The 124635-nt window shown below is 39.3% G+C and overlaps 4 protein-coding genes across 5 annotated transcripts; 2 read left to right on the forward strand and 2 right to left on the reverse strand.

The window, feature by feature from the left end:
- The first annotated feature begins 3633 nt into the window (after positions 1-3633).
- LOC132131450 (uncharacterized) lies at positions 3634-5299 on the forward strand. Its single transcript, XM_059543475.1, has 5 exons — positions 3634-3694; positions 3774-4106; positions 4285-4419; positions 4618-4706; positions 5027-5299. The coding sequence occupies exons 1-5, from the start codon at positions 3667-3669 to the stop codon at positions 5132-5134; spliced, it is 693 nt and encodes a 230-aa protein (XP_059399458.1). The 5' UTR covers positions 3634-3666; the 3' UTR covers positions 5135-5299.
- A 1411-nt stretch (positions 5300-6710) lies between these two features.
- Positions 6711-12237, reverse strand: LOC132131282 (renin receptor-like). The gene is made up of 9 exons (XM_059543310.1): positions 12077-12237; positions 11115-11245; positions 10903-11031; positions 10481-10576; positions 9874-10011; positions 9468-9521; positions 9039-9188; positions 7388-7507; positions 6711-7010 (listed from the first exon to the last, which is right to left on the reverse strand). Exons 1-9 carry the CDS (start codon positions 12126-12128, stop codon positions 6816-6818), a joined length of 1065 nt encoding a protein of 354 aa, XP_059399293.1. The 5' UTR covers positions 12129-12237; the 3' UTR covers positions 6711-6815.
- Positions 12238-16017: 3780 nt separating this feature from the next.
- Positions 16018-69189, forward strand: LOC132131725 (BCL-6 corepressor-like). The gene is made up of 15 exons (XM_059543817.1): positions 16018-16739; positions 24323-24402; positions 25204-28209; positions 29391-29447; positions 29849-30056; positions 31841-32113; positions 33090-33479; positions 38208-38512; positions 40182-40376; positions 52477-52560; positions 61701-61867; positions 62413-62558; positions 64539-64616; positions 65519-65669; positions 67819-69189. Exons 2-15 carry the CDS (start codon positions 24400-24402, stop codon positions 68111-68113), a joined length of 5358 nt encoding a protein of 1785 aa, XP_059399800.1. The 5' UTR covers positions 16018-16739; positions 24323-24399; the 3' UTR covers positions 68114-69189.
- LOC132131724 (uncharacterized) lies at positions 44335-49941 on the reverse strand. 2 transcript variants are annotated; one of them, XM_059543816.1, is made up of 8 exons: positions 49102-49941; positions 48787-49010; positions 48021-48577; positions 47622-47932; positions 47189-47280; positions 46790-46962; positions 46482-46696; positions 44335-45592 (listed from the first exon to the last, which is right to left on the reverse strand). In XM_059543816.1, the coding sequence occupies exons 1-8, from the start codon at positions 49247-49249 to the stop codon at positions 45336-45338; spliced, it is 1977 nt and encodes a 658-aa protein (XP_059399799.1). In that variant the 5' UTR covers positions 49250-49941; the 3' UTR covers positions 44335-45335. The 2 variants fall into 2 exon arrangements, with proteins under 2 accessions (XP_059399799.1, XP_059399798.1); XM_059543815.1 differs by having other exon boundaries at positions 47189-47367.
- Positions 69190-124635: the final 55446 nt, after the last annotated feature.

Below are 124635 nucleotides of genomic sequence, written 5' to 3' on the forward strand. Positions count from 1 at the left end.
TCATAGAGTCAAATAGAAATATATTTTGTTAAACAATATTGTTAGCTTGATTGTTGTTTGTTTCAGATTGACTGATGTTTGTTACCTAAACATGAATGTAATGAATAACACAGCTTTTCTTTGTCTTTACAGTCTTATAAATAAACTCTGAATACAATTTGTGTGTGTTTGAATGAATGCATTCTTTGATCCTGTAATATAAACACATAATGATATAAAACGGCGAAAAGCAATATATTTGTAGTACCATTCAAAAGTTTGGGGATTTTATTTATTAATTTAGTTTTGTTTCAGAAGTCAAAAAATTAATTAAAAACTGAAATTTATGAACTATTATCAGTTAAAATAACCGATCCCTATTGTAATTTATTTAAAAAAAATTAATTTGCTTATAAAATTATTTTCTAAAATATATTACATTTTAGAATTTTCAGCAGCCATGATTCCAAAATATTTGTAAAGCTTGGTGTTTTAGAAATGTAATGGGTAACACTTTACAGTAAGGTTCATTAGTTAACATTATTTAATGAACTAAGCATATACAATACTTCTACAGAATTTCTTATTCTTAGTTAATGTTAATCTCAACATTTACTAATGCATTATTAAAATCAAAAGTTAACAAAAATTAGTTCATACACTGTGAATTAGCATGAACTAACAATGATTGACTGTATTTTTATTAACTAACATTAACAAAGATGATGTAATAAATGTATTGTTCATTGTTTGCACATGTTAGATAATACATGAACTAACATTAACTAATGAAAACATTGTAAAATGTTACCATTTAATTTGAATGTGCTCACTGTAATATATAATGAGTACATTTAAAAGCTAATTTGTTTGCTCTAAAAATGTGTGTGTGGTGTTATTATCAAGATTGTAAATTCATGAGATGAGGATTACATTACATTAAAGCCTATATGTATCACTTAAACTGCAGTAAGTCTTCTGGTTTCTCTTTGTTGAATGTATTAATGCAATGTTTTCCATTGTCTTGCTGCAGTCGTCTGCTCAGAGTCTGTTTTCTCACAGCTGTGGGTTAGTTGACTTCAATTCTGGTTTGGTTTATATGTCAAGTTTGTGTATAGAGTCACACCTTGTAGAAAACATCAGTGCATGGGCCTTTAATAATCTTCACATCTGTTACACTTCATTGCTAAGTGTTCTTGCTGGTTTCCTCTTTTATTCTGCAGAAGCATTTCTGCTCAGTTTGGCCTGCGTTATTACAATGCACATCATTTAAATAACCACAGAATGAGGACGGTGCAGCTTTTACTCTTTGGTATGTTTATGTCACTCAGTTTTTATGACTTGAATGTTTTTGTCTTGATTGGATAGTTTTAGAACAGTGTTTACAATGAAAAATTCAATCTAAGAAATCTGTCTCTTCACAGCTCTGCTGCTGGTGTGTCAAACTACAGAGAGTTCAACTGATAAACGGGTGAATTTAGGAGAAAATGTAACTTGTCAGATTGATGGAAAAGACATTTATTGGGTTTTCCAGAAACTGACAGATAATCCAGTTCTGATACTGAAAACCTTTCACATCTAAATCTACTGTACAGTATCTCTTATACCAGATGAAAGAGCCTATATAAATATAACTAACACCCTTCTGTAGTTTTCTGAAGTGGAGTTTCACTTTCGTTGCATTTCAAAAATCCCTAAACCAAACCTACACAAACATAATCAAGTGTAAACCATACAGTCTAATAGAAATATATTCTCCTAAATAATAAAGGTAAAATATCCTTGGTTTGACGGTTGCGGAGTTGGCTAATGCAAAATTCCCAAGCTCTTTTCAGAATAGCTTCTCTCTTTGTTCTTGCCTTGAGAAGTAAATTGTTCTAAAAAAAATTAATACAAGGACTGCTTATTAACTGAAAAATACCTTTTTTTCGACTTGGATATCTTCTATATAGGTTTGTTTACATGTATACAAACAGACTTTAAATAGTGACCTCTACCTGCTGATTACCTGCTTAAGTAGCACAAGTAAACTTAAGTAAACTTCACTCAAGACTGATCCGGATATTTATGAATAAAATATATTAGACTACAATTAATAAACGTGTTAAAAATCCCCTCATGTGTTTGAGATGTAATGCACCAAGTTTTATTGAATTACACAAGTTCGGTTCTGAGGCTTTTGAGGAGGCTGATGCCCTTATAAACTATTGTTTTGTGTCCATTTATTTTGTATATAGCCTTTTTCTGTGGCAGTATATCTTTAGTCGAATCTGGTAAACTGGTAACTGTTATTTGAGGGGAAGTTGATCGGTTCATTTGAATCTTCAGGTTGGTCAACCTTATAAATCCAGAAGGCTTACCTTTGTAACAAACTTAAAGGGTTAGTTCACCCAAAAATTAAAATTAGGCTGCATTTTACTCACCCCCGATTCATCCTAGGTGCATATGACTTTCTTCTTTCAGACGAATCCAGTTGGAGTTATATAAAAAATTGTCTTTGATCTTTCAAGCTCTATCATTGCAGTCATTGGGTGTTGCATTGCTTCAGTCCAAAAGAAGTTAAATAAAAAGCGGCCTTCTGTAAAAAAAAAAAAGGCTCTTTCATTCAGAAGGCGTGGCTTCCTGCGATTGAGCGGCCATATTGAGCGTTGTATTTTTCCCCATTCAAAACTATACGAGTGACGCGTCTTCTGTATTCTATAGTCTTTGGCTGCTCTATGCATTTTTGTAAGAAAATATCCATATTCAAAACATTCATAATAATTACTTTTAAAAAAATGCTTGCGCTCACTGTTGTACACATCAGTTCTGGGGGAATTACGTATGAGGTAAGTGTTGCGCATTTGCCGATCAGAAGTTACACACGCAGAAACGCAGTGGAGAGATTTCGATATAAACCAGGAGGAGACTGAAAACTTTGTAAGAAAACTTTGCTTCTTTTGTTATGTATATTATATATAAAGAAATGTATATTATATATAAAGGATCAACTAACTAAACTAACCTCCGACTAAAACTTTACAAAAATGTTCTACGAATGATGTATAAACAGCATTTTCATGCTAACGTTTTTAGAACATTATTTTAGAACAACTTTAAATGAACATTCTATAAATGTCACTAAAAGAATCCTAACTTTAAGAGAACATTGCCAGATGTTCTCTACTAATCAGAGTGTTATCTGTATCCATGTCCCAGAGGCCGTATGAAAAACAATGGCGGCTAAAAAGACTAGCATACTTACACTTGTTCAGTACAGACATGTCTAAAATCCACACTTGATCACATGAAACCAGGTCAGCAAAACCACATGCTGGTACTGTCTGGAAACGCCCAGACACATTAGCTTACAAGTTTGGCCTGAAGTGTTGCTTGGAAAACAACAACAACAAAAACAGCCTCAAAATTAGACCTAGCTCAGCAGCTAATATAGCAAATTAATGAATCAAAAGTAAAACCTATAGATAGTTGAAGTTACTTTACCAAATCAAACACATTATCTCATGCACTTTCACCTTCTTAAATGATTTAATAGCAGTAAACAGTCTGGTCAGTGCAAGTTCAGCTTCCTCTATTCAAGGGTGTCTGGGGGTTTCCTCTTGATTTTTTTCTGTATATACGTGGTAGCATTTCTGCTCAGATTCGAGCGTTACCAAACTTACTGCATATGAGCAAAACAACCACAGAATGAGGACAATGCAGCTTTTACTCCTCTGTAAGTTTCTTAGTGTAATTTCAAAGTAATCTTCACATGACTGAATAGTTTTCAAGAGTTTTGTGTTTTACCTTCACAGTTCCACTGGTGTGGTGTCAAACCAAAGAGAGTTTAATTGTTAAACGGGTGAATTTAGGAGAAAATGTGACTTTAGACTGTCAGATTGATGTCAAAGAAATGTATTGGATTTTCCAAAAACTGACAGATTCTCCAGTACTGATACTGCGGACTTTCACATCAGATTCTACATCATCTAAGATACAAGATGAAAAACTGAAAGACAAATATTCATCACTTACTTTGAGCCGTTTATTTATTAGGAACATAACTATCAATGAAATAGGAATATATTATTGTGCAAAAACAGGCACGCCTCTACAGCTCAGCAACGGCACCCATCTTTACACCACTGGTAAGTATTTCTAAATTACATTTAGGCTACGATTAACACATCAAGTGTTATTAGCATATACTAAGTTTATAGCTAAAATGTATCTGTGTTACTGAAATGTGTTTTTACCTTTATCAGAGGTTTTAATTATATTTGGCATTAAAAGCACAAAACTGATACAATTCTTCTATTTGAACAGAATCTGTGCATGACCAAAATAAAACAGAATACAACAATCATATTCAACAATATTGTGGAACAGAACCCAATTTTCACAAGATTTTGACCATTGCATCCTTCGTGTTGAACGCTGTGCTGATTATTGCACTAACAGGTGAGATTTCTGAGAGACTATCAAGTTGAAAGTGCATAAAACATGATCAAATGTTCAAATTAATCTCCTCGGTTTCATTTAAATTAGGTTTAGTGTATTCCTCTATGAAGAGTTTCTTTGAAATGTACTGAAGTATTGCTTTATTATGCATGTATATTATATTCATGACGATAACCGAATTGTAACCCACTACTTTAGGTCTGTTAATACTCAAACTCAAGAAGCCAAGAAAAAGTCGAACTCAGATTGTCAAACCAGTGTCGCTTGAGGACTTAACCTCTGCAGAGGTAAGACTTATAATACTGAATGATTCGGTCACCATTTCAGTTCATAGTATGAAATAGTACAGTGAAATTTCCGAGGAACAACTAAAGTTCTTCTAAGTGTTTCTCTACTTGCTAAAGGTGTTTTGAAACTCATTAGTTGTGAAACGATGGTGAAAAATATCATTCTTCAGAGTTGACAACTCATAGTTTCGCAAAACATCTAAAATAAATTCTGGATGCTCAACGATTTCACAAATGTTTAACCAAATCAACAAAACTTGTTCATATGTGTGGTGAAGAGGTTTATAAAGTGGCTAATTTCTTTGTTATTGTTCTCGTAGTATTCCGAAATCGAGCCGTCCACAAATTACAGAGGAGAAAATCCCATTCAGATAAACAGCACTTATGAACTTCTTCAGAATCCAAAGCCACATCCTACACAATCATGAGCAGAGATCAGCACATCTTGCTGTCAACAAACTGTTAATGTGTTGGTTTAACACCTTCTGTGAGCCTACACCTTTTCCTTCGGTTTCCATTACTGTTTGAATGAAACCATGTTACTTACTTATAAAACACATCATTTTGTTGTGTGCTGCTACCAAGTACTTTATTAGCCATGCCAACAGATCAATCTTGATCGATGTGGTTAGTTTACAAGAAGGTTCAATATGTTACAATGCATTACAATGGATAATACTTATCAGTCTAATGCTAATTCTACATATACAAATACACTGTTAACGTTTCAAATTAACGTAAGAATCGAAATCAACTGTATCAGTATATTTATGAATTAAAATAAACCAAGATTAGTAAATACTGTAAACATTGTCGTTCATTGTTGACGATAGGTAATGAATTAACTCATGTAAACAAGTACAATTAGTTTATTGTAAAGTAAATTGTTTGTTTTTGAGAAACAAAGATGCTTAATGATTGTTATAGGTTTAATGTGGTTATCCATGTTGGTTTATTGGATGATTTAGTTGGTGTTTAGCTGCTCACTAAATCAGAAAACCACTATTTGCTAGTGGACGTTCTTGAATAAAAAAAGTGCAAAAACATTAATCATGATACAACGGGCTCGACGCTTACAACAGTGACTCAAGTTTTACCACGTTCGTATCATGCACAGATTGGTAAAAGTGCCACTTCCTGTTTCTGAAGAACAACTCGAGAATAACATGCAAGATCAAAATCTAGTTAAAAGGTCTTTGATTGCTGCAATGCAATCCTCTAATGTTTCAGGAGAATAGTTTTCTTCAGTAAAGTGTTGTAACATACACTTGTACTCAAACACACTTTAAGAGTTTTTTATTTGACATTTGTACATTTTTGCACAACATCTATACACAACCAGGGCTGTAACCACCATAGACATTGAGGGAAATCAGTCTAAACGCTGTCGTCAGTGTCAAAATGATTAATACAAGTCTTGACCAATCAAATCAAAGTAGGCGGTAATATCCTGTGATGCAATGAAGCAAAATATGGCCATTTTTGTATCATTTACATGATTCATGTCATTCCTGAAACTGAGCTTGACCAGACAATAAAGGTTTGCATTTTTGCCATATTAGGCATACCAATATTAGGCATACCAATGAGTGAATGTGTGCATGCTTTAGTTACCAATGATTCCTTTCCTACTAGAATTAGATTTAGCATTTCTTTGACCGTTCTATTTCTATACCTTATTAAAAATGCTCAATGCTGAAGATATGGTTACGGCCTTGTACACAACAAACAGTCATTATTTTCTACTTTATAGTTATATTCAACGAAAACGACGTTTATTAAATTAAATGTACACGGCAATGGAGCGAATCCACCATATCTAGTATTCAGGAAGGATAACAGCACAATGAAGTGAACGACAAACAATACAGAGTTAGATTTCAATTCTTCACATCCTAACATAAGATCTTCCTCTTCACTAGATTCACATTATGCAAATCTACGGTTAAGAAACGTCGCAAGGAATTTTTATTTCTCCATCAATAAATAATCGTTATATCTGTGTTTGATTGAAGCAATTATACAAGCAAATACTGTGGTGAACACATCAAAACAATAAAACGCATTCGAATGCAACACACAAAATGGAATGTGATGCGGTGGATGACATCAGTCCATTCGGATCTTCTGATTGGTCATCCTGTAGATGATGCTGTCGTATCCGGGATCCATGTTCCAGAGGTTGTACGAGATCACGATGACGGATAAAGCTAAGACGATCATCAGCCACAGGACAATGTTAAAGACCACAGCGTAATCGTAGTCGTACTTGTAGGCCAGGTTGTAAGGGCTGCCTGGGTTACTCTGAAACAACCACACGCTAGAGTTACATGTAGGTCAACGTTCAAATGTAGGTCAGCGAAGGAGGTTTCAACTGTACCGTAACCAACTTTGTTTTGGAACAAAAAAACAGGTTAAGGGTTGGAAAGGTGAGGGTCGCTACGATAAAACTATATGCTACCATTTCTAAAAATTTATAAAATGCATACTAGAGCTTGCTATCCAACCACTACTGGCTACACTAATAACATGTCTTACAGAAATGGTCTTGAATCGATTCTTTCTTCTCGTACCCTGACAAATAAGAATAACACTGGAAATGTGGACCTGTCCCAACATGAAGTTATAATTTTTTTAAAGTAAACATTTGCTTATAGAAAAGCTTATTGCGATTAACTTACGATCTGCTTGGACTCGAGGATGGAGCGTGACTTCCTGGTCAAAGGGGCTTCGAACGTCTTCACAGTCACGACTTCTACAACCGCGTTGTTTGCATAGACACTGGCGACATCGTCTGCGAACTACATCGATGCACAGACAAACAGATTTTAGTATATACAAGCACTAATTACAGTAGTACTATTTAAATATTATTAAGTATTATTAGTGTAAAAAAACAAAGATATTTAGCAGCTGGAACTAAATATAGAAATGTATATGAAAATGAATATACATTGTATTAATTGAATAATGAAATTCATGTAATGAGTCAATTAAATTTAATGAAAAATAATGATTTTAAGTTCATTACTAGTTATATAATAACTGATAAATGTGAAGGTATCTAAATGATTTCACTGTAATGGTTAAATGTCAAGTTTTGGCTAAATTTATTTTTATTCATTGTATTTTAACAATTTTAAAGTGTCATATTTCAGCTTAAACTCAAAAGGAAAATAAAGTGAACAAAGCATTTTTTTTGGGTTAAAAGTGTAGATGTATTTCTAATAGAACATTTTAGCAACAAATGACATCTATATAAAAATGTTAAATAACATTAATTCTGTAATTATTGTAACATTCATTGTGATAATGAGAAATGTTGCCTTGAAAACAACATGAAATATAATTATTTCAATTTCAATAAAAAATTTTTTTTTTAAAGTAACGTAAATTTAATGTTTAGTAAACAATAAGAGCGCTACAGCTAGTATTAATTTAATTAACAAAAATGAAGACTTTTGTATATTTGATTTTTTTTCAATAAACATTTATTTTATTTAAAGTAACGTAAATTTCAATGTTTTAGTAAACAATAAGAGCACTACAGCTAGCGTCAATTTAGTTAACAAAAACTATGACGAAAAATGTTCGTCAATAAGGTTTATTCCCTGATGAAAACGAGACGATGACGTAAACATAATTAGGTCATTAATTGATAACAGACTAAACGAAGAAGAAAAATATTGTTGATGAAAAAGACAAGACTAAAATGTAGTTAAAAAACAAAAACGTCTTATTTTTTGTTGAAAAGTCAGTGGTTTGTGGATTGTGACGTTACTTACGCAACCTCTGTGCGGCAATACGCTTTTTTTTTTTTGCCATTGTTTTAAAAGAGAAACATTAATGCAATTTGGAATTACTATTAGGAATACCTCTGTATTATTATTTGAGAGTAGATTTTTGTTAAGCCAGTTTTCATAATGTAGACACTAGACAGGGCCAGTATATATATATCTGAGATCTTTGGTGTTTATTCAGCCTCTAATTGATATCCTGTTATAAATCTGTACACGAACGTTAGATGAGGTCTAAACCATGCATACGAGTCGATATTTTATTGATCTGTGCTTAGTGGTGAAAGAGCAACTCCTGATGAAATGTTCAAATAAATTTCCCAAATGACAAAATAATATTTTTTCCCCTTTTCCCATCATTTTAACCATTATACAGTACAAGGTGAAAGCTTAACTAAAGCATTTAGTCGACTAAAACAGGTCAAGTTGACTAAATATGATACAACTAACAGTTAGATTTGAAACAGGACAAAGACTCAATGAATAACAGCTGATAAAATGAAGACGATCTACAGCACAGACTCGGACTGGTTACCTTCTGCAGTGCAGACGTCAGGATTCTGGTGGCGTCGGTGAACTGAGGGGAGTCTCGGCCGTAGCGGCGGACGATCTCCTCCAACCCCGCCAGCTCCAGAGAGTACAGGTCAGGAGCCGGGTCTTTGGCCAGATGCTTGTGTTTCTGCAACTGTGACAAAATACTTTAATATCACACAAAGTCGACGCGGTTTAAATGATCAGTGGAGAAGGACAATTCTTTTTACATTTTGACTGTCGCCACAGCAATTTAATCTGATTACAGAGACTTGGTTTAGTTATTTTTTAAAGAAGATTATGAATAAAAAACTCATTTTATATACATGTATGAAATGCATGAGTCAAACAAGCAGATGCAAACATTAAGGCTAGATTAAAAATAAATAATAACAGGATTTTATACTATATCAAAAAGAACATAAAACCTCACCAGAGCTGAGATGTCGTACAGCACCTGAACCTCCGAGAGGAACAGAAGATCGGCCTGAAACACACCGAACACATTACAACCAGTTTATCTAGACCAGCGTCTAGTTTAGGAGGGGAAACTAAAACCACCATGGATCTACTGAACAATGGTTTCTATTTGTAACAACTACTTTCACATGTCGATTATTTCGGCAAGCTAGAAGCCACTTCCTACCATGACCGAAAAACAGTCCACATCTGTAAAAAGTGTGTGAGCACTGCATACACGAGTACACATAAATAACAGATATTTGAATGACTTATTTGACATTTATGGACAAAGTCGACCTCAGATTTGTGCTTCACTAAACCACTAATCTGTGTTATTGGCTTTTATGGCCACACGTGTTAAGTGACCATATCTTCACCTCGTTATTACGACTGAGAGAGATGAGAGGAAGGGACGTGAGGATGGATCCGTCCTGGGACAGACGTCCACGGATCTGCTGCAGGGTCACGGGCAGGTCCTCGAACACGGTGTTGGCCATTCCCATCATATACAGCCTCTTAAAAACACACAATCAAGACAGTGATTTCTTTCTTTACTAACTACAAACTACATATCATTTCATTATTGTTTAATAGTTTTTAAGTATTTTTTTATTAACATATTTAACAGTTTCGCATGAAAGTTGCTCTTTTTTTATTTTTTGTGCCATATCAGCACAAAACAAGGCATAAAACAAATGAAAAGATCAAAAAGAATAATAGTTAAGACAATTAGGCAAATGAGTTTCTTATAGTACTATAATGTGTATATATATATATATATATATATATATATATATATATATATATATATATTTATAAAACTACAAGCCTTTCATTTAACATTTGACAAAAAAAAAATAAACTTTTCCCTCAGAACAGTAGATCTCAAGCTACTTTGCATTTTATTGCATCAGATTTCAAGTGATTTTCGTGTACATCTTTATCTGCAGAGAACATGCATGTCAAGAAATTGGCAGGTCACACCTCCTCACTTGGGGCGAGCTGCAAGACCACAGGCGTGCTGTCAGCAAACAGAGTGTGCACCGTGTTTGCCACACTGTCCAGGGTGAACGGAACCGGCTGAAACCAGACAGACAGACAAAAAGGTGCCATCAGTCTCATGATACAAAATAAGGGAAGTCTTGCAGGGAATCTCCACGGTTAATCAATCCTAAAACATCCTCTTTTTCTGGAACTTAAAAATTAGCTGTTGAACTTTATTTTTTTCTGTTTTCAGGGTCTAAGGGGAGTTATTTAACGTCACTCATTCTTTTAAAGGTCAAACTGAAAATCTACACGTTGAATCAAAGACATAAAAGCAAGAAAGTGCGAGACGAAAACCTGCTTTTGCATGCATGCACCACAGAACCTAAAATAACTCATGCATGTGAGAATGCATTACTCACATTTTCGAGAGGGTAAGAGGAAATGTTTCTCGGAAAGTCGAGGCTGTCCAAGCCACGCACGACGATAAGAGCATTTGCACGCGGACGTTGGAACAGCGAACCGGCAGCCAGACCAGGCCAATCAAGATCCTACAAATAAAAACCACAAGCTTACTACAGAGTTTACATGAAGACATCACATGTGCCATTACAGGACTAAATAGATGTCACACCTCATGGACAGAGAATCCCATGGTCAGGGCGACTAGATCAGGGATCTTTTCTCCTGATATGGGCCACTGTCCATCCCGAAAGGTGACGTACTGCGGGCTGCGCAAAACAGTCAAACTGTCACCCAAAACACCTGATGAAAAATAAAACAGGAAACAATGTCAATATATTCTTACAATCTTTCTTTGCAATAAGTCACACTTGCTTCGCAATTTTAAAGTCTAATGCAATGACATTCAGATATTTTGAGATGTGTGGAAAAGTTTGCAGGAAAAAAAAATGTAAAAATGCATTAAAAAAAGAAATATGATTTAACCAACTAACAAAATAAAAATTATACTATAAGTTTTTAAAATGCTTAAAATAAATATATTTATACAAATAATACATTATGTCCTATAGTGAGCAGACAATAAGAAATATAATATAACGTGACCAAAAAAAACTAACTAAAAAAAACAAAATCATAATTATAATATGAATTTTTCCACAGTATAAATTGGGTATTTCTACAAAATATATAAATGCATTTCAAATTCCAGGTTGCACGAGAATAATCATAATCATACATCTAAAAGCTGAAATCACTTTTTACTATCACAATGATCAGTTTAAAAACCACAATAATAGTATCATAACCATAATCCTGATCAACAATGTGAAACATGACTGTCACATGACCTGCTAGGGCTTCCTCATTCACGATCAACATTTAATAACAAAACCATTTTTATTTAACAGCATAAAGCAACATAAACACAATATCGTAGCAAAGGCACGTAAATTATTTGGACTAAATTAATTTTAATTGTATAAACGAGAACTACTGGATTGATTTACATGACCGCGGATTATGGCACCTCACTCCAGTCGCCATTATCTCATTAAACAATCGCTGAAAACACAACGACCCGGCAAAATAAAACCACGTACATCTACAAGATAAAGTATAACGTCAATTTACCTGATAAAAGGCATAAAAGCGCAAACACCGTGTTAATAATTGCTCGATTCATCTCGGGAGGATTTTTTTCTGATGGACTCCGCTTCCTCGCAATACCGGTCACGTGACCCGAGCCTACCACGTGGCGTCATGCGTCATGACGTGTCTGCAGCGCCTCGGCTTTCACTGCGGGACTTTTAAAGCACGTTTTCTTGTAATATCCTCGTTGTCCACTTGGAGAAGCTCTTGATCCGTCACTGACCGCTCGTTTCATGTCCCAGCCCCTGTGAGAAGATTTTCACTGTCTCCTAACGCAGACCTCCACCATATGTTCAGCAGAGAAGCATTATATGACTCTTGATATTTAAAATAATCCAATAGGTCAAAGAGCAATATATTGAAAATAAAGTCTGGGTTGCAATTAAAGGAAAATGCTGCATGCATGGATGCATGATAGTTATAGAAATATATTCTTGGTGGGATGCAGGCTGATCATCAGATTCTATGATGAATCAGACATTGAGGATGTGTTTGGCAATTAGCTAAATATAGGGTAGCCTACTGCTGCATATGGTAAAATTATGGCATTCTACTTTTCAAAAGCATGAATAGTTGATGCACAACTGAAATTTATATTTTGAGTGCATGTGTTATTTCAATCAATGACATAAAAGCTGCATGCATACATATATACTTATAAACATGCAATTCCTATATAATTATAAAAGCATTAGAAAAATGTTAGTTTAAGATAATTAGCGTGTTATAGAATACTGAAATTAACTTTCTAATATAGGCTACGTTCAGAAAACACATCATTTGCTTTGTCAGTCAATAACCAACCCAGAAAATCACCCAAATCATAATGCATTGAACACGATCGCTTCGAAAGCAATTCGTTTGCCCGCGGAGGAGATCTTGTCCCGTTCTCGCCCTGAGCAGCGGGACTGGAGCGCGCCGCCGCTCTGACTGCCGAGCGCGACCCCGTGACACACATCCTCTGATTTTTACATTCCATTAGGAAATTCAATAACCGACCATTAGAGTGACCCAGCGATCAGCCCACCCAACAGGACACTGCCGACACACACTGCAGTTCCGTGACATCCATCTGAGCATGTGAATTATTTATTCATAATTAATTATTATTATCATCATCCTCTTCATCAAAAAAAGTTCTCAACCATTTGTTTTAATATATTTATGAATCATACATTGCCTATATTTTAAATATTTTTTAAGGTTATTCCATGTGACCTAAACGTATCTCTCAATAAATATGTGATATTAAAATTATAATTATTATAGTATTATTTTAAAAGAATTGTATTATTATTATATATAAGCAGAAATTTATTTATTTATTTATATGTTTTAAGTTACAATATTAAAACATCTTACCAAGCTATAAGGCAACATTTCAGTTTTTAAACAATTTCGGCCAGTTTTTAAAAAATAATTGTGTTTTTGCTCAATTTTTAATGTGTTTATTATTACTATTATTAAAATAATTATTAATTAACTACTTAATTCAGTCAAACACTTCTGTTTTCAATCATTTCGCCCTTTAAACGATTCTTATTGTATTTTTCATTTTTCATTGTTTTTATTTATATTATTTTAATGTATTCTGAATAGCTGAATAACAGTCACAGTATTGTCTCGATGAGTGGACATTAACACCGGCGCTGATGAGTGGCTCGTCTCTTTCCCTTCCTCTGTCTCTTTATTCCGCGAGAAAACGCGAAGCACAGCGCCTCGGACACTGAACACAATGGAGAGCTGGAGAGGGTGGGAGGGGGGAGAGAGAAACCCCATGCATGTATAAATGAAGTCTGCATGGGGGAAGGTAAAGGCGGCCTTGAAGAGATCAGATTAAAAAACAATACAAAAGCCCACCAAACTCGCCTCTTATTTATTTCTATTGTAATGAATGGGGAGCGTTTGTGTCAGCTGAAGAATTCTAACCCTGGGATGCTGCAGGGTTCGCTAATGCGTCCTGTCTTGTTTCGTAATCTAAGTACCTTGCTTCTTTACTTCTTCATCTTTTTCTTTGATTAATGGACTTTTTATTTCGGGAATCATTTAAGGGGATGCGGGAGATTTAAATATAAATGTCAGACTGAGCACATCATCAACTCAATTCATCATCAACATTATATCCTCACATATTTGAGCGCTGCTCTCAAAGACGCAATGTCTCTTTCTTATACGTAGATAACATTATCATTGTCTTCTATTATCTCCTCAAAATTGTTACAGTCTTTAAATAGTGTCTGTTTTGATTGAATTTGGGTATCATATTACTGGTTACACTGTAGGCTACAACTGGACTTCTACTACTTTTATTTGACAAAAACACAATTTTGACCAAAATATCAGACATCATAGAACTTTTCTGGATCTCTTTGGAAACAGAACTGAATATGATAATTTTTTACTAGTGTTAGTAACATTTAATTATATTTATTATTTTTTATTTTTACTGTACTCTTCCATCCCTTTATATTTTATACTAGACTTCTTATACGAAATATATTCCCCAATTTTGTTAAAGCACGAATCGTTCGTCTGTGAATAGCTATAGGACTCTGAGCACGTTCCCGAGCGCTTTAAGCGCGTTCCCCAACGCTGTGACCTCCAGGTCGCCTCCCCCGGGGATGATGCTTTCGTGCGGGGGAAGGGTTTACCCGTTAGTCGATATCCAATCCATCCTCCGTCAAAGCCCCGAGCAATCCTGTTACACATGCAGCTCGCGCGATTATCCTGCTCCTGACAAACACAGCCTCTCGCGCAGAGCGGCCACAAACATCAGTCACATTCACCAATATTCTACATAAATTAGTGCTTATTTAAATGTAATATACTTCATTTTAGCTAACCCATTAATGTTCTAAAACGGTCCAAATGCTCTAAAATATTTTCCCCAAACATTCAAGTTTAGATGGGACCTTAATCATTCCAGTAGGCCAAGTCATGCTGAATATTATTTCATATTAAATTTTCATATTATTTGAAGTTCATATTATTTGAATTTTCAGAACAATTTTGTTCCGAGGTTTAAAAAAATATTCTTAGCACTTGAAAATTTCATTATCTTTACAAAGAACAATTAAACAATAGTAAACAAAAGTCAGTTGCACTAACAATATTTTCTTGTTAAAAAAATTTGTGTCCAACATGATCTTTAGCTTTATATTTCTAGGCCCCATTTATTTATTTTTTACTATAATTTTTATGCAAGTGCATTTCTAAAAACATTCCAATTACTAATTTATGACTTTAATTCTCACTTTTTGACAACAAAAGTACAAGAACTGCAGCAGTTTTATTTCGAGTAGCTTTGTGCTCAAAAAGGTGAACGAGGGTTTAATGGTGTTTAAAAACGTTCTGTTGGATTGGATTTTAATGCTTGCTCCATCTTTCTTTGAAAATATTAAATAAAATTGTGTTCTGCTTAAAATAGACACATTTATATCTAAATAAGTAATCTTTATGGTTTAAAACACCCTATAAATCCACCTACCAATTCCTGCGCTCTTAATAATATAAGCCAAAAATACAGTTTTGTGGTTTTCCAGAAGCCTCTCAGCGGCACTTGCCGATTAATTTTGTTTGTTGAGCCCGTACACTGTGCGAAACACCCCCCTCTCGATGACTTCTACACGGGCGCATCGAGGAGATGTGCAGAGGGAGCGCAGCCTACTGGGTTTATGGTAATTGCGGTTGTTCCCCCGACTGGCCTTCTGGGTGAGAGGGTGAGAGGGTGAGAGGGTGAGAGGGTGAGAGGGTGAGAGAGAGAGAGAGAGAGGGTGAGAGAGAGAGAGAGAGAGAGAGAGAGAGGGTGAGAGAGAGAGGGTGAGAGAGAGAGAGAGAGAGAGAGAGAGAGAGAGAGAGAGAGAGAGAGAGAGAGAGAGAGAGAGAGAGAGAGAGAGACGTCTTGCGCTCAGTTTTCATTACCCGCTGCACGCGCTAACAGACAGACACGCACACACACAAGCAGCAGACTGCTCGCGCGCCAGGGGTATCGCGTATCGGAACCGGGACAAAGAGACGGAAATTTTTCCACGAACAGTTTGTTAGATTAAAGAGAAAGAAAGAGTTCGTCTGGCTGTTTTGTTGGCCAGTGGTCTGTAAATGTACGTGTGAGGACCGGCCCGTGCACACACGCGCAAACACGCTGCAGCCGTTCTCGCGCCGTGGCTCTCGATCGCTTTCGTTGTCTCGCCCGAGCACAACATGGCGCTGCGAGGCGTCATATAGCTAGCAGACCGAGTTCAGTTCAACTAGAGCCCCGGGGATTTTTTGCCACCTGTGCATTCACGCAATTCGTGTCGAAGCCATCAACCTCTTCTGAGTCAAAGGAATTACGTCCGACTGCTTCTGCATGGATCTATATGGGACTCTTCACAGTTTTTCCAGAAGTGGATATTCATATTCGGCAAGCGCGGAGATACTTTGAACTTCTGAAGGACTTCCTTTGAAAACAGAGAAAACTAGGGTTGACCCGAGTTATAAATAGGTGACACAGTAATGCAGCTTTCAACAGGAGCAGCTGATCCTCTTTGTTTTTAACGGGAATCTTTGCGTTTCTTAAAAACTACAAGAGGGAAAACTTGCATTTAAATAGGAAACCCCATACTTTCAGTGCGACTTGATGAAAAGCCAGCATCACTACATTCAGGTAAGAACATTTGAAGGTGTGTTATTGATGTTTGCCATACCTTATCTGCTTATGTTTGTTCCGTTACATTGTGTCCGGTGTAGGCAAATGCGTGCGATCAGTTGCGCGCGGAGCTTTGGCAAGCTAAAGATGGGTTTGTTTTTGAAAGCCAAACCTATTTTAAACCACGAGTCCCCACATACAGACTCGTGTTTTGACATTTCGCTTTGAAACTACTGTTTGTTGATAAGTTTTCAACATATTGTCTCCTGGCTTGTTGTTGTTGACATTTCTTGCTGGTTGTTTGTGTGCGAATAGTAGACATTGCTTTTCATTTTATAATTTGAAATAATCTAACGTTCCAAGGACTGTCTTCACGAGCTAACAGAGCATTTCCCATGTTAAGGGACTTTCCTTAGCGGCTGACCTCTTTCCACTGTGCGCTTCATAGCGAAATCAAATCGTAGATTTGTGGAACTGTCGGTTTCTGTGAAATTCACGTGTGTTCATTTTCTCGTGTTGAGTAATGAGACGGCAGCGCGCGCTTGAGTTGGCGCGTGGACTTTCTTTTTCCGACCGGGATCCACCGCGAACGCTATTGATTTCGCAAGCCTCGCCCTTTTATACGACTGTTGCCAACCTTATGAAATTTTTTATAAATAACCCCTTTCGGTCCCTTACAAAGCTCATTGAAAACAAGAACAGGAGGTGACCTCCAAACAAGTAGGCTATACACGTTTGGAGGTCACCTCCATTTCATTTTCTTTCTTTTTTTTCAAGTGAGCATTGTGAGAGGACTGAAAGGAAGCATCATGGATAGAAGAAGCATGTGCATTCGTATAAAATGGAGCTTGTGCTAGACATAGAAGCGAATTAGTCCTTTGTGGAGACGCAAAAAGTCCTCCTTTTGTTAATCGACAACTTCGCAACCTTCTTGCGCTCAAAGTTATTCTCTGTCGGGTTGTGTCCGGGACTTGGTCTGTTCCTACTTAAGTGAAGACATTGACAGTTATGTGTATAATCTATCATGGATCTTTGAGGTTTCAGAAACCTCTTTGTCCTTGACAGGAGCGGCTGTTTGGAGATTAAAGATCCATACTGACGCTATTTTTCTCCACTTCAAATATTTCACCCACTGTGTCACACAGACTGTCATGCCGTTCTCTAATAACAGACAGTGCTGTGTTGTCTAAACCCTGATAGTTTCTTAGTAGGAAAACCTCAGGGTTGTATCCAAGTTTTCAAAGAGCTGATGGTATCTCAAAGTTTGTAGGTTTAAATCCCATGAATGGCCGCTCATTGAACCTTTATCACTCTGTCTTGAATAAGACATCTAACCCCAGGTTTATCAAGGTTGACTTCATAAATAAGTCACTCTTGAGAAAAGCTATTAGCATTTGTAAGGAGTTTATTGAAAATAGACATAAATTGGTTTCTCTAAAGCGAAGGCACATGGCAATTGTTGTTGGTTACGCTTGCTGATGCAAACTTAGGCCCCTTGCATGCTTTTGTAGTCAAACCCTTGGGTTAATTTTTCACAAGAGTCTCGTTTCTAAATGCTTGCGACTTGCTATTCTGCATAATTAAAGCACTGTGGACGCTATTAATCAAACGTGTTCGAGCACATGCTTATAAGTCCTGGTGGAAAGAAAGCCCTGGATCCATCCATGTTTCCACAGGCTTGCCTAAACGACTACCGTAGATTTTTGGCATCCAGTGGCAATTTTAAAAGTGCATTTCAATCTAACGCGCATTGCTCCACAATCTTAACATGTTCTGAAGTTGTTCCTCAACAGCTCTTGTTATAAGGATTTGCAATAAGACCCATTTGGCTGTGTACGTTTCTGAGTTCGCCCTTTGGTTCTTTAATTAAAAGACTGCTTGATAATATTATATTTATGTTCTTCAGATCAATGTAGCCTATTGCTTTTGGGGTTATTTTGTGTAGGCCTAGATATTTTTCTAAACAACTAAACAGTGAAAAGTTATTTTTTGCCCTTAAATGGAAAAATATGAAATCATAAAACCCTTTTGGTTCTAATTGTATACACGCACACACACTGAAGCGTTCACCTAGACTTTTTAGTTTAGCAAATCAAACATGGCAAACTTTATAGAGTGGAGCTAATGACTAGTTTAATGTTATATAAAAGCCGACAATCTGTTCATTATTTGTTCCAATCTGTTCAATACAAACTAATCGAAGCTTCCAGTAGCCTTTAAGCTTCAGTTTTTGGTAATGTCTTAAATGATCCCCACTTTTAAGACCCCCGCTCCATGCATTTATTTTGTTTGGTAATCTCTGATTTTGTTGATGCCATTAATGATTATACAGTTTTTGTACGCGAACTAGAATGAATACCGGTTTTATTCCACCGTTTATTTCGTTCAGTCCCCCATCTCGCCCTGCAGAGACCCCCAGCTCCCCGGGTTTGTTTATTTATAGCCTGTCAGCTCAGTGTGAGCTCGCGCCTGCATGGTCTCCTCACCCACGGAGCCTGTCTGCTGGGGACAGACCAGTATATATTCCGATGTCAGCGTCAGATTTGCAAGAAAGAACGTGTGACATGTCTGTCCCATACTGTAATGCTCTATACATATCCCCTCGGGTGGAATTTAAACCGACAAGTCATAGCCTGAGTTAATCCGTGCCACAGTTCACAGAATATTTGAAGTGACTGATGTTGGTCATGAATCAGGCAGAAATCAGACCACCAAAACGAGCCACATAACAGAGATTGGCTGCATTAGGGGTTATGGAGATAGGAGAGGCATGCATTTTAGATGCATATTTTGCATATTTTAGTTTGTTTAAAATGTTCTGCAGATGTGCTCTGGCCCTAAGGTGTGTAGAGAAAAATGTAAATAAAAGGTAAAGCAGCCTACTTTGGGACAAAAGGCTTATTTTCCTTATCTCTTTTGGCGCTTTAATAACTTGCGTAAACAAAAAACATTTATTAAATTAATCTAGAGCAGTCAATAAAAATTGGACCCTATATGCACACCCATCCAAACAAATCCATTCATCATATCCTATAAAAACAATTGGCAAAACATCTGTGCTAAATATGAAATATTTTGTAATTAACACAAGTATCAGCGGGCAGACATCCTCACAGAGTTGGTTTCTTTACTAAATTGTATTGCCGGAGTTTGCTTTTGTCTTGGCAGCCCGTTTGTTTGTTTTTCGCCAGCGTTTAGTGAAGGTGGAGAGCTGCGCGGGGGTCGGATTTCGGAGTTTGGCTCCCGCTGGAGACGTCACGGCTGGATTGAAGTTTCTTCTCGGTCCGAGCGGTCCCGCGGGACGGCGCGCGCTGAAACGGGAGAGCGCTTCTGTTCACTTCACCGAGCTTTTGTGCCGCAGCAGGAGCCCCGGCGTGCACGGATCGCTGCGCGCTCCCGGAGCGACGCCTACCCAAGGATACATTGTTTCTTTTCATTGCGCTGTGTTTCTTTTCCTCTCTCACGTTAAAGGCTGGGAGTTTTGACACAAATACAATGTATTGGGGATAATAGATTATAAATATATGGTTTGAAAATGCCAGTCACTTTAGAACCGAGAAGATAAATTGCAACTTCCACAAGAATGTCTTTTTCTTACAGCAAACCATATGTAACCTGCTGGTGCTTTAATAAACCGCTACTAGTCAGTGTTTTATGACGGAGGATGTTATAGTTATACGATTAACAGCACCCAATAAGGTGAAAATCATCATAGGAAAGAGACATAAAGAGGTATAGTGCTTCAGAAGTAGTGAAAGATATATGAAATCCTTATGAAATCACATGGTCTATTTTAATAACAGCAGAAATATATTCATATCATAGGCACACACACACACACACACACACACACACACACATATATATATATATATATATACATATACATATATATATATATATATATATATATATATATATATATATATATAAGAAATGTGCCTTCTTTTGGAGAAAGTAATTGCAGATTATATTTAGGCTACTATTTACAACTTTTCTTGTCCATTTTGAGGGGAAGTTGGAACATGACTACTTGTAATATGATTAATCAGATTAATTCAGCCCAACTGAATCATAATTACATTTGACTCACTAAAAATATCAGACTCAGAGTAGTTCGGTCGGAGAACAGGTTGTGGAAAGAGTAATTCAATCTCGAATCGTAGTTTAGCTACTAAAACCGTTTAGTACTAAAATGTTTCTCGCTTTAAGTTGAGTAGCGATGTTCTGGTACCGCTTGATATTAGCGCAATAATCTTCATTAAAGTATTTTAGTGCAGGGTTCCATAAGCTTCAAGTTCCAGAATGCAAGTTCAAGAACCCTTAACGGAATCGAACCTCACTCGGGTTTAAAAGAGGGACAATTTTCCGAATAATGGTTCTCGGGTCCCAACCCCGTATCGATTTATATTAGCAAGCAAGAAGAGAAAAGATAGAGAGAGAGAGGGTTATCGAAAGCCAGCGCTTTAGTCTCTAGAGTGCACGCACGCAACCCACCATTTCAAAGCAGCGCAGAGCGCGCGAGACAGACGGGGAGCTGAGAGAGAGAGAGAGAGAGAGAGAGAGAGAGAGAGAGAGAGAGAGAGAGAGAGAGAAAGAGAGGGAGAGAGAGAGAAAGAGAGGGAGACAGAGAGAGAGAGAGAGAGAGAGAGAGAGGAATGGCTGCGGGGGCCGCACGCGGAATGTGTGCGCTGTCAGCGCGTGGGGCTCGCAGCCATTCGTATTGCTTCTCACAGCTGAATGTCTGCAGGCAAATAATCACTTCTGTGTACATTGCGTCTTAAATATCCGCGCCCTGCTCGCGGAATGTTTTGTTTTTGTCATTTTTTTCATAATGGGCCAGCTCATGCACAAGCGCATAGAAAAATATAGGCTAAAGACTTGTGTTGTATAGGGTTGCAAAACATGCCTGTTGACCGACCCTTTGTCTAAAAGAAATATGTATACACACTCAATATATACATGTACGAAAATGCAAAATAAATAAATAAATAAATTCGGCTATGCATGAGTCAAAATATCCATATTTATTTAAATGTAATTACTTCATACAAATATTATTGAAAATGTATTTAAGACAATTCTATCAATATGCAATGTACTTATATTTGCAACAAAGGACTTCAAAAATGTTTAACGTCATTTCCATTACAGAATGCTATTAAACACAACGGGTAGCTAATTTGAGATGTGGTGTAAATTACGTATTGTAATGATAGCATTTTTCTCATAATAAATGTCAAATTCCCAAAAGTCCACATTCTAAAGTGCATTTCTGCTCAGACTTTTTAAAAAAGGAAACAATACATATTTTGCTACATTTATACACTTTTATAATCACCACAGAAAGTTCAAAATGGTTCACATACGTCTGGGTTTAGCCTTTGCTATTATGTGATAATCTTGGATTATTGATGTAGGCCTACGAGGGTCAGCTGCTTAATGTGGACGGATATTTCACTAGGAGCACCCTGGAGTAGCCAATGACGCAATCATTTTCAGTTAGACATTGGACGCTTTGGGCTTAAGGTAATAAAGATAAACGTATGCCTTTCACAGCAGTTCTTTTTGAAATGGCGCGCTTTAATGAAAATATCTAAATCACATGAGGGCTGTATTGCATAGGCTGTCTTCTTTTCATTAGTCACGGAGGCATGCGATACATAGGCCTATCCATTTCGTGTGTCTTGGAAAGTTTTGCCCTTGGATTTCCCCCTTCATTCGGCTTTGTTTTTATCTCCATCATACGGATATTATAAATCACAGAATCTCACACTTCACGAGCTAAACATTTAACACTCTCTTTCATGCTCCGCACACTTTATAACATCACCTCGTGTGTTTTTTTTCTGTCAACAACAACGACCAGATGTAACGGCTTTCAGGCGTGCCTTTGGCTAATCCGTGCCACGCTGTTGCGCAAAAATCTTTGGTAGGCATTGAAAATAATTCGTTAAACAAAGCAGTGTCGTTGTTATAGTCCTTTTTATTATTGTACATCAAATGTTAAATAAAAAAATGATTTATCTCTTTCTTTATGCTTATTTTTAAAGATTATTTTATTTTTTTAGTAATTAATTATTGTTTTATATAGGCTATTTACCATAATTAGGCCTACATTTTTTTTGTATAGGTAGCCTATTTTTTATTAGCCTTATATTTTTGCGCATTACCTGCACGGTCTATTAGCTCCGAAGTGAGCTGAACATTACGCGCTGCAAATTACATCAGAATTTTTTTATTATTTTTATATTTTTATCAGCAAAGACAGGAACCACAAACCAATTACGTTCCTGCTCCAAGCATTTAATAGTGGGGGGGGGGAGCTAAACGTAAAATACGTAACACAATTTAACCTTAAGCCTAGTTTGAACGCCAAGGTGATAAGAAACAAAGTTAAAACAGCCCATGCAGCTCGATTAAAGTATTGGCTCACCTACATTAAATGGCAGACAAAGCGCCCGGCAAGCTTGGCTTGTGACTGATGTCTTTGAGAGCGGAGGTTTCATTGCTCCGTGGGGGGCGAGTACCCCTCTAACTCAAATGCATAATGTCCTCGCCCCCGCCGGCGCAATGAAAGAGCGGGTCACAGAGGGGACGGGAAATGAGAGCGCAGAGAACGTGACTGAATGGGCAAAGCGAGTTTCTGCTGCGCTCCCCATGGCAGGGTCGGATTAGGCTTTAAGCGCAGGGCAGGATGGGGGAAGGGAGGCACACGCTCCGGGAGCAGGGGCAGAATTTACGTTTATTAAGTTTAAATTGCGGCTTAATGCTGGTGTAGTTATAAAACAATAATTCAACTTTGCTTGTAAATGCAAGAGGGTTACCCTTCTGCATGTTGTTTGCTTGAGTAGGAATACATTTTATACTATTTTGCATAAATGCAACTGCTTTTAGTGATGGATTATAATTGTATTAATACATTCTACTTATGCATTGAAGATTTTGTGCAAAGCAGGTTGCTATGGAAGTGATGCATGCACATCTGTGTGTGTGTGTGTGTGTGTTGGTTTGATTGATGACAGAGGGCAAACTGTCTCACTCCTTCAATAGCAGAGTCTGTGGCCATGTCTCTAGATAAGCTCTGGGTGTGCGTTATTGAAATATGGGGTCTGTAGAGCCATCAATAACAGAGGCGCAGCTTGCCTACTCAACAAAGCTCCGCTGTAATGTCTTGCCAAGCCGTGGGGCTGGGCTGCAGTATTTTGGGGGGAGGGGTTGATTTTGATTCCTGCTTTCTCCGCTGAAATGATGAATCCCTCACTCCTCTCTTTGCGTTGATCTGTTTGAGCATGGAACGCAAAGGGATTCCTTATCAGAGCACTTGCTCTGAGATAACAACAAGGCACATGGCCTGGTGACCGTTTGTCGAGACTAAGGCATGTGGAGGTGAAGGCCTCACCATGAAGAGGTTGTTTCTCATTTTCCCTCTCTCTGCTCACCTTAGTGATACTATGCCAATTTCTTCGCTCAGTCATCAAGGTTAATTTTTACCGTGGTTCATTGTGAACTGAAAAGTGTATGTGAATAAATTATAGAATGTGATAAATATTCTGCCTTAAGAGCTGTATATAAGATTTTCTTTTGTTTTTCTACAACAGAAAATTATTCTGATGGGATGGTGAAGACCAGGGAATCTTTTGAGAACTAACAGAGAAATAGAGTCCTCATCCAAAGCATGGTAAGCATTTAATTTACTACATGCAAGTCAAAAACAGAAATTCTAGTCCAGTTAGTCATGTATGAGAACAGCTTTGTGTCACTTCTTTTATCATAGAGAGACAGATTTCAAACTATCCCCTCCCACATTGAAATATATCAACCTGTCATGCTTGCAAAGACCCTTATCATCTGTTTTCTTGCATTAGAATTCTTTATTGTTGACAGATGCATTCTCTCAGAATTCACAAGCTATGACTGGCATAATTTGACTCCAAGGTCACTCTCAGGTATGATGGGAAGACCAGTCTTTGCTGTCTGCCAGACTGCCCATAATGCATACATGAAAACTGCTGCGATTCCTGCTCTATAACCTTGCTGCAGCTGACATTTAAAAGCATTTTCTGCATTCACCTGTTCTGACCTTGACTAGTGCAATGTGTTGTAACATCCTTAATTTCCTATAAGCCTTTTTAAGGTGATGTGGAAATCCTCAGATTACTGTGTGTGAATCAGTTTGTGATTAGAAAGTGAGATGCTTTTCTCTGACATTTTAATAAGAAAGTTTGATATTTATATAAAATGGCCACTTATGTCTATCTTTTACTGTGATAAAATTTTTTGTTGTGGTTCTCACCACATGCAGTCTATTATTTCAGTGTTAAATCTGCACTTTCATTTAGTGAAAGTTGAATGATATCTCTAAATTGGATGGATTGTTTTGGTTGTTAATCTGTATTGGCCTTTTGTTCATTGTCTGCCTGTTGTCTGAATCATATTGCTCTTTGTTTGTTGAAATACACTTTCTGCTTTTTTGTCTCAGGTGGATGCGAGTACAACCTGCAGAATGAACCCTCTCAGTGCACTTGGCATCGATCGGACCAGCCTTATGCGGGAGAGCCTCCACATTCACGGAGGGATGGTCTATCCACCAGGAATCCGGACCCTGCCAACAGAAAAGGGCTATGTTGGTGACAGGATTCATGACTTGCTCTACAAACCAGATGTGTCTCTTGACAGCAGAAAGTCCGCAAACAGTTACGTTGGACTTTATAAAAGCTCCCTTCCTGGGATTCAGAAGCCGCTGGTTGTGCCTGGGTCTGGTGCAGACACTTTAGGGTTGGATAGACGGGTCTTACCAGCAGATAAGCCGCCAGAACTGAGCCTTAATGGTGGTAGCAGCTATCTGCGGGTTCCCTGGATGAATCCCTATCATGAAGCTGGAATGTACCCTTTCTTAGACTCCAGCAAATTCACTGCTTTGAACATGTATAAAGCATCAATCCTGTCACAACCGCCACCTTACCTTCCCCAGCATCTGGCCTACCAGTCTCTATGTGCAGGAACAGGAGGCAGTGCAACTGGTACAGAGCGCTTGTTTTACATGCCCCCCTATCCCCCTACACCTATATCATCATCCCTTGCTTCTCCTCTCAGGATACCCAATGCAACTGTTGCCCCGGCACTGTCTCCTATGATGCACCACCAGGACAAAACGATACAGAGTATTGGTCCAAGGATTCTCCATGAGCCCTCAGCATTTGGGCAGCAGACCATACATCAGCAAAGCCAGACCCACCACCAGTCACCCAGTGATAGGCAGCACAGCAGCTGTGGAAACAGTGCCAGCAACAGCAAGTCCATCCGGACCCCATCCAGCAAAAACTCAAGCAGCACTAGCAGTAATGTTAGTGGAAGTAGCGGCGTTGGTGTTAGCAGCAGCTCCAGTTCCGTAGTCTCAGTGAACTCTTGTCCTTCCCTTTTAATGCAGCAACCCCGCCCTACACCCCGCCCCCCTCAGCCACCTGCAGCACCTCCACCCCCCCTCCCACCTCTTGTGGATAGCACTACAGAGTTCCAAAAGCATCAGTACAGAAGTCCTTCCTCATCTTCATCATCTTCACCATCGGTTGCTCACACTGTCTACAATAACAGCATGTCCAAAGAGCTTCGCTCTCCAATTCGGCCTACTAGTCAGAAGCATAAAGCCAAAGAGGCGACCATGGAGACAAACAGAGGTATGGGGAATGAAAGAAAGTGCAGCAGCTCACCTGTAAAGACCTCTTCTGAGAAACCACCTCAACAGGGGCCGATTACCAAAGACCCAGCAGACAAGCCTTTAGACTTGTCTGCCAAAATCATGGACTTTGAAGGACCTACCAATGGGTACCCCCCAAAATTAGAGGCCTTAGCTAAGCTTCGCTATTCCCCTACCACCCGTTATGGACTTCCCCCTAACAGGGAGCTTTTAAAAGAGACTCTTTCTTCAACATCCTCCACAGTTAGCACTTCTTCTAAAACTCCAGAGAGGCCTGAGATAATTAGCACTTTACCATCTTCCTGGGTGGTGCCAAGTCCTAACCAGACAATCAGCTCTGAGTCTAGTCAAAACAAAGGCTCCAGCATAATCAAGAATAAGAATCTTGAACATGTGGTTCCACAGTCAAGAAGTTCCTCTTGTCCCAGAATTGATGACCAAAACAATGGCTCAATCCCAAGTTCTGCCCCAACTGTCATGACTACAGCATCTCGGCCATCATCTGTCTCACCTTCTCCCAAGATAAATGGTGAATGGCCAAAGTCAGTTCCCACCCCACCAGAAAAGACCACAGTAGCTACAAAGCCCTCAAAGACACTCAAAAAACCTGAAACCCCTGAAATTGGCTTCAAGCCTCAGCAATCACATTTAGAGAATGGACATGCTCCAAGCCACCTCTACATGCCTCAGGGTGAAACTTATCTTCCTCCCAGCTTAGCATATTCTAGCAGATATCTCTCATATCCAGTACCTGAGAGTCTTTCCCTTTCCCACTTGCAGATGTCGGGAAAAGGGCCAGTGTATCCTCATCCAGTTCTGCTTGGCACTAACAGTTTGTATTCAGCACGTTTGCCACCCAAGCCTGGCATCCCATATGGAATCCCACCCAGTCATGGTGAATATCTGACTTACCACGACTCACAAGAAATGGTCCATCCACTAATGTCTCCCCACCTGCCCCTGGACCACAAAATCACTGAGCGTCTGGAACTGAGACACAGACCCCTGGACAAGCGTTGGCATCATGACGAGGCTCCGTTCAAACGCCAAAGCATCACTGACACAGACCCAGGCTACAAATCTGAGAGGGATTCAGAAAGGCAAGAAGTTTTAGGCTCAAAGTCTCAGAGCAAGCTTCGCACAGTGAATAAAGAGGAGATTGTCTGCATCGACCTTGTCCAAGATGACACGGATGGCAGTCCAGAGCAAGACAAACATAGTTCTATCGATGCCAAAAGCAAAGAGCCAGCTAAGCCATTCGGCAGTGGGACAGGGATGGGAAATGAGAGTGGCAGTAATTCTGAGGGGAAAGAGCCAGAGCTCATGCAAATTTTGCGCTCTGGCCAGCCTACCGTATCCTGGCCAACTGATTCAGAGCGGAGGGCAGAGGTATGCAGTCCACCTCAGCCACAGAAGCAGTCTGACTTTCCTGTGCACAGCCAGAGTGAAGAAAGCTCCTCTGAGCATAGCCCACTACCTGACACGTTGGAAGAGCAGACACTGCACTGTGCCAGAACCTCCGGCGAAAGGGCTCGAGCTGATTGTGCTGAATACAAACTTGATCGGCACCATGATAATCGACAATATGCAGACATGGGCAAGGATGTACCAGAAGATGCAGAGTCCCATGAGGATGAGGAGGAAGGACATGGGTTGTCTAAAAGCAAGAGATCCAGCTTGGCCAAGAGAATAGCCAACACCTCAGGATATGTTGGCGACCGCTTCAAGTGTGTCACCACTGAGCTGTATGCGGACTCCAGCAAATTGAGCCGGGAGCAGCGAGCCTTGCAGGTGAGTTCTGCAATTATTGTACGTTGGTTAGGATGAATAGGGAAGTTTGTGCAATTATGGGACATGTCATTCTCACACTTTCACTTTAAGAAGCATTCAGACCCCTTATGGTCAAGTAAGGGTGCTATAATTTGAAAACACCTCACATTTTCTGTTCCCTTGGTCAACACTTCATGAACAAGCAGCTTTGATTGAATTAGATAAAGTTCCCAGTCATTCTGAGATTTACAGCTTCTCTTCTGGCTTTGAACGGGCACCCGTATCTAACTTCTACACTTGTTTATATTGATCACATTACGAATTACAGATCTCTGTAACCCACACTGCCTCTCCTGCTCTTTCTTTTCTAGCAGTTTTTGGGCCCCTGATGCGAATCTGTCAAACAGGCTTTAATGGCAGCAGTTCTACAGTTAGCATGAGGGATTTGTGTTTTTGTTAACGGGTTAAAGGGTTAACACAAAGTGCCGTCTGTGGCTGTTATGCCCAGTCGTGCGGAAGCTCAGTTTCCGAATGTTTGTGTGTATGTGTGCATGCAGTGGCCTTACTAGCACATAATGCCGCAGGCAACCGTTAACCTGCAGGTCAGTCCTGGAGACCAGTGTGTGTGTGTGTGTGTGTGTGTGGGGCATACCCAAACAAAATTGCACACCATTTCCTACACTCTTCCATCTTGCACTCTGTTCCTCTCTTTACTCTTTACGCACAAACACATGTCCACCCCTAGGCCCCCACTAGCCATGTGCATGGTGGCAGACCTCCCAGCTTAAGTGAAATCCAGACCATTCTTTCCTGATAGGGAAGATTAGAGTTCTTACCAGCAGCAGCGAGCAGAGCGCTTGCCGAATGGCAGAGTCATTAGAGCACACACACATAGTCCCACAGCGGAGGGAGAGCAAGGGAAAGGCTGATGAAAGACAATGCCCTAATTTCAGATAGCCCACACAATTTGGAAAGTCCATTTAAATAAGCCCAGTATGTTCTACACATTTCCACAAATCTTACACTGAAGTTTGCATCATTTGAACAGCAGCTTTCAAAGCTTTAACATTATCAGATATGTAATGAGTTCCCCCGTATTTTTGTATATAAGGGTGAGGTAATGTTTGTTGATGTGTTACATTTGTGTAAATATTCAATTCAAATCATTGAAAAAGATATTGAGCCCCATTCTGATTGCTTAGATGGAAGGATTATCACAAGAGGACAGTAATTTAAGTCAACCAGCTGCGTTTTGGGAGGTCAGTTCATTTTATTTTTAAATTACTAATCAGTTGAAATGAGTAACACTTGGTTGTGTGCCCACAGGCGTTTGTGAAGTTAGACTTTTTTCCTTCCTTTTCCCCCTTTCTGAGGGGCCCTGAAAATTGCATGGTCAAAAATATTAGTAAAATGAATCCCCTTATTTCACCTATATCAGTTAGCATTTGTGTTAAGTTATTGATATGCATTTCCTGCATTTACTCTAATGCGCTTTAGCTCCTGTTCTACTCTGATTGCAGATTAATTTTATGCAAGTTTTATTCTGTTTTTTCCCCCCTCTGTTTTTGTTGTACTGGAGCACATGAGAGATGGGCTTTACAGCTGGTGCTCGTAACACTGGATCTGGTTTCACGATTGTGGTGTGTGTGTGTCTGTGTAGCGTGCGATGATGCATTTCTCGGAGCTGGAACTGAAGGAAAAGGAGGGGTGTGTGTCGTCTGCAGCGCCTGGACTGGAAAGAGAGCGGGAGAGAGAGAGGGAGTTGGCAGAGAGCCAGCGCGGAACGGGAGACTGGGAACGAAGCCAGGCAAGCTCCAGGCCCTCCACAGCCCTTTCGGCCCTCTCCAATCACACTGAACAGCACAACGGTAAGATGTGCACACACATATACACACACACACACTCAAGTACAATCCCTATCGCTCTCTCTCCCACTCCTGGGCTCCCTTTTATTTTCTTTCTCTTTTCTGACTCTTTGTTTCACACTGTCTGTCTTTCATATACACAGTCTCTAACTTTCATCTTGCTAGCACGCTGCCTTTATTTATGCATTTCACTCATTCGCTTTCTTTCTGTCCTATCTCCTGCGATCTTCTGTAACATCCCAGATGCTCAGGCGCTTGTTCGTTCTACACCCCCCCCCCCCACCCCCCCCCCCGAAATCTCCACACATTTCCTTCCCTTGTCTCTAGGGACGGTCCCTGTGCTGTGGCGCTCCATGTAACAGCGTTAAACCAGCGGAAACGACGTGGTAAACATGGCTTCCACCACCGCCACCCTCAAACAGGAAGCCCTCACATAAACATGCACATGCTCTGTCTCTCCCTCTCTCTCTGCTGTTTTGGCTCTTGTTTTTTCCACTTGAGCTTAGCTAATGGCCTAATGCCATCAGATTTCCAAATCAACACTTTGCTGCTATGTGACCTCGATCTCCCTGGTGGCTTTCACAGAGGCAAGGCGTTTCCTGTGCATGTGGGTCAAAATGTGTGTGTTCGCGCATGAACGCTCGCATGTGTGTCAGCCACACGGACAATTATCAGTGCTCTGGATTACATAAACAGAGTGTGCTCGGCAGAGCGGCAGTTCCTGTGAAGCTTTGAGGGTGAAAATGCTACAAAAAACCTTCTACTGTAGTTTTGATCAGAGCTTTGAGTTTATCTCATCTGTCAAAAACCATTTTATTCAACAATCAATATAGTTCAATTGACTTAAGAAACAAAATTGATTATTTGACTTTGTTCGTCCTTTTTGGATGTTTCATGCCCTTCATTATTCGTTTGATTTCTATGCCCTGTCTGTCCTTCAACATCTCTCTCTCGCTGTCTGGAATGGCCACATTAACTCTCTCCGGGTGACGCAAATGATGTTTCCATGGTGATCTGTTTTGGAGTTGCTATGGTGCACACATTGCCATGAATTATGGGATGCATGTGGTGTTAGTCACATGCTTTGTGCGCGTCTGTGTGAGCCCGGGGCAGAGTGGGCTGCATTCTTACCCAGGCCAGTATAAAGGTAGTTCTGTTCTGCATCTTTTGTATGCATGATTACGCAGTATTTAACAATTATTGCGGAATGTGTTTTTTTGTAAATTTGATAGATTTGGTTTGGGCTAACTGCATAATTTGTGTGTGCATGTTTTTAGACCATGTATGCGACACTATATATGGTGGGAGTGTTTGTGTGTGTGTGAAAGAGAGAAGCGGGTGGTATGGAGCGTGAGCCCCTAGAGTCTGTCTTTGATCTGCGCTGCTGCTCTTAGCTGCCGGGAGACATTCTCAAGGAGCACTTTTCACTGCCACACACAGAATGGGAGCAGGAGAGGAAGTGGGGGGGGGGGGACTTGAGCTGGGTTACCACTTGCTCTCTTGGCACGGATGTTTCGGGCTAATTTAAGCTTACAGGGAGAGCGAGCAAGTGCATCCCTGTTTGCTGTCTAGCTCCCCGTGTATGATGGGTGTGGTGTAGTTAGCACAAACATGCAATTGTCCAGGGTGGTGAGGAGTGTTTTTCTGTAGTCTTTTCCTTTCTATCTCTCTGTCTGCGGCCTCTGTCTCTTCTGGTTTGTCACGCTTCTTTAGAACTTGAAAAAGGTCTTGCAAGCCGGTGACACAATGGATCTGACTAACGCATTTGTGTTTGTGTGGCTATGCAGGTGCGACACCAAACAACAGAGTTCCCGTTCTTCAGCGGTGCGGCCCACCAGCTGATGTCCCGCAGTCCTGCCGAGCAGAGGAGAAGAGAGTGAGGGACGTGAAAGGAGAGGAGGAGGGGTCTGTTGGCACGGCGACGGGCAGGAAACGTGCATTGGGTTTGGAACAGAGCCAAGGCCACACTGATTGCACACACACCACAGAAGAGAGAGATGGAGAGAGACGGACAAGAGGAGAAGACGATGAGACGGCGAAGAGAGCGAGACTGATTTCAGGTAGACATCTGGGCTGTCTGTCTCTCCAATGCCCTTCAATGTCTGTCCTCTTTTTCCATCTTTTCATTCTTGCTCATTCTAACAGCAAGCAGAGGATGGTCTGCTCTGTCTTTCAGCTTATCGCTGACCTCCTGTCTAACTCTATCTGACATGTCTCACTCTCTCAAGGATCAGCTGCTCTTTTCCCTTTTCCTCTGCTTCCTCCGGCTTTGATCCTTTCGCTGGCCTTTTCGATTCATCTTGATTTGTGTTTATTGCTGTCACATGGTCCAAATAAACACAACTGCTGGGTGTTCTCTGCCCTACTCTGTCTTTGTGCTCAGTCTAAAGGGCGTTTTCAGACATCAAAACAACCTTTGTATAAACATGCATCGCTTAAACGTGTCCCAGAAAGCTTGTTTTTGTCAGCAAAATCTGGGTGTCTGTTCAGCTCTGTACTTTCATTTAAAAGCTATCAAACTTGTGCGTGTCTGTGTTCTAGGAGGAAACTACTCTGTTAACAATTGGAAAACAATTCCTGCTCTAAGTGTGTAACCCTTTGCATTGACACAAGTGGACATTGTTAAATTCAAATTTAAATGGGTTGCAATGCATTCTGGGGATCGAATAAACAACTTCTGGTGGTCAGGGAGAGCATTGGCTACAAAGCATTTGTAATGTACAGCTTAATGCATCCTAAATGTGTCAGTCAACAGCAAATGATTCATATAACCACATACTTATTATGCCAGAAGGAAATAAAAAAATCTGGGAAAGGTCATACGTTTGCAAGACTTACTGGGACAGCTGGGATGCAATATCCATTTTTTTCCAAACAAATTTGGATACAGTTTAGTATGCAATGTATGTAGTCACAAAATCAGAAACTCCCCTTTTGCAAATCACATTTGAGATGCAGCTGACCACTTAAGATCTGATCATCCAAGCTGAACGTTAATACAAGGTAGAAACGGATGGCTTCTGTCTCTCTCTACAGACGTGTGGCAGCAGCCCTCTGAGCAGGAGGTGAAGAATCTGAAGGTGTGTATCGAGTTGACAGGTCTTCGCCTTAGTAAACCCCGCCACCTCCATAATTTCCAGGAACTGTGGGACCGACAGGGACCGCTCAACCATGACAGGCCGCAATTCGGAGCTCCCAACATGGGTTTGTCTCCCACATCCAAATCCTCTCTTCCAACAATCCAAACCACCAGGAGGGAAAAGCTTGACCTTTGCCCCCAAGAGGTCCCGAGACTCACCCACGGTGTCCCTGCTGTGGATCAAAAGGTCAAAGCAAATGGATTTGAAGAAAAGGGGGTGAAGAGGAAAGTAGAAGTGGAGAAAGGCTGGACTAAGGACCAGCTGGAATACGTAGAGTCCGACATAGGTACGTCTTTCCATTATGTCTCATTTAAATGCAGGGTTTTAAGTGGAGAGCAGAGCATTCTGGGTAGAACAGGACAGTTGTGTCAAAAGGCAATGGACAATGGTGTACATTTATTCTGTTTATCCTGTTATGTTTGCATTTTCTCGTTTATCTGTTTAGTCACACATCATTAAGGTAAATAGTGCTGATTCAGAGAGCTGTTTCTCAAGTCCCTATATACCCTATGCACCACAACCTACATACTACACCCTACAGACGGCTTACATACTACACCTTATGCCCTGTACCCTACATATGCCAAACATACGCACTTCCTACATATTGAACTCTACAAAGTACAGTCTATTTAGAAACTATCTACGCCCTATATACTACATTCAATGGTCAGCACACTACCTTTTACACCCTACAAACAATTCCCTTCACCCTTCTCCTCACATCCAACATAGTTTACAGCCTGTGACCTATACCTTACATATACCCTCCATAATACAGACTACAATCTGTACCCTTGAAACTACACACCCCTCACATCTGACATTTATGATTTACACACTACACTTTACATGGTATGCACTACACCCTACTTAAGTAATGCTCCCTATATACTACAGTCTATACCTTACACATTTATACTACACCCTACACCTGGTTTCCTTTGAATGGCAGGTTTGTAAATAGTGCTCTAAGCTAAGAATAAGTGTCATTTAGTTATGCATGTCAGAGAAGGTCTCAGAAGGAGAGAACTGAGTGGGGAGACACAAGCAGAAGTGTGAACAAATGAGACGCAGAGAAAGGGAACAAACGGCTGTTAGAAAACAGAGGGAAAGGGTGGAAAAGAAGGAGTGAAAGAGATCAAAAGAGGATACAGAGCTGAGGGGATAACTGAGGTGAAAGACGGAGCGAGGCAGATTAGAGGAAAGCAGAGCACGTCGTCCTGTGTCTGCGGCTTTGGGATACCAATAATGATTCTTGTTGATTGACAAGCCACAGTCGCACGCGCTCACACGCACACTCTCAGACGCTCGCTTCCTTGTTGTTATAAAAGCATCGCCGAGAAAGTGCATGCCGCAGAGTAATGAGCCATGAGATTCCACAACTGTGCAAATAACAATGTACGTGTGTGTGTGTGTGTGTGAGGCTGCCCGTCAGTATCTTGGCTGCTGGATATTATGCTGGCATTCTGTCAGAAGGATTAGAGAGCAGCAAGACGAGAGACAAGACTATTTATCTCACTCTATCCCTCACTCTTTGCGTGCGAGTAATATGTCCGATACATATGCATTTACTCAAGCTGAGAGATGGTTTGCTTGTTAATGCATTAGTGTGTGTGCGAATGTGCCCAGTTGCGTGCTAATGGGAGGCTAATATCCCCCAGATGTCCCTGTCAAAATCCGTCTCCCACTGCACACACACATACTCGCGCTCTTCAGCCGAGGGAATTCGTATGCACACGCAGGCTAATTTGTGTTGTCTATGACGAGGTGTGAGAGACAAGACATGCATGTTAGTGATGCACGACTCCGCTGTATGCCCCAGGGTGTGTGTGTGCATTTTTAGAACACTGCTTTTGCTCTGTTGATTTTTAAAGGCATTAAGGTCTTTGCTCCTCTTTTGCTAATTGAGTGATTCACTTAGGTTTCAGAGCACGCACACTTCTGCGTGTATGTGTGTGTGTGTGGGGGGGTAGGTGAGGTGAATCCGGTCTCAAGGGTTCTCGGGGTAGGACTTTAATTAGCCTGTTGAAGGAGAGGAGCACTTTACGCAGGCTGGAATAGTTTGCCCATGAGGATGGGGTCTTGTGCGCGCACACACACACACACACACACACACAACAAGTACAGCTGCACAGTTGGTGGTCTGCACATTGAAAGTTCTCTAAGGTGCTTTTGTCTCTGGCCAATCTATTAGATCCATCAGTTTCATCTCCACCAACTAAATCATAAAAAAGTGTGGTGGATCAGATTTTGTGGTGAGGATACAATTAGTAAATTTACTGCTTGTGTAGACTTGTGCATGTTTGTGATATTTGTAATAGTGGTCAACCAATATTATTAGTTTAGTTTTTTATCTAGATAGCAGGGTGGGAGAAATGTATGCAATATTTTGTGGCTGCAATTTATTAAAGTGTAACTAAACCCCTGCTCAGAGCCTGACTCCACCCACTGACAATATTTGAAAAATGCTGAAAAGTGGGCAGATCACAGCGGAGATAGAGGGGACGAACCGAGGGCGGGGCTGAGCGAGTGCGGCGTGATCCTGAGACTCGCAGTGATGGATTGATTGACAGCTGCTGTCAGAGACGCTAAAATGGAGAGTGATTGTAATGACGCAAGTAGCTTTGCAACAGAGCGATCATTTGAAGTAGAGGACTTTTCTCCCCCACTTTTACCTGAAGTGGAGGGTGTCGAGGTGTCTATTGATATCAATTCGAGCCGCTGGCTCAAACTGCGGTCTTACCTCTCGCACCGCGTCGCTTTTCAGCGCAAGCTGTGTGGAGAAGCCCATTTCCACCTCCATTGCGTTGGAGAAGCAATCCCGTGTAAAACACAGTTTGCACACTCGAGCTCTAGGCGGGAACTTGCGGTCTTCCAGGCCAAATGCATGCAACCACTGGCGCTTAATTTTAAAGTCTGCTGGTAAACTATGCAGTCCAGCAGTGCTGTCGCAACCAGCAACACACCTCCGTACCATCCTGACCACTGTACTAAATACAGATAAATCTATGCTAACTTGAAGATCTAAATAACTATATAATTGCTATGCTAAATAGATGCTATATTAGTCTATCCTGGTCGTTACCAATACTCGCAATTCCAGCTCCTGACTCACTACAGTGATTTTGATGGTTTTATACTGCCAAGGGCGTGGTAGCTCGTACCAGGGGGCGTGGTGAGCTGGAAACCGCTTACGTCACCTGCCACCGCTTACGTCACTTGCCACCGCAACATCCAATAGGAAAAATCAACTGCAGTAGCCACCGTTCAACCTGAAGAGGGCAGCACTCACACATTTTTACACCATATATTGTAGAATTAAAACACTTTATACTCAAATGTCAAAAAAGTTACTCGAATCAATGAACAGCACTAATAAAGCCCCATTCTTATAGATCATTAACTAAAAAAAGTTGGTTTAGGGTTTAGTTACTCTTTAATTTATTTTTTGGTTCACAAAATTTTCTAATGTTTATTTTACAAAATATTAACTTGATTCACCAAAATGTAAAACTACAAAATTTATATATATATATATATATTTTCAAAGTCAATGTAAAAATGTATGCAGTTGGTAAAACAAAACTTGTACATTCCATATGCATATTATTTTTCTTATTTTACTTAAAACGTTAAAAAATATTACCAAAAATTAAACAAATTTGACGCAATGAAACAACCGAATGGAAATTTTAGATATTAAAACAATCACTTGTATTTTATCTTGTATTTACACTTTTTTTCTTTAGTTTTGAAATTTATTTAGTAAAAAGGCTGGGAAAAAATTTTGTCGCCCAAATGAAATAATTTGCTATTTGGCCTGACTGATATATATTGGTGCTTTGATAGTTGGTAGTGTGTGTTTTTATTGGCTTTGTGCTATCTGTTTTTTTGGCGTCCTCTGTTCTTGCTTGCATGCTTGTGAGAGAGGTTTTCTCTGCGCGGTGGGGCTTTCGCTGGCTCAGTGTGTGCGCGACTGAAGGGGGAATATGATGAATAATGGAACAGATGTGGAGTATGCTCGGTTTCTCTCTCTCTCTGCCTTGCGCTCACCCTTTCATCGTCTCTTTCCCTTGGCGCTGCATTTCTCTCTCTATTCTTTCACTTTTACGTCAGTCCGTCATTTCTCCTTTTCTGTTCACTGTTCCATCCCTTTTCATTTGAGTTCCCTGTCTTATCTTGGTCTTCCTTTCATGTTACTTTTCCCTCCCGTCCTTCTCTGCTGGTTGATGTTATGGCTTAAACGTGCCTCTTTTGCTTGAGCTCTGGTCACGTGATGTAAAATAGAAAGCAGACGAAGGAAATGATGCATCAATTTTTGTAAATCTTTTCATCCGGTGTCCATCCTTCATAAGGCGGTCAGCCTGCTGCTGTTCATTCTGCCACTGTCAGTCTGATTTACCTAACAATACCTTAAGGAAACTTCTGTCGGTTTGATGTGTGTGTGTGTGTGTGTGTGTTGCCCATGATTAAATCTCTCGCAAACATACAAAGCGTAAATCCCAGATTTGTGTTCTTGCGGTTGTTTCTTTCCTGTCATACTTGTTTCAATATTTGTAGTTGAAGAACTTATGATTAAAAAAAGTTGGTTACTTCATTTGTAGAATCTGCGTCCACAAAATTCTGTATTATTTTTAACATTTATTTAATGCATTTTGTTATTTGAACAACACATTTTCACAGTAATTTGAAGGTTTATTAAATAGTCTTTTTTTTTTTTTTTCATTTGTGTATATTTGTTTTATTCTACTGTAATATTATTAGCAAATTTTAACATATTGGTGAATTGCATAGATTTCCCTTCAGTCAGTTCAGAAAAAAGCATAATTACTTAATTTAGCTGTTGTTCCACTGTAGCATTGTCAACTCATTTTAACGCATTTTGCTGAATTTTACATTTTGCAAAATTACATCTGAAAATCTGATTTTCCACCACAATCATTGCAGAAATTACATCAAAATTCAGCATTAACTTAATATGATCTAACTGCTATCATCTCTTTCTCTCTAGCTGTTCCTCTTCTCTCTGACGGCTTCTGTGGAGATTCTGTACGAAAGTTCCCCTCCTCGATTTCCACTCACCTCTCGGACAAACGGCAGCGATTAAAGGAGCACCGTAAGTCACTGGGATCCTCCTCACCCTTTCTGGACCCAGGTTGCACCTTCCCATCTCGCTTGCGGCGGCACAGTGACCCTGAAAAGCCAAAGGGCAAGCGGCAGTGCAAGACCAAGCACCTCGGCCAAAAGGAGCGCAGGATGCTGCTGCAGATGACCAATGAGGAGTGTCCTGAACTCAGCCCCGCCCACCAACACAAGGTAAGAGCTGGGCACATGTCTGCGTGGTGACAGAAGGTCGAGATACTCGTTTATCTTTTTCTGCGCACGCGTGGCTAACGCTGCTCTTTGCTTTGGCTCACAACCCAAGCGTTCTCCCAGGGCTCAGTGAGGAACTGTTTAAAAACATGTCTCCAATCACAACAATGTTAATCATCCCAATTAGGGAAGCACTGCGGCTCTCTTGGACGCCTCAACGGACGCGGTAGGAGGTCATAGTGTGTGTGTTTAGATTGCAGTTGCTTTGACCTCCTCTCGTGCTGAAAGGCAGACCCCCAGTGGAGAGACACAACCGAGGGGGACGGGAGGAGTGAAGGCCGGGTCAGAATTCTGGTCTCCTTCTCTCTCTCCGTCAAGTAAAATGATTCCCCAGTGAACCAACTGTGCATTCTTTAAATAACGCTGCCTGCGTTCTCCCCGTTGCGATCTCACACACAGATGTAGCGCACACACAATACCCTGTGTTCTGTAGCTGAACACAAAACACATTCAGTGTAAACACAGCATTTACAGCAGACAAACACACTCCTATGAAAATATTCTGTAGTTGTTTACACAGTACAGTGTATGCGGGTTTACATGCTTGGCAAAGTGAACTACTTTTTCTGAAATGTGCCTTTGGGGACATAATGGGACGTCCTCAATTGGGAAAAAAATCTGTCTGGTGGTTTCTGGAATTTGTATATTTATATTTTACAATTTTATATTTTATCTTTTTATTTGAAAAAAAATATTATGATTATAAATATAATATACATATTTAATAAGTATTATTAATAGCCTATTATTATATTTATTATAATTGTTACTATTAAATGCATGTAATAAAAATAATGAAATTAATAATAGTAATTATTATATAAATGTTGTTTTCGTTGTTGTTATTATATACATATTTAATTATCTTTCTTATTATAATATTATAAATATAAAATAAATATATACATATTTATTTTTATTATTATATACAGTACTTTTTTTCTAAAATTGCTTAAATGCTATGTATATAAAATAAATATTAACACATTATTATTATATACATATTATTATTATAAATGTAAAAATAAATATTTATCGTTGAATAATTCAGCTTTCCGTCCAGCTCACAAACAAGCACGCAGCCTAGAGCCAAAAAAGAAGCACTCAGTGTGGGAATATGCACGTTTTTCTGTTAAAAACGTGTTTATGGGACGATTGTACTGGTGTAAATAGCCGTTTGTTTCGGCATGTTTCATTGCAGGCCAAAAATAACCTTGCTGACCATGCGGGGTGTGTGTGTGTGTGTGTGTGTGTGTGTGTGTGTGTGTGTGTGTGTGTGTGAGGAACCGTTGTTGACAGTCACACTTTTGTTCATGGTTTATGGTGGGAAACAGCCTTTCCTGCACTGCTGTTCAGCTACATTTTCCACAGCTGCAAAAAACATTATGCAGGGGCAGCTCACATTTTCAATTTTTTTCAAATTTCAAATTACAGTCTCTCGCTGATTACACCGCGGTGCTGAGTATGAACTTGTCGCTGATTAATTAGCGCTCCGTCCCGCCTTTCACTTGGCACCAAGCGAGTGTAACTCTGTCACTCCACGTACTATGACTATGAAATCTGTGCAAAATCTGAGGCCTTGTAAAGTAACTCGTTTTTCTTCCCCTGTCAGGCGGTGAAACGTTCCGCCCAGAAGCAGCCATCATCTCTTTCTGATTATGAGTCTCCTCTGGTCAAACCTCGTGCCCCATCTCCTGCCTACCAACCAGCAGCACCCCCGACCCCTCCAAGCGTCACTCTGGACGTACCTGTACCTCCGGCTGACCCCGCACCTCCAGTGTCTGCAGAGCCACCAGTGAGCAGGCCCATGCCTATGGAAAGCCAAATGGGTCAGAATACGCGTGCTTTTCAACGCCGTATTCATTTTAAAACGCCGTTTTCATAACGCCGCCAGGCGTTAAATAAGCGCCGTTACGTTACGTTACGTGATAAGTTGACGCCAGACGCCACCAGGCGTTAAAATAACGCCACACGCCTACCGACGTTAAGTTAACGCGACACGCCACTTAAGATGCAAATTTATTCGCTCATCTACATGGACACACCTCTCATGGCTACGAGGACTCTACGGCAAGTCAGAGCATCCAGTTTGCAAGAGCGCGAAGATGGCAAGAAGAGCGTTTGTTTTGCAGTGTAAACACACTGTTAATGACTGCACTCGCCTTTTACTGTCTGATAATCCCGGGCCTGCTGTTTTTCAGTCATCATTAAACAGGTAAAGATTGTGTTTATGTTCTCCAAAATAATTTAGTTAGAGTTGTAACGGTCACGTTTTGATAGACACGATTACATGAGCTGTTGATTTAACTTGCTAATTTTAATGGCACAATAATGGCACAATATTTTTTTTAACACAATTTACTAACTTTTATGCCCCAGAACTATGTTAAGTCATCTTAATACATTTTATGCAGTTGTTTGGAAGCAAACAAGATGCATTACAGTGTTTCTCCACCCTGGACCTGGGCATCCCCCAACACTGCACATTTTGTATGTCTTCCTTATCTGACACTGCCTTTTCAGTCCCCTGAGTTTCTTTTAATGAGCTAATGAGTTAAATCAGGTGTGTTTGATTAGGTAGACACACAAAATGTGCATTGCTGGAAATGCCAGAATGAACTGTCTCATATAGTTATTACAGGAATCACAAATAATTCCAACTTTGAAAATGATCAGTCGTTTGAACGAATGGACTGAATGATTTTTAAACATTTACTGACACCTACTAGCAGTGAGTATCTTTTTTAGTTTATGTTTAAAATATATTGGCTATATAGTTTCTCAAAAATTGAAATTCTTTTTATTAACATCTACCCACCCCAATGTTGTTTCAAACCTAAATGTCTATATTTCTTTTGGGGAACATATATTTTGAAGAATGCTGGTAACCAAGCTGTTTTAGTCATTAAATGTATGTAAATAATGATTCAGATGCAGCTTCAATAAATAAATAAATAAATAAATAAAAAATTGACAGTGTAGCCTAAATGTAAATTGAATATTTCTTTCTAAAGCAACATGTTAGAACAACATTTTTTAGACTTTAAAATAAGTTTTGAGGTTATTTTTCTTTCTTTTTAAAAAAACATAGCATGATATACTATTTAAAACAAAGCAAAAAATTATGTATTGTTATTAATTTATTTAATATAAAAATAATAATAATAAAAAAAAAACATTTACTTTTTAGACTTCAAACCATGCTGAGGAGCCTGGAATGGGCAAAGGGGACTCTTCTACATACTCAGGCAGCAGATGAGATCATCCATGAAGTATCAGATTTTATTCAGGAGATTCAAACTTCTGAACCAAGAGCACAGGATGGTAAATGCAATCAAACAATCTTAATTACTCACAGTAAACTTCAGTTAGATTGTCTGATTTTGATGGCCAGTAACTTGACATCTACAGTAATATATTTTGAATAATTTTGCTAAGCATAACATATCACACAGACATACAAACTATTGGAAAAATTAAGAAGTCTGTTTATAATTGTTTATAAAAGCAATATATTATAATTATTCTACAGACAGCACTGTATATCGACCTCCACTGATTCGTAGTGGATCCAGAGGTGCACCATCTTATGTCATTACACAGGATCAGCTGTCATTTTTGTTGTCTTGTGGCTTCACTGTAAAACAGATTGCACAAATTCTACACACCTCCATATCCACAGTCAAGCGACGTTTAAGGTAAGTTATATAATATAATAACTAATATCCATTGACTACACACATTATACCCTGTTCACAGGTGTATTTGTCATGCAAAACTAATAAAATGATGGAAACATTTTATTTTATCCCAGTTACATATGTTACATGTAGTGTGCATAATTACATGATACTGACCATAAACTAAACCCTAATCCTATTCCTAACCACAACCCTATAGTAAGTGCATCTAGATTATTATTATTATTATTTAGTACTTAAATGTGTAATTACACTGTGTAACCCGATTAATAAAGTGAATTTTATTTATATTTACATTTAGTCAGTTAGTGGACACTTTTATCCAAAGCATTTTATAACAATAGAAACATATTTGGGAATTTGCTCCACCTAGATTAAAATGTCATATGTTTAGGCTGACTGGAGTACTCATCTCATTAGATCATAATGAGTTGGGAAAAATGCTGAGTGCAACTTTTGATTTATTTTAGCGCTCCTATTAAATGTTAAAATGCTTGGATATATATTTCCAGGTGCTTCAATCTGTTGCAGTCTTCCTCATACTCAGATATATCTGATGCAGATTTAGATGAAAAAATTAGGGATATAGTGGCTGGAAATGACCAACTTGGACCAGAGGCAGTTCGAGCACAACTGAGGACAGAGGGAATTCGGGTTCAGAGGTGCAGAGTGCGGAGCAGTATGCATCGTGTCAACCCAAGGGCTGCAGCTCTCAGAGCAATGTCTCAGAGACTACGTAGAAGGTCCTACCGTGTCGCAGGACCTAATTCTTTATGGCATCTTGATGGAAATCACAAACTAATAAGGTAATTTTCTTTTTAAATGCAATCTTAAACATTGCATTATGCCTTAACCACTTTATTCTTCTGTTGCTTTAACAAAATGCCATTAAGTCACTAAATTTAAAATTTGTTTTTAAAAGTCTAAATTTCAGAATTAAGCAGTTGATTAACAGAAATCAGTATGGCTGCATAAAAAGGGTTGTTGAAATGGATGTAACAGTGCTCTTGTAGAACATCTAAAGCACACCCTTCATTGGATATTTTGTTGTTGTCTAATGCAGGTTTTATGCTCAACTAAGTAATTATGTATTTGTGTTAATTTAGATGGAGGATAGTAATTCATGGTGCCATTGATGGCTACAGTCGGCTTGTCACCTTTCTCCAAGCATCTAACAACAATCGCAGCAGCACTGTCATGAACTGCTTCTTGGATGCCATTTCCAAATATGGAGTCCCTTCCAGAGTAAGGACTGACCATGGGGGAGAGAACAATGCAGTGTGCTTGTTCATGAACCTGTTCAGAGGCACTGAACGAGGGAGTGCTCTTAGAGGAAGAAGTACACACAATCAGAGGATTGAAAGACTTTGGGTCGATCTGTGGCGTGGGGTGTCAAATGTGTACTATGACCTTTTCCACTTTCTTGAGAGTGAGGGCATTGTGGATGTAGATAATGAAATGCACATGTGGGCTCTGCAATATGTCTACATCCCAAGAATTAACAAAGACTTGACAAATTTTAAACACCAGTGGAACAATCATGGTTTACGAACCGAGAGACACCAGTCACCTCTACAAATCTTTGTCCGGGATTGCCTGGCACAACAGAGTCTGCCAAGTACTGCAATGCAGGAGATATTTGCAAGACCCTCAGACTCCACTGGAGGAGAGACTAATTCAGCAGAGCTTGTTGGTGGTGACAGTCATTCTGTATCTGGAGCGGTATCTCATGTGCATTGGCTTGAACGAGTTACCGTACCTCCAAACCAGTTCACTGTGACTGATGATGAGATGAAACAACTCACAGAACAAATTGATCCACTTGAAGGTCCCCGGGAAAATCTTGGAGTAAATGTACTTAAAGATGTCCTTTCTTTTGTGGAAAACCTAAGAATGTAAATTGACATTTAACAGTGTCACTGTTACTTGTTTGAAGTGTTTTACATGGCATGTGTCATATTCTGATCGGTATCTCCCCTCTACTTTCCTGACTCATTTATAGTTTATGTAAGGGCTAGTCATATCCCTGAGATAAAAAAAAAAAAAAAAAAACACTAAATCACATTAATAAACAACTTTTTATTGTAATTGTGATGTAAATTTCATTAATTTGTAGTATAATCTGAATACTTTCAGATGTGGATTCTTATCAGATATCCCAAGACAGAGCAGAACTGGAGAAAGGGACAAAACTTAGCAACCCCTACAAACATCAAAAAGCTGTAGTAGAACTGTATGATGAAATGTCCATTGTATAACTTTAGATAATCGAAGTGCACACATCCAACAGGCTGAAGGGCTTAATGTGAGTGCTCAACCACGTAAATACCTAAAACTAAGAAGAAATTTGGCACACCACAGCTCCAAAAGTATTATGTTCTCATCAAAGGTGACATTCCGAGCCTACAAGCTCTTCATTAGACAATGAACACATACATAGTTCAGGTTTTATATATAGCACAAACCTGAATGACATGATCACCCACATGATCCAAAAAAGGGCAATCAGGAAATCACCTCACATAAAGGCAATAAACAAACCTAAAAGTGAATACAACCACTAACTACAAATTCTGAACCTAAGCCTATATAAAAAAAATAGCTGTAAAGTATACATAAATTATAGAATCAAATTTACATTTGATTCTATCTTGATGTTGATTGTTTTCTTAACATCAGGCATTTTATTTAATGATTTTTGTGAGAGATAAAGTATTGTTCTTTTATGTATATTTTGCAAGTATTTTTTTTTTTTTAATATGTTGAGGTTCAGCATTTGTAGTTAATGGTTGTTTTCACTTTTATGTTTATTGCCTTTATCTGATTGCCATTCGGTTTGGGGGGCGGGGGGTCATGTGGGTGATCATGTCACTCTAGTTTGATGTATGTGATCATTGTCTGATGAAGAGCTTGTAGGCTTGAAATGTCACTTTTGGTGAGAATATAAATATTTTTCTACTCTTAGAGCAGTGGTGTGCCAATTTAGCTCTTCATGTTTCATAATAAAACTTTAAAACATGAAAATATTTAAAACTATTACATCAGTAACAGCCAACACAATTTTTCTACATCACTCCAAAAGTGGGGGATTGCAAAATACCACTTTCCATGTTTTCTCTGAAGAGTTCATAGCTGGGATGGATTGGTAGCCTCAAGACAATGCTGCAGGTATTTGCCTCTGGAAAAATTTTAGGGGCCTCATTCTCTTGAGGGTGTAAGAACTCCAATTTGGGTTCCACTGGGAACCCTAGCCTCGGAATAGCAGTAGATCCTGACACAAATCCAAGAATCTTGTCTAAGGTGAGGGGATATGCAGTTCCTTCTAGTAAAAATGAACAGGAAAAAAAAAAGTTAATGACCATTTTGCAGATACAGAATACCAGTAAAGTAGTTGTCACAGTTTATTGTACTTCATGTTCTTCCAAACCCATATAAGTATCCTCATCCCAGATAACAATAAAGTATAGTTGAATGTACTAAAAATACTTAAAAACAAGCAAGTACTTTTGTAGTAAATTCATTTTTTTGTGCTAAATAAGATTATATTTTATATAGACACTAATTAAAGGTGTATTTCTACTTGCACTTGAAAAAGTATATTAAGTAGCACTAATACTCAAATTCATTTTTAGTGCATTGAAATAAAGTATCCTATCACAAAAATATACAGAGGACTTTTATTTGTGTACTTCTAAAGTTTGATTTCATTACATTAAAAATTAGTTCAATCTTAGTAGATTTTTATATAGTAATCCTAAATTAAACTTTTAATAAATATAAGTACATTTTCCCAACTGTACCACATAAGTACACTTAATATAAATTGATTTTAAGTGTAGTCAGATAAAGTAAACCAAATATACAAGTGTTTTATAAGTGTATTAGTTAAAGGTGTGCTATGGTTCAGTATATATTTAAAAGTGTATGAAAGATTTGTTCAAGTGGCAACTAAATACATTTTAATACAGGGATAATATGTTAAAAGCACACATGAGCTATGGGATTTCATCAAACATATATACATTTTTATTTAATTTATCTTAAAAAAATATGATAGATAGATAGATAGACAGACAGACAGACAGACAGACAGACAGACAGACAGATAGATAGATAGATAGATAGATAGATAGATAGATAGATAGACAGACAGACAGAGAGAGAGAGAGAGAGAGAGAGAGATCCAACATAGCTTCAGTTTGATCTCATACCTTCCACTTCTATGAGCCAGTCCCTCCAGAAACAGATTGTTCTACTCTCCACTACTCTCCTGTTGCTGCCAACTGGAGAAAGTTCTGCTTTAAACAAAGCAGATATGTCTTCGGCCAAAAGTGGCTTCTCCTCATACATAAATACTTCTTTAAAGAGCTGAGGATGCTTTTGCATCAAATGTAAAAGCCCAAGACACTCCAGGCCCTCTTTAAATCTAGATAAGCAAAACATGTACCAAATGTGAAACAATGACAAAATAGTACTGGTAATTTGTCAGGTGAAAATATCTGTACATTCTTATACTCACTGTTCCAAGGAATCCCTCAACCTGTTCTCGATGAAAAACTTGGTAGCTGATTCCACTAAGTTGTCTCTGTCTTCTAGCGTCTGGATGTGCCATAGAGACCCCAGCATACTTAATTGGTCAGACGCCTCCATTATAGCACACTGTGCTTCATTTACATTCTGTGCCAACTGGATCTAAATTGACAATGAATTTAACACAAAATTAGCCATTAAATACAAGAAACAAAATACTTATATAAAACATTTAAATATTTAATGCACACACAAACCCTTAAGTAAGAGCTTTTTAAGGTTAAGGTTAACAATTTAAACATTCTAAGATATTACCACTATCGCCAAATTACAGTTACTAACAAAGCAACAGCTGGCATAAATGAAAATGTGCAATATATAAACTAACCTTGGTCATCTTTGCTCTGAAGTCATAGTCAGCAATCTCTTGAAGGTCTGGTACTGGGGGCTGAAGGTTGCACACCTGACAGAACAGTCTTTCTGAAAAAAAATTTGGCTCCACACCACCATGTATCAGGCACACAGCTATCATCCGTCCAACTATTTTGTACATTCCATTGTACAGTGCTGTAACACATGGGAAAAGCATTATTATGTCTATAAACAATGCTTAGAAAATGTGTGGTGCTTCTTAAAAAATTAATCACTTTTTTCATAGGGGACTATGTTTTAATTTTAATAATTAAAGATGATTTTTATAAAGACCTAATGACATTCAATGTGAAAGTGTGCAGAATTACAGAAAATTATAAAGGAGGCAAACTATTTTTCCAAAATGCTTAATGTAAACACACACACACACAAATTAGGCAGGAGGTTACCTTTGGAATTGCAGGCAAGTGTTTTTTTCCAGTCCTCTCCATCAAATATTTCGCATGAGTGGATTTCCCTCATCAGCAAAGTTAAAAATTCTCTCGTTGGTCCACCCTCATCAGCGGCTCCCTCACCAATCCCATCAGCATCTCTGAACACAACATCTAGTTTTGCCTCAGGGTTAAAACGTTGGCGTCGGAAGGCTCTGATGCCACTGTCTAGGATGTTGCATCGTGTTACATTGATTTGGTTGGAAATGGGTGCAGCTGTAAAATCCACTTTGTTTGACATTGTATTTAACAATGATTTCAGGTCAACACTGAAAAAAATAAATAAAAGAGAATGTTACTCCGTCTTTTGATCCAACTACAGTATAAATACATGTCTAACAACATCAATTGACTTACTCATACTCATCTTCATCTGAGATATAAATATCTGTGTCTGGACTGAGTAAAGAAAATGCCACTGAAACTTCTGGAGAGGAGGCCACGGCTGGAGCTGGAGCAGCAGAGGAGGCCACGGCTGGAGCTGAGAAGGAGGCCACGGCTGGAGATGAGAAGGAGGCCACGGCTGGAGCTGGAGCTGGAGAGGAGGCCACGGCTGGAGCTGGAGCTGGAGAGGAGGCCACGGCTGGAGCTGGAGCTGGAGAGGAGGCCACGGCTGGAGCTGGAGCTGGAGAGGAGGCCACGGCTGGAGCTGGAGCTGGAGAGGAGGCCACGGCTGGAGCTGGAGCTGAGAAGGAGGCCACGGCTGGAGCTGGAGCTGGAGAGGAGGCCACGGCTGGAGCTGGAGCTGAGAAGGAGGCCACGGCTGGAGCTGGAGCTGGAGAGGAGGCCACGGCTGGAGCTGGAGCTGAGAAGGAGGCCACGGCTGGAGCTGAGAAGGAGGCCACGGCTGGAGATGAGAAGGAGGCCACGGCTGGAGCTGGAGAGGAGTTCACTTGTGCAAGTGCATAAGTACTCTGTAAAATTGAACAACTGTGATCTTTCATTTGAATGTACTATTGCACTATTTGTAGCACTTTTGTTTATACATAATATAAAGGAAGCAATAAAATATTAGGCTGTCCAAAAAACGAAGACTGATATGAAATAGATCAAACAATAGGAACACAGTTTCTACATAATACTGCAGACACAAAGAGGCCTTTTGAATATTAGATTAGATTACCTTCTCTTGTACATAAAGTGCCGATCTTCCTAGCTGCCCACTAGCAATTATGGCTGCTGGGGTTTTTGACTCCAGACTCAAACGTGAAACCTGCCTCTGTGCATCAACCCTGCATAATTCAAACTCTCTCCCTTGAAGCTGTGGAAACGTGCTTCTGAGAATTTCTGCAAACTGTGTCTCACTCTGCTCTCTCTGTACAACAAGTCTCTGACTGGCAATGGCATCTATTGGTCAACAATGTGAAATGCTGTTAGTTTAATTTGTTTACAATCAACATGACAATTTCATGAATAGCATTATAAGCAAAGGACTTACCTCTCAAAGAAGATAACCGATCAATACCAGTGCGGAGAAGAGTTACTTTAAATGTACATGTCACATTTCTCCTCCGCGTCCTTCTGGGACGAGCAGGACCATGCAACGGCTGTTCGTTGCGGAACATCTCAAACCTTTCAGAGAACATTTAAACATAACTCTACTACGAAATTTAAACATATTTGCTATAACCTAATTAATGATCTGAGATAAAGTAAGTTTGATACTTATTGTTTGTTATTATAATGTCATGATTTAAGTTGTCGAATTAAATCATCCAATTAATTTATAGGGCTAATAAATAGATTTTATTTAAAGATTTTACAGATAGATAGATAGATAGATAGATAGATAGATAGATAGATAGATAGATAGATAGATAGGCAGACAGACATTCCCTACCTGTCCACAAGACTTTGTTCTCCAAGCTCTGCTGGTGATGCTTCAAGTAAACTGTCAAGTTGGGCATTTATGCGATCCCTAATCCCACTGAGACGTCTTCTAAAATTATTAGGTACACCAGACATCTTTGTTGTTCTCTGATAAAGAGATTAATAATGACCTAACAATCTAAAAAACGCGCCAGACACTACATCCGGTGCTGTCTTAAAATCATAAATGAATCAGACGTTTGAACGAATCGATTTAATAAATGATTCAGTGACATGCTGCCACCTACTGGCGGTTTCAGTTTCATTTTATAAATTGAGTCATTTAAATTGTTTAATATTTCTATATTCAAAACTTCATATTTTAAACATTAATCTCATAACATCGTTATTATGCATGAAGTCTGTAAATATTCCTTAATGCAACAAAAAAAGTTAAGTGCATGGCAAAGATGAAATGTTGATGCTAAGTTAAAATCTAAATGTTTTGGCTTTAAAATATGGAATACATTTAATAAAGTTTGAAAAAGGGGATTATAAAGGTTAAAAAACTAATCTTTAAGGAGTCAAATATCGCCCTATAATGTATATATATATATATATATATATATATATATATATATATATATATATATATATATATATATATATATATATATATATATATATATATATATATATATAGTACAGACCAAAGGTTTGGACACACCTTCTCATTCAAAGAGTTTTCTTTATTTTCATGACTATGAAAATTGTAGATTCACACTGAAGGCATCAAAACTATGAATTAACACATGTGGAATTATATATAGAATTATATACATAACAAAAAAGTGTGAAACAACTGAAAATATGTCATGTTCTAGGTTCTTCAAAGTAGCCCCCTTTTGCTTTGATTACTGCTTTGCACACTCTTGGCATTCTCTTGATGAGCTTCAAGAGGTAGTCACCTGAAATGGTCTTCCACAGTCTTGAAGGAGTTCCCAGAGAGATGCTTAGCACTTGTTGGTGCTTTTGCCTTCTGTCTGCGGTCCAGCTCACCCCTAAACCATCTCGATTGGGTTCAGGTCCGGTGACTGTGGAGGACAGGTCATCTGGAGCAGCACCCCATCACTCTCCTTCTTGCTCAAATAGCCCTTGATGCCTTCAGTCTGACTCTACAGTTTACATAGTCATGAAAATAAAGAAAACTCTTTGAATATATATATATATATATATATATATATATATATATATATATATATAAAGGAATGTAAGCATAGACGCCTTAAGACCTTAATGTTACCTTTTAAAAACTAATTGCAAACGTTTACGCAAAGTGTATTAAATATAATCTACAAATCATGCAATACTGTACAACTAATTAAGAAAGGTTTTGAGAGATAGGCTAATCAGTCCAATGAGAGACAAGTACTAATCATTCTAATTGTTTATTAAATAATTCTTTCTTTTCACTAATTAATGTTTATGTTTTTATTAAACACATTAATAATGCTTATATTTTAGCATGTGCAATTTCACAAAGTATTTATAATGTGGCCAAAATTGCTTAATATTCAAGAAGGACATATAGAAATATGAAATAAATGTAATGTTATTATAGATTACAAAGAGATTTATAATGAAATACATCCAAAAGGTCATTATATATATATATATATATATATATATATATATATATATATATATATATATATATATATATATATTCCAACACAGATTATAAATATATTTTGGAATATATTACAAGAAATTTATTATTTAACTGTTGTAATAATTTCCAAATTTACACTCATTTGTGTCATGTAATAACAATATTCATTATATGTATATATGTATATATATATATATATATGTGTGTGTGTGTGTGTGTGTGTATTTGTTTTTCTATTCTGGTGGGGACTTAAACCTGAATACACACAGACTCATGGGGACTCGTGTCACGGAGGGGACCTAAATTGACCTAAAAATGCAGAAAGTTTCCTGTGAGGGTTAGGTTTAGGGGTAGGGTTGGTGTAGGGCGATAGAAAATACGGTCTGTACAGTATAAAAACCATTACACCTATGGAGAGTCCCCACAAGGATAGCTGACCAGACGTGTGTGTGTGTGTGTAAGTGCTTTATTGTAAAAATTCAGGTATCTACTTTTGAGTATGATTTCAGTTTATCATATGTTATTATGTTTTAAAAAGGAAGAAAAAGTACCCTCAAAAGATATTTTATCATATAGCCAAATTGTGTTAAATGAGAAAAGCAAAGAATGAGAAAACAGAATCAAAATGTAGCTTTAAAAATGTATATTTAATTTAGGTTTACACATGCTATGCTTTGTTTCAGAAGTTGCATCTGAATCAACATATATTTACAGACTAAAACAGTTTGGTTATCAGCATTCTTCAAAATATCTTCCTATGTTCCTCAAACGCAATAAAGACATAAGGTTTGAAACAACATTGGGTTGAGTAAATGTAAATAAACAGAATTTCTATTTTTGTAAAACTATGGCCAACTATTTATTAAATTGAAATGATATCCTACTCAAAATATAATATAATAATAAAATAATAATATTACTTCCTTATTAATTTAACTGTTGAATAAAATCATTTCCACATTTTCACTTCATGAGACTTCATGAGACAAAAGCTTATTCAGGGGCATTTATCCCCTATATGTACAATTGTAAGGGCTCTTCTTGCCATCTTCGCGCTCTTGCAAACTGGATGCTCTGACTTGCCGTAGAGTCCTCGTAGCCATGAGAGGTGTGTCCATGTAGATGAGCGAATAAATTTGCATCTTAAGTGGCGTGTCGCGTTAACTTAACGTCGGTCGGCGTGTGGCGTTATTTTAACGCCTGGTGGCGTCTGGCGTTAACTTATCACGTAACGGCGCTTATTTAACGCCTGGCGGCGTTATGAAAACGGCGTTTTAAAATGAATACGGCGTTGAAAAGCACGCGTATTCTGACCCATTTGGCTTTCCATACATGCCGCCCGAAGCGCGCCGACTCATCGTCAACAAAAACGCAGGCGAGACTCTACTGCAGCGAGCTGCGCGGCTGGGATATGAGGTAAGCGCGCATTTGCGCGTGTGTGTGCGCGACTGTCTCTCTCTACGACTCCGATTGCCCTCTTCTGCTCTCTTCGCATCTCATTATTTCTGTGTGAGACTGAGTCTGACATGTGAGAGCCCCTGACAGGCACAGAGCGATCGCTTGGCGTGCGCATACACACACACACACACACACACACACACTTTTTTTTCCCCTCCCTCTTGCGATGCAGCCTCTCGCTCGCACATACGCGGCGTCTCATCTCTTTCTCCTCTTGGCTTTTGCACTCCCACTCAAAGCTTTCTCGCTCGCATTTATTGCCGTGCTTTCACAGGCACACTGTTCCTCGCACTTTTTCTGTCTCGTCCTGGCTCTTTCTCTCTGTTGAACTGGAAAACCTTAACCCTTTGCACTCTGTCTCTGATCTTGTAGTCAGTCTTTTCTGAGTTTAACAGAAATGTCACTCGAGTGTTTGCCGTTTTTGTAGTACTGAAGCATTTTTAAAGACAACATGAACTTGCATTTGCAGCGCATTTATCTTTCCCAATATGGCATGCTTTACGAACAAAACTGAATACTTATTAAATTATATACCTATTAAAATTTGATTGGATCACTCGGTTGATTAGATTTTGTGAAGGAGTTCGGCATCGTTCTAGCAACATTCTAACAATGCTCCAGCACTCTTATTATGCTTGCGACAAATTTTGCACCTTCTTTTCTGCATAACATGCTATTAATTTTTTTTCTTAAATTGAAAATATACACTATATTTACATTAGAAAAAACATGCACTGATAAATTATGGATAAGACTAGCGACTTTATTTAACAAATTCAGATTTCATGTTGCCTTTAAACATCAGAGTTAAATATGTCTGCATTGTTGAGCATTTGTGCAATGCAACAGAACTTGCACAGATCTCGTTGTTTAGTAGATTCCTTTTTGTTCTGGAATTCGACGGTATTCCGCAGTTCTGGAAAACAGTGGTTCCGTGGGTTCTGGAATGGTGTGGCGTTCCGTGTCCAATTTGTGTAGATTAATGGGGAGCTGGATTAGTTCCGGCAGTGCGTCTGAAAGGACTGGCACGGAGAACAGGAAATGAGCGATTACTGCTGCGAGCGCATGATTTCTAACCCCCCCCCCCCCCATTCTCGCTCCACAGCGGTGCCTTCAATTCCACTGAAAGGGAAAGTTTCTCATTGCATTTTATGAAGCATTTTTTAACATTGAGGCAGTGGTGCCGTTTTAGAATAGAGCACGCTTTTGTGAATCAAGCTAGTTTTATGCTTAAGATTCTTTTCCCCCAATGTTTTGCCCATCTGCTATTTTCCGCATTTCCCTCATTCTGCCTACAACGTGCATCCACATGTGTCTGTGGGCTTGTTTTCTCGCATTCCATTGTGCTCCATTCCTTGCTGTGTTTGTGTATTTTGTATGCTTTGTGCTTAAAGTGGCCTGGCGGTTCCATCACCACCGCATGCTTTGACACACACACACACACACACACACACACACACACACACATTTGTAGTTCCCTTCCCCCAATGTGTCTTGTTCGCTTGTTTGTGTTTCTTCACCTCCCTTTGGCTTTCAGGCTTAGAGTTTTACTGCAACACACACACTCTTTCATTACATTCCACCGGCGCTGACGTCTCACTTGCGTTACGATGCTGATATTTACACATGTGTTTGGTTGTTCCCTCCCTTTTTATGACTCAGACAAAACTGGCCTTTGTGTGCTGATTGAAACCTATCGTTATGTGTGTGTGTGTGCGTGAAAGAGCCCCATCCATCTCTTCCTCACTCTCTCTCTGTCTGATTCTGCTGCGGTTGCTAGACTCTGTCAGTAATTTTGCTCTCAGGCAAAATGGCTCTTTGCCATTAAGGTCCAATCAGCGATCTGACAAGTGCTCTTCGTAATCTCCACGTTAATTAATCATTCGGCTGAAGGTGCTAAACACGCGCTGTTTTAAGCCATTAGCCGCCCGTTCCGCACACCTCCCGAACTCTCTTCCCTCAATCTAATGCTCGCCATTAACAGCCCACGGAAATGGAGGGTGGTTTTTTTCTTCATTTCCAACCACAAAAAGGCTGACAGTTCTCACAGGAAAAAGAAAAATTGGCATTTTGTGGATTTTGTTGTTGATTCCCCTGATAGCACACGTAGCCTACATCACGGAGATGTCTATTTGACGTCTGCAAGACGTATTTTTTAGATTGTTTGCTCATCTGCAATACAACTATAAGACGTTTCCTATCAGATTTCAAATAGACGTTTAGAAGATGTCTCGAAGATGTTTATGATTTAGAATGTAGGTAAAACTGACATCTTCGAGATGTTTGTACACAGCAGATGCCTTCCAGATGAAGCCATCTTTAACAGATACCTTGTAGATGTACGTTTGCTGTCTGAGTTAAAGTCTCATTTCTGATTAAATTCTAAAACCTTCTTTAACTGTTTATAGTTCAACACCATTTACAAATATATATTGTTAGTAGCTAAACACAATTTATATATAGCTAAACAGTTTATGAATAGCTAAACCTTGTTTAAAAATAGCTCAACTATGTGTGCAGGAATAGCTAAACTGTTCTTTACTAACAGATCAACTGTGTGTACTATGAGAACTAAAACACATGCTACTGGTCTCTAAATTGTTTACGAATAGGCCTAGCTAAAGTGTAGCCTATATAAATAGCTAAACCTTGCATATGATAAGCTAAATATTACAAATAGCTCACTCATATAACTAATAGCTTTAAAATAGCTGTAAAACTGTACATATTGACACATTTGTAAATTTTATGTGTAATAGCTAAAAAATTTAAAACTAGCTAAACTGTGTGTGCATGAATAGCTAAACTGTTGTTTACTAGTAGATAAACTAAGCGTAAGTTAATATCTAAACCTTTTTTTTTTTTACTAATATCAAAATTTTCCAAATAAACATGTTTTATGCAGTTAGCCTAAGTTAGTTATTCATATAGTTTAGCTTTGATATTAGTCTATTAGCTAAAATATTTTACGAATAGCTACATTTTTCAGTTATAGTAAATATTTAGTTATAGCTAAACTGTTTAAAAATAGCTTAACTGTACGAATAGTTAAAACTGCTCTTTGCTAATACACTGTAAAATATACGGTAAAAAAAGGCAGCTGTGGTTGCCAGAATTACACTGTAAAAAATACGGTAACACCGTTTTAGGTTTAACGGTTTTACCTTAATATATAATGTTAATATACCAACTTACTGAAGTACTGAAAGTACTCTGTTTTATACCTTTTATAACACACAGGTAACCACCAAAATCCAGGTGTTGATGAGAAAGTCACACAAAGCCCATCACAATCAGCTTTTAAATAAGATACATAGAAGGTGCATAGTGTCAATAAACATTAATTTAACAACTTTATATGTAACATACAACCCTAATAAACGTAACAGATAAGAAAAAAATAGGAAGAAACAGTTATTAAAAAACAACAACATCAAATTCAAACAAAATGTGAAATGCAACACATTCAGTTTACGGTTTTTCCCTGTAAATTTTTTACAAAAATGTTTTTACAGATTAAGGCCCTTTCACACCGGATGCGTAACGAAAAAGCGAAACGAAAAAGCGAATAGTTCGCGTCAAAACCATTCACATCAGCCGCGACGCGAATTTGCGATGTCTGTGACGTTCAGAGAGCTTCAACATTCCAAAACTTTCGCGCTGACAGTTGAGAAAATGGACACTTCAACATCATCATCCAGTGAAGACGAGCTTTTCATCTTCTTTAAAAGACAGAAAAGAAGGTTTTGGGTGCACCCAGTCCTAAAGAACAGAGAGTCTGAAGGGGAGTATGCCAATCTTGTACAGGAACTAAAACTTTATCATGGCCGGTCCCGCACTTACTTTCGGATGTCTGTGGGACAATTCGAGGAGCTCCTTCAGATAGTGGCACCGCATCTGACGAGACAAACCACAAACTTCAGGGAACCAATTGATCCGGAGCAGCGTCTGGCAGTCTGCTTAAGGTGAGCTGTCCTCTTAAAAACATCAGCCCATAGAACACACACACAAGTAATCAGAAGATCCGTCATTTTTGCTGTGACGTCACCTTTGTTTCCTTGTATGTGATTGGCTGAAGCCTTTTTGTCGCCTCAAAAGTAAAAAAAATCGACATCGAAGCGAAAAAAATAAAAGTCGTTTTTTCGCCTCAGCACATTCGCGTTCGGTGTGAAAGCACTCATTACACAAACAGCTGATCAAAAAATAAAACCATCGCGCGAATTATTCGCGCGTCAAAATCGCGTCCAGTGTGAAAGGACCTTTACTGTGAACTGATGCCTGATCTATTTTTACTTATATCTAAACTGTTTTACGTGTAGCTGAACTGTATTTTAATGACATCCAAACAATTGTATTTTATTTATTTTCTTACTAATAGCTAAACAGCTTTTTTTTCTCTCCCTAATGAGCTTTTCCTCCAGATTGCAGTCAGTGTTCCGCTCGCGGTGGATTTTCTCGAGCGTGGGTTCTCGTTACCGCCGAGTCTCGGGGCTTTGTGATTTTCCCCGCCGGCGCTCAGGGTCTAATTCTGCTGTAATGGCTTTATAAATGCGCTTGGTGACATCGGTTAAAGGCGGCTGTTCTCGCGGGGCTGTGCGTGCGCCACAGATACAGCGGAGGAGCGGCAGAGCGCGCAGATCCGTGCGCTGTGTGTGTGTCAGAGAAGGCGAGATAAACTGTAATCCTTCCCAACCTGTATTCCTCATCCCTCTCTCTCTCTCTGTTTTGGATCGCTCGTTCTCCTCCCTCTCTAGACCCTCACGTCGGCCCTAAGCAGGTGGGGACAGACCTTCCGTCTCGAGTATTTTTTCTGTCAGTCCACATAGGTTTGTTTTTCTAGTCCTCGTTCGTTCCGTCCCCCCTCCTTTTCCCTCCCGCGCTTCTGCCTCAGACAGGAAGCCGGTCTCTTGCTGTGTGTGTGTTTGTGTGTGTGTGTGAGAGAGAGATAAGCCGCGAGCAATGCACTGAGCTGCCAGCGCTCTCCCTCTCTGTGTGTGTGTGTTAAGCCACGAGCAGCTCCGCGCGCTGCCAGAGCTCGGAAATATGACATGACTGCGCGGCCGTGGCTTTCAACACAGACCGCGGCAGCTGCTCCGTTTATATGTGTGTGTGTGTGTGTGTGTGTGTGTGTGACTCAGAGCGCCAGAGAATGAGAGTTCACACTTAAACGTGGCACTCCATCTCGGTCCCAGCACAACTGCAGTAAACATGCAAACGGCACGTAGTTTTGCGCGCGCGCTCTCGTTTCCATTTTCTCATGGGCTCGCACCTTCAAAACAAACCGTTCTTGGATTGATGAAACTCCCGCGCGCCTTCGAGCGGTTCTCTGTGTGCGATTGAGTCATTTTGGCTTGCATTTCAGACATTAACCGAGCGCAAGTGGAAAAACCTGCGTGTTTTCCACAGTTGACTACATGAGTGTGTCCGCTGGTCGGATTGTGTCCGTTCAAGGTCGCGTACTTAGAATTTCTTGCAAGCGAATATTCTGATCTTAGATGGCGACCGTAGAAAAGCCTGTGACCTGAAATAACCCCATTGACTTCAATCTGGTCTAAATTCCCTCTCAGATTATTTGCAGTTTGCATATAAAATGTTAGGTTGAGGTGGGAAAAAAGGCGAAAAGGGTGAGGTTGAGTCTATTTAAAGGCATAGTTCACTCCCAAATTAAAGCTCGGCCATCATCCGAGAAAAAGTTATACGAGATAAACGTCTCAGTGTATTTTCCCCCATAGAATGAAAGTAAATAGAGTTGTCAGTGTCACACTGGACCCTTACTGACTGGTCAAAAACAGAAAGGTACATAATTCTGTGGAACACAAAAGTCATGAAGGTTTGGAATGACATAAGAGTCAATAAATTATGACAATTTATTTAGGGTGAACTACCCCTTTAAAAGCAATAGTGTTCACTTGTGAATGTTTGCAATTTAGTATCCAGCAGAAAGTGTGTGTATAAACAGAGGGTCAGTGAGGCCTGTGTGTGTGTTCTGTCACTGTCTGCCAAGCCTGAGCAAATAGCAGGATACAGATCTAACTCTCAGAGCGATGGCAGTTATATCTCACAGTCATTCATTGATTGCCTGATACATATTGCACATGAAACTGGAATGTATTTTCTTGATTTGGCAAGTGCAGAACTGATTGGCTGATTTCATACAACTTCTGACAAAAAAGGGAAGTTTTTTTTCAGATACTGGATTAATGCATCTATTGCTTTTTTGTGGAAGAACTATCCACTGGATTTGCCAAAGTTCTTTGACAGATATTCAGAATTGTGTTGCCTATTATTTAGGTGTAATCCCTCTGTCCCCTCGCATATCCTGCTATTTCTTTCTTTTGTAATTTTTTTGTCTGTTTTTCTCCCCAGCCGCTCACTTTACAATGCAACATGACGTCTGTTCAGTCTTAAGTCTGTTTTTTTCCTGAGTTGCATGTAAAATTAGAACATTCGTCAGCACTGTGCGCAGCCAGAGGATCATTAAGCAACCGCTACACATTAGTCTCAAAAAATAAAAGAAATGTTTCAGTTTTATAGCAGTTTTTGAACTGTCTCAGAGTTTATAAAGCTTTAGAATTAATCTCTGAATTAACTAATAGAGGTCTTATAATTTTGGATCTCTACAGAATTTCTTGGAATTCTTGGACTCTATAAACTGCTTGAGAACTTCAGAACTCTTCATAGCAGCTTTAGCTCTTTATAAAACCCATTCTGGAATGGTCCACTGGAATGGACTACATTGGACTTCATCAGAGTACTTCTGGCATCTGTTTTAGAGCTCTTTATCAACTTTTTTTGAGTTCAAGTACTTTTTGAACTCTTATCAGAATTCTATGACTCAACTGCATGTGAATTCCACAAATATTGAGCACATGCCTTTTTGAATTCTAGAACTCTTAGTTATCTTGTCTTAGAATTCTGGAATTCTTATAAACACTCATTCTGGAAAGGTTTCTCAACTGCCCCGTAATTTGAATTCCAGAAGTCTTAATGAAGTTTTTTCTTGAACCCTTGAAATTCTAGACTTCAATTTGAACTTGAATCCCAGGTTTTAATGGGGGCTGCCAGCATCAGAATTTGACTCTGTGACCCAGACTGGTTTCAGGTCAGGTCTGACTTGTAAAGCTTCCCCTTCTTTTTCCTGTCTGAGTGTCTATCTCCCTAAGCCAGCTGTAGTTCTTTCCCTTTTATTTTTTTATGATGTAGGTTGGGTTGACTAGGCTTTGAGGTTGCGGTAAAATAGTTGCATGTGGGGTTTAGTCTTGAGCCGGCCTGCGCCTTGTTTTGTGAGATTGCTGTTGTGAAGGGGTTAAGTGTCTTGAATGATGCATTGATTGCAGTTGTTAGCTGGGAGTCGTTTTAGCAAGGGACAGCGGGGGAGGAAACGCTACAGCAAAGAGCAGTTCGGGGGAGAAAATCACGACAAATCTTTTTCTCGCTAGGCTGTGTAACACTGCTTTATTGTCTGTTTAATGTAACACTTAGCTCTCCTGCCTGCAAACATCCCTACTGAGGAACTCCCTGAAGCAGGAGATAGAGAGAGAGAGAGAGACCTCACTGGAAAGGGAATGAGGCGATGGAAACTTAAACGGAAATACAGAAATTCTCCCTTGAACTGTAGCTAGCTTTCGGTAATTGAGCGTGGTAGGTGTGTGTGTGTATGTTTTACCTTCCATGTGTTTTGGTCCACCTCTCCAGGCTGACAGGAGCGAACATCCGCACTGGAGCAAGAGTTTCCCACTTGGGCTCGTTAACGGCTCGGCGCCCCTGCTAACGGCTTGGGGTTTTTTTCAATCGTGCCGCCGGCATGCCGTATCCTAGATACGGAGCCGGCGGGAAGCGCGAGGCAGAGCTGCTGGCAGCAGCGTGGGGCAGGTCGTACCACTGTGTGACTCCATCAGGGGAGGGGTTGAACACGCTCTCTGAGACACTGCCAGGGTTGAAGTGCGAGTGCTACGCCTCCTGAATCCTAATGTCCTCATTCATCTGAGCACTGAGCGGACACCGGCCCTCCCTTCTCCAGCCCATCTGTGTGCGCGCGCTTGTTTTTGTTGCCGCCGTGCATGAGGAATCGGCTCGCAGTGATGGATGTGGGAGTTCCTTTTAACCCAAGCTTCCAGAAGAACTCTCCAATTAAATCTGCAAGGGCTCTCTGTAATTCCGGCCTCTTCCAGACATTGTTCATAATCAGTGTACGCAAACGGCAGGAAGTGCGAATGGGACGATACACATTGATAGGTTTATCTGTGTATCAACTGCTATTATGCCAAATCTCAGTTAAGCTACGGTATTCTTTTTCTAAGTGATCAGACTTACATTTTTTGCCCGATGGGCGATAAAATTGGCAGAATTTAACGATGTTCCCACATCATAGAATTCTATGTTCTTTTGAATTGTTCCAGCACAGAACACTCTAACAACCACATAGCAACATTCTAAGCGATTACTGGCATGTTGCTGTGTTGTTGCTAGGGTGTCCTGAGTGGTTGTTTGCATTTGTGGTTGCTAGCGTGTTCTGGGCTGACACAATTCAAAATAACCTAGAATTTTATTATTTAAAATCATTCTTCAAGCAACCACATTGAAACATTCTAATGGCCGCTCAGAACACCCTAGCAACCGCATAGGAACATTCTTAACATTTTGTTGGGTTCTTTTGGCTTGGGTTGATGTTCAAAGGATCTCTGGTGAGACCTCTGAACATATCTAGGCTCCAAAATATCTTACAGGTGTGAAAATATGGAAAACTTGTGTCCAATACAATCATGGCAGCTGGTTTTGCACAGTGTAACATCGCTCACATTTCCCCCACTTTTCAAGTCGCTCCTACTCTGCTGCTGCTTGTAGACTCACACACACATTGCTGTCTCGGGCGTCTCGTATAGAAATTGAACAGCAGGCTTGGGGCAGGATTCGTCTGTAAAGCCCCTGATACCTCACACATCAATTATCAGCTCTGGGCGGAACTGTCTGTCTACCCTCTGCCCATCTCTCTCTCTCTCTCTCTCTTTCTCTGTGCTCTTTAATGGTGTTTAATGAATTTCAGTCCTTGCTGCACCATAGTAACCGCTCGTCTTCTGTCTCTCTCGCGCTTGCTGTAGGAGGTGGTTTTGTACTGTCTGGAGAATAAAGTGTGTGACGTGAATCATCGGGATAATGCGGGTTACTGCGCGCTTCACGAGGCCTGTTCCCGCGGCTGGCTCTCCATCGTACAGCACTTACTGGAGCACGGGGCTGACATCAACTGCAGTGCGCAGGACGGCACCAGGTAAACACATGCATTCATGGTATCACCTAAATAGCAAAGCGTTACATGCAGTACTAATTTGTGTGACTTCCTGTGCTTTCGTCATACTGTGTTTGAGAGTATGTGCGTTCCACTGAGGCGCAGATTATTACACGTGCTGACGCATGCACACTCAGTGTCAGTAATTATATGTTTGGTAATAATGGCTTTACAACAACAGAAGAGGCCGAGAATCTTAGCTCGGATAATTACCGCTAGAAGAGCAGATTAGGCGTGTGAGATCCCTGTCTTCGCTATACACTTAAAAATCCAATTTCATTTCCGACTCCTGTCGGAAAGATGAATGACGGTGACAGGTTTTAATGACTGTTTTATTGGGCAATGCCAGCAGATAAAATTAAGGTAATTTGGGACTAGTGAAGTAATTGAACTGTTTAAGCAAAAATAAAATCCCGCAATTACCAAAGAAAGTGACATTTAAAATGGATAAACTAAATTCAAACTGTATTATAAATGTTGTTGTTTTACTTTTTGCGAAGTAAATGATCTGGTCTCTATGCCAACAGGCCTCTCCATGATGCTGTGGAAAACGATCATCTTGACGTGGTACGACAGTTGTTGTCATACGGTGCCGATCCAACCTTAGCCACCTACTCAGGCCGCGGTTTGCTGAAGATGACCCACAGTGACATAATGGAGTGTTTTCTCTCTGGTAAGAGAGCCATGTACCTCTCTTCCACCTCTATTCCCAGAATTTCTTTACGAAGGTTCGGCTCCGCTTGGCTATCTGGTTACTAAGCAACAGCTGGAGCGTAGGAGAAGCCTTTAGCTCCGTCAAATCAGCTTTCCCTGAAAGGAGATTATGTGTGTGTGTTCATCCGTGTGCGTCTCTATTTGGTCTGGTGCAGCATGTCTGTTTTGAACAGTGTATGGGTTTGTCAGACAACAATATTTGGAAAAGTTGGGTTGTGTTATTGAAATGGTAATCTGAGCCTTATCTGGAGCCATCCGAGCTAAAATGGGCTATTGTTTTTATGGTTTTAGAAACTTTTGACATAATTTTGACGGAGCCATTGTTAACTGACTAGCTGCGCAAATCCACGTTCAGCATTTATTCGCGCAGCTAGTCAGTTAACAACAGCTCCGTGAAGTAACAGCTGCTCTATGTGAAATCACCACCTGATGGAATTTACCACTGATTAGAGAACCGGCTTTACTGACGAGATGCGCATAACGATCAGCCTATCGTGATCGGAGCAGCCCTGCCATCAGAATGATTTTGAAACTGATATTTCAAGATAAAAAACCTTAGAATTGCTTCACGTTTTGCTTTTAAAACTGTGCAATGTAATGCTAAACCATAATGTTTGCCAGACCAAAGACTGATTGACATTTTCTTGACAGATTGGTTTAATGCAGATTTTTGTTGAAAATACCCCAAAATATTCTTTCAAGAGTTGTTTATACAATTACCGTTTATCGTTAGCAGAGCATTGACCTTGTCATTGTGCTGTTTGCCACCCATTGTGTGCAAAAGTAAAGTTTTAATGCTCAAGGTTAGACGTTCACATGGAAAAGACAAGCTGTGCTCCAGGTGCATGTGAAGATGGCATCACAGGAGACGTGGCATTTACCGAGAAGGCCTTTCCTGTGTTTGTGTTAACACTGACCCCTCTTGCCTGAGCACAGCTTCGCCATAACGGTCCGAAGAAAAAACTCTCTCTCTCTCTTTCAGCGACAGTAGTCGTGTTTTTTGAGGGTACGGCTTGATTAATGGTCTTAAAGTTTCAAGCTGAACTAGAGGGCATCGCAAAACAATTTGTACACAGCCAGCATTTGTTCTTGACGGCAGTCGCAAGTTCTTCACCTCCAAAGCCGTCTTAACACGTATGTGTGTGTGTGTGTGTGTGTGAATTAGCTTCAGGGCTGCCAGTTAAAGGGCAGCTCAGTCACATGTTGGAGGTTCACACTGGCTGCATGCGTGTTAGATTATGCATGAGTTTGTGAGACAGGAAAGAGCTCGGCCTAGAAGTGCAGGGCAGCATATTGTGTGTGTGTGTGTGTGTGTGAATCAGCGGTCTTGTCCCGTTCTGCTGTCTTCTGCGCTGATTTAAAGACCCTCCCCAAGTTTGTTTTCCCTCTGTGGGAGCCTTCTAATCAACCGCCCTCTCTCTCTCTGTCTCCCGCTCTCTCTCTCTCTCTCTCTGTCTCTCTCTCTGTCTCCCGCTCTGTTTCTCTCTCTCTTTCTCTCTGTGAGGAATTGTTAATGGCTGCGCTGGCAAACGTGGCTCCCGTCGCTGCTGGCTGTGCTTCGCAGCAGAAAGGGGCATCTGAGCACGCAACCACATAATGTTTGCAGAGCGTCAGAGCCTCTGCTGTCTGTAGAAGACAATCTTCTAATTGTCACTTGGTGAATGCGGTCTGTTTAGCATTTGCACAATATATCGGTCATCATATCGGCATCAATTAATTGTATTTATTTTAAGTAACTTTTGTTTATTATTATTCGTTTTTATAATGGATTTATTAATGATTAGCATGATATTATGCTAAAACTAGCTGGAAGTTTAGATGTTTTTTCTTTGCTAGTTTATAGGGTGTAAAATCAGTATCTGCCAAAAGTTCTGTCAGTGCATCTCTAGTTGCCTCCTGCTTACATCACTAATGGTTTCATTTCTCTTTCTTATTCTAGATTACTTTGCCGATCTGCAGGGCAGAGTGGACGATGACCCCTGCGTGTACTGGGAGTTTTACGGCAGCGCAGTGTGTGGTGAGTACCACTTTCACACTCAAACACACACACACATATTTACAGAAACGCACAACACACACAGTAACGGACACAAAAAACATCATGCAAACAGACAGCCAGTTGGATAAACACCTAAAGGTAAACTATAATCAGTGTGAATCATCAATGTTTGTAGACGCTCATTGATCTAGAATAGAAAAAATAGCATCCATGTGTGCTTCTAGCTCTCTGATGTTCGCTTAAAGAATTGATATAAAAATCCCCCATTCGCTGGGTGGTGGGGTCCGCACCATGGGGGCCAAAATTGATGGCAGCATTTCTTTATTGCTCTTTTTTTAAATGAATTCTAGCTGCGTAGCGAGAGTTCCCCTGGCTGCCATATATTAGCAGATCGCTCGGTGTGTGTGTGAGTGTGTGTGTGTGTGTGAGCAGGCCCGTCTCCAGCTGGCTGAAAACAAACCCACAGCTACTGCACATTTTCCCTTGGATTCCTGGAATAACAAAGCCGAGAGAGAAGGGGAGGTGTGGAAGGGAGCTGTGCGGCTATTTTTGGGAGCTTTGCGCTGCCTTGGAAAAACTCAAAGCGTAACAGAAAGAGGTAGAGCGGCCTGTTTTGCTCCGAGGCGTACGCTGTGCCGCTAGCGTGGACCAACGAATGAAGTGGCTTCACACACAGCTCTTCCCGCAGTGCCGCTTAATGGAAGAGAGTGCAAATAGGAGAGTGCGTTCAGAGAGCGATGTGAGAGCAGCACCACGAAAACATGTCTTGGCGTGAATCCGACAGGGAAAGGGAGGGCGGGAGAGGACTTTGAAGGGATATCATGGGAGCAGAATCCATAAGCTCTCAGAGTGTGTGTGTGATTCCATAATTCACACCTCGTCTCTCATTTCTAATCGATATCTGTCTGTCTGACTAATAGAGCCTGCCGATGACTCGTCTGGTTATGACATCCTAGCCAACCCGCCTGGACCCGGTGAAGACGAGGATGAACAGAGAGAAGTTTTCGAGTTTGAATTCTCTGACCGACCGCTGCTGCCATGCTACAACATCCAGGTTTCTCTCTCACAGGGGTAAGAGCATAGAACTTCTTTTTTGACTGACCTATGTCTGTAACTGCTTTTATTTTTGCAAAAACTGTATTTTTTGCATGTTGCATGTTGGTTACAAGCAGGATGTTTGCAACCATTTGTCACCAAGTGATTTTTATTATTTCTTTTTTTACATCTTCAATTTTTTGATCCTAGTGGAATTTTCATAATTGGGAATTTTAATCATTAAATTGCTGATTGTGCCCAGAATTTGGTAATTGTTCACGAATAAGTTTAGTTGTTATTGGATGATTGTTGATTGCACTAAGGCATTTTATTCTGATCTGAACAAATTTCATAAAAAATTGACCCCAAGAAAGGCGCTGGTAATTATTGTTAAAAGTTAGGTTGTCATTGTAGGATAGTGGATTGTGCTAGAGCTGTGCTTTTATTTGTATGTCAACTGATTGTCATAATTGCCGAATGTAGCCATAGAGCTTCCATTTCCAAATAGGACATTGATAATCATTTGACGAAATTCTGATCATTATTAGAGAACTGCACATATTCACAGATATTTAGTTCTAATCTAAACAAATTGTCGCAATTATGAAATTCATATGTAGAGATGGCAGTTGTTGGCTACCAGGACATTGCTTGTTGTTTGCAATGTTTCTAGATGTTCATTTAATGAGCAAAGCCAGTAGTGTGTTTAGGCACCATGCAAACCATGTAATTACCTTGGAATGCTATTTCTATGGAGGGGGAAGGAATGTAAATTTTTACCAAGGGCCCCCCCTCCAACCTCCAGAACAAAATTTCTACCAAGGGTAAAGGAACGCGATTTCTACTGAGGGGTCCTCCACCGGGAATGCTTGTTTAGGGCCCCCAATACTCTAAATGCGTCTGTGCAAAGCCAATTTCATTGACTCTTAGAATTCATCGGATTGAGTCATAATTTGATCGTGACTAGACAGTTGTTAGTTTACATAATAGTTGACATGAGTTTGACCTACATGACAGGTGTTTTACTTAAGAACTGCACGGCTACGGAGTGTGCAGACCAGGGATCCTCAAATCTGGGCCACGAGATCCACTTTCCTGCAGAGTTTAGCTCTAACCCTAAACAAACACACCTGAGCAGGCTAATCAGTGTCTTCAGGATAATTAGAAAATCACAGGTAGGTGAGTTGGATCAAGGTTGGAGCCTCCAGGACAAGATTTGAGGAACCTTGATGTAGACTGACAGCCAGGGAAGACGTTAGTTTAGTGTTAGCGAAGACTTGAGGCCCGTTGCACGTAAACAGAGCGAGGACAGCGAAAGCATGCACGAGAGAGACAGTCTAGTGACACGCTGCTAAACAGACGCAGCTAATTACCTCCCACACAGGCTCTTTCTCTGCCGTCACCGTGCTCCGCTCTCTCGCCACCCCTCCCTCGCTCGCCCGCTTGCTGTCTCGCTCCCAGGCTCAGCTGCCGCGCTCACTGTTGTGTATAATCTTCAGTCTGCGCTTGTCTCTGGCCTTCCCCTCCCCCGTTCTCATTCGCCCTCATTCGCTCGCTCTCCCTCTCGCTCTCTTTCGCTCGGCGTGGCTGCCTGATGCAGTATTAATGGCTTTCTGCTCTCCTCACATTTCCTCCCCCCTCTCGCTCGCCCTCTCTCCTTCTCTCTCTCTCTCCCTTTCCCTCTCCCACTCCATTCAGCGTTCCACACTCCGCGAGAGCCACAGACCGCCTCAAGTGCCATCGATTGAGCACTGCCTGTTACTGCTTTCCCCGCTGTGTATGTGTGTGCGCGCGTCTGACAGGCTCAGTCTATGGTCTTTGTGCGTGTGTGTAGCCTATTGTGTTCCTGGACGAGTGAAGGCCTTAAGAATCCTTGTGTGATTTTGTATAATTGTCTGAATGCCTGTTTGTTCTGGGTCGAGTGTTTAACACGGTGTATATGCATGTATATTTTTGTTTTGGTGTTTCTAACTTTGTGCATGTGTTCTGAAACAGTTCATGTGGACGCTGCAAATTTGCACCAACTTTAAGCATCTTATTTTTAGTATGATATGAATAAAACTAAGCCTTGATAACCTGTTTTTTATATAGCATAGTGGCATTAACTTGACGCAACGATGCTAGCATGAAAATTTTGCTCTATTTTTCAGCCAATTAATCTTTCTCTCGCTCTTTTTTTTCTCAGACCTAGAAACTGGTTGCTGCTCTCAGACGTCCTCAAGCGCTTGAAGATGTCTGCTAGAACGTTCCGCGCTACGTTTACGCACATTGAAGTAGTGACTATAGCCGAGGCAGAATTCTACAAGCAGGCTTCTCTGAGTCAGCTGTTCTCCTGTCCGGAAGAGCTCGAGGGATTTATGCCTGACAGCAAGGAACTCTTGGATCTGGTGGAAATCAGTGCCGACCTGGTGGCGCTGCTGGGGTCGTCCCTCGAATGCTTGGACGACCGCTGGGAGCCAGTATCCAGGCCTCGCTTGTGAGCTTCTGCACATGCACGCACACTCATACTGACTCTCGGACAGACCCTTGGAGACCCATGGACAACTAGAAGCAAAGGAAAAGGATATTCTGAGGCAGTTCTTGACATTTCAAGGAACTTCTGGACTGGTAGCCAAAGGCGAAATTGGATCCCAGTGCAGCTGATCTTTCTATTTGGCTTCAAGAAGGTTTCGGAACATCTCTTGCGCTCTTTTCGCATACTAATTCTCCTGGTGACGATGCAAACCTGTACATGGTGCACATTCTGCAGATAAAGAAAGAGAATGGACCTAAGATTTGGACCAATATCTCTGGCTAACTCTGAGATATGAAGCTATGCTCACAACGAAGAACTCTTTCATTTAAAAGAGATGTTTTCTAAATAGGATATATATATATATATACAGTCACTGTATTTTATTTGTGTGTATTATATATAGATATAAATATATATATATATATATATATATATATAAATATAAATAAATATATATATGCGCTGCCTTTTTTGTCTTGTTTAGTCAGGTCTTTATTTTATAATTGGAGTTACGATGTTGTAAATACATAATTGGGCTGAATTGGGGTTTTAAACGTAATGTCAACGTAAGAGGATTTACTGAGGCTGTAAGCCCCTTCGGTTCGTAAAGAGTAAATTAGCGCACTACATCCGCGATTTTCCTCGCCTGGAGTAGAAGTTTTTATGGTGTTGACCAGTAACCAGTGTGGGATTTTTCGCTCTCCCGTGTTAAACTCTAATCTACAAAGCTGTTTCATACCCTGTATGCAAGCTGTTGCTTTGACTAAGTCACTTATTTATGAGTAGAAATTAAGATATTTTAATGTGGCTTTTCTTTGTAAAATATTAAAGTAATTGTAAAATACTAATTTGACGCTTTGTTAGGCAAAGACATGCTTGAACTTGTAAATAATGGGTTGACTATTTCAGTAACTTGTTTCTGACGTGTGTTATTGTTTTTTGGAGAAGTGTTCGGACTTTGTAATTACATACCTATCATTTGTATTTATATTTTACCAAAAAAAGTTCCTTTAAATAAGTGGCAATAAAATATTGTGTATATCTTGTGGTCTTCTTATATTAGTCGACATTACATCAAAAATGTATCATATTTACTTTTTGGTCTGGTTGTGCATGTTATTTCAAAACCATTGATAAAACTTGAGATAAAAATTTGTTTCACACTGAAATATGTTCAATAATTTCATGTTGTTAAACCAAATTGAGCATAGTGCTGCTCTGATTAATTCATGCACAAATAGATTATTAAACGTACGTGTTTATCACTATGTTTGGAGATTAAGTTCTGAATTCCATAGCGACTTTCTACTACCCTACTAACAATTCTTGATTCCCAAAAACTAACGTTCCCAGAATGTTCTTTTTTTGGTTAGTCAGGAAAGTCTTCTTTACGGAAATAGAACGTTAGTTTCTGGTTTGTAGAATGCAGAGGTGGGTAGTAACGAGTTACATTTACTTCGTTACATTTACTTGAGTAATTTTTACGGGGTAACGAATACTTTTCGGAGTATATTTAAAGATGGGTACTTTATACTCTTACTTGAGTAAATTTTTGGGGGAAAATCTGTGCTTTTACTTCGTTACTGTGGGCGACGCTCCTCTCGTTACTTTATCTTAATGCAATAAATGTTATAAAGCTTCAGTTTATTCCAAACGCGCCGTCTACTTTTCTCTGGGCAATGAGCGATGCCCATTCGCGAATGATTCATTCTTTTGAGTCAATTCTGTTCAAAGGCTTGATCAAACCAATTGGCAAACGAGTGAATTGGTTCATGAATCAGTTTGAATGAGTCGTTCAGTTCCCTGCCGCACGCGCTGAGCGTCTGAAGTGGTTCACTCGGAGTTGTAACGTTTAAGAACAGAAAGAGCGTTGAAAACGTGGCTGGAACTGCACTGAATTGAAATCTGCAAAGGTTATTATTTGCTAGCGATGGAGATCCTTATTAGATGAACACCGCGTGAGCTGTCTACTGTTTAACAGGTAATAACTTGGGCTACATTCGATTACAGTACACGATACCACTGTGACATTAGTTTGTTGTACGTGTGTGGCTTATAACAGAGGGGAGTCAAGTTGAATGCAGCTTCCAAAAGACAAAAAATAGCCGATTAAGATTTTATTAATGTTAATACAATCACACTGGTGCAAGTACGTTCAGCGAGTCATATTATCAGCTGCTGAATTCAGATCTGTGATTGCTTGCTGGCGCTAGCCAGAGATAGATGCGTTTATACAGCGCTGCGCATTATAACAAATCACACATGATTCTTTTGAGCTTATTAAAGCATTTGCCAATCAGAGGCGTTCAGATGAGTCATCGCTGAAATGCCTGTGCTTCCTTCACTCGCTCACTGACTGGAGACCTCTTTCTGGCGAATTCTCTCGTCAGAAACAACAAAGTGCAGATGTGTGTACGAATCTTTAATTAAGATATTGATTTCACAGTGTTAACAGTTTCAGTGATTTTAATGGGAGTTTCTGAGAGTGATTGAAATCTAGACTGTCTGTGAAAATTATCTTTAATAATGTAAATGTTATTTGCTCTCTTTCTGAACAATGAAAGATTAGTAGTAATATTTATATCACATTAACTTTCAATGTTAAATTCACATTTAATATAAAGTCATTCGTATTAAAAATATGTTATGGCATGACACCTATATCTGTTACTTAAGTAAACAGACAGGGTTTTATAATAAATTACATAAATTGGAGTAAAGGCTGATGAAATATATACATTTATACACGCACACATACATTACATACATTTTATCTATATATCTAAATAAAAATAGGCTCAGTATATATGACCCAAAGTAACTAGTAACTAACTACTTGAGTAGATTTTTTATCCGATACTCTTTTACTCTTACTCAAGTAACTATTCAAGACTAGTACTTTTACTTTTACTTGAGTAAATATTTCTAGAAGTACTTTTACTTTTACTTGAGTACAGTTTTTGGGTACTCTACCCACCTCTGGTAGAATGTTATTCTAATGTTCCCCAAGGTTATTCTAACATTAGCGTAACGTTTTTTTAATGTTAGAATAACATTATTCCAATGTCCCCCTAACATTATTTTAACATTCCCAGAATGTTAGTTTAAGTTTTGTTTTTGGTTCGACAGGAAGGTTTTCTTAACGGAAATAGAACGTTAGTTTTAGGTTTTTATAACGTTATTTTAACATTCCCTTAATGGTATTATAATGATCCCCTATCCTCTTTACTCCGATATGATCACCCCTCTGTACTTCAGTAATCATCCAGCACACTCAAGACCCAGTGTAGTATAAGCGGCATGGAAATTAACTGAGCACATCAACTATCATGTTTAAGAATAAATCTGTCCATTAGAGCGTACACAGATTTTAAATTTCTTCAGCACCATGTATGGTTTATAAAACATTAAATTTATTCATATATATATATATATATATATATATATATACACACACACACAGAAGTCAACATTTGAAGTGGATCAAAAAAGTTCATCAAAGTTGTCCTAAGACAAGAATGGGTATTGTTTTGGTTTTCAACTTTGATGAAAGGTTTTGATCCACTTCAAATGTTGACTACTGTAAATAAAGAATAAAATATTACTTAACTTAAAGTAGGATAGCAGTACGGTCATTTCTTACCACTGAAGTGTACAGTTTGTGCAGCAGGACATTCTTCTTTTGATCCGTAAACAAAAACTTTATAAAAACAGCTTTCTAAAAACGTTAATTCAATGATGTTTTATAAATGTAGCAATAGTTACGTCTTAAAAATATACTAATATTAAAAAAATAAGAATATTATAGTAAATGTAAAATATTAAGATGATCACAAAAGAGAAACAGGCTGGCGCTTAAAAGGATTTTATTTGACTCTTATGAGAATTGATAAACGTTGTGCTTGTAAATAAATATGGAAATAGAAATGGCTCAGATGACATTCCACTCACTTATTGTCCATTTCTGGCTCTCTGGTGTGTCAAATGTAGCTCAATTGAGGACTGCTGACAGAGCCACATACGACCGAGCGCAGTGGAAGCTGTACTGCAGGGAAGAAATGTGGCCATCTAATTAAAAAACAATTAAATGACATTAGGCTTGGTAATTACACCACCCCCTTCCCCGGGTTCCGTGTTTGGACCGTTAATCTGCTCTTTATCTATTAGTCAGAGCTGTGACATTGACGGGCCTCGACCATCAGAGCGCGCAGACAGAGACAGATGCGTGCGCCTCACACCTTGTCAACACTGACGCAAGATGCTTTATTTGCCCTGTTTTGACATTAAACGATTTTAAACCCAGATATTATAATTTAATCATTACTAATGGTGATTGTTATATATTTGATTGTATTAGACTTTAAATATATATTATTAATAGGCTATTTAAGTCCTTAAGTGTATTCTTGCAGTGTCATAAACCTCAGCTAGTTATAAAAATGTCAATAGTTTAAATTGAACAAAACCTGCTCAGCAAGATTGTTGCTCAGTCATGACATATGTTGATCTGAAAGAGAAAACAAACTGTAGACAGTTTAAGCTAATTGCGGTTATAACGCCTCTTGTGGAAACGCTGAGAATAAATTGTGTAGTTGCGTTTAAATGCAGTAAATGCGTAAAATCCAATGGTAACATTGGGCTTCTTTTATCATAAATCATGAGCAAAATTTATTTCTAATTCAATATGACAATTTATGAATAATATATATATATATATATATATATTAAAAAAAATATATTTTGGCAACATTTTCTTCCTGTGACTCTCCAACTGGTGGAATTTTTGCACAGCGTCATGGGTAATATAGATTTTTTTTTCAACCACAAAGTCTACTTATTTAAAAAAAAAAATGTTTAAATAATATGAATGCTGGCTTCAGCAAATGCAAATGCCATCAATTAACAACCTCAGAGCTCACACCAAGTCTGTATTTAAACATTTATTATTGAAAATCTTTAAACGTTATAGGCCTAGCTGAAAATGAATTTCCCTATTGAGAAAACTGAATTAAGTTTTTACTTCCAGACTTTATTTTGTTGCATTGTCTGCACTTGTTGTCACCAAACAGTGCAAACTCTCAATAAAACTGACGTAATTTATATTGCATATATTGCATATAGGCCTACTCATGGGATAGCATGACTACTTCAGAATTTCAAAAGAAGTAATTTGAATACTTTCACCTATTATTTATATATAGGCTACATACAACAAATTAATTATTTTTTGCAACTGTTGAAAATTAGGCATATGTATCAGTGCAGTGTAAACGGTAGGGTAGCACTGGGTAGGGTGTGTTATATTCAGGGGCAGACTGGGATCCACTTTATTGCAGCTGTCAGAAGGTTTTGTGAGTGTGGGTCAGTGCTGTGCCCATCTCTGAGAGGGGTTTGGCGTGGACACGCAGATTTCTGTTTTAAGGGCAGGCAGGAAAAACGCTCTCTGGTGGATTAGGTAACCTCTACACTAATTAATTCTGCGAAGGGCCTTTCAGAGCGCCGCATGCAGCTCTCAGGGAGAGAGTGTGTGTGAGAGAGTGAGCGAGGGAGGCAGGCTGAAAGAATTGCATTATTCTGCGCTGCGAAAGGAAATCAGAGAGCACTGGTCTCTCGGGGCCTCGGCGGCACGCTCTAAAAGCTCAGCGCGATCTCTGCTTGGATTTTGCTGCCCTCGAGTGTGTGTGTGCATGTGGGGGCTGGTAAGAGTGTATGAGGGAATACACAAAGAATACGCATATGAGGATAAGAGAATATGCAAAGAATGAGACACGGTTGACATTTTTGGATCTGTTTGGTCGTGTGAGCAGAGCTGCGAATCTGAATTGGAGAAAATATAGTGGAACCGAATGATTTTCATGACATTCGGTTCTGTTAACGGCTCTTGAATGCCTGTTTTTCCCAGTGGTTATCCACAGCGCTATGGCAAATAAAATCATGGTTTAGCTCTCAGTCTGAATTGAATGTGATAAGAGAAAGACAATAAATAGGCTAGACAACACACCTTTCTACTACATTATCCTCGCTGCGCGATCAGCGATATGCGATTCACAAACAAACGACTCCTATGATCCGGTTCTTTTTAGTGAACTGGTCCAAAGACTCAAATATCATACCATATGTTATGCTTATTTAAAGAAGTCAAATGATGCAATTTAATTTTTTCCTTTCTCTTTGGAGTGTTACAAGCTCTTGGTGCATAAAGAAGATCTGTGAAGTTGCAAAGACTAAAGTTTCAAATCCAAAGAGATATTCTTCATCAAAGTTAAGGATTTGCCACGCCCTCTGAAACGGCTCATTCAAACACGCCCCCACAGCTCTATGTCACTATGTGGAAATATTTGCGTAATGTTGCCTAAATGTTCAGCAAAGAAAGAAGGCGTGGTTTCAGAAACACAGTTAGTGTTGAAGCAGTCATGTCAGGGAGATGCTATGTGTATCAAGGCGAATGCAAAAGCACTTTATTTGGCCTTCTGAAAGTAGATGCATTTAGGAATCTTTAGGATTACTTACAACAGAACAGTGACTCTGTTCCTCTTTCCGGCTTGAACTGATGGTAAAACTAAGAACATTATTAACTGTCTTTACATTTATTTTGAAAGATGAAGCTCGGGATTATGGAAAGGGTGTTACATATCCGGTGGTGTTTGACCAATCACAACGCACTGGGTCAGCTGGCCAATCAGAGCAGACTGTGCTTGTCAGAAGGAGGGACTAACACTGTCAGGAGCCACTCCTTTAGATCCCTCTATATCTCTTACATTCACACACACACACACACACACACTCACAGATCGTGTAGGAGTTGTGCACTCCAGTAGGTAACTGTGATCTTGCCATCTGTCTGTGCAGTCAGACGCTGGCAGCAGCTGTGACTTGAAGGCGTGAGTGGTGGCGAGCTGGAACAAGGACGCAGGCATGCGGCCAAAATGAGAGAGAGACAGAGAGAGAGAACACACGCAATTCGGGTCTCAGGTTGCAGGAAACTCTCTGCATGCTGCGACGCCTCCAGCAGCAGTTATAAATCAAGTCTAGTGCACGACCACGCATGCACTCGGCAAGATCCACCTGTACGTCATTATAGATCACTCACAACAATTTTCATAATATACACCTATACACATGCATTTAGATTAAGATTGCTAACTGTGCTAAAATGACCTCTTAATTAGAGAATGTCTGAAATTCGTGTGTGGTCTATTTTCGGTTTATCATGCAGCCCTTATCAGAGCCATGAAGCATAATTTATTTTGGTGGTCAGTTCCAGTTTCGTAATACAGAAAAGGACATTCTCATTCCCGAGAGCTTTTGATTAGGTGAAAATCAGTGTAGTGCAGGATGATGTCATCGATACCTTTGCTCTGCTTTCCACGAAATAAGAGTATACATTTTATTTGTGTACAAATGCTAAAAATCTTGTTTCTGTTTTTGGCCGTGTAGTTTTATTCTTGCTTCCTGAGCAGTTTGTGTGTGTGCAGGCGTGTTTACGACTAGTATGTGTGTGAATGTGCGTCAGGGGCAGCAACCTTGAGACCGCATCTATAAACACGGTCATGTGGGCCGCCTGAAGAAGCCACTAGTGCAGTCTCGACTGCTCTCAGATGAATACAAGCCAGAAAGAGAGGTGAGGTGGGGGGTAGCAGATGTGAAAGTGAGAGGACGACGAAATACACAACATCCTCTCATTTCTCCAGACTTGCTTGCCTTGTATCGGCACGTTGGTTATATAGAGAATTCATGAACTCATAGTTGTTGCGTTCAAAACAAGCTTCTCTGCAACAACAGCCCAATCATACAACTTAAAACATAAAACTACTGGGTTTTATTTTGTATTTTTTCAGAACTTGAGTATTCAGTTTCAGTGACACCACACATGTTGAGGCCTCTTTAAGGGAGAAGTGCTATTACTTTTCTAACTGTTCAGAATTTTTGACGTAGTGGATGAGAAAACGAGTAAAGAAATGATCCGCGAGAGCTATAGTGAGCAGACTGCTCTGTAAACTTTCAAGTCGCTCTTGCGTTACTTTGAATCTTGGTACTGAATTTTCGATACTCAATGGTATTGATGCAAGCCTAAAAAGTATTGAACAAAACACCTAGCCCTAATAGCAACACCTTAGAAGCCACCCAGAACACCCAGCTAGCAACACCATAGAAACTATTTAGAATTACTTAAAGTACACTTAGCAATGTCCTGTAAATTGTTCAAAACACCACTGACATACATTAAGCAAAGTCCTAGAAACCATCTAGAATGCACTAGGAACCACTGAGCAAAAATCCCTCTCATCCCGGCAAAGAATAAAATAAAGAACTGAATACATAAATACTGTACATTTTCATAATTACCAATGTATGTATATAATGTCAAAAGATACAAAGAAAGAAACAAAGAAAATAGAGCATTTTTAATATAAATAAGCACCAGTTACCTGCGATACCAAACAGGACCACAGGGAGACACCAAAAGGCCACTAAACCCGTTGCGTTAACCTTACTGTACAAGCTACTCTACGATCCATTCAGAACAACTAAACCACTCACCAGTGCATAATCTAAAACACCTTTAGCCAGCATTCATTTAAAACACTCCTGCTATTAAGCCAAATACATGCTGAAAATAATAATTTACTGCCATCTAGATGAGAGTCACTATTCTCTCTGCTATCTCTGATGAAATCATCCTCTGTTTTGAACGTATTACTTATTACTAATGCATCCTATTACTGGATCAGTGAATTTTCCAGAAATTTACCGGTTTCAAATGACCTCCTGGGTAGTGTGCTTTGTAGTGTCATTTCTAATCACCCAGAGTCTGACACTGATGCTTTAACTCAGTACCGACAACATGTCAGAAGTGCCGGTATACACAAAAAAGTGCCAGTACGATAAAAAAATATATATTGATGTGCCGGAGACGCATACCGGTGCTTACTGGCCCACTTCAAGCACTGCACCTACCAATGCACTAGAAAGCATTCAAACATCCCAGCAACCAACTAGTTACTCCCCAGAAACACTACTCAACTAACTCTCTAGAAACACCCAAATTTCCTTCAAATTTGAAATAACACTTTCTTACACTTTGAACTCTTTTTAGTGATCTTCATATCATTTGTTCTTTACTCCTTATCTGCACAATCAGCCTTAGAGGGCCATTTCTGGAGAGATGTTTCCTCTGCCTCCAGTGCTTTTCCAGAGGTTTACGTAGGATTATAGACGGACCTGAAGTATTATTATTTGAAGCTTGAAAAACACAGAATCTGGGGCATTTGCGGGGCATCCAGATCTTCAAAACACGCGGCCGATGTTAAAGGTCCAGCTGTTAGAAAGATTCCCTCAATTCATAAACCATTTTTCTGCTTTCTTGCGCTCCTGTCTCTCTCTCTCTACGTTCCCAGGAGACTATTTTTCTTGGTCTTGCCCGAGTAGCGCAGCCTGACCAGGGCACCGTGCACACACACATTCATCACTCCACTCCTACCCCAGTGTGCAAATACACTGTTCTGCGGCTGCAGAGTCAACAGCACGAGGGTTCTCCCTGCTGTGTGTATGCCTTGATGTGCAATTCAGTTTTTTGATGAAGGACGGTTACCAAGCAAGTAACCAAGTGTCTATTCAAACCATGCATTGTGAGTTACAACTGTGCAGATGTGCAGCATATGTGAAGTATTAAAAATAAGCACTTGATTTGAATTGAGAGATAAAATTTTGGAAGGGAACTCTAGCAGTTATTACCGTAAATGTCTTAATTTAGCTTTCATGTCATTTACTAACTTAGCAGCTGTCCGAAATCTTATTATTTCTGAGTTGGTGCTGCTTTTGAACAAGTAATTATTTCACAACTGCTAAATAGTATGCATTCTTGCATTTGAAAAAATAAATAATTCTTGTGGAATTAAATGTTAAAACATGTTTTGTGCGGACCGGCCCTAAGGGGCGCAAAAACTCAGTCCAAATGTGTTTTGTGCTCTGACAGTATACGATTTTAGGCACAAAAGTAGCATAGGATTTCACACAGCTGTATTAACCAATCAGACAACAGGACTGGAACTGTGCATTTTAAAATGATCAATATTTGTTGTATTCAAATTTCACGTCACTTTGATTCATAAATATTAATATTTGAATTAATATCAAGAACTGATGGGTTCAGATTGATAAAGTGTTAGTTAATGGTGTGTCATTATAAACTGTCACCACAATATTTCACAGGGAAGCCAGTGTTGTGTATCCAGCGACACCTGGTTCATAACTGAGGCCCATTAATTATTAATTGCCTTGACATTGTGTGCACAAAACTGGTACCAGAGCTTTCCCCAACCGTTTCCAAATCCCTGACGCCTCTCGCCCACAGCATGTTTGTGTTAAAGGCTACTTGAGCGGAGAGAGCAAAGAGAAGAAGAAAAGAGCTCAGGGGGATGAAGAGGAGGAGGAGGAGGACAGCGTGCTTGGCAGTAAATTTTCGCGAGGGGCCGGTCCCGTGACAGCATTAGAGGCCTCTCTGTGTTATTGCACACACACACACACACATGTGCATACGTCGCCTGTGCCTCAAAAAATCCGCACTTTTTTTAGCCAATCCCTATAAACAATAAGAGCTGAGAAACCGTTGTCATTTCTTTTGGTGTGTTTCTGATCTAACTGCAGTTCTGGTGACAAACAGAAGTATTTTATTTTATGGTTTATCTACCCACAGTAATTATCATGATGATCATAAAATAAAAACTGATTTTGATTCAATACAAATGCATAAAAAAACAGAAGCGCACCTTTTACGAAAATATTACTGTGATTCTACTATGGTACAGTTATAGTATCAGATCAGTACTTTAATATAGAGGCTATGGTACTCCAGGGTAAGGAAAAACATCATTATACACACACACATTTGTTTTTGTGAAAAGTGGGGACATCCCATAGGCGTAATGGTTTTTATACTGAACAAACTGTATATTCTATCTCCCTACACCAACCCTACACCTAACCTTAACCCTCACAGGAAACTTTGTGCATTTTTACTTTCTCAAAAAAACTAATTCGGTATGATTTATAAGCGTTTTGAAAAATGGGACATGGGTTATGTCCTCATAAGTCACCCTCTCCTTGTAATACCTGTGTCATACCCATGTCATTATACAGAGTTGTGTCCTGATATGTCACAAAAACAAGAGCACACACACACACACACGCACACACACACACACGCACACGCACACACAAAGTATAGTTTCCACAAAAATATTAAGCAGCACACCTGTTTTCAATAAGAAGAAATGTTTCTTGAGCAGTAAATCAGTATATTAGAATGATTTCTGAAGACAGGAGTAATGATGCTGAAAATTCAGATTTGCATCACAGGAATAAATTACACTAAAATATATTGATATAGAAAAACATGATCATAATTTAAAAACATTATAACCATATGATACTTATTCAAGAATGGGTAGCAGAAACTATCATAGTTTTAAATATCAGAGCGTTCTAGAACGTGTTCTGGATTGATTCGAGAGCGCGCACGTGAGCTGATTGCAGACTGTCGCTCCAGCTGCTGTCGGGTTTAACGAGCGCAGCGTGTCGTTAAAGCACCGGTTTACGAGGCTCCTTTATCGGCCCACTCACACGCATATACGCGGACGGCACACAGACTGCAGAACCACTAAAGACTCAGATTTAATGCTTCCTGCCCGGGCTGATCTCACTCCCACCGTCAGCTGCTGCTTTCAATTCCCCCTCATGCACGCTCGCTCACGCTCTCGCACGCGCGCGCTCGCTCTCTGTGTTCAAACCATACAGCACACTCAGACACACACTTGTGTATCTAGAGCTACTTGAGACTCATCAAACAGCACAAAAGTGCTAATGTCCAAAAATATGAAAAATGGTGTTTAACTGAAGTTAACACTACTACTTTTACAGTGATCTATATTTCTGAATGACATTATGTTCATACCATACTATGTTATGTATTCCAAGCTACGTCAAAGAGATGGAAAATCATAAGCTAACATAGTTGCTACTACCCTGGAAATGGCATTTTCAAAGTACCTTGGTTTTCCCACTACTCTACTTTTTAAGGTATATGAAAGTGGTATAGGCCTATCAAAGTACCAAGACTTTTGAAAATGTGTTTTACTATATTAAAACTCCCTGATATTTTATTTATAAAATATATGAGTAAATATAAAAGTAAAGTATATTAGTGTTAATCTATCAGAAAATATAAATACATCATTATATAAATTCATAAATACATATAATACAAAAAATAAATATATAAATAACTTACAGTATATAATAACATATAATAAAAATATATAAAGTATTAAACTTTTTATATAAAATCGATTTTAAATAAAGTTGATTTAGTAATTTATGAACCCTTTTTATGTCAAATTAAGTGTATTAATGTTAATTTACTAAAAATACATTAATACATCAATATATGATATTTGTATATTACATTATATTAATACAACTATATATATATATATATGTTTAAACAATTTTAAGTAATTTATTAAATGTATTGAGTATTTTATAACCTTTTTCTTTTGAGGATGTCCTCAAAAAGATCTTTTTAATTTTACCTAAACTCTGGTGACATTTTTTTACATTTATAGAAATAACTATTTACATAGCCCTCTATCTATCTGCCACACACACACACACACACACACACACACACACACTCATGTTAATCCGTTTGTCACGGTGAGCGTGCTTCCTGAGAGCTGAAAAATTATTCCTCTCTTTTTCCCTGCGCGATGCTCCACAGACGACAGTGTGTGTGTGTGTGTGTGTGTGTGTGTGAGGGGGAACAAACAGGCAAGCAGCTGCAAATGTTAAATTGTATCCAATTACTGCCCTCACGGCGATACGAGGGGAATAACTCTTTCCGTATGACAGCGCGATTCGATTATTCCGCACACGAGAGACGCTCCTTATAACTGCGTGAAAAACGTCCCCTGCACGCCCACGCTGAAACACACAAGCAGCCTGTGTGTGTGTAATGATGCGTGCCGTGCACTAGTGTTACACTCTTGATTGACAGGGAGGAAGAACTCAATATGGTCCAGTTCATTGAAACACTGCGTCTGTGTCTGACGTGTTTCTAAGGGTCAGTGACCTCTGACCTCCACCTGTTTTAACACAATTAGACCTTCCAATAACGGTGTAAGTTTTTGAAACGCCTCAAGGTTGAGGCATGTTAAAGGAATGACTCTCAGGTGTCATCACAACAGATTATTCAGACACATCGCTCACAACATATTGATGATATTAATATGCCGGAGCCCAAATGACACTTGAGAGCTACAGCGGAGAAGCAGTTTTTAGTGAATAGCAACTTCAGTTTTAGCCTGTTGGTCACATCAGTCAAACGTATATGACCTCAAAGACTTGAAATACAGTGCAGGAGAATATGAACCAAATTCATGGATACCTTTATGACACCATGTTCGCGCAGCTCAGAGATTCTGGGAAACATCTCTTTTTGTGTTCTACAGAAGAAAGAAACTGGAAGGGTGTATACATTCTTTTTTTCTTTAAGTTTTTTTATGCATTTAAAAAAAAAAAAAAAGAAAGAAAAAAAAGAAAAAACTTCTGCTATTTTCGAAATTGGTTTTGTAAATGTGATAATATTTGATTAGATGCATATAAACATTTACAAAATGTACTGTGGTGGCACTTTCAGTGCATGGAGATGTTCTGGTGATTTGTGCTATTATAGTATTTATTGATATTTTAAAATAACATCACTTTTCATTTTAATTTAAAAGATAAAACAATTTTATTATGCTCTTGTCAATTCTATTTAATTTTTTAAACTTCAGTTTATTTTTTTTAGTTTAAGCTTAGTTTCTCATCTAATATATATATATATATATATATATATATATATATATATATATATATATATATATATAAATATATATATATATATATATATATATAAATATATATATATATATAGCTTTATTTGTGTTTTTTTAGGCTACTAAAATCATTTTTAATAGTTTTAGTTTGTTACGTGTCCAAAAATCATGTACAGTATAACCATAATGCATAACCAAAAATTACCAAATCTAAGAGTGTATAATACGTTAGAAAAAAAAATGTATTAAAAATGAAAAGACAGGAACACATCACAGGTTGTAATCACCCAGACAATCTTAATTCTTGTCCTTTTTAGTAGAGGTCTTGACGTTAAGAGGAAGCTAATGTCTCATCTGGCCAAGACATCTGAACGACAGGCACAAATCACACCTGCTCTGCTCACGGCCTGCTCTCCTTCACTGAGGATAGATGAAGCAGCAACACCACGCCGCAGGCAGGCGGTGCAAACGCGTTCACAAGGTCATACATCACGTATGTGACAACAGCGGAGCAGCTCTGGACAAATGAGAGCGGGTGAAAGATGGAGGGATAATCTCAAGGACGTCAGAGTGCCTGGACGTGGATGAAGGCAAGAAAGGAGAAGGTTAAAGGGTTGTGGATGGGACTTCAGCCAAACAGACAGTGGAGGTGGGCTGTCAACTCCCATTATCCATTCAGGCCCCAATATTAAAATCCCAGAGAGAGCGAGGTTAGATGAGGAAAGACGTGCGAGCCACAGGCTTTCACCTTGCTTTGTTCCTCTGCGCCGTTGTGCACACACATGCACGACTGTCTTTTTATGTAATGTAGTGGTGGCAGCAGATGCCTTGGCAACCAGGCGGCCCTCACAGCTGCTTTCTGACTGACAGCCACTTAGAGACCCCACGAGTGTATGTGTGTGTGACAGCAAGCCCTTAAACCTGTAGCACACTATAGTGTGTGCCGTCATATGCGCTAGGTCAGAAATCTTCTGCTGGAGATCGTGTCAGTTACAGCTGACATACTTTTACCAAGTACGTTGACTCGAGTGGTCTGCACTTCTTTCACTGCTGTTGCAATACCAAAGGGGGCGATAGTGCTGCCTTTACATATCCATAGCAAATTATTTTGGAAGCTATTTAGAAACGTTTTGAATTTAAGTAAATGTGTGCCGAGGCAACACTGATAACACAACATGGACATTTGTGTAATGAACGATGCTCTGATACATTTTAAAACTATCAACCAAATTTTTTCAATATCGACACGTGAAAATTAATGAGTAGTTTGAAGCACCTTCATTCACATACTTACAAAGGATACTTTTAATTCCTTACTCTGGGTCATGACAAGACAAAACATCAGTAACTGGATTACTACCATTAAAAGTTTTCTAGTATTCGCATTAAGTATCCCATATAAAGTTTGTCCGGTTGACGGACACCTTGATTTAAATTTCGATGCCCCTAAAATGACATTTGCAGACGTTTCTCGTGTACATGCAAAAATGTCCTCACACACACAAATTTATTTTTGATTTGATTTGATTTTTTCTGCAAATGTGTCTTTGTTAACTTTATATATACAAATGTCTGCTATAGTGCCCCTAGTGGCAACACTGAGAATACAACATACAGAATTGTTCTCTGACACATTCTAAAACATATTGATGTGCAAAAATAAATCGTCTTCATTCACATACTTGCAAAAAGTATATTTAATTCCTTATTCTGGGTGGTGGCAAGACAAAATATCAGTAACTAAACTGCTACCACTAAAGTTAATAGTAAGCACTTTTTGAGTGTTAAGCACTCATTACAAAGTTTATTTGGTCGACACACTTTTTTTTTCCATGCCCTTCATGCCTTTTAAGTCACAAACAGCTTGTGCAAAGTCAATTGTTACACTTTTATGTTACAGCCTTACAAATATTATGACAGATGTCTTAATGTACACAAACACACACACACACACACACACACCACACACACACTAAATGAGCCATGCATAGGTATGTGGTCTTGTCACACACACACACACACACACACACACACACACACTTCATTACACTCTTAATTTAAGCATGACATTTACATGTGACGCCTCTACGCTCACGGTTATTACCCTGAGAGTTTCAGTTCAAAAATGCTTGAGCCAGCAACCTGACCACACACACACACACACACACACACACACACACACAAACTCGAGACTCAATCAACGCCTGCACACCAGAAAGAGATCACTGTGAGTCCAATTATACTCATTTCCATTGTATTTTAATCACAAAATTAATACGTATTAATGTCAATAATAATAAAAAGAATAATTATAATTATAATTAAGCATTTATTACATTTGAGGCCAAATATGCAGCAGGTCTGCAAATTTGCTATTTAAAACACACACACACACACACACACACACGCACACACACACACACATATATGGGCGATTATTGTTAATGTAATTAATTAATAATAACCATTACTTTAATTAAGCATAATAGTAGTAGTAGTAGTTCAATTAAGAATAAAAATGGATTATACTTATGAAACATTATTTAATAACAAAAATAAAATAATGAAACATTTATTTTAATAATTAAAATCAGTTAATAGTTAAATCAAAAATATTCAGTCATTTAAAAAAGCATTTCTAATCATTTTTAATGCCATGGGTAACGATTTCAATGATGATGAAGGTCAAATATTCAAGAAAACTTCTTTTTGTCGTTCTTTCACGTGAACACACGGACACACACACACATCTTTAGGATGACAAGCCAGTGTGAACGTGAAATGAGTCACACACACTCATTTACAAAGAAATGCAGAAATATGTGTGTCTACCAGAAGAGAGAGGAAACAGTGATGTATGTCAAAGAGAAACTGAGATCTTTTTAAGTCTGTTATCGCAGTGCTATTAATGTGTGTGTGTGTGTGTGGGCTGAAACATCGCCAGCAGGCACAATCTATCATGTTTATCACACAAACACACACATACTTTCATTCTCTCTTTCTCCATATACACACACGCAGATGAGCCATTTTTGGGAAATCAAGGCATCGAATAAGACCTCACTTTTCAGCTCGGCTGCGACTTACACACATACACACACTTTCCTGGCATGTGTCCCCAGCACATAAACAGCCATTAATCGTTGCTCAAACTGCTGACATTTGGAAGAAAGGTCACACTTTCCTGTCTCTTTCTCTGTCTCCCTCCCTGTCGTTCAGCCCACCCTCTCTGAGAACCAGCAGACAGGCCTTGCGCCGCTAATAGTGCGTTCGCTGTGCATCTACAGGATTGCCTCGTACACGGGATTCAACTAGTATTCAACAATGGGTAGTTTGTCTGTCCACAATGTTAAAATGGTGTGTGAAGCAGTTTCTATACCGACAGTTAGAATATATTTGATGTTAATTGCATAGTTATGAGTACCAAAATTCTGAACCAATCAGATTTCACAGTAGGCGGGGCTACCTAGCCTTAAAAAGGTGAAATTTTATACGCAAAACCTGGTAGGCACGCACTTTGCTCTTTTACATTTAAATTTTTATGTTGTATAGGCTATGTGTGTCTGTTTGTTAGAGCTGGCAATTTGAGGCAATATAAATGACTACAACCAATAACGATGAGACAAAACGGAGTAGAAGTGAACTTTATGCAAATGAGCGGCATTGCGATGCCAATGAAAGTGAAGATTATTTCATAATGCAACAATGTGTAAACTCATGTAAACACCAAAAACTTTATTTTTTATGATATAATAAAATAAACTAGTTTGAATTATAGACTGGCGCACACATATTTTTTAAAGAGTTTATTCATATATATTTTGTGAGAGATATGTTTTTATTTCAAACCTGTAAAACAAACAGTTTAAATATTTCGAATTAACATGGTTTTCTGGTGTTTTTATAATGTTTAGTAACCATCATTGTTTCATCGTACATCAACAAACTCGCTAACAGAAATTAGCAGTAGCAAAACAACTAAGATTGTTTATTATTTAACAAGAACTGGTGATTTGAGACCGCAGGAGTGACAACAACCGATGGAGATGCGACAAAATGTAAATTTCACAAAGATACCGCTATGCAAATGTGCAGTGGAGATCACATGATCCATTGCATGATATTTAAGTCAAGACCACGATTGCACTGCAAGCCATGAGAAAACCGCATCACTGAGTCTTTCAACTTTGGATCAGTGTTGGGGGTAACGCAGGGCCGTAGCTGGGGTTTGCGGGGCCCCGGTGAAGGTTGTATCAGTGGGCCCTGTTGGAAATTGTTTAAAGGAGTCATGACCCACAATTTTCACTTTTCCACGAGAATCAATGTATGTTATGATTGCCTAACGATTATACACTGGCCGGGAAGCCGATATTTAAAAGTGAAGCGTTTGTTTACCTCAGGGTTTGTAAAATAGCCCACGTGCACGCGCACTCAAATACGAGATTTTGATTTCTTCCCTGTCTTGACGTCAAGACGGGGCAGGATATACCATATATGGACACCATATATTGTGCTAAACATTGTACGCCGAAATCCTTCACAAATTTGGGGCAATATCAGGCGAAGTTGGCATCGAAGCTCGGGAAAAGCGCCATTCCAACAAAATTGCCTGCAATTGAAACAGTAAGACTGTGTTTTTATTGCTCTACTGTGTGTAACAAACAGCATCTAACTGCTAATGCGGTATTGTATGCTGCTATTGCGTCTGTCACTAGACAAATAAACGAAAGACTCGTGGTGAAGTAATTATTTATGTTCCCTGTAAACTGACTGTAAAAACGGACTTTTGACTGCATTATAATGATTTCTTAATTCAGAATATGATCAAGATTGCGTAGGTTGATGTGTTCGGGGAATTTGCCAGTTAATAGTAACATTTAAAGCCCCTTAAGTGAACGAAATGACTCGAAAAAAGATTTGTTCATTTTGATGAACGAGCTTGAACAAGAGAGTCTGGCGTTGCCAGATTGGGTGTTTTTTCCGCTACATATTAAGGCCGGTTTACGGTGGGTTTTAGGTGGGTTTTCGCCTGGAAGGCTTTATAGAAATCTGGCATCCTACTGAACGAAGTTAAACTGAGAGAGCGTGGCGTTCACAGACACCAGAATGAACGACTTCACAGTAACGTTCATCAGGCAGTAATGTGGTACGTTCAGTTCATGTTCGCCCAAAATATGAACGAGTTCATGAACTATCGTTCAATGAACGCGTTCAGGCACAACACTGGCAGGAGTATTAGCTTCGAGGTATGGGGAATGGCTGCTAACGTTCTTTGCAAAAAACAAATGACTGAGATCATCATGAATTCGGTTATTGTTTATTTGTTGCCTAACGCTTATATATGAGGCGGCGTCTAGTTTGTGTGTGTGTGCTGTGCTCGTCTTATATTTGTGTGTGTGTGCTGTGCTCGTGTCTCATATGAGTAACGTTATGTGTGTGAATGAAGTTTGATTTAAGCCCTAAACGGCGCCTCATACTTATACACTGGCCGGGAAGCCCGTCGCGTTCATTCACAACTTGCGCCATGATGTCAGTTTGTAATGATATGCTAAAGTGTTACCTGCGTTGTCACCCCCCCCCCCTTCCTGCAACCAATCAACGCGCCCCTCATTTGCATTATTACAATGACCGTCCACGACAGCCAAAATATCGCATCAGATCTCGCGAGACAATAATGCCTACAGAAAATAAGGGTCTGAGGAGCTCTGTGTTTATTTTTTTTCCACTTTTCTTTTTTAGAAGGGCCTGAAACACTATAATACAGCAGTAGGTATCCAAGGTAATACGAGGGTATGACTCCTTTAATTTGCATGTTCGTTCTATTTATTTATTTGTGCTATTTACACAATGTTTACCTTTTTTCAAGTTTGTAGGTGTCCAGGTACAGAACAATTAAATGTAAAATAGCACTGCATAGTGTTCAATGTAAAAAATGAAATATACAATCAAACCAAAATGTATTCCGACACCTTCAACATTTCTCACATTTTCACAGTTTACTTGCTATAGTTTGGAAAATGGTAATTAAATATGACAAGACCTCAGAGTTAAACTGTCAGAACAAATTCATCTTGATAATGTTAGCTAACTTTGATAGAAAGATATCTAATGAATTACAATCAACAAAAACTTCAGAAACTGTTAGTATGACAATATTTACGCATCTATCAATACTTTGTTGACCAATTACCAAGCAATGCTTAATTTGGTTTAGATTGTGGTGTGTAAAGGTCTCATTAGCAATTTAGGAAAAAACGAATAAGCAAGACATGGTGCATTATATGGTGCTGAATAATTTTTGGTCCCAATTTTATTATTATTATTATTATTATTATTATTAATAATCAATTTCACTAGTGGTCCACTGTATGAAGAATTTTTGGGTATAATATGTCACAGTTCATTTTATTTTGCTATACTCACTTGCATAAATGTATTATAGTGTCCTGCACCTACTAGTAAAAAATATATAAAAAATTATATCTGGTGTCTGAATAATTGCTGGTTTGACTGTGCATTAATTCTTGTTAAAACTACAAAGTAATTCAGTCAAGAGCAGTGTGTGATTTTCTTTCTTTTATTTTCTTGGATTAAGATTACAGCAGCTATATAGCTAAATTAGGCGCGGTCACTTTAAGAGACAATGAATCCATCCAATATAATAGCCTACACATCACATTTTTTTCTAAACTTTTTACTCTCACTTAAGACATAACCGACAGTTTTTTCGAACATATTTTCCAAGACGATATGAATTTGACGGTGTATCAAAGCAAAATAAGGCAAATTCAGTGTTCAAGCGTTTTGAGACGCCTCTGCGTGAGCCTGAACACCAGAAAAACGCGGGAGCTAAATTGGGCTCTTTCACATCCTTTTCTGTTTGTTTAAACTCTTTTTAATGTTTAAATCGACAAGTGGCAAGGCTTAAAAACACATGAAAATGGTAAGCTTCGTTACCGAGATTTAGTATTCATCAAAATGAATTAAAACAGTGAAATGCAAACTCATAATATGACGCAAACCTGCAATAATTAAATATGTTAAATAACACAAATGTATCTAATCCAATTTTATTAACTAATGTCTTTGCTGCTGACCTTTGATGATCCAGTTCAACCATACTTATTATCGAAAATAACTTCAGATAAACTAATAATTGTGCTTCATTGGTTTTTTTGTTTTTAATTGCTTAAGAGTTAAACTTTCTTCTCCTGTGTTCTACTGTACAGAAGTGAATTTACTTTTCCTTCAGCCTGAGGTTTATTCATTACACTTTTTGGTGTTAAAGGGCTTTTAAATTTGCTATAAAAATAGCTTTTTATATTAAAAACAATTAAGCCATGCTCATATTTTTTTAAGTAACGCAAAAGTAACGTAACGCATTACATTCCTTTAAAAGTAACGTAATTAGTTACTTTTTTAATGGAGTAACGCAATATTGTAATGCATTGTTAAGTCTCCACACTGACTGCAACGCGTTTCAGTGAGGACGGAAAATCATGCCTGCTAAGGAGACAACTTCAGTACATTTTTGTGGCGGATAACTCTGGTCAGTTTGTAGGACACACGCTGTTGCTGCCTCTTGTAAATGAGCCTCGTTGTTTCTCGTTCTCGGCTGCGTTCTTCCATTCCTCGTGATTCCTGTCAGTCTGTTAGCGAAACAATAGCAGCGTTTCATCGTGAGATCAACCAGCGCACACACTCGGGTCGTCACAGGGAAGAGTCTGGTAACAGAGGCACAAGTGATGAAGATTACAGAGAGAGACGCGCATTATACCACTCCCCCTTCCGAGTCTGTCTCTCGCTCTCCGGGCTCATGCCACATAATCTGATTCCACGTCTTTGCTGCCAGTAATCTCTCCAAAACAATTTATTTTTGTAAATTATGCGTCTACATTTATACTCTCATATAAAACACTTGTGTAATTATAGTAAGGATATGATTATGCTTAAAAGATTATTTATTTTGTAATGTTTTTGAAAAAAGTATTTTATGCTCAACAAGGCTGCATTTATTTGATCAAAAATACATATAACTTTATTTATTTATTTTTTTAGCGCAAACACTCCTTTCGTTTGTATTGTTTATTATATGTTCATATTCTTTTTTTATTGCATAACTTGCCTTGTGTAATTATATTTTCTTTTTTAATATATATACATACATACACACACACACACACACACACACACACACACATATATATATATATATATATATATATATATATATATATATATATATATATGTGTGTGTGTGTATATATATATATATATATATATGTGTGTGTGTGTGTGTGTGTGTGTGTGTGTATGTATATATATTAAAAAAGAAAATATAATTACACAATTACACACACACACACACACACATATATATATATATATATATATGTGTGTGTGTGTGTATATATATATATATATATATATATGTGTGTGTGTGTGTGTGTGTGTGTGTAAAATATTCTTGTGATTAATTTTCCGCATCATTACTCCAGTCTTAAATGTCACATGATCCTTCAGAAATCATTCTCATATTTTGGAAACATTTCTTATTATTACCAATGTTGAAAACAGCCGAGTTGTTTCATATTTTCATGAAAACTCAAAAACATTTTATCTTGCAGGATTCTTTAATGATTCATCTTTAATGGCCTATTTATTTATTAATCTTACTGACCCCAAACTTTTGTTATTTATATATAGGCCTACTGTTCACATCTAACTATCGCTTTAGTTACCTGTTTCTCTACTCGTGTCTTAAAAATCACGTTTTCTCTCGTGTCTAAAAAATCACGAGATTTTTTATTCTTCGGTAGCTCCGTTTATTTCTATAGTATCGCTAGGAGTAATGTATTGTTTGAAGCGGATGTCAACAAATGTCAGTAGACCGGAAATATTTTAAAACGGGCAGTTCTTTCATAAATTCGTACGGCCTTAATGCTGTGGAAATACAATCCGGAAGACAGATGACAACAAACAGCAGCGCTGAAAGGGGGCGGGGTTACATACTATAAGCTAATATTGTTTAATTTAACTTAACATATATTACATTATATTGTAATGAATAACAAAAAGAGTAATAGTGTTAAGTGTATATGATAGCTACGTACAGTAATTAATGAATATATATATATATATATATATATATATATATATATATATATATATATATAATTACTTAGTAGCTATCTTATACAAAAACTCTCTCTCTCTCTCTATACTTATCAAGACATTCTGAAGAAAAATACTGTCATTATATAGTGATTATATAGATCAAGGCAGTGATTGATTCTGAGGGTGTGATCAATTTAGCTGAAATTGATGGGTAACTGTCTTCCCAAGGATGCATTTCAGCATCTTTGTGTGTAAACAAACTGTAGTCTAATAAACAGGTCCAATCTAAGAGTGTGCAACGCAGACATAAGACTAGTTTTTTCTTTCAACCCTTCATTTTTTCCCCCTCCATCACATCCCCCTGTCCGCCCAGACACTAAGTATGATTAGAGGACGCAAGAAATGTGACTTCCCGAAGGAGAATGCACGTCTAAACAACACTGGGTGCTTGTACAAACATCCCGTCTCCTGCAATCTGTGAAATAAACTCAAAACACACACACACACATGAGTTTCTCAGGGGAAACCCCGGCGAGAATTTCGGTTCTGTACTTGAGACTCAACCCCACAGATACATGCTAACACGTTTAAACGGTTTTCAATGGAAAGAGAATCGCAAATGCAATCTCTTTAATATTTCAGCTTTTTCTCCTTGATTTAAAAAAAGACCTAATGGTGATCAGATGGACACGGTCATGATTTTTCATCTGAGAAGGATGACCCAGGTAATCTTGCAATGCATTTCCTATGGAGTTTTATGAGATGTCTAAATAAGCAGAACTCATGTACCAAAGTCTGCAATCAAGTGTAATATCTTAATATAATCTCATTAAATTCTCCCAAGATCAAATGTTTTGATCTATGCCATCAATTTATATTTATAGCAATATATCTTTACTGTATGTCAGTAGTGGTCTCATTTGTGTCTGGGGAATTGTAAGACAAATTTTGAGACAAAGTTGATTCTCTGATGCAAAATGAAATGCTACTGAGAACATAAAAAGATTGAATGATGGAAGCCGTATTTGCAATGACAAATCTATTCTTCTGGGTAGCATTTAGTGTTAACGTTCACAAGGGAAAAGGCAACAATATCTGATTCACAGAAGTTCAAACATTAACTGAGTAAGAGGAACAGGAGTGTGAGTCAAGAGTGAGAAAAAACAAGAGAGAGAGAGGCTGCGATGAGTCAGCCTTTGGTATAAAAGAGATCGGACGCCAGCCAGAAGCTGTCACGGTTCAAGACACACACACACACACACACACACACACGGACACGTCTCAGAGGGAGATATGCTCTTGTTTCTCAACACAGTCTCGCAAAGCGTAACAAATGCCTCACTCAAAGACAACAACAGCGGTTGTGTTTCATATGCAACCACCAAACCATAATAAAACTCAATTTTTTATTTTAATATTTATTATATAACTTTTTGAACAAGATAAAATTTGATTATTTTTGAAAGACAAAGCAGCGCATGTCCACACAACCAGGAGCTACGTGGTCTTGAAGCACTCTGGCTTGTCTTACTGCGCATTTTAAGTCTATCTCTCATTTTGTATGAGTCAGGTCCTGTCAAGGACAGGGGAGCGAGTTGCTATCCGTTCCTCCACACATCTCAATACATTATTTATCTTGCCTGTCTTCGTTTTCTAGATTTCCTTGATTTTTCGTCTACTTTCTTTTGTTTTGTCTTGTAAAACCATTTTCACTGGTTTTGAAAACCTACATCTTGTGTCTAGTAAAAATACGACAATACACCACAATATGTTGCAGTGTTTGACCAGTTTTGCAGCAGCTTATGATACACACTTTAGCAGGAACCTTGGCGAATGGCTGGAGACTATGGTGGAAAAAGGACTGTGAAATCAAGACGCCACCGGTAAAGGAACTGCATTATTATAAACGTGGGAATAGCAATATGCTGCAGTTTATGCGACTTTTAATGCATGCTTTACTAATTTATTTGAAAGCAACGTCAGAGAATGGTAACTACAGTAGGAAATGAGTGGGAATGGATTTCATACCCATCACAGACCAGACTCAAATGGGCACCAAGGCATATCAAGATAATTTGAGCATGAACATCTACTGACACCGCACAAGTGAAACACTAGGACTATATATACACCACGGCTAACCACGGCTCCTTTGGATGTTACAGTTTCAAATTTAATGCATGATTAGTTTAGATCCCATTCCTACCTGTCCTCTCCAGAAATTTCCGGTCAATGTAAATGTAAGTTCTCTGTGTTTGTGGATGTTTATCTGTTTCTCTGTTAAACCACTTGCATTTAGATTTTCCTGCTTTCTCTGCACGTTACACTAGTGTTGCATTGAAGGTATACGTTTGATCATTTTCCCAGGGAATTGAACCCATAACCTTGTGTTGTTATCGCCATGCTTTACTGTCTGAGCTATAAGAATGTGCTTAAAAAAGTGAGTTTGAATTAATTCCTCTTTTAAAGGCAGACATTGACGGGTTTAAAGGGATGGCATTAGTGGTTGGGGGAAAAAAAGAACAGTTTTTTTGTGATGCTTCTACTGGTGCAGAAATTACGCACTTCACCTTTAACCTAAGTGCGTGTGAGATGCTTAATTTCTAAAATAACAGTCATTTTGTAATTCATTTCACCCTGGACAGGTCCGGCAGAGCTACGCTGAAGTTGATGAACACATCTAAATGATGACCTGAGTCTGATCTGTCTCTCCTCCATTAAGTAGACGAGTGGCACAGATGCACAGGAGTCCGTCACGTTGGAGGGGAAGGTGATGTTTCTCCATGAGTGTCTGGTCAGACACACTGGCGGCTGCTCAACCACTAAATGGCCCAATCACAAAACACTATGACTCGTGGAAAACAACAGATCAATAGCGCTTCCTCTGGTTCTCGCCTGCGTGCTTTTATGTATGCATGTATAAGAGAGAGTGCAGATGAAGGCAGAGCATTTTGCATTCATATGCCCACTCAAATGGCATTTTTTTGTTGTTGTTCCTTGCACCAGTTTTAAACACACAGTCTTGATTACAGCCTCCCTCTGGAGAAGGCAGAAATAAAGAATGATCGCTGAGCAGGGAGAGACGAATTTACGCTCTGCAAGCAGCATTCATTACAAACAGACTGGTGTTTGAATAGGTGCAAACTTTGTATCAGGAGGTTACAAGGTGACGGATGTATGGCTGAGAATTTTGATAAAATGCAAACAGAGCTCTTTTCCACCTGAACGTAGACAAGCCCAAACAATGACGATAAGCTCATTCTGCTGATCTAGTACTCAGCTTGAGATGCATTGATGCAGAAAAGGGTCTAGAGCATGAAATGTGTTGATCCAGAAGAGCATAATGTACACTGAAGCACAAAGGACAAGGAATCTAGAACTTGAAGAATGGCAAAAAAGTTTCAGAAGTTGATGCATTTATGCAGAGTATCAGAAATCTCTAGAACAAAAGATTAAAGAATAAGAATAAACATAAGAATAAAATCTAGAACTTGAAATATACTGGAAGCAGAAAAGCCAAAACGATCTAATTCTGAAGATCTGTTGATGTAAAAAGATCAGAAAAATCTTGAAAAAAATAAACTACTAAAAAGATCCAGACTCTGAGATATGTTGCAAGACAGCAGAAAAAGCTTTCAGAAGCTGATGTTTGTTGAAGGCCAATCAGGACTGAAGATGTGTCGACGCACAGGAACCAGGAAAATATAGAACTTGAAATACACTGCTGCAGAAAAACAAAAAGTCTAAAGTTTGAGATTGTATTCACGCATAAAAGATCTATAAATTGAGATTAAGTTGATTCGGGAGAGCAGAAATAATCATTAATCTGAGATTTATTGCAGTAGAAATGCCAAATGATCCAGGACTGGAGATGTGTTGATGTACAAAGACAGAAAGATCTAGAACTTGATATGTCTTGAAGCAGAAAGATCTAGAACTTGATATGTCTTGAAGCAGAAAGATCTAGAACTTGATATGTCTTGAAGCAGAAAGATCTAGAACTTAAATGAAAAATTAAATTAAATAAAATTTATGCATTTAGCGGACGCATTCAGGCTATCAATTTTTACCTATCATGTGCTCCCGGGGAACCGAACCCCCAACCTTGCGCTTGATAACGCAATGCTCTACCAGTTGAGCTATCATGTTACATGTTACAATCATGTTACTGTAGACAGACTAAAACTTCCAAAAAGCCAAAGAACCATAACTCAAAACGCGTTGAAGCCGAAAGATCTAGAAATGGACATTTATTAATGCAGAGAAGCAGAGAAATCTGGTTTCAGCCTCAGAGGCACCTACGGTGTATACTGGATGTCAAGTCTCTAGAACATCATGCAGCCCGATCACGTCACATGGGTAACCAGGCAATGCAGGTTTTTCCTGTGGCATTAAAGTCTGTGGTGGCCAGGGGTAATATTTTAATACCACAGCTCTTTCCCCCGACATATACACACACACAAGCAATCATAGCGCAGGAAAAACAGCCTGTGTATGTATGTGTGTGCAAGAGAAAAACAGCCCTGCCATCGAACAATCAGCAGTCCTCCACGTGTCTCTCTCTCTGGGCGGCGTCATGGCAACGGAACAGCTTCAATTAGAGGAGAAGAAAGCGTTTCCCCTCGGCATGGGATTGGAGAGAGAGCCGAGTGTCAACGAGCACGGAAAAGGGAGGGAACGTGTGTGTGAAAAAGATTGTGAGCAGGAGAGAGGCAGAGAAAACGAGCGCCGGGGAGATGTGTGCGAGGCTGAGATTGCGAGAGAGGGAAAGGGAGCGTGTCTGTGTGTGTGTGTGTATGCGTGTGTATGTGTGTGTGCACTACAGATTGCAAGGAAGCAAGCCAGAGAGACAAAGCAAGCGAGTGAGATTGAGAAGGAGGGGAAGTGTGTGTGTGTCAGAGCAGCCAGATACAGACAGTGTTTTGCCTGCGTTAGCGCAGCTAATGAAAAATGAATGAACCCACAGGAGAGAAAGAAAGAAAGAAAGATGGGGCGGTAGTTTAGCGCCTGCAATGTTTCAGCAGAGGCTGGAGCGAGAAGCTGGCCTTGCTCAGGGTCAAGAGGTCAAGGCCACATACTCTACACAAGTATGCAAGTGTGTTGCACAAACCTTAGGACTCAAGATGGCCACAGAGTTACTTTGGAAACTATAGACAGTGACTAGTTAGCTTTAATGTCAACAGTTTACTAATTTAAACTTTCTTAGCAAGATGTTTTTCTCAAACTGTTTCTTCACCACAACCATTGACCTAAAGGTGAAAAGTTACAGTTTGAGGCAATTTAGGCTTATATTCCTAGTTTCATATATTTCCAAGCAAAGCCAAATCAAACCACACAATTGTGGTGTTGCTGTATACATCCTTTAAAAAGTTTTTGGGTGAATAGTTTGATCAAATAAAACTCACAAATACAGTCAAGAATCAGTGTTTTTGAACAAATCAATTGAGTGAATAATTCAATGATGGGTACATAAAGACTCTCTTGTTCGGTCCCAGATGAATCAGTGTTTGAATGAATCTGGTCAATGAATGAATCATGGAATCAGTCATTTGTCGCCACCTACTGGCTTAATGGTGCAACTTGCAGAAAGTGTCACTTGAAATCCCCTTGGACTAAAAATCAGTCAGGTAAATTCAAAATCTGTTGTATAACATTGGCTAAAACATACCCATTTAATAATACACATGACTGTGTTTGAGTCATAGGTGAGGAATATTTGTTTCAGTCAGCATGCCATTACTAATCAGTTCATGCAGCAACTAATATTGCGTACCACTTTTAAATAAGTGTCTTCTGTTCGGCAATCAGAATTGGCTTAGGCATACCTCTTTATAAATCGCAATGTTCGTTACCTCCTAAAGTTAAAAATGAGATCACTTAGTCACAGGTGAATCACAGGCATATATACAACCATGTTGAAATCAAACCTACGTCACTGTACACTTGTGCTTTTATATCTGTCACGAATTTCCTCTTTTAAGTTCTCTGATCTCTTTAACACACACACACACACTTTCATGCATGCTTTGCCATTTGATCTCTCTTGCATGCACAAGTTCGCTCTCTTCCATTCTCTTCCGTCACCTTTCTCCGACCTTTGCCACCAACCGGGCGGAAATCCACCCGCTGGCTCACAAACTACCACCTGCTACTGGCAGACCTCCGTCGGAGAAACGAGAGATGGAGAGAGATGACTGACAGGGACTTCAAGATTTAGAGGGCCCCTGTCTCAACGCAGCTGTGGAGAGATTGAGACTGATAAAGATAGATAGAAGGAGCAATTCTCTCTCTCTGTCTCAAAGACGTTCCTCTGGAGCACTGGCGGTGGTTCTGATATTCCCCACTGCCGCTCTGGTATTCCAGGGTCTACATGCAGAGATTGATAGCTGAGCGTTGCTATTTTTGACGTGCTGGCGTCGACACGTTGACGCTACCAAACCAACAACAGCAGCACCGCAGCTGGGTAAAATTTTCACTTGCACACAGACAATGTGTCCTACACTGCAAGCGAGCGCTACGACAAACAAAAGGCTCTAATTAAGGTGTGTTCACACTGACAGCAATTAAATCACTGGAGGTCGCCAAGTCGCTGTCCTGTTGGTCGTTAGTAGGTGTTCTTACTTCGCTGGCATCTGACAGGACTGTCTTTTATCCCAATGGTATTGACCGGATTGCATCGCTGTTCTTTTGCATATAGTTAAATTCACATTTGGTACATTAATAATGGTTGCGTATTCCACCTCATATCATTAATTCTCATTGAAAATGTGTCATTGCAAAAGGTGTCCACATTACTAGCTTATGACTTCATGTAACACACTAAATACTTATAATCAAGAAAGCTCTCTACATTGTAAGCATGCAACTCATAGTGTGTCTACAATTTGTGCACGCAGTATAGACAGTGTCATTGATAACTGGAACATGCTAGTTTCAGCACATAATGCCACTTGCTTGCAGTATAGATAGTATATAATAATAGACCACCTGCTGGAGATAATAGGGAATGTAGTCTTGATAATTTAAATGCATACATAAACATGCATCCTTATCCCTGATGGCTGGGTACTATGTCTTCTGGTCTTAGTCACAACAATCTACAGAAAAGCAGAATCTCTTTCTCTCTCTCTTTCTCTCTTCTGTAGTAAATGCCAGGGACTCCGATCACAGACCCCCTGTTGAGCTCTTTGGCTTTGACTGACACAACATTCAGAAACACACTGGGATTTGAGTGTGCATGTGTGTGTGTTTGCGTGTGTTCCCCTAAGTAGCACTGTACCCTCATCCCACATTTGATCTTCCCCGCGTCTCTCTCTATCCAGTTCTAATCTGTGTATCTGTGTCTCTCGCTCCTTAAAGAGCGTATCCATTCAGCATGAGAGAATTTCTCTCTCACACAGTTTATACTGTAAGCTACAGCTGTATTTATTGTTCTTTTGTTCGCTAACTAGACCAGACAGGTGTGTAACTATGGCGTGTATGTGGTTTTAAGGTGTAGCGTGATGGGAAATGACTAACTTGATCTATCTGTCTGTCAGGAATGAAGTGAAATAAATGTATTCTCAATTCATTCGAGAATTATGCACAAACTTGCTAAATGATTACTATTTGTTTCGTCATGCCTAACTGCAAAAAAATTGTCACGTTCCTGAAAAAAGTAGGGATGGTAGTAACGCCGCTACTTTTCGTTAGTTAGCCAACTCACTAACACTTCCATTGAACTACCTTCCCCAGTATTACACCTCAAAAGCACACACACACACACACACGGCAAACACTGCTCAGCAGAGCGACTGATTTTTTCACAGAGGCAGTGAGTTGTGAAAACAGAGATAGAGAGAGAGAGACGGTGATGAACAGAAAAGAGGAAAAGCGAGCAGGACACAGCCAGCGAGGCTCCGCTGCTCTGCGTGAGTGTTACTGTCTCATGTGGGCCCTTGAGCCTTCGAGGCGTTTTGTTCCCCCTCCCTGCGCCGGCCCCCAGCCCTGCTAATCCTTTTGAGACTCACACACACACATTTCCCAAGGCTCCGAGACGCTCTACGCTGCTGCTTATCTTCGCACTCCACCGAGCTACGCCGCGACACACACACGCACACGCACACACACACACACACACATGGTAGATCTCAGCTCTGGCTCTAACACGTCTACACTGCAACTGCACGATGGTACAAGACTAGAACACTCCAGTTATGAAAAACTGAGGATATCTATACGGAGGATATCTAAACCTTTATTTTTTATAACGTGTATTCTAGTTTTAGTGCATTTGTAGGGTAGACCACATCATTGATTTGAACAATTTTCTGCTGTTACATTGCTTGGCTCGCTAGCAGTGTAGACAGCTATGTTGATTATAACGGGGAACTTCTAGTTGTGTCGTTGCTTGCTTGCAGTTTTCTTGACTATAAAATGACCCTTTTTTGCATCACACATTTGAAGTATACTGATTATCACAACAGTTTTCTAGATTAGTTGCACCATTTTAGTTGTTTTATGTGTAGATGGATTTGTTGATAATGATCATGTGGCTAGTGGCTTCACTTGCTAACGTTTTAGTTTTGTTCCATTTTTTTTGTACACAGCTTTGTTGATTTAAATGTAAGACTTTTAATTTTGTCACCTTGCTTTGCTTGCATGCAGTGTACAGGCAAGCGAACAGTTATCAGCTTTTGTTATGTCACATTTCTGCACACTTGCAGTGCAGGTTGCATTGTTGCAGCATTTTGTTTGCATGCAGTGTAGAGATTCGCTGATTATAATAGAAATATTCTAGTTTTGTCACCTGGCTTCAAACACATGCAGTTGTAGATAGCTTCATTGACTATATTAGCATCGCATCAAGGCTGACTCTCTGCTCTGCTCCACCCTGTAATTTACAACAGCTTTAACAATTTGCATGGGATCGTTTCATTCCTCTATAATCAATATTTCATAATACTGTAACATAAGTTGCTTTTAAGAGCCTCAGATTTCTTCAGGAGTGTTCATAGAAGGGTCAGCCAAGATGCAGATGTCTTGCAAATGTCTGACTGTCATTTATGGATTTTGGAGACAGAACGTCATCCTTTGAACACATACTGTATGTAAAATATAATAGAAGTTGAATCTTTTTGCAATTCCTTAACTGAGGTTAAAATGATTAATAAATAAATGTAATAATTATAATCATAATCATATAGCCAACACTAAATGCTTTAACACATTCCCATGTTTTAAATGCTCTTTCTTCTCATGCAGACAATCCCTGATGCTTTTTTGGAAGAATTTGACAGATAATATTGATTTTGTTCATACACATGTCTTCCAGTCAGTCTGTTTTTTATCCAACTTTTCTGTTTTCTAACTTCAGCCGGACTCTTGGCAGGCTGTTAGCTGTCCCGTAAACTTCTCTGATGCAAGAAGTAGAGGTCAGGGCAGGGTCAGGGTTGCTGCAGAGCGCACACACCCCAGGAATTTTATTCTATGGTGACTTCCTGTGATCGCCGCAGATTTTCCCAACAGTGCAGTCTTTCTCTCTCTCTCTGAACATCTGTGTGTGATCGGAGTCATGCATTAATTATTCTCCGGCAGCAGCGCCATGTCTGCGTCTTTCTCCTTGAGTGTTGTCTCTTGCGTCCTCCGACTCTTTTAGATCGCAAACAGTGCATGCTTTCTGTTAGATTGCGATGTCTAAGCAGTGGTAGATGCACATTTGTGCTCTCTCACATAGACACATACATATGTCATGGTGCTGCATTTTAAAGAGAAAGGCTTCATAGAGTTTCACATCACTTTAAAACTGCAGCACACAAAAGTACATCCTGTTTCCTGAAATACACACACACACACACACACACACATTTAGCCTATTGTGAGCTTTAAGCACTTTCACTCTCGTTAACCATTTACAGCATAAGATTGAGTTAAGAAAGTTAAGAAATATGTGAGAGACAGTAATCAAAGATGAGACGGAATGAGAAAGAGTTGAGAAAAAAATTTAAGTAAGAAGATCAAGATGTGACAAAAAGGGTTACGGAAGAAAGATGAGGAAACTGAAGTGAGACATTGAGGAGAAAGAGCCAGAAACTGGCATAAAGATGAGTGATTGAAAGAAGACAGCAGCCGTCAGATGGAGAAAAAGCGACGGGCGAGTAGACACCTCTGCAGTATTTCGCAGAGACTGTGTGTGTGTGTGTGTGTGTGTGTGTGTGTGCGCGTGTGACATCTTGTTGCATGACTAATGTGCCAGCAAGAGCCTGAGTCTGCGTTTACTGCTGCCCAGAGCTGCCCAAGACCAACAGCGCGCCCGGCCAATGAATATTTAAAGCCTGTGTGTGTGTGTGTGTGGGGGGGGGGTGGGTGGGGGCTAGGATCATTTATTAATGCCGGTTAAGGGAGAGAGATGAATAGATTGGCTGTGTACACAGAGCCAGGGCCAGGACGAGGTGAATGGCAGAGCAGTGTGTGTGTGTGTGTGTGTATATGTGTGTCACCCTGTGCTGTCTTCTGTTTGGTCTGAGGGACTGAAGCCCTGCATCTATTTATAGATCCATTATACATCCATTATTAATCTCTCCATCCAGCCCTGATGAAAAGAGAGCCATCACCCGAGCAACCGGACCACAAACGCACATGCAAACACACACACAAAGCGTGTGAGTCGCATACGTCAAATGGGTGTCAATGTTACTTTGAGACGCAAATTTCATTGAGTCAACAAAAATGCTGCCGATTTTAGCGATGCAAGCACGAGGGCGGAGTTCAGTTGTTCTATTTATTTTCATTGGCTTGGTTTATAGCTCTTTATTTATAATAGTCAAATGATTGCATTCAAATTCTACTGGATGAATTACGTAGGCAAGCTTTGGGACATTCTATCATGTTGCATCTTTAATGGACTGCACTGTCCCTAGTCACTGTAAACTGGACTGTCAATCATCTTGTCACAGTTAAAGAGTTAGTTCATCCAAAAATGAACATTCTGTCATTAATTAGCTACTCACCCTCAGGGGCGGTTTTCTTCATTAGGGCGACAGGGCAACACACAACAAAAGTGCGAATGGGAGGGTTTTTTTCGAACACAGCTGTCACTAGGCTATTCTAGACTGCTTGTTCTGCCTCTGGATATATAGTCCAATCAGCAACAAGTCACGTTCTGTGGAGTACCGCCCCTTTTTGGGCGATTTCACAAGACTTAGGTCTCTGCAGTGCAAAAGTGGGCGTTTATGACCTTGTGGGTGTTTTCAAACTGCTGGGTGTTTCTAAATCATGCAATGATCCCCCTTACCTAACCCCACCCCTAAACCTACCATCACTATGACATCAGCCAATCAGGTATCATGGTCTAAAAACACCCTGATCTGGTAACTCCCATTACTTTCCTGCAGAGACCTATACTTGGATTTCGCTCTGGCCAAGAATCACCCAGACGCTTCTCATAAGGTGTGTTCGACTTCTTTTTTTTTTTTGATAAACGTGACTCAGTATAACATTGCGACACGTGACAGTGACGTGGCATCAGCGCCAGTTCAAGTCGGACAAAATTTCTAACTGTCATGCACTGCTTCAAGTATATATATATATATATATATTTTTTTTTTTTTAAATTGCAGGCACTGCAATCTCTATGAGTTCCGGGAGGCGAGCACTAATGTGCTTTCGTCATCATATGTAACCTTAACTTGTGCAGAGATTGGTGGGAGCAAACTGTATAAATAATAAATATGAAGTCAGGACTAGTCTGTATGGGCTAAATAAAGCACACCAGTGAAGTTTAGATGGAAGAAGATTACAGTGACATACATTGTATTTTATTAGACATGCGCATCATTTATGCAAATAAACAGACCGTGTATGTGCACTCTTCAATAGTTTATTGCACAAGCACATTTCAGTATGCTCGCATGTCTGGCAAGTGTTTTACAATGGACACTAGCTGAAGAAGCATGTTAATATAGGAGTTTCCAATGCTCAATGGTGTTTATATACATATGGGGTCATGAACCCTCACTCTAACAGAGGAACTGTTCACTGGTGATGTCTAGCTGCCTACAGATCAACACATTTTCTTTTTAAATTTGTGTTTTGCTACGTTTAATATTTCTGAATGGATCGGTTTATATTTATATAAAGTCAGGTTAAGTTGACCGGTATGGTGGTATTTTGGTGTCTTCGTGTGGTCGTGTTTAGTATTGCAGCTTGACTTGTAGTTATTTATAAAATGCATGAAGTATATAAACTGCTCTCTGAACAAATGTAAAAAAAATAAAAAAAATCCTCATAGTTTTTGCTGTTGCACTGTATACATAAATTGTGAATGATTAAAATTAAAAAATGTTTACATTTATCTTGAAACAAATGTTTTTTGTTTTGTGGGAATCACCTTGGTGAACAATTATCTTTATTTAACACGTCTCAAATCTTTCTAATTCTCCTTTTGTTATCATACATTTTTTTGCATGTTGTCCTACCTAGAAAATTTTTCACCAGACGCCACTGCTTACCCTCATGTCCTCCTAAACCCATAAGATCTTTGTTCATCTTCGAAACACAAATTAAGATATTTCTGATGAAATCCGACAGCTCTCTGACCCTCCATCGACAGCAAGGAAACTACCACGTTCAAGGCCCAGAAACGCAGTAAGAACATCGTTAAAATGTACATAATTATAAAAAAACATTAATTTGAAGCTGACATCCTATGACATGCAATTTGTCTAAACAGAAAATGTTGAATAGAAGTGCACACTTGCACCGCATATATTATGATCATGACAGTAACCATGTTTAGATGGCTGTTCCTGACTCACCTTTAAACAGTAAAAGGGAGTGATTTATTTTGAAAGTCAGTTGCCCTTTTTGACATCTGTGTTGATGTTACATGTTTCATCAACATTCAGAGAAGATTTAAGTTGGACTTTCCTGTAAAAACCACATAATGAAATTCATTTCAGTTAGATTGTAATCATGCATATGCTGCATGCTTGTGGCTATATAGGCTATATTTTGTTTTTAATCAATGTTGAATGATACAGGCCTACTATAGATGAAGTAGGCAATAGATGATTGAATGATTGTTTTCCATCCCTCACACACAGACTGAGGTTGAAAGAGGCGTATATGTGTGTAACGGTTGGTTGTTCGACCACAAGCCTGAATAACAGGGGTTTCCCCTCCATACAGGTGTTTGCGTGGACATAGAGGGACGGGTTGACTCATATCGAGACTGAGAGGAGCTGGTGAGCAAGAACGAGAAAACGTGAATGAGAGTGAAAACACTTGCACGCACACACACAGAGAAAACAAAGTTAATGTGTGTTTGTCTAATGAATAATCACTGTCGCTCCGAGTGCTCCCTCATTTTTCAAAACCTTGCGCTTTTCTGAGTGGTGTGTTTGTGCGCGCATCTTGACAGTGGTGTGTGTGTGTGTGTGTGTGTGTGTGTGTGCTTCCTGAAAGACGAACAGCATTAACTCTGCCTCCGGTTTCAAACGGCGAGAGGAAGGGAAAATTAATTTTGCGCAGAGAAGAAAGCGTGCGCCCGGGAGAGAGGACGCTAAAAGTCTGACGTACAACCTAACAGAATATGGAAAGCCAAAGTATTCATACGACCGAGCAGGCGTTTATGAATACTTTGCCTTTCCATAACAGAAGGGGTCTGAAGGGGGTCAAGAGTGTACAGCACACTGTCATAAACACACACCCTCGCGCGCACACACTCAAGCCCGCAACATATTGGATTATGACGGTGAAAGACGGAGCCGAGGATTTCTCATCTTGAACCCCTGACGTCCCCTACATTTCTGATAAATGATTGTGTTTCAAAGTAATGAATTAGCCTCATTAAGCGGATGACTGGATCTCAAGAAAGGCAAGGGGAAAACTCCGAAGGGGGAGGAGCGGGGGGAGAGAGATTTCATCAGCGAGAGAGCGGAGATAAGAGAGCGAGTGTGTGCGCCCGGAAGCGGGAGCTAGAGGGCGGGGGAGCGAGAGAACGGGCGTGTGTCTGCACCGTGGGAGAGCAGAGGAGTGACAAGCTTTGTGCGGAGAGATGGAGCGGATGAGCGAGCGCAGAAGGAAAGCCGTGGAGGAGGGAGAGAGAGAGAGAGAAGGGGAGGAGGGAACCAGCCTGGTGGGAGATTAAGAAGGGCTGTTTTAGCACAGCGCAGGGCGCAGCGTTCCTGCTGGCTTCTTATCTGGATGGCTCTGTAGCTACTGCGCTGCACAGAGATTCGGTGCACCTGTGCTGCCTGAGACATTTTTCTTTCTCTCTCTCTGTGTTTAAGTTTCCCCTCTTCTTCTCTTTTTTCCCTCTGTAATGGCAGAGTCTCTGTGCTGATGCTTTGTTCAGTTGTGCCTAGTGCACCTGTGCTGTCTGCTTCTCTGTGCTTGTCCCTGTGCTGCATAAAGAATAAGCTGCATCTTAAATGTCCATGCTGCGGTTGGAACTGAAGCCCTCCCTCTCAAAGGACCAATAGGGGCCCCCGCTTCTCACCTTGCACTGATCCCCATGTCAGATTGGGATGGACCTGGTTTCAGTTTTCTGTACTGTGTCTGTATTATAGGTTTTTTTTTCCAGTTCTCTGTGTTGTGTCTGTTTATGTTGTTTTTATTCAATTATTTTGTATATCTATACCTGTTCTGTAGTTGTGTCAGTTATGTCTGTATTCTGTTTCAGCACTGTCTGTTATCTACTTTTTTGTTTTATCTGTGTTTAAGTTCTGCCTGTTGTGTCTTTATTCTACTTTTTGTTATGTCCATGTTTAAGTTTTGTCCGTTGTGTCTGTATGTCTGTCTTGTGTGTATTGTAAGTAAGTTTTTTTAATTGTGTTTTTGTTTTGGTTCAGTCTTTATTTTTAGGTTGTTATTATTATTATTATTATTTTTTTTTTGTAATGTCTGTTTCAGTTCTTCTGGTCAAATCTGTGTGTGTGTGTGTGTGTGTCTGTATTCTAGTTCCCTCTAGTTCTCTCTGAGTTTAAGCTCTGTCTGTACAGCAGTTTTAATTTTGTCTTTTTTTTCATGTCTGTTTCAGTTGTGTATGTGATTCAGTTCTGTCATGTCTGTATTAAAGTTTTTATTATTATTATTATTATTGTGTCATTGTTTCTGTTCTGTCTGTCTGGTAGTTTCTTGTCTGTAGCGTCTGTATTGTAGTTTTTTTGTATTGCCTGTTTCAGTTCTGTCCATAATGTCTGTATTCTAATTGTTGTGTTTGGGTTTCAGTTCTTGCTGCTGTGTCTGTATTTAAGTTCTGCCATGTCTGTGCTGTTCTGTGTTTTAGTTTTGAGTCACATCAGTTGTTACACAGACATGACAGACAACTAGAATTCAGACAGAAAAACTGGAAGAGCATAGAAAACGAGAATATATACATGACAGAAGAATGAAACAATGAAAAGGACATGATCATTCTCTGTGTTATCTGTAGTTGTCTGTTTTGTCTGTGTTTCAATGTCTGCCCCATCTGAATTCTAGTTGCATGTTGTGTAATTTTTTGTGTCATATCTCGTTCTGTTGTATCATACGTATATTCCATCAAATCTCCATCTTTACTGCAGTTCTCCACGTTGTGTCAGTCTTTCGCATGTGGTGGTAAAAAGCTGTAAGCCTTCACCTCAACACAGCACATATGGAAACAATAGAGCCAACAGCTGTCACATATTGGGTTTGAACGGTCTGGGAGATGGAGGGGCTTAGAGGATGAGTGTGTGCGCGCACAAACAAGTGGCCAAAATGAAACCCCACGATCTGATGAGCATTAACACTGTGTGAGTGCAATTGAGTCTTTGGGGAGAGAGCTCCCTGTTTAGTGAGAACAATGAATTGAATCGGAGGATAAGACAAATCGGGGCAGGAGGCAATACATTTCAATTGCATGCTTTTCTTCCACGCCGGGCAGTTACCGAGGGAAACCAATCTCTGCCCCATCAACCATAAATCACTAACTAGCAAAAAAAGAAAAAAGGATATAACATAATTTTTTACTGAGCGCAAAGCAGACATAATGCATGCTAAGTCATGGAAATAATTACATCTTCAAACCTTTTCCTCCAAAAAATCATGACCAATTGCACTTTTTCATCTTTGTTTTCAAAGACTTGCTTCTCATTGATACTTGATGTCCGAGGTAAAACCTTCCTGAAGCAATTCGCTTACCATCCCGTAAATCACCGCTCTGTTTGAGAGGCATGATACGTCGAGTTCACACACACACACACACACACACACACGCGCGCAGCCTTCCAGTGCTGATTAGAAAATGCATTATTCATTATAAATCTGCACACGAGTCACACGGACATGAAAGAATAGAAAGAGAGGGAGATATAGTGTAGACTTTGCCAATGTTTCCATCTCAAGACGACGGGAAAAGTGTGTAAATGTGTCAGTGTGAGTGTGCACGTGTGGGTGTGGCTGCCCTTTGGGACGCATTGACCCTCTAATTGACCCTGTCCTCATAGTCACCGGCCGACACGCACGGATCCAGAGGGGCTAAACGCTTTTGCAACACTCCTTCCTGCCAGTCAAATCCACGGGGGCACTGACACTCTCCAGAGCGCGCACACACACGCACGCACCGCACGCATATTCATATTCAGCGGGTGCGTGTGTACAGACCCCATCCCTGGTGGCCGCCTGCTACGCCGTTCCACGGTGCAGCGGTCCGTCGAGATTTAGAGACCCGAGACTGCTATTACTCACCAGCTGACAGGACACACTCACACACAAATGCACACATACACAGACGGCAGAGCAGCTTGGAACGCCCTTAACAGCCACGGCACGACACGAATACAGCAGGATGGCAAGGCGGTGAATACTGGCGGAGATGCCAACACAGAGAATAACAATCCAAACTCTCTTTGATTTCAACCAACGCCTGAGTGGTTAAACATGTTTGACCTTGTGCAAACACAGTTTGTTTTGATTTGCAAAGAGGACAAACAACTGCTCATTATTCTTGAAATTCTTGAGTTAGTCTAAAAAAGGTACAAAAATCTCAAGTGTTTCCTAACCAAGAACAGAATTACTTAAATTACTGCATAAATTATTACATAAACACAAAAACAGTGGTACCTTGAACGCACCAACAAGCCGACAAGATAAATAGGCTACTGATGTAGATTCAAACATAAAGAATAAGAATTCAAATTTTGCTAAATAAACTCAATATTGTAAGTTTTAGTCTTGTGAAAATATGCAGTTTGTTTAGACTTGTGAAGAGGATTAAAAAAAGTCCTCAAAAATATATGAAAACCGAATTTTCTGCATTTCTCACATTTCCTGTACAAATGACATTAACAAAGAAACTGTGGAAACTTAAACACACCAGTAAGCCAATACGATACACATAGAGATTCAATCATGATGAATAATAATCCAAAATTTGCAATAACCTAAATGTGAAAATGTTCTTATTTTTTTTTCTATGCAAATTACATTAACTTGAACACACCAGGAAGCTGACACAAGAAATACTGGCATAAATAATAATGCAAAATAAACTCAATATAAAAAAAGTTGTAGTACTTGTAAAAATGTAGTTAATTGTGATTTGCAAAGACGATTTGGATTTGTAAAATTCTTGTGTTTGCCTCAAAAATGTATGAAAATCACATTTTTGGCATTCTCACATTTCCTATGACAAAGAAACAGTGGTAACTTGAACCAATAAGCCGACATGATAAATACCTGCAGAGATTCAAACATGATGAATGATTTTTATTTTATTTTTTCTATGCAAATGTAGTTTATTTTGATTTGCAAAGAGGATAAACAACTGCTATTTACTAAATTTTTACCAATTTTTTTAAAATTAATTTATTAATTTATATTTACTAAAATTATAGCGAATGCCTCAAAAATTTACATAATCTAATTTTTGGCATTTCTTACATTTTCTATGCAAACGGCATAAAGACTGTCATAACTTGAACACACCAGTAACCCGATAAATAGTAGCAGAGACAAACATGAGTAATAATCCAAAATTCACCTTAATTTATTTTTATTTGCATATAGGATAAACAACATTATTATTTGTAAAATTCTTCTTTACCTAAAAAGGTGTTTCACAAATTTTCCATTTAAATTACAAACACATATATGTGCATGTGCATCAAAAAAGTGGTAAAACTGAGAACAGTAAAAGTTACAGAAACTTATGAGTGGTTCTTAATCAGTTCTCTGTATAGAAACATACTGCTGTGATTTTTTTTTTTTTTTTTTTTAAATAAAATTTTGTTTACTCTCTTTGTGAACCAAAATAACCTACTGTAGATGGCTATCTTAACCTCTTTTTTTTTTTTTTTTGTAAATTACAAAAAGACATGCATAACCTACACATGTTCAGAACACTGAATACAGCAGTGTGGCAAGACAATGAATATGGGGTCCAACCAATACATATGTTCACCTCAAAAATGTAAGGGAATTGCTGTTTGTTTGACCACAACAACAGAATGAGAAAATTATACACACATTCACACAAGTCGAGGCCGTGGAAAGCTCAGACGTTCTGTGAAAATCCCCAGACAGGAATTTTCCGATAAACATCCACATGCTCAAAAGCATACGGCCGCGCTATGGGGGAAATAATGACATCATGGTCACGGCAGGTCTGCTGGCAGAGCGTAGGCGACTGTGGGCCGGGGAGAGGAAACACCACTGTGTGTGTGTGTGCGTGTGTGTGTGTGTGCGCGTGCGTGTGTGTGTGTGTGTTTCCTGAACAGGCTGGGAAAGCTATAGCGTCGGCTGGGGGAAAAACCTTTGAGGCTGTTCATCAAGCTGTTCATGGAATCTGCGTGTTTCACCAGCGGTGACTTCCAGTGGAGAGAAAGGAAAGGAAGGATTGATTAGGTCCTAAAGATGATAGTAGGTAAGGGGAATGAAAAAAATGACAGAAATGTGAACCTCTTTCAGAACCGAACTACGTTTCCACTGACTTGAAATCCTATCAATGACTGCAACCTGCACTCAAATGGTGCGCTTTGACTTTATCTTGGTTTCTCCCTGCAGTCCCCCCTTTTAATATAAAGATTAAAAAAGCTCCTTTCCAATACAGTACATTTAATTATCTGTTTTTCAATTGCTGTTTGCTATTATTTATATATCATAATAAATAATAAAACACTTAAAGCTGTGAATTTGGTTTGTAATAACCTTAAAACATGGTAAAGTCACTTAAGTGGCTTATTTAATGGGAAATAATGACTGCTTTATACACAAATGTCAACTTTTTGATCGTTTTCATTGAAGCAAACAGATGGTTTCAACTCTTAAGATATCAATGTACACAATGACACACAAGGTTTTCTTTCAGGATATGGCAGATCTGGGCCTTCACTCTGGTTTTCCCAAAGGATTCCAAAGTTTGACAGAGGAATAGTTAAATACAAAGTATGTTGTCTGTTGAAGCCCATTTAGCTACAGCATAGGATAAAGACTCACCCGAGACCATTTCAAATAAATGTGTGTTTCAGCTTAAGCAGAACAGCCAAGACTTTGAAATTGGTTTACTCCGGGTTTTCTCTGGCAGGACATGCATTCAGAGGCACAAAAACGTATGTATGTCTGCATGTGTGTGTTTTTTTTTTACTCACGTTTACCAGCCAGACTAAACTACCTCATAAAACCACACATTCCCAGCAGACTTCCGAAGGAATATTTTGAGTTATTGTTTATGGAACCACATCTGGGATGTCCATTATTACACACATTATTACACACAATAATTTTGATAAGTGTATTTACTCTAAAACAAGTCAATATTACTGTAACCTTTAATTCCAACTACAAATGGTGCTAAAATAATGGTTGTATCAGGTGAAGCTGATCACCTTCTCAGAGGCACCAAAAGCCATTTGACTTTCAACTTTGATCAGCTGTGCTTATTTTGATTAGCTCAGCATGAAAAGAGCTTTCCTGGAGCATGTCCTTGGTAGTGTAACTGAAGCAAACAATCAACTAGAGTGGCAAGGGACTGTCTAAAGATCTCTGGGATAAAGTTGTGGACAGGCACAAGTCAGGAGATGGACACAAAAACATTTCAAAGTCTTTATCAATGCCTAGAAGCCAGAGGTGTCAAGTAATGAAGTACAAATACTTCGTTACATTACTTAAGTAGAAATTTGGGGTATCTATACTTTAGTTGAGTAATTATTTTTCAGCCGACATTTTACTTCTACTCCTTACATTTTCACGCAAGTATCTGTACTTTCTACTCCTTACATTTTAAAAATAGCTTCGTTACTGCTATTTCATTTCGGTTTGTTTTCATTCCGGCTTGTCATCATTCAAAAAAAACAAAAAAACAACCTATCCAGATAAATCGCGCCATCCGGATGGGGTGAATTTGATTGTGGTTGGATGAGAAGTATAAACATATACCATTCTGACACCCTATTGGTTTGTACGTAATCCATCGCACCTGCACATGACACAAATCACATCACACTCCAGCCAGGACATACTCAGTTTTGGGTTCGTTTATCAAAAAATATTTTTCTTAAAAGTAGGGTTGGGTATGGAACCGGTATGCATCGAACCGAATAAGAGGAAGCAGATTTCGGTGCCTTTTAAATGCCTGAGCGATCGATTGAAATTTGTTCTATGGTTCTGCGAAATGTACACAAGAAGCACGGGTGTCACTAGGCTTTTTTAGCGGGGCTGTAGCATTAAGCTCCATAAACTGTAGACAAATTTGCGATTGCCTCAGAGTAGGGAGCAGTCGGTTTCTCAACTACTGTAAAGTTTTCGCTTGTCACCGCTCATCACTAAACAGCTGTTTCCTCCAGCGAAAATCTAGCCCTTAACACATATGAACGAACAAATATACTTAATTTAATCATACGTACTTTATACATACACTAGCTACTGTGCAAAAGTCTAAGGCACGTAAGTATTTTCACTTAAAAGAATGGTGTTCGGCCAGTTATTTATATATTTTGCTGTAGTGTGTCAGTATAAAATATCAGTTTACATTTCCAAACATTCATTTTGCCGTTATCAGACTGCTTGTGCAATCAAAATCACACTAGATTACTGATATTTCCTACGGACACACTACAGCAAAAGATATAAATAAGTGGCTTAAAATCCTTTTTTGGGGTAAAAATACTAATGTGCCTAAGACTTTTGCACAGTACTGTATTTTAAAAACCACATTGTTGCTCTTTATAAGGAATGACCATACAGTAATTCACAGGACTCCGGTAACGTAATTCCGGTACCGTTTTAAAAGTATCGAAAAGGCACTGGACCCTACTTAAAAGTTATTATTTCTCACTGGCTCATTTACCAAATGAGTGCTTCCTCCTCCACACATTAAGCTACTGTAGGTAGTTCGGTAACGAGACGTTTTAATAAATTATCGTTTGCGATTGACGACGCAATTGACAATGTTGTGATAAATAGGCTGTACCAACTTTGTAACTTGTTACCCCCCCCCCCCCCCCCCCCAGACTGGACATAGCAGACGTATGTAGCAAATACAGGAAGCTACCAATCAAGAAGGTATCAGGATTATGAGTTATTTTTCATTTTTAGTTGTTGATTTTTCACTTGGATTAATCATTCATTTTGATAGCACTATAATGTTTATTGTATATAGACAACCATACAAGGGTAATTGTTACTAAGCCTGCACCAATGTTCTTTTCCATTGCGCTCGCAGATTCCTGCAGCTAAGCTTGGATGTACATTTACATTCCATTAAATGTTACGTTCATTTTCAATGGGCATATATGCGGCTGAAACAGGTAGCCTAGTGCATCCCAAATTTTTCAACATGAACATTTTAACATTATAGTCATTATGGCCTATGGCCTTTAGAAAAATGTTTTTGTTCTTAATGGCATTTTTTCCCCTTACATTACTTTTACTTTTATACTTTAAGTAGTTTTTTAAACCAGTACGTTTACACTTTTACTTGAGTAAAAAGCTTGAATTGATAGTTCAACTTCTACAAAAGTCTTTTTACACCCTAGTATCTATGTATACTTCTACTTGAGTAATGAATGTTAATACTTTTGACACCACTGCTAGAAGCACAGTGACGTCTATTATTAAGAAGTGGAATTTGGTACATCACAGACCCTTCCTGGATCAGGACGCCACTCCAAACTGGAGGAAAGAGCAAGGAGGAAACTGGTCAGAGAGGCGACCAAGAGAACTACAGCATCTCTGAAACAGCTGCAGGAACGTATGGTCATTGTGTGCATGTGACAACACTATCACAAAGTCTCCACAAATGTGGCTTGCAGGGAGGGTTGCAAGAAAAAAGCCACTCCTCAAGAAAGGCCACATGCAGTCACGACTGAGCTTTTCCAAAACACACCTTGACCATTCTAAGGCAGATGAGACTAAAATTGTATTATTTGGCCTCAACACCAAACGATATGTCTAGCGGAAATTTAATACAGCTCATCATCCAAATAAGTCCAACATGACAATGACCCAAAACACACAGCAAAACCGACCACACAGTGCTTGAATTAGAAAAAGGTGAATGTCCTTGCATGGCCTAGTCAGAGCCCTAAACCCAGTTGAAAATCTGTTGAATGACTACTGCAGTCCACAAACAGTCACCATCAAATTTTCTGAACTTGAGCAGTTCTGAAAAGAAGAGTGGGCAAATATTACAAAGTCTAGATGTGCAAAGTTAATAGAGACAAATCCTAACAGACTAAAGGCTGTACTTAAAGCAAAAGGTGGTTCAACAAAATACTGTCACAAGGTTATAATCCCTTTTCCAATGCAGTGATTCTGGCTTTTATTTATTTTCTGACATTTTTGCTGTTATAGCTCAAAGTAAATACTGATGGATAAAACAAAAAAGGTGTTGGTCTTCATTTCAGGCTGCAAAGCAAAAGTAGGCTGTCAATTACTATATTCATTTAAACAATTATTATCAAACAATTATATTAATTTAGTAACATATATCTTAGTGTAGGCTGTAGCTTTAGATTTTCATAATTCATTATCTTCTTCATTATCCACTGGTTCTCATTTAGGCTACAACTGCATGTTTTCTGAGGGCTTTTTGAAAAATGCAATTTCATTCTCTGTCAGCAGGTGGCGATTTGGGAACAGCAGAAATACAACCGTTTCCCCAGTAACCAAGCAGCTTGATGTGATTATTCATATTCTAAGGTTTGAGGAATACAAATTAGGGAAGTTTTACCCAAGGCAAATGTCGCAAACATACTAGGGCTGTGCAAAAAATCGAATGCGATTTTCATGCGCATCTCATCAGTAAAGATGCTCCTGTGATTAGAAGTATATCTCCAGCACGTGCGTTCAGATCAGGGTTGCCAGGGTTTCACAACAAATCCTGCCCAGTTGCTTCTTAAAACTAGTCCAAAACTAGCCCAATCGCATTTCCAGCAGGTTCCTCGATAAAAATTGCTTCCCGGGGTTATATTATAAATTTTTTGGAAGGGTTGCCTTGGTAAAATTCGCATTTTAGGGGCTAAATATCACGTTATTGGTATTGGGGTTGCTTCAAACAGCAGACATGAAAAACAATCGCAGACTTGGCAACACTGGTTCAGGTGGAGCGGCAGTTACTACACAGAGCCGTAGTCTACCGACAACTAACACAAAATCGTTTTCAAAATCGACAAAGAATCGCCTGCGATTTTAAAATCGATTTTGTGTAGATTGTCATTGAATTACGGCTTGGTGTAGTAAATGCCAACCAGTGTTGCCAAGTCTGTTGTTGTTTTTCATGTCCGTGGGTCGAAGCGACCCCAATACAAATAACGTGATATTTAGCACCTAAAATGCGAATTTTACCAAGGCAACCCTGCTAAAAAACTTATATTGTAACCCCTGGAAGCAATTTTTATCAGGGAACCTCCTGGAAGTGCGATTGGACTCGTTTTGGACTAGTTTTGAGAAGCAACTGGGCAGGATTTGTTGTGAAAACCTGGCAAACCTGATCCAAACGCACATGCTGGAGATATACTTCTAATTACAGGAGCGTCTTTACTGATGAGATGTGCATGAAAATCGCATTCGATTTTTTGCACAGCCCTAAAACATACCAAATACGCTAAGAAAGATTAAAAATATGGGAAAATCCCAGGAAAAATGGGAGGGTTGACAGGTGTGCATTAGCCTATAGCTACTGAATAATATTAAACATAATTATTTAAAATATTATATATTATTCATATAAATAAAAAAATACCATTATTCATTATTATAAATGTATCATTTATATTTTTAAAATTATATTATTCTTTAATGTATTATTTCCCCCTTATACATTTCTTCTGTTGTTTGCTGTCGCCCAAGACAAATGTTATATATGAACGTACAGTGTGTGTTTATTAAAAAGAGCCTCTGGTTATGGAAATACTAAGTTTAACGTACGTTACAGTGCATATGTGTGTGCCTCTGTGTGTAGGGAAAGCGCGAGCATTGATCAGCTGGGAACAATCGTTTGTGTGTGTTTGCGTGTCTGGCTCCCCGTGGCGCTGCCTTCCAGGCGCTGTCACCAGCCCGTGATTGACAGCTCTGATAAGAGGGGAGGCAGGCTGCAAATTCTGCCAGCGCAAGTCACGCTCAAAGTGTGTATGTGAGGCTGTCTGCGAACACTGCCAATGTACGTCACACTTACCCTGTCAGCCTTGTATCAGTCTAAGAGGGAGAGAGAGGCAGTTAGCGGAATGAAAGACTGCCGCAAGCCAGAGAGGGAAGTAGAGCGCGGAAGAGGGGAGAGAGGAAGGGAGACAGACTGTCAGGCGAGAGCAAAGACACTGGGCAACATCGGCCCGGTTTTAGTGTGTTTGTGCGTGTTTGTGTTTTAACAGCACAAATACACAAAAATAGACACTCACAGGTCAGAATATTTCAGGTTGTTGTTAATGAATTTCAAGTAGAAACATTTAAGGCACATCCACGCCAGCGCACAACGTCGTTCTATTTATTAAAAGCGCGCATGCGCAGTTTTGTTGTCTGCCACTTTGAAGTGCCCTATTCCGTTTTTAGGGGTCCTAATATTGGTTTGTGAGTCTCCTACAATAGGTTTACATTCATTCAAGGTCAAAGAACTCTTTCGTTTTCTCAAAATATGCTTTTAATATCATCTCATGTTCTCAAACAATTTGTTAGAAGCAGTTCTCTAAAGATTCAGTCTCCTAGCTCAAGGGCCAATGTAGAACTGATGCTGCATTCATGCCATGTCTTAATTACTGTGATTTCGAGATGAGTACACATGATCTTCTACTTGGAGCTGTTCACACCCTTAGATTCAGAACTATTGCCCTCATTGCCTAAACACAGCACCTAATGAATCTGAGGTGGTCAGGTGGTACAAGCTGTAGCTCTCTGAAACGTCCTAGTAGACAATTTGTGAACATTTTGGATTTAATAAGATTGGGTGAATTTCTTCAGATTTTACCTGAAAATTTACCTAAAAACTTGAGATTTTACTACCTGACCTCAGATTTGACACCATGGAATTTTGGAAAATTTCCTACAGAAACAGTACTATTTTGGACTAATCAGCTGACATTATTATTAGTCCCGGTGGATAAAAGTGTGTGTTAAATAAATAATTGTAAATATAAATGACGTATTATCGTCCTGCAGACTGTCTAGGAAGGGTTCGTGCTGTAGGCTGGTCAATATGATGTAGGATCTAGCAGCTATCAGTTACAAGGCGGCCTTGGTAATGTGATTCTCTTCTGGACACCATCAGGATTTTGGTCAATATCAACAAAACAGACAGAAAGTCGACCTCCAAGGAACTCAACGAGACCCTTCACTGCCTGGATTCGGCCACAGTCCCAGGTAATGAAAGCATCTTGCTGGACCTGATTAAACACTGTCAGAGTTTGTAATTTTACCTATTACATGAGGTCATCTCTCCGTGCCGCTTGTCGGAAACCTTTAACTCATGCGGTTCCTGAGTAACGATGAGTAATGTCTTCTGATCTCAGTCATCTTGGTATCATCATCTTAATTCCTCGAGTCTAAAAGAGGCAAAATGTGGAAAGGATTTTAAAGGATGTGTGCTGGTTTGTGTGCGGGTCGTAAAGGATCTCAATGGCTGGTATGTACAGTAGATGTTATTGTTGATGTTTTTTATGACATGCACATGCCACGTTAAATCTGAAGATTTGGATCATTATGTGTGTAGACCTTAAATTGAATAATTATTGGGTATAATATGCTACTGGTTGTGATTTTATACATGTTACTAATATCACAAAAGAGCAAAAATCCCTTTAGTTTAAAATGACTGTACAAGTTTCATTTAAAATCAGAGCAGTGGTGGCATATTCATAACAAGAGTTCAGGATTCTCCACTGCGTTTGCTGGAGGCCTTTCTTGACAGTTTCTAATGCTTCATAGAAGATGTGTAGAATACCTGGTAACCAAATCTCAATAACTAAAGTTTACTGGTGAAAATGTGGGCTCTCTGTAGATGAGAACCACCTGTGTTCAAACATACGCATAGTATAGGAAAGATTAAAAACCGCATATGTGTGTAACTGTATAATTCCCTACCCACTTATTACATAAGGCCTATTGCTGTGCAATGTTTTACAGGATAAATACTATAAACATTTTAAAGTAAATTTTATTGTAAAAAAAATAAATAAAAAAATTGGTGCAATCACAAATCCTAAACATGGAAAAATGTTAAATTAAGGTCAACTATATTATACTATACTCCTAGTTATTTGTATAGGTTGATTCCCTGAAAAGTTGCTCTGTTGGACTATTAAAACTTATTTGCATATCACGACCAGCAACATTGGCTCAACCAATGGTGTTCATTTGGGGCACGGCTATCTATGTTTTTAACCAATGACAGTGAATTATATTTCCGAAAGCAAAATTGGATCTGCCTGTTTGAAATTCTCATGCAGCAAAAAGTAAATCTTTCTTTATGTTTGCCCCTGTTATAGTGTCATTTTCGGAAAAGCGTTGCTTTTTCCTGTTAATGGTTTTCCATAAAATGCACCATTTTATATTTATAAATATTTTTGACTAACATGTATATCCCTTTTATTGTAATTTCTACCATTAAAATAAAAACTATAATGCTATAATTGGTATAATGCCATTTCTACTTGATTTGTCCCTTAAAACTACTGGTTTTGGTTTGAACAAGCAATCAAGGTAATTTAATCGTATTCAACAATACTTTGAACTTTTTTACAGTGACAAAACATTTTACAAAATATAGGCTATCATTATCCATCATTTAATTTTTTTTTTTTTTAAACTGCAGATCAATTCTTATGGTCATTATTTCTTTTGATTTTATATAACTTTGTTATTTTAAACTATAGTTTCCCATGAAAATTTTTTCTAAGAGTAATATTACCAGAATATTCATCATTTTTGATTTCTGGGAGTGGATTACACATACAACTCTGAATGAATGCAGCGCAATTATCATGGAATAGTGTCAAGCCTTACAAGTCACCACTGCGCAGATGACAAAAGTTTTTTTTTTTTTTTAATGAAGTTAAGATATGAATTGTTTTCAGTACATGTTGCCTCATATTTAATTTTCTATGCGTCTATATACCAACTAATGGCCCGACAACCGTGAAAGCAAACAGCAGTAGGATGGCCGACTCCCGCGCGCGGCAAGAATACCTGACATTCGTTTGTTCCGAGACTTCCGTCATCGTCGCTCCAAGCGACAGAGGCCAATTACTGCAGCAGCCGCGTGACCTTTAGCATGCAGATGAGCCGCGCAGCGCACACGCTTATGTGTGTGTGGCCGGTAAATATTAACAGGAACGGAAGAGTGGAGCCATAATGACGCACGGATCGTTAGAGGCTCGTTAGGGAGCACGAGACGGAGGATATTAAAGAGCAGTTAAGAGCAAAACGCACATACACACCTTTCTGCAGGACTGGCACACACACTTCTCCAGTCTAACGCACTCACATAATGCCTGCATACATTTGTCTAACTCACACATAAACGCGTGTGAGTAATGCGAAGACATAGACACGTTTGATCTAACAGACATCAACAACATAATTCATGTGTCTAACACACACACACACACACACCTGCCTTCTATGGATTGACACACAAACACATTCATCCTACTAGCACATGTAGACACTTTACCTGCATAAACATGCACCTAACAATTTACTTATCTAACATACACAGACTTCCCTGTCTATCATTCACGCTTTACCTGTCTAACGTGCACATACATATACCCACAATTCACCTGTCCAACATGCATACACACACACACAGAGCGTCGCAAGTTCTGAGCGCGGCACTCCCGGGGTCTTTCAGCTCGCTGGCATTAGTATTCACAGACAGCGCTTCCCTTCAGTGCCTGAATTAATTTTCCAACATGCGTATGTGTGTGTGTATCACATCACAGAAAGCGCGAGACCGCGGCAGAGAGAGAGCGAGAGACAGTGTGTGGTGATCTCCCTGAGTCTCAAGCCTCTTTTCCTGCTATTTTATTCCAATTTAAATACTTTACTTGTCTATTGCATGTAATCTGACTAATCAGTGCAGGAAATTGCCCACAGTCTGTTTCTAAAGAGGAAACCGTTCTGTTTCGAACCTGCCAAAGAGTGAGAGAGACAGGCTTCCGACGGAAAGCAGCGTGCGCGAAGAACGAAGATTGAGCGCGTGTGTGTGCGTGAGTGTGGTATTTGTATTCCCTCCACGTTCTCCGCAGCACCCCAGATAATTCAGCCTTTTCCTCTTATTTTGATATATGCAGCTCCTGAGTCAGCGTGCGCCTGCGAGGACATGCTTTTATTGCGCGCTCTCTCTCTCTTGCTTGTCTGTCAGATGAATATTATGCCATCCAGGGGGCCCTTGTGCCATACGGACAGGAACGAGAGAGAGATTGCCGGTTCTCTGGCTTCCCTGCACATTCTTTTTCACACACGTGTGCCTGCCTTTGATTGAAGACCTCTGGCACATCCGCACACCACCGGCTAATTAATTGATCGATTCTGCACATGCAGAGGGCCTCCCATCTCGTTTGTCGCCAGTGACACTCTTGCTAATTGAGACTCCATGTTCATGCGCGCTAAACATTTGGAAAGGTCTCTCTCTCTTGTTTATCCCGTAAACAATTTCGAACTCTCTTTCTTGTTGCACTACAAACTAATTAAGTCATGCAAATGCTCTTTTAAAACTGTTCTTTCGGAAAAGGGGGCTTTTTTCTTCTACTTTCCCTGTGTCTTTCTCTCTTCCAGGCGGTTTCCCGCTGGGATGTTTTTGAGAGAAGCAGTGCCGGTAATTTCTGCACGGCAGACAATGCGATCGGCAGGCATTTCTTTCACTCAACACGCAGATCCTGTTCTAGCTTCCTCTTCTTTCTCCCTGCCGTTCCCGTCCATCCTCCTTCCTGTGCATCACCCCCGCTCTCTCTCTCTTCTCTCTCATTCTAGGATGAAAGCTTGGAATCACTAAAGTGTTTATGCCGCGCAGCCTCAGATCTGCATTTAAAGTCACCAAGTGCCATTCCCATATCACACAGCTGAGATTCTCAGTCAAGCATGTGCATACATTTGGCATGCACGAGTCAGCGGCCTGTCAAAGACAAGCCCCACACCGCAAGAAACACAAACCATTTTTATGACCCCTTCACCTCTGAATACCGCCTCTGAGAAAAACACGCACACACACATGCGCTCATGCCCCTGGGAAGAATGTACGTTCACTCAACAATCTTGTTATGAGGGAGGGGGGTTGGGGCAATTAGAAGGCAAATTGAATATGATTCATGGCACTGCCGCACAGGGGCTTAAAGGCTTCAACCTGCTAAGAGGAAATTACCTGGCTGAGAAGGCGTGACTTGTGTTCACGATAAACATAAAAAACTGTGTATACTATATTTACCTAGCTTTTATTCTAGATTTTTACATCGTTATGCATTTCTATTTGTTATTTTATATTTATTTGACACTTGTATCTAAGTTACGGGGAATGGTTAATGTTCACATATATTTACCTCGCTTACAGCAATTTACTGTTTATGTTACATCTATTTACAATTTGTACATTTACTTTTGACACTTTTATCCAACACAACTTATTTTTTTCTATCGTGTTTTGTCGACACGACAATAAGCTAGTGGTTGTACAAATATTATAGCTACCTTATCATGAAAGTGTGCTTGAGCTTTCTGACACTGCATAGACAGCAATGTAACTGAAATGTTTTATGGCCCAGAAAGGTAGTAAAGACATTATTAAAATAGTCCATGTGACATGTATTTTTGTTTTCTTTGTGCACAAAAAAACAACTGATATTAAATTGACTATTTTAATGATGTCCGTACAACATTTCTGGGCCTTGAACGTCAGAAAGCTCTCGGATTTCATTAAAAATATCTTAATTTGTGTTCCGAAGATGAAGAAAGCTCTTACAGGTTTGGAATGGCATGAGGGATAGTAATTAATGACAGAATTTTCATTTTGGGGCGAACTATCCCTTTAAATGCTTTTTGTGATGTTTTATTAACAAAGTTCGGGAGGAGAACATTGAGATAATTAACAAGACAGGAGCACAATCAGTAATCATCATGAGGTGTATATAAACACAGCAGACTTACCTCTGTTCCTTGACATTTTTCAGCACCCTTCCACCACCCCATCTCTTCACTTCTAACTTATTCCTATCCCAACCTGGGAATGGGGGGGTACTCTAGGTTTGGGTCAAATTCTGAGCTCAGAGCACATTTCTAATACAATAATTTTATAATGCTAGCAGTTGTACAACCCGAATTCCGGAAAAGTTGGGACGTTTTTTAAATTTTAATAAAATGAAAACTAAAGGAATTTCAAATCACATGAGCCAATATTTTATTCACAACAGAACATAGATAACGTAGCAAATGTTTAAACTGAGAAATTTTACACTTTTATCCACTTAATTAGCTCATTTAAAATTTAATGCCTGCTACAGGTCTCAAAAAAGTTGGCACGGGGGCAACAAATGGCTAAAAAAGCAAGCAGTTTTGAAAAGATTCAGCTGGGAGAACATCTAGTGATTAATTAAGTTAATTGATATCAGGTCTGTAACATGATTAGCTATAAAAGCTTTGTCTTAGAGAAGCAGAGTCTCTCAGAAGTAAAGATGGGCAGAGGCTCTCCAATCTGTGAAAGACTGCGTAAAAAAATTGTGGAAAACTTTATTAAACAATGTTCCTCAACGTCAAATTGCAAAGGCTTTGCAAATCTCATCATCTACAGTGCATAACATCATCAAAAGATTCAGAGAAACTGGAGAAATCTCTGTGCGTAAGGGACAAGGCCGGAGACCTTTATTGGATGCCCGTGGTCTTCGGGCTCTCAGACGACACTGCATCACTCATCGGCATGATTGTGTCAATGACATTACTAAATGGGCCCAGGAATACTTTCAGAAACCACTGTCGGTAAACACAATCCGCCGTGCCATCAGCAGATGCCAACTAAAGCTCTATCATGCAAAAAGGAAGCCATATGTGAACATGGTCCAGAAGCGCCGTCGTGTCCTGTGGGCCAAGGCTCATTTAAAATGGACTATTTCAAAGTGGAATAGTGTTTTATGGTCAGACGAGTCCAAATTTGACATTCTTGTTGGAAATCACGGACGCCGTGTCCTCCGGGCTAAAGAGGAGGGAGACCTTCCAGCATGTTATCAGCGTTCAGTTCAAAAGCCAACATCTCTGATGGTATGGTGGTGCATAAGTGCATACGGTATGGGCAGCTTGCATGTTTTGGAAGGCTCTGTGAATGCTGAAAGGTATATAAAGGTTTTAGAGCAACATATGCTTCCCTCCAAACAACGTCTATTTTAGGGAAGGCCTTGTTTATTTCAGCAGGACAATGCAAAACCACATACTGCAGCTATAACAACAGCATGGCTTCGTCGTAGAAGAGTCCGGGTGCTAACCTGGCCTGCCTGCAGTCCAGATCTTTCACCTATAGAGAACATTTGGCGCATCATTAAACGAAAAATACGTCAAAGACGACCACGAACTCTTCAGCAGCTGGAAATCTATATAAGGCAAGAATGGGACCAAATTCCAACAGCAAAACTCCAGCAACTCATAGCCTCAATGCCCAGACGTCTTCAAACTGTTTTGAAAAGAAAAGGAGATGCTACACCATGGTAAACATGCCCCGTCCCAACTATTTTGAGACCTGTAGCAGAAATCAAAATTGAAATGAGCTCATTTTGTGCATAAAATTGTAAACTTTCTCAGTTTTAACATTTGCTATGTTATCTATGTTCTATTGTGAATAAAATATTGGCTCATGTGATTTAAAAGTCTTTTAGTTTTCATTTTATTAAAATTTAAAAAAAGTCCCAACTTTTCCGGAATTCGGGTTGTACATATATTGCTGCAAGTTTATTTGTAGCTAGCACAACCTGCATATACAATTGTATGTGATTGATTGTGTGTGGTCCCGTTTGACTTGAAATTGTATTTTTACGATGACGTAAATTCAACTACATATTCAATAATGCTTACAATTGTATGTATATTACGACTGCATGTTTATTTTTAGGTAGTGTATCCAGTGTATCAAAATCGACAAATTCTACTGTGAACAATTATATTCAACAAAGCCAGCATTATATTGTTAGTGTAAGTTTATTTGTAGCTAGCGCAATTGTACATGAGCGATTGTTTGCTGCCTTGTTTGAACTGTTTGTGTACGACAAAATTAAAAAAAATGTAAAATTAAGATTTTTTTTTGCACTATTTTTGCAGTTTGTGGTAACATATTCAATTACATATTCAAGACGGCTATTATTTTATGTATATTATGATGTTTATTGATTGATAAACAAAAGGTGTTGCATTTTATAAGTTTACATATATTTTCATTTTTACTTTGTTTTTATCCAATACTTTCAGCTTTTATCCAATACAGGTATTTTTACTGTTAATCTTTTACAGATTTAGTACTACAAACAGCTATATTCATCAAAGCTAGCAGTTGTAGTCCAAATTCACATTTATTTGAATTCATGTGAATCCTGTGTATGAGAATGTGAGTGAGAGGTCGTATATGTGTGTGTGCTAGTTCTGTCTGCTCTTGCCCAGCGAGTTCATGGTGCGTAACACACCCCGGCAACCTCTGCAGCGGCCGCCGCACCTCTTTCATCTCCCATAATGCCCCTCTCTGATCCTCTGCCCACTATCGCTCACAGGGAGGGGCTGTCAGCCACAGCTGATTAGAGTGTGTATGTGTGTGTGCGTGTCAGGGAGGGAGGGACTCTATTTTAGTCTCCAGAGATCTGCCAATTAATTTCTTCATTCATGTCCGATTGCTTTGCTCTGGCGTAACATACAATTATTGTATTTGCCACTCAGGAGTAGCACTCAACAGCCTGGACACACACCTCCATTCAAAGAGGTGCATACATCCACTGACACACACACACACACACACACACACACACATACACATACATATATTAAGTAATTTGAGCACGCGGTTTGGCTCTGGATCTGCCGCAGCAAAGCAGAGGTGATAACAAAT

This window comes from Carassius carassius, chromosome 48 (genome assembly GCF_963082965.1).
Source record: "Carassius carassius chromosome 48, fCarCar2.1, whole genome shotgun sequence".
NCBI classification, from domain to species: domain Eukaryota; kingdom Metazoa; phylum Chordata; class Actinopteri; order Cypriniformes; family Cyprinidae; genus Carassius; species Carassius carassius.

Coding starts and splice junctions, on each gene's coding strand:
- LOC132131725 (XM_059543817.1), top strand. Junction 61,868..62,412: donor AGTGCGCAGGACGGCACCAG/GTAAACACATGC, acceptor CTATGCCAACAG/GCCTCTCCATGATGCTGTGG. Junction 62,559..64,538: donor AATGGAGTGTTTTCTCTCTG/GTAAGAGAGCCA, acceptor TTCTTATTCTAG/ATTACTTTGCCGATCTGCAG.
- LOC132131450 (XM_059543475.1), top strand. CDS start 3,667: ATGAGGACAATGCAGCTTTTACTCCTCT. Junction 4,107..4,284: donor CACCCATCTTTACACCACTG/GTAAGTATTTCT, acceptor CTATTTGAACAG/AATCTGTGCATGACCAAAAT. Junction 4,420..4,617: donor GCTGATTATTGCACTAACAG/GTGAGATTTCTG, acceptor CCACTACTTTAG/GTCTGTTAATACTCAAACTC.
- LOC132131282 (XM_059543310.1), bottom strand. CDS start 12,128: ATGAATCGAGCAATTATTAACACGGTGTTTGCGCTTTTATGCCTTTTA. Junction 9,189..9,467: donor TGTACGACATCTCAGCTCTG/GTGAGGTTTTAT, acceptor ATTTTGTCACAG/TTGCAGAAACACAAGCATCT. Junction 7,508..9,038: donor TGACGTCTGCACTGCAGAAG/GTAACCAGTCCG, acceptor GCATCGATGTAG/TTCGCAGACGATGTCGCCAG.
- LOC132131724 (XM_059543815.1), bottom strand. CDS start 49,249: ATGTTCTCTGAAAGGTTTGAGATGTTCCGCAACGAACAGCCGTTGCAT. Junction 49,011..49,101: donor TCGGTTATCTTCTTTGAGAG/GTAAGTCCTTTG, acceptor GTTGACCAATAG/ATGCCATTGCCAGTCAGAGA. Junction 45,593..46,481: donor CTGGCTCATAGAAGTGGAAG/GTATGAGATCAA, acceptor CATTTTTACTAG/AAGGAACTGCATATCCCCTC.